This window comes from Phycodurus eques, chromosome 17 (genome assembly GCF_024500275.1).
Source record: "Phycodurus eques isolate BA_2022a chromosome 17, UOR_Pequ_1.1, whole genome shotgun sequence".
NCBI classification, from domain to species: Eukaryota; Metazoa; Chordata; class Actinopteri; order Syngnathiformes; family Syngnathidae; genus Phycodurus; species Phycodurus eques.
In genome coordinates, this window is record NC_084541.1 from 10817092 (window position 1) to 10951324 (window position 134233).

Consider the following 134233-nt stretch of genomic DNA (forward strand, 5'->3'; position numbering starts at 1 on the left):
TAAGACACATATTCTTGGTAGGATTTTGAGTTTTTGCATTGTACAGCAGGAACATGATGAGTTTTACTTGAATAGGGTGAAGCTAAACACGTCTCTGTCTGTCAACAAAGAATTCTGGGGCAAAAAAATGGTAGACATGGTGAATAGAGGCATCTATCGATGATCATATTATTCTTTTTTTGTCTTATTCATTGATAAATTACAATTGGTCTAGCGGCTTTTGTGTCCTGCTATTGACTGTATGTAGCTACTGCCAAACTGACTACAGAGGATGCTCAGTTTAGGATGAAGTTCTGTTCCTCCGAGTCGGTGAATTAACACAAAATTTGTACGAAAGTCAGAAGTGGTCGTACTCCATCACTAACCTATGCTAACGCAGTAGGAAAGCCATAACTGCAGTATTTATTCGTTTGAAAACCACTTTTTGGCCTTAAATATAAAACAATCAAAAAAAAAAAGTATGACGATAACTGAGTGTAATCTATTAATGTCTCATGTTGGGATCGTCGTGAACTGACGATCCCCTGTGCCATGGTTTTACAGCAAGCCTTTTCAAGATTTACTGGTCGCAACTGTAACATGGCAAACTGAATCGGATTCTACCCACCTTAACTTTAGTTTCATTACGAAGACCAGAACTTGACCTTGAACTTGACTTCTGAGGGTCCACTCTATACCAAATAAGTGGATGAATCACAGTGGAATCCACTGTGGTTCTCTATGACCATGAATTGTTAGAGTTTAAGAATGTTCATAAATTGTGTGGTTAGTTTAGACAGCTCAGAGAGAAATACGTTTCATCATAAAACCATTATGAGGCATTGGAATGATTAAAGTGCGTTCCAGTAGACTGAGGCGATGGTTGCCTTATTGCATGTTATGTCTCTGCATCTCATCCCGTCCTCGTCCACGAGTGAGCAGATGAATATGTGCCACGCTGAATTCTTTACAGATGATTTCTCTCATTAATTTGCAGTCTGCAGATGTTGTTAATTCATCACAGTCCTAACCTCCTGCTGTCGCAGCTGCTGTAGGTGGGGACGCTCGTGTGTGTGTGAGTGTAAACACTCGGCCTATGCGGGGATGTGTTGCTTGCGGATGTTTGTGGTAACGATGTGATTGTGCGCATCTTGTGCCGGCGCAGTGTTGTGCAGGAACAAAAGGAGCAGGTGGCGCTTGAAGTGCACAGTCGGTTTGTACTCGTCAGCGCTGTCAGATGTGACCAGAATGAGTCTCCCATACAGACTCTGAAAACTGGACACACAATACAAATTAAGACAGTTTGAAATAAAATTCATGGTTGGGCAGCTCACCTTTGAAGCCAGACTGATGTAGAGTCTTGTCGGGTATCATTAATAATGCCATTAACTGGGGAAATGTGAAGGGGTTGGTCATTCCCAACTGACGATTTCAACAAAGAGGTGACACATTGCTACTTTTTTTTTATGAAGACAATTTGTCTAGTTTTGATGAAACCGCTCATAAGGCAGCTCTGGTGTCTTTAAAAAGCTTAGAGTTTTATTTCTGTTTTTGCCTCATCTTAATCTCGCTGCTCGATGCTGCTTCCATTTTATTAACTGATGTTGATTGGTCGACCTCAATACTACTTCGATCATATCAAAGTGCATATGCAACAATATGCCAAACTTATCTTGTACAGATAGTAAAAAAGATATACAATAAACCAAAAGGCTAATATGAAAAGACATGATACTGTATAGTGCATTGGGTTATGTTAAATGTATTAAGAGGATTACTGTACGTATTGTGTAATGAATAGGCCACACATGGAGTAGAAGGGAAGTTATGAAAAAACTACCACATCTACAAGCAAAAACTCACTGTATCCAACTGACCTCTAAGCTGGAAGGTTTAGAGGTCAGTTCAGAGGATTTATTCATATAGATAATTGATTGGCCATATAGATCCAGCTAAGGTGTTAAATAGGTATTACTCAATATATAATTTACCCTAATTGATTGAACTACAGGCCTCAGCGGTGACTCACAGACAGTGCTTTTTAGACAGGTAATTGCCTCGAGTGAAGCCTTGTTCACAAGCCTCCTCTGAAAGTAACTGTACTCTCCAAGCTTGTTTGCTTGAGCGATGGGCACTGGTGGGTTAGATGGCTTCATTATCGCAATCAGCGTGGACATGCTCGTAATCAAACGACGCAGCATGAGTTCGGGAAAGTATGTCAGGACATCTGTAAATATGCAGCCATTAGAAAGAATGATTGACAATGGATCAGCTTGTGGTTTCGTCTCACATTGCTAGATGGTTTATTTTATTTTACTTTATTAAAAAAAACAAGCATGAGCTGGCTCTCTCTTTTTTTTCTTTTTAGTTTTCAGACTTTAGGTCCAATGAGATTCCCGCAAGAGTTCCACAACATTTGCAAAGGCTACTTCTCTCCCTTGGCATCATGCATGACCCAATTGAGACTTAGTTTTTGTTCGATAGAATTCAGATTTTGTACAAACTTTCAGGCTTTTGAGGTTCCACTGATTTAAAACCCAAAACATCATGCTAGGGATTGACAGCAACATAGATTGAAATCCAACATTGTGGTGAGTGGTTGTACTATGATCGGAATTCCCAACAATAACAGGGCATCACTGTTGTTATACTATTACTATTTTCTGAATGTGACATTTTAATGTTTCATCAGTTGGAGCTCAGTTAAAAATATTTTTGTGAAACTGGGGTACAATTGGACGGCACGGTGAACAATTGGTTAGCACATCTGCCTCACAGTTCTGAGGACAGGGGTTCAAATCCCGCCCCTGCCTGTGTGGAGTTTGCATGTTCTCCCCTTACCTGCGTGGGTTTTCTCCGGGCACTCCGGTTTCCTCCCACATCCCAAAAACATGCATCAATTGAAGAATCTAAATTGCCCGTAGGTGTGAATGTGAGTGCGAATGGTTGTTTGTTTCTATGTGCCCTGTGATTGGCTGGCGACCAGTTCAGGATGTACCCCGCCTTTCGCCTGAAGATAGCTGGGATAGGCTCCAGCGCCCCCGCAACCCTAGTGAGGATATGCGGAACGGAAGATGAATGAATAAATGAATGGGGTATAATTGACTCTGAGCATTCCCCATAGTAGCATTTGGGCTTTTTTGAAATATGTTTTTTTGTGTCTAGCTACTGCGGAACAAAATGTGATTTTTAGTAATTACCATATTTTTACAGCACTAGAAATTGACAATGAGATGTAAAACTTGAAATAAATAAATATTTATTCCAGCAGAACGCGAGTGAACTTTGATGAGCTTGACTTGGAAGTTGAATTTTTTTGTTTGTTTGTTTTTAACTGTGTGCATAGAACCTGAGCCAGGATTTGACGTCAGCCAACTTGTCATGGTGGAATCTATTGCATTAAAGAGCATGCAGTGTGCATGTCAAACTTTTAAGTTGAGTCAATGGGTAAAGATTTGTGCGGCCCAGACCGCTAATGCGTCACTAATCACATAACACAGAAATGAAACAACTTTACTCATCATTAACGAGATATTATTTATGCTGTTCATTTAAAAATAGATATGCATATATTTCTGTACAATTTTCTCTCACATACATTGATAGTGACACAATATGTTTAAAATGTCTTAATAAAAAATAAATGGTAAAAATCTGCTCAACATTTTCATTGTATTATTAATACATTTTGTCTTCAAGGAAAACAATATGGTGACAACCATGTGTGGTGGGGCGGGTGTCCAATTTCCCTCTATAGACTAGCCACCACTGGCTCTTAGCGTATTGACCTGTCAGAAATAGCAATCATTAATGTCACCACCTAGCAGGCATTCTGTGTTATTTCTCTATCATAGTTTTTCACACCAATTTCACAGACCGTTGTTGTGCTGCCGTCGCTTGACGCGTACAAAATGGAAAAGTGACAAGAACTGCAGGAGATGTCTTTTCTCTCATTTGCACACACTCGCAGACCGGTGTGTATGTGTGTTACCTGGTCAGCAAGGCTGTGCCATTTGAGCTCAGTCAGACCAGTGAGGCCATATGTCCTGTTCGTGGGAGGCTGAGCAGTGGAGACTTGAACCTGTGGTCAACCACTACAGCCCAACTGCCACGCCATATGGACCTGTATAAAAGGGACACTTTGAAAAGAATCACCTGTCATGTCAAGATCAATTTATACCTTGTCTTTACTTCATTATCAAACACAATGCATTGTGACTGGGTAGCGATCACTAAGTAGCTGAGAAAAAATGTTCCAGTCGTAGTAGGCGTGGTGCTAGCCCTAACCCTAAACTATTTGCCAGTCAATTGCAGTTGATATTTTTATGATAATATCTATGTGATGAAAAGTAATTCTATTGAAGGTTACTTTGTGGGTCAATATAAAAAAAAAAAAAAAAAAAATCCACAAATAGGCTAATTCGTGAACGTCAAACCGCACACACGCAGGGGTTAACTGTACTGTATTGCCTCAAATAGTGGCCTTTACTGTAATAGACAATGTGCCTCAGTTAGTTGCCGGGTGCATAATGCACATGAAATTGTCTGTTTCCAGTTTGTAAAAAACTTTTGTAAATGTAATTGCTTCAGATAGATGCTTTTGATCACACAGTGTTATCTGCTGAGACAATTTAAACCGCACTGAAGGATTTATAGTCTCAAAGGAAATAAAGTGTGGAGATTTACTGCATGTTGTAAAGTAGACACTGCTTGCTTTGTGTATCACAGATATTCACATACTGTATCGGCTATTTATACTCTTGTGGATATGTGTGTTAGTTAGCAAACAGTCACTTTTTAGCGGTAGAAGAACGATATGAATCATTGATTTGTTAAAATTTGATGATAGATAGATAGATAGATAGATAGATAGATAGATAGATAGATAGATAGATAGATAGATAGATAGACAGATAGATAGATAGATAGATAGATAGATACTTTGTTTACATGAGGGAAATTAAATTCCCACAGCAGCATTGTTCACTCATAAACACTTGTATTATTAATGTAGTATAACAAACAAAGTACAACTAAAAACAAAGAACAACACTGAGGGATTCAAATAATTTTAAATATAAACTAGAATAAAAAAGAATAAAAACAGATTTAGATGTTGCATGTTTGAGTATGATAAGGTAAATGTGTTTAAATATAGTCACATTTGAACAATTGTGTATTGAGAGGTATAAATACAGATATAGTGTACTGTAGAAGGTGTTTCCTAATATATGTTGATGCAGTTTAGTGGTACGTGCAGCAGCCTTTCATGCAAATGGTGAAGGTTCAATTCCCTGGCCTGAGTAAGAAACACAAGTGAGGTGTGTTAGGATGTGCATTCCGCGTAAAAACTATGCCAAACAACTCATGCTAGTAACTTACTATGGCGACACCTGATGGGACAAGCCGAAAGTCGCAATGACAACATACAGTATATGGTGATGTATCATAGGTGGTCTTTTTGTACAATAATCATGATGTTGAAAGTTAATACCTTATTGAAAGTTACTCTTTGTTTTGATTCTCAACCCAACTGGGTGGCACTCAAAATCAGGGCATCTCATTCTAATATAGAACCAACACATCATTTGAAAATTGCTTCCAGTTGAGCGCAAAGAAAATATATTGACTCAACATTTGAGCCTCGCCGAGCGATACCATCCTGTTTCTTTTGTCATTTGTTTTGTGCTTTCAACTGTCAGGAATGAAAATATGGAATTTAATTGTTGTTAGCAGTCACAACCAGGCCATTTGAACTATGGTGGCCAGAAAATTAAGTGTCCCATTTGGATCATTCCCAAGGGGTACCACGCTATGCTGCTGTAATAGACTGCATAATCACAATACCTGCCCGGGCTGTAATAGCATTGCTCCATTGTGGAAATAGATAGCCTCCTTTCCGCATATCATCCTCATACGTGTTTTCATGTGTGTGGACGTGTGTGTGTGTGTCAAGCCGAATTGGAAGAATGGCTTTTCCCAGATTGGGGGACCATTCAGATTGCACGCCTTTTGGTCAAGGTAATAAATCTAGTTTTATTACTTGTATTATACATTATACAGAGCGTGAATACCCAGGATGCAAAGCACAGAAATGTTCATTCTGGTCCACACATTGAGCGTAGGATAGAAATTTAAAAAAGAAAGCTCATGTACCGTATTTTCACGACCATACGGCGCACTTAAAAGTCTTAAATTTTCTCCCAAATGGACGGGGCGCCTTATAATGCAGCACGCCTTATGTGTGCACCGAGTTCCAAAATCTATAAATGTTGTTGTGTGATGAGAGCTCCGCTTGACTGACTGGGAGTATTTCATGCCAACACGCTGCATATATAGAGGAAGGCGGATGTGGCTGAGGACAGCATGCGGACGTTAAAGTGGGAAGGGTGTGCATGAAGGAGGACGCTAAAGGCACGCCCCCAGTAGGTATATAGTAACGGTATGTGCATTGTGCAAAACAACATCGGTTTGGCTAAGGACCCCCGAAAATTGCACCTAAGAAGAGACACACTTACGAAGCACAGTTTAAACTGCAAGCTATCAGTTACGCGGGGGAACATGGGAATCGAGCAGCCGCGAGAGAATTCGAGGTCAACGAATCAATGGTTCGCAAGTGGAGGAAGCAGGAAAACAAGCTTTGCCAAGTCAAGAAGACGAAGCTGAGTTTTCGCGGAAACAAGGTGAGGTAGCCCGAGTTGGAAGACCAACTCGAGCAATTGATTAATGAGCAAAGAACAGCCGTGAGAAGCGTCTCTAAAGTCACCATTCGACTGAGTGCAATAACTCGGAGCTTGCCATCATTGGCTTGACGAAGGAACTGCAACCGTTGGACATCGGTGTAAACAGGCCGTTCAAAGTGAAGTTGTGAGCAGCTTGGGAGCGATGGATGACAGATGGTGCACACAGCTTTACTAAGACTAGGAAGAAACGCCGGGCGAGTTACGCCACAATTGGTGAATGGATTGTGGATGCTTGGGCTAACGTGTCTGCTTGTACTGTTGTTCGAGCTTTCGTAAAAGCCGACATCATTTCTGAGGAGCCGCACGGCAATGAGACTGACTCCAACAATGACGAGAGGGAACCTGGCGTGTTTGATGGAGAACTTGCCCAGCTGTTCATTTCGGATATGGAAGATGAGGACTTTGATGGATTTGTGGATGAGGATTGATCAAAAAGTAACGTGAATACATTGTTAAATACTTCATTAAAGTACAACCGAACTCAGTTTTGCTCCCGCTGCCTTTTTAAAAACGTTTTAGCGTGCATGCATGCTACTGTATGTTTTAAGATAGCGTCTGTTTTACCATGCCTGCACCCAATAAGACGGTGCGCCTTATGTATGTGTTAAATACAGAAATAGACCCCGTAACTGGGCCTGCGCCTTTTAATACGGTGCGCCTTATGGTCGTGAAAATACGGTATATAAATCCAAGTCAAAGAGAAAATGCGATAGCACTCTTCCATACTCATTACTGTTTGCCATCTAGCAGGCAAGGGGATTTTGATTCTGATGTGCATCAGGTTTCCGTTCCTTTATCTTTTCCTGTTGTCTTTTCCTTCTTATCAGTGTGACAAAACACAAGCGCGCCACCTCCGTCGATCCATGACAGCATCCCTTTCTGTCGTTCTCAGTGGAGGAGAGTTACAAGCTGCCATCATTCACGTATGAGAGGACTTGCCAAGAGGACAGCCACATCTGAGGCAATCTTTTTTTTTTCCTGAAGCACCTGTCTAGTCGTTGACCGATACTCAGATTTTTCTCCCTTTCACTTCGGAAGGCTGTTTCTTCATCTATGTGCATGCCTCTCTACAAGCATTAAGATATGACACTCCTGTGAGTCTCCAGTTATCCAGTGTGTAGGCTGAGCTGCTTCATGTGGGAAAATTACAGCAACCTCAAAAGTCTGATGCAATCTGTTCTGTAAAACCTATTGACGCTCAACTTGTTCCAACATGGTTATACATTTTACAAGAAATGATAACAGTGAATTCATTTGTTCCAAGCTTAAACTGTAACCACCCTAAAACCGTTAATATTAATAATGAGAATCTGATGATTATAATAACAAAATCAAATGTGAAATAATCTTTCCTTATTATTGAAATTCTTTTGTGACCATAACAACCAAGCCATGACAGTCTTGTTCACCCCAGTCACAAGTGTGACATGGTTAAGCAAGTGACTTTTTCTTTCCCCCGCCATTGATTCTGTCATTGATAATGTGAGGATTTAGTCAGTCACCATGGTTAAGTGGTTGTCATGTTTGTGTTTACAATATATCGGAGGCCATGTTGCACTCCCAATAATACGTGCTTCTCCCATTACAGCTGAGTGAGAGCTTTCCGGAAGAAAAAAAAAAAGGTTATTTGGAGGTCACATTTTAGTGATCTGAAAGGCCAGCGTGACCTGCCCCTGAGATGTCTCATCTCCTATCCCTGGAAAAAGTCATGAAGAGGAGGCTGAATTTAGCCGCAAAGCTGTTGAGGTGAGAATGTATTCTTTGATGGACAACCCGTGTTACAGTATGTACACGTGAGTCCCCTTGCTGACACTCTGACAGACAATAAAGTGTGAAAATTTACCACCGAGACCACCGCTGGGCCACAGACGACTACTTTTTTACTTCAGAGTGGAAATACTCTATCCACATTAACTCAAGCTAATTCCTCGGTTCATTCATCTTGACAGAAAAATTACAAATCGACTCCCTGTAAAGTCATCCGAGCGTCTAGACAACAAACATAATGGCACACTTACTCAATAATACTGCTTGAGACGTACAGCTTGTCTAGTGTATCCAATGATCAGCCATCGATAAATATGTCCAAAATATTCTTTTAGGACCACGGACCATAATCACCATTTGTTCGCATCATTGACAACCTGTCACGAGTCCAATATCCTCTGTGCCATTTAAAATTGTGACGATAAGCCTCAAGTGAGATTGGGAACACAAAACTGACAGTCCATTAATACAACTGAACATTAAGAAAAAAATAGGATGATAAAATGTCGTGAAAATAAATAGCAACCTTTTTGTTGCTTTGCAATCTATTATTGAGATGTGCAATATAATCACCATCCTTCCATCCATTAAAGTAAACTCCGATTGAAATGACAAATGCATTTAATTTTACAACTACTGACCTCTCCTACTGAAATACAGTGGTATATATTTATAAATTATTCCTATAAATTAAAAAAAAATTTGTTTAGACCATAATTTGATACACTGCTTAGCCATGTTTAGCGTGCGCAAAGAATTCTGGGAATGATGACGTAGAATGGCTGTTGTAAAATTGTTACGTTGCTGCTCTCTGCAAGCTAAACTAGCCACTTGCGAACAACAAAAAATAGTTAAAAATGCCATACTGTGCCGCTTTGGGGTGCAATTACCAATCAGGACGGAATTCAAAAAAGGAGGTAAGCATTCATAGGGTTCCCAAAAAGATCAAGGTGAGGAAACGCTGGGAGGATGTGGCCGGAAGTGCTACCGAAAGATCAGCGGTTGTTGGAAGCTTTTGCACGCCCCCAGCTCATGGGAGAGCTCACCGGTGTGTCTGGGTATAAACGACGGCTTAAATCAATGCAATCTTCCTCTCGCTCCTCATTTTCCTGATCACACTCTAGCTTGAACTGAATGGCTGGCAGCCCCTGGCAGATACTGAGGCTACTGCTAAAAACTACTCCGAGCGTCGGGCACATCCCCATTTGACGTCACTACCCCAATGCACTGCGACAAAAATAACCCAAAAAAACAATGGCGGCCTATGTTGAAATTACGTTTTGTAAAAATATATAAATCTGCAAGTGATTAAAGAAAGTTGTATCTTGTTGTTATGTTACTTACTCAAGCCGAAAGAGATCATATATACCAAACATGTAATTGAAAACGGAGTTCACTTCAAGGTCACAGGTGAGCTGGAGCCTATCCCAGCTGACTGAACGAGGCTGGACTGCTTGTCAGTCTTTTTCTGCTTCAGTTTGTAATTGAGTAACATTACATGACAAATTCCTTGTGTGTTTTTTGGACATACTTGGCAAATAAAGATGATTCTGATTCTGATTCTGATTACAACTACCAACACGACCGGAGTGGCCCGTCAAGCTTTTTGTTCTCAGAGGTGTGTACCTTGTAATTCAACGTGAATGTTGGCCTTCATAGGGATGAGAGATGAATATCCATTTGAAGAACAGTACAGTAACATTGCATTGTGTTACAAAATGGACAAAAGAGGATAACAAATGGTATCATGTCATATTTTATTCATTTTATTTCAGATTTGGTGTGGGCTGTACTGGGGGAAGATTAGCATGTAAAATGTAATGACATTTCAATGCAGGTCACTGTTGGGAGAGCATGGAAGTTTTTTTTTCTAAAAATACACATTTGCAGTTTGCAGTATCTCGTGCCTCACTGCAAATCTGAGTGTTTTCTTTTTGCTTGGACTAACAGTCCATTAGTGTTAAAATGCATTTCCATTACTGAACACCCGCTGCCCATTTCTTCCTTCCTCCACAGTTTCGAAAATGAAACATTTAGGTCGATGGACCATTGGCAAAATCTTCACGATGCCCCGTCTGTATTAATATTAAGACTATAAAGTCTCTTTATAGGCTTTTTACTTCTCACACACGCACGACCGCACGCATACACACACGGATCTTATTCCCTCAGACATTTTATTCACACTGTCAATAAAAGCAATCATTGGAGCTGTCATGTAGAATGACAAAAGGGTAGAACCTCCACCAATACTAATCTTCAGCATCACAACTTCTACTCCTACATGTATTAAGTTGAAGAAAAAAACATTCCTTTAAAACAATACCAAAATTTCAATTGGGGTAAAACTAAAAATGTAATTGTGGCCATAAATATTGTCACCTTATATCAACTATAACTATTACGTCTAATTTTAGTTGTCATACTGCACCATTATCGAGGACAGTGGTTTTCAAATTGCGGTACCCATGTTATTAGGAATCTTTCTCGTGTTCTAGGCAGGACACGTCCTGCTCCATCAAATATTACTGCCTGCTTACACGCGCCGTTGCAATATGATTGGCTGCTGTAACCTGTAGAAGATGCCCTACTGTCTCCAGACAGGAAAAGAACTAGGTGATTTAAGTGTGGTGACGTTAATCTGAATCTCACTAAACCTAACCCATCCTAAACTGCCTCAACCCCAACCATAGCCTTAAACATAACCATACAAAACTTCTTAGTTTTGCATGTCCTGCATAGAAAAAGAATGGGTTTCCTAATAACGAGTTACGCGAAGTGGAACGCAGGCTCTCTGTAGTGTCTGTGAAAGAATCACTGCCTAAGTACAGTTCAGCTGTATTTAACTTTAAGTTTCTATACATTTGTATATATTCTGTAAGAAATGGTCTAAAAAGTTTGAGAACTACTGATCTAGACCACCATCGAGAGTGTACCCCACAGAGAAATGGACATCCTCCGATTGTGTGTAATACAACAAAACCACAAGGCTCCAAAAATAATTATAATAATAATAAATAAAATCACATTGTCATTGACTGTATGATGAAAAATGTCAATATAATCACAATGAAAGATAGAGATACCATTTGAGGCCCATGTTAAACCAATAAGTATTTCTTCTAACGAACACAATTTTAACATGATCCAAATAAATTTGTTCTACGCACAGACAAAAATCCCTGCGGCAGACGAACCAATATGAATCTGATGTACGTCATTGCAGCGACTGTTTAAAAATATCGATTACTATTCAATGGGGCATGCTGGGAAGTGACATTTCACATGCTCAACTGTAAGCATTTTTTTTTTCATGCTGTACAGACAGTCCAAGAATATATTCCAGTGCATTCATTGTGTTATAAATGAACAACAATCTTGCAGAAAGTCCTTCTACAAGCTATTGTAGCTATAATGATGGGAGCAAGTCCATATTCGATTTCATTTTCATGCCTGTCTATTTTCATGTCTATCTAATGCAAGAGAACGACCATATTTTGTGCATGTAATGGAAACAGGCTGCTTCATCCAATTCGATAATAATGTACTTTATCTCGAGGCAGGATGAAGCAACATGTGGTTCCTTATTGTACAAGTTGATTCTCATTCTGTTGTAATTCCATCAGCTGGAATCCAACCATTTACTGCCACCGATGAATATATTTATCAAGTACGTTTTTCAACGGGTAGGCATGGGAGAGGGTCTCGCCCAGCTTGCCTGTGAAATTCCGGTTTGTAAATCATTGTAATGACTAACAGATCCCCGCAGATGGTGGCATTGCATCGCTTTGGAATTGAGATCAGCACAGCTTTTGAGTTGAAGATAAAGATTAGGGGGTGAATCTTTGTTTGTCATATTGATTATAAGGGAGAGAAATGCCAACATGTTGGAAGTGGGACAAGTTTAGGCACCTCACCCTCGAACAGAGTATATATTTGAATTATATAAACAGTGTACTATAGTTCGTAGAAAGTGTATGTCGCGATCATAATGCATTTTATGGAGTCAATGAGGAATGGCCCATGAAAAAGCCACTGAGATTCAACTCAAGCCATGCAGTCAGCGTCACTCACGGCACGTTTCATCCATCCATCCATCCATTTTCTGAGCTCAGTTTCTCCACTTTCTGGTCAGAAACTGGTTTGGTGAAACCAACCGATGTTATACTGCTGATTACTAAAGAACGGAAAAAGCTAGACTTTTTTTTCTGGTGCAAGAAGAGTACTCCTTTTCGTAGGTACGATGCTTATATTGTCACAGAACACAATATTCTGGGTATCTGTCAAAATGCTAATAAAACGGTTGGGCATATGGGGAACTCTGCTTTGAAGAAAAAAAAAACGTCTGCCAGTGAATGAGTTAACTGTAAACAACTGTATGTTTGTGATTATGAGGCGGTTCAATGTTTAGTATGTATGTGGGACAACAGCTGCCTCCTTAGTAAGAAGACCTTATATTCTGCATTCTGTGCGTCTGCTCTAACCAGAATCGCCTGCCTCCCTTCCTGATATTTCCCAGTGTTCATTACAGCAATATAGAAGATACTGCCACAACAGTTGATCGTCATCAAAAAACATTGAAATACTGTACTTCTTCATCTTTTCAGGCATTGGTAAACATAGCCTATTAGGGGTATTAATCATGCTGTAATTTTTAGCATTTTATCTGCGGGATAACAGTGAGTTTTAATTAGGTTTGAGTCCTGAAGGAACATTTTTCATAGGTTTCCCGCTCTATGACCTTACAGGGAACACGGCCCCAAATGGATGCTAATTACAGTTTAATTTGGAGTACTTTTCCACCCCGCTGAGCCATGAACAAGATAACCTTCTGTCATTTGTTTTATGTTTTTTTTTTTTGTGAGAGCACTTTTCACCACAGAAAATAAAACTAAAAACTTAGCCTGCAGCCGTAATTCTATGTGAACTGATGAAAGGACGGAATGACTTTTCGGTTAAAACTTAGGATGAAGTGAAGAATGAAAAGGACATGCTTTATATTATTTTACCCAGTAGATACATTGGATTCATACTTATCCGTCCGCTGAGATGTTTATTTTTGTAGAACGCAGTTCACAGTCAGATCTCAACATCGGCCAAAAATGTGATCGCTTTCTTCAATTTAGATGCAGCTATAATTTTGTTTTACTCATATATGGTACTGTATGTCATTTAAAAGACAGCTAACAGTTTAATTTAGGCTGAATATATTATTGATACCGAAACAATCACATGAAATACAATAGCGCATGACAATATATTCTTATGCTATTGCGCAAATTATAGTTCCGTACGAGCCATTTGAAAAATTGTACTTTGGGACCATCGTAATCCGAGGACCCTTGTATAGTATCACAATTGGAAGATGCGCAGTGGGGTACTTTGTTGTGTACCCCAAAGTCAAACAAAACATAAGAGTTGAAACCATCAACATGTTGCGCCAGACTTTTGCTTCAGTGAGCATTCAAAGGATAAAGTATTTGTCTTTTTCTTTGGCTTTTTGTGTTTTTTTTTTTTAATTGTGATACCACCACAAACGGGTACCAGTGAGAACAAAGAGGAAACGTGAGCTTTCAGCACTTAACCACAGACTTCCTTTTTTAAAAATGTATTTATTTTATTATTTTTTTGTCGACTATTTTCAGTGTAATTCGCTCTGCATTCACGAGGTGATATTGTGATTCTTCCACTCTGAGTGATCACGTGGCTCAGCATGTTTATTTAATCTACACAGATAAAGATACAAAAGGGCACACGCAGGCCCGTGGCATTTATAAAGCAGACACATGCGTGACATGTGGTGTCTCTCTGGGAAGAGGATGACTTTGGCCGTGTCGCCGGCGTGCACCGGTGGTCGTGATCGTGGGCCCAATGTGCATTGCGGGCTTGTCATGACATGTGACACATCCGGCGCAGTTTTGCCACAGGCTCGGCGTACATAGAATAAACAGACGTGTTGTGAAGGCATGCCTTTGGTTAGGAAGTCTCTTCTGAAGCCAGCGTGTTTGCTGTGACTCAAAGGATGACATATGACGATAGTGCCATTGTTTTATTCATGTTTATGTCATCAAATCAGCCTTGTAAAAATGTTTGTCCAACAACAATGATGTATGTTTTGACATCGCCTCAGCGTGATCATTCTGCAATTCCGGGTACATTTTGCAATTTTGTGTGTATGTGTGTGTGTTTTATGGCAATAGCAAACCTTCCAAGCACATCACATTAGCATGAATGCTGCCAGGTTGATGGCGTGTGTCTTTATTAGTGTGCATGAGCATACATGGGTTGTTTTGGCTGCATTGAATGCGTCCACTCTCTCTTTAGGATACAAGCCTCATGGAGGAGCTCTTATTCCATGCCGTGTTTCGGTATTCTTTTCAAAAGGATTATTATATACCTGTGGATATAAGTGAATTAGCTCTCTGCATTTGGTTTGCGCCAAGTCTTTTCAGATTTTCTCACCCCAAAACAAACAATATAAGAGGAAATGGTCATTTCCAGTATCAAACTGTTGCAACATTAAACCTTTCCAGTATCAAACTGTTGCAACATTAAACCTTTACCTGTACAGGCAATGTTTTGAGTAACATTTTACCATAATTAACCGTCATCTGCTTATCCTGTTTGGAGACACGGGTGAACTGGAGCCTATCTCTGCTGACTTTGGGCGAGAGGTGGGTACACCCTGGACTGGTTGCAAGTCATTCACATTTACATTGACAGGTCTCACAGAGGTTCGACATTCAAAATTCTGTGTGACTTTAAGGCAGTTTTTTCCTCTGAAAACTTTGGTCAAAACACCAAATTATATGTCTTTCATAACGTTTGACTTTAGTCATGTGAAGTCAGACATGAAACAAGATCTTTTGAAAGAAGTAAACAACAATTGACTTCCACGTCTTATATTTTCAACCCCAAAAACTTAAAATACTCAAGTTCCAAATTTTCAAAGTAACGCTTATTTAGCCTTATTTTAATGTCTAACACAAAGTGAGAGTGACGGTCAGGAGGCAGAGGGGACAATCCATCTCCATTTGTCAGATCATGGTGTGGCGTGACAGGTGATAATTCATTTTGATAGTAACCATTGAGCTCTTGTGACACATCTGTACATATAATTGAGAACAGTAAAGAGAAAATTAAACCATAAACCATTTTAAAATGTCATTAATAATAGAGAGGTTGTCTTTGGAATGTGATTATACCTGTACAATTCAATCATGTCTTTTACCAAAAGTTATGTACTATGAATTAATGTATTACTTTGCTGGAAATGTTCATGCAGCTGTGCATATATATATATATTTACACATACATATGAAAAAGATGAATGTAGCATTCTGCACCAAGACGAGCAGCCAGCTATATGATAGTGTCTCCATCTAAAGCTGCATTGCAGATAGAAAATTCATATTCTGGGGCTGAAGCTTGATCTCCCTCTTTCTCTCTGCACCATGACCTGAAGTGAAAGACATCTTGGGATTCAGACAGTGAAAGCCTAACAATACATGTTTCTTCTGCCTGTAATTTTCTTTAAAATGTCCCACATTAGGTTTTACATGTTTTTCTCAAATATATAAGTGGGTGAGAATACAAACAAACACACAGTAAATGGGTGGTTGATCAGTAGAACTCAATGACAAGGCAAAAATTAACATGTGACGATGAGGCAGATGTTTAAGTTTTGCTGATTCTTAGCATGCTAAGTGCGATATGTTCCGGGAGGGGGCTTTTGGCATGAAAGTGAGAACAGAGTTAAAAAAAAAATATATATATATATATATATATATATATATATATATATATATATATATGCAGAGATGGAGCAGCAGAGGCAGTAGGTGGGCACAGGGAGCTGTGTGAAGCCCAGCTCACTCCAGATAAGACTCACACAGGAAATTGCAATATGGAAACTCAAGTGGAATACTAAGAGACTCTCTCTCTGGGTGTCTTTTGCTCTTTGCATGTATTCAGTGGAACACACTATGCCACTGAAACCCTGAATTCATTGTGCACCGCAAATGCAACAATCGGTGGAAAGCTCCAGGTTACAAATGAGAATGTGCACAGAATACTGCGGCTGCAGTAAATTAGGAAATGACAAAGTTGTGAAAATCTGTCGTTCTCTCTAAATATATACTTTTTATTTTTTCACAAATTAATTCACGCAGAAATGACTTAATGTCTGTATCTTTCATTGAGAACATATTGTGCTCAATCATTTAACTAATAAACAATTAAATATCATCTTAGTAGTTGTTGGAAGATAGACAACTACAGCATCTCGGTCAAGTCGGGGTACATCTATCTATCGATCCACTTTTTAGCACTTATCCTGTTCAGTGTCAGTGAGCTGGAGACATCCCATCTGACTTTGGATGCGGGGCTCGGTACACTTTGGACAGGTCGCCAGGCAATCAGAATACTTAAGGACAAATAACCATTTCAGCTCACATTCACATTTTTTTTTTTTTTTTTTTTTTTTACTCAAATGCCCCAGCGTGCGTGTTTTGGGAAGAAACCAGAAGAAAAGTCACTCATGGAGAGAATGTGCAAACTTCCCCAGGTGCCACTTTGCCACCATAAAGATATCCATGACAATGAAAAGTTTTCTACAACCCCTGGAATCATCTAGGTCTAATACCCTGCCTAAAGAAAACAGAATGACATCCTGGCTAAGACCACAAAAAGGAATCACAATCAATTCACAAAACTAGGAAAATATATTTAATACATTAACTTGCTTTGCAGATATTCCATGTGCCTGCAAGTCTTCTGGTGAGAAATTACAGAAAGGTGCAGAGTTTAATCAAAGCATTGCAAAGCTAGAGTAACAAAGATGAGGCTAATCGTGGAGTTGCTGATGTTGCCCGTTTAGTTGCAGTATTTATCGAGGACCAGCATGCTACACGGCTGGTGACAGCACTGTTCTACAATGCCGTCACGCTTCATCATCATGTCCATTTGTTTCTTGAAGGCGTACCCCACAATCTCGTTGACATCGCCTGTTGCTGCTGCCTCATCAGTCTTTGGTGGTATGATACCTGGAGAATGGGACAAATTGGATTTGTTCTAAAAGTTAGGCCTCAGAACATACTTCAAAATGCTACGTAGTATCAAATAATCAAGACCCAAAAGTTATTTTTTTGCATCAATGTCTTACGTAGCACAGAGTCAATATCCCTCCTGGAGCTAGTGAAAAACCCTCTGTCTCCACAGACCATATTGAGGGCCTCAACCAGATGAGGGCCACACAGATGTTGTGAAGAAAGGGCTCTGGTACACGGCCATGACATGACCAATAAAACCAGAACCGAGGCGGAATGAAGCCACAGTGGTGCCATGATGGAAAAGATCTATCCACAAAAACATTATGACAATTAGAGTTGTTATCATTATGCTCTTCTCTTATGGTTTCTGGCTAACCCAACCCAAAATGAAACTATCATTAACAAATTACCTTTTCTATTTATTTGTAAGCCTGCACACCAAAATCTACATGTGAAAAACAAAATCTTACCTGAAGGGTTTGAGAAGAAGACGGACAAGGGCCTATGTGCTGGAGTAGCAGGTGTTGGACTGCTGAAATCAAGACAGCATCAAGCTGGAGGTCTTCTGTCCATTAATACCCCCAGTATTGCCTAAAAACATACGTAGTATGTGCGCAGATGACGTCGGTGTCAAATTTTCCCATGAGCAAGCATTAAGTGACTGCTTAAGTCCAAATGACAGGTTGGACTTGAAGCCCTCTTTGCAGCATCAATTAGTAAAACAAACCATGTTTAATGAGCCAGCATGATGCGATCACCTCCTGTTCAAACACCTTACCACCCCTCTCCGCTCCTTCTGCTCAGCACAAAATCACAAATGACTAAACCAAAGAGTCCCAAAGTCAGTATAGCTGTGAGGCCATGCTATGGAAGATTGAACATTAATGGTTGGTAATGTTAGATTATACAATAATTATATATTAACCTCTCATACAAAATAATCCATGCCAACATGTTTTGTTTCGTGATTTGATTTGAGGCGGCAGAAGCTCATCTGGAAGGACTTGGGCTTTGGAACTGGAGTCACTTGATCTCAGAATAAGCTCTGACCTTTCTCCGTGGAGATTTCATTGGGGGATTCCCTCCAGGTACCTGGCTTTAGCTCATTGTCCAAAATGTTTGGCAAACTGAATTTCTTATAAGTGTCAATTTGAATGGTTGTTTCTTTATGGTTCAGTCCTGTGATTGAGTTGTGATCAATCCATTGCCGCCTTACACCCAAGTCATCTAGCATAGACATAGAACAAAAATAAGAGCAATAGAAAATGGATGGCCAACCAACCTTATGTTGTCTATCCATCCATTGTCTTTCACTTATGAAGGTCGAAGTTGGACGAGCAGCAGTCGAAGCACGCAAAGACACTTTATTTTATGCCTTGCATCCAAGGACCTGTGAGCAGCAACCATGCAATGCACAAGGACACCATCCGGATCTTCTGTCAGTAAGATGCTCAAGAGATTTAGCTAGAAATCAACCTAAGATACTTTGTGTATTTTTTGATTCCCTGATTTACCTACTCTAAATTGACTGGAGGTGTTACCAGGCCAACCCTTACAAATAGTCCCTCAATCTTGTCCTCTGTCTGTCTCTCACTCAGCTGGGCATTCCCAGATCCCCTCAGCAGACAGGCATCCATTTTAGATGCCAGAGATACGTCAACTGTCTTATCTCGACAGAAAGGAGCATCGATCAGCTCTACTCTCAGTCCTTCCCAGTTGCGAGGGCTGCTTACCCTATCTTAAAAGTTGAGTCCAGTTCAAGCCTGTGGAGCCGGAGGTCAACTAATTTCCACTGCTTGTACCCTACAACCTTTACCTTTCGGACACTACACGCAGTTTATGACGGTGTGAGCGGAAATGATCTTAAAAATATCACCTCTGATTTTAACCCATCACATTTATGAAAATGTCCATACTGACAATGGCTACAATAGCCCATACTACTTTTGGGCCTTGGAAGCCCAACCTCTCTCACAAGACGGCACCATATTCTTGCTAACGTTGGAAATTGGTGGAGTTGGTGCCCACGAGTCCTGTTTTTTTTGTGATCATTTGTAGCCCCTACCCCTACACGATGGCAGAATTAATGTTATTTTTGGAATCTATTCTGTTCAGTCTATCATAAGTTGGAAAGTGATTATATTTCCACACACATTTTGCATTCCATTAGGCTTCTTTCAATTTCACTATTGTGATAAATAGCACTACCAGCTATTTCGAATGCAAACGATAACATGCAGATTTGTTGCTGCTCTGGCTTCAATTTTACAAATCAAAGATAGCATACAAATAGCCTATATACTGTGCAATTTAAAACTATAAGTCATCTTATTCCACAATAGATTGTATAGTAGTTCAGTGAATAATGTACAGGGCTGCCAATAGGTAAGGTTTGAATTCAAATGTATTGTTGCAAAAATGATTTGATTCGGTTACACATTGTCAGACTGTGCATGAGTATGTGGAGCATACAAGTTGAATAATTATGTGACTTTGTATAAAAATGCAAGCTGCAAGCAATCCTCAGCCAGTAATTGAAGCTTCTTTGTGTGTATTGTGATTCTAAAATTATAATTTGGTTTTGAATGTTTACGCTAGTAGGACTTCTGAATGTAAATGTATACAAATAAGCCTACATGAGCCCAATAATTTAGATACACAATACTATCCCTACCATCCAGCTGGACTTCATTATGGCCATTAGATTATATTTTGTTCTTTTGTATGTTTGTCTGTGTTGAAACAAGTTGACAATGAGCTAACAGTTGAAATATTTTCAATAAATTTGGGCATGGTTGTGTACTTCATTGCATCTATGTGTCAGAAACACCAGCACCATATAAAATCCCCTAGTTTACTGATTATAATATACCAATTAGTGGACACTAACTATGGAGGTTTACTATTATAGAAGTGGATTAGCTATATTACATTCTAGTTGGGAGTATAGTTTTTGTTTTTTGTTTTCTCTTTTTTTGTTGCTTTGGTTCAAATGCCTTCAAATAAACACCTCTGCTTGTCATAAATATAATTCACATTTTGAAAGTGTTTATATTATCCTGTGTTGGTGCGAAACAAAGAAGCTGGTTTGCTGCCAAACATTGCTAGCCTGAGTTGAACTCTTTGGGAAAACTGCAAGCCATTACTGTGCCTTCCCGGGTGAGTATGTGAGTAATGGCTTAACGTGATAATTATGAAGCAGCAACAGACTACAACCTCAACCTAAAAATAATGCATATGTATTTAGTAGGACACCCTAATCTCTTTATTTTTAGTCCAACCATCCTTTTATACTGTAAATGATTTCTTGAATTATTGTCTTGATTCCCTTTCACTGCCATTGCATTTAAATGTTAGCTACCATGCTTCACCGGACCATCTGGTTCTCTTGGCAGTGAAATGGTTTTGCACAGCTACCACCTCATGGGTTGCTTAACCAGAAATAACTCACAGTTGGTTGCAATAAACAACTACAGCCTTTGGGGAGGACAGGAGACAGCAAACAATTAATTTACTTGAGAAGGTGTGACGGATTCATTCCTTGACTCGTTTTATGATGCTGTTTAGTCGTGGTGGTGTGCCTGGATGCCATGGGAACCAACCTGGTGACTGCCCAAGATAACACATGGCTTGCCTTGGCCCGATGACAAGAACTGTTGTGACTTCTTGGTCGAGACCGCCGTAGCAAAGAGTCGCCGCCTCAGCGAAGAGGTACGACGAGTCTGATATGTCTTCCAGGAAACATGTCACATGCGGTCTCCTTGAGAAACTGACAGTACCAAATTATTTTCCTCAGGGCCTTGGTACCAAAGAGGTTCAGTATTTTTCCAAGGTCTCTGGTTAATGTTAAAGTTTCACATCCATAATACAAGACTAAGAGCACTAGGACTCTCAAAACTGGTTATCAGACTCCAGCTTAGTAGGTCTCGCTTCAGTTGTTAGTTGACCTCACAGTCAATCCATACAGCTTGAGAGGTAGAAAGCATCCCTGACAGACCCCTGAGTTCAGTTCCTCCATTTTGTAACACTTATCCTGTTCAGGGTCGTGGGCAAGATGGAGCAAATCCCATCTGATTATGGGTGAAAAGCAAACTACACTCTGGATTGGCCAGTCAACCAAAATGCAAACCTCTGAATTCATGAAGGAAAAGGTCAGAGACACCTGCTTGTAAAGACCCAGTGTGCAGATCAACTATGAGGTCCTGTCCTCTCTGCAGGATCCCAGAAATGGCTGATCGGCAAATGAAATCAAGCGTCTAGCAAAAATATAGACTTAAATTTCGACTAAGATTCATTATAAAACTTCAAAACTGAAATTAAAAAATGTCTATGTATCGCAGGCATTACAATGTAGATAATCAAAATAGCTTGTATTGGTCACACATGGGCAGACTAAGGGCTGATATAGTAGTTTATGCTCCTCAGTTCTGTAGTTGTCCTATTTTAAATATAAAAACCATCCATCCATCCATTTTCTACCGCTTATCTGGGTCGGGTCGCGGAGACAGTAGCTTAAGCAGGGACACCCAGACTTCCCTCTCCCCAGCCACTTCATCCAGCTCTTCCGGGGGGATCCTGAGGCTTTCCCAGGCCAGCCGAAGGACGTAGTCGCTCCAGCGTGTCCTGGGTCGTCCCCGGGGTCTCCTCCCAGTGGAACGTGCCCGGAACACCTCACCAGGGAGGCGTCCAGGAGGCATCTGAATCAGATACCCCAGGCACCTCATCTGGCTCCTCTCGATGTGGAGGAGCAGCGACTCTACTCTGAGATCCTCCCGGATGAACGAGCTTCTCACCCTATCTCTAAGGGAGAGCCCGGATACCCTGCGGAGGATACTCATTTCGGCTGCTTGTATCCGGGATCTTGTTCTTTCGGTCACGACCCACAGCTCGTGACCATAGGTGAGGGTAGGAACGTAGATCGACCGGTAAATTGAGAGCTTCGCCTTTCGGCTTAGCTCATTCTTTACCACAACGGACCGATAGGAAGTCCGCATCACTGCAGACGCTGCACCGATCCGCCTGTCAATCTCCCATCCCATTCTTCCCTCACTCGTGAACAAGACACGGTCAAACGTCCACAAAACACATGTAGACTGGTTGGGCGAACTCCCTCGAGGACCCTGCCGAGGGTGGAGAGCAGGTCCACTGTTCCACAGCCAGGACGAAAACCACACTGCTCCTCCTGAATCTGAGATTCGACTTCCCGACGGACCCTCCTCTCCAGCACCCCTGAATAGACCTTACCAGGGAGGCTGAGGAGTGTGATCCCCCTGTAGTTGGAACACACCCTCCCCTCCCCTTCTTAAAAAGGGGGAGCACCACCCCAGTCTGCCAATCCATAGGCACTGTCCCCGATGTCCACGAGATGTTGCAGAGGCATGTCAACCAGGACAGCCCCACAACATCCAGAGCCTTTAGGAACTCCGGGCGAATCTCATCCACCCCGGGGGCCCTGCCACCGAGGAGCTTTTTAATTACCTCGGTGACCTCAAACCCAGAGATAGGACAGCCCGCCTCAGAGAACCCACACTCTGCTTCTTCATGGGAAGGCGTGTCGGTGGAATTGAGGAGGTCTTTGAAGTATTCTCCCCAACGACTCACAATGTCCAGAGTCGAAGTCAGCAGCGCCCATCCCCACTATACACAGTGTTGGTGGTGCACTGCTTTCCTTTCCTGAGATGCCAGATGGTGGACCAGAATTTCCTCGAAGCCGTCCGGAAGTCTCTCTCCATGGCCTCACCGAACTCCTCCCATACCCGAGTTTTTGCTTCAGCGACCACCAGAGCTGCATTCTGCTTGGCCAGCCGGTACCCATCAGCTGCCTCAGGAGTCCCCCAGGCCAAAAAGGCCCGATAGGACTCCTTCTTCAGCTTGACGGCATCCCTCACCGTTGGTGTGCACCAATGGGTTCGGGGATTTCTGCCACGACAGGCACCGGCCACCTAACGGCCACAGCTGTTAGGTGGCTCACTGTCATTGCCCACGCGAGCATTGAAATCCCCCAGCAGAACGATGGAGTGCCCAGCGGGAGCGCTCTCCAGCACCCCCTCCAAGGACTCCAAAAAGTGTGGGTACTCTGAACTGCTGTTTGGTGCATAGGCAGTCAGGACCCGTCCCCCCACCCGAGGGCAGAGGGAGGCTACCCTCTCGTCCACCAGGGTGAACCCCAAAGTACAGGCGTCAAGCCGGGGGGCAATAAGTATACCCACACCTGCTCTACGCCTCTCACCGTGGGCAACTCCAGAGTGGAAGAGAGTCCAACCCCTCTCGAGAGGAGTGGTACCAGAGCCCAAGCTGTGTGTGGAGGCGAGTCCGACTATATCTAGTCAGAACTTTTCGACCTCAAACACCAGCTCGGGCTCCTTCCCTGCCAGAGAGGTGACATTCCACGTCCCTAGAGCCAGCTTCTGTAGCCGGGGATCGGATCGCCAAGGTCCCCGCCTTCGGCCACCGCCCAGCTCACATTGCACCCGACCCATATGGCCCCTCCCACAGGTGGTGAGTCAATGGGAAGGGGGACCCACGTTACCCTTTCAGGCTGTGCCCGGCCGGGCCCCATGGGTGCAGGCCCGGCCACCAGGCGCTCGCCTCCGAGCCCCACCACCAGGCCTGGCTCCAGTGGGGGGCCCCGCCAAGGGAAAACGAAGTCCATTGTTTGTCATCATCATTAGGGGTCTTTGAGCCGTGTTTTGTCTGGTCCCTCACCTAGGATCTGTTTGTCATGGGTGACCCTGCCAGGAGCATAAAGCCCCAGACAACTTTGCTCCTAGGATCACTGGGACACACAAACCCCTCCACCACGACAAGGTGACGGCTCAAGGAGGGGCATATAAAGCATATCAGAGAAAAATAAAATTACCATGATCTGCTGGAGCACTACTGACCCTGTCCACTATGTCTTTGCAGTTCAGGTCACTATTTTACCAATGATATTCATACAAGTGTGTCACACTTCAATCAATACACAAAGAATATGGTTGACCAAGCTAAACACACACAAAAAGCAATTGGCTTTGTGTTCCCTCATTTGTTCGGAGGTTCTGCAGCAGTCAGCTCCATTTAGAAGCCTGGCCATCTGATTGCTGCACCACCTGCGTAGTTTTGGGAGGCCTGCTTACCACCGTCAGGTTCCATTTGCCACCTGGGTTATGAGCACGGCTGACCTCAGTCAGATACAGCGTGCATGCGGTGAGAGCTTGTTGACTGGTAGACCAGAGCGCCACAAGTGGATGAACTCACACGCAGCTTGATGAGCACACACGACTCGCAAACAGAAGCCAGCTTGCAAATATTTGAGGTCACAAAACAAGGACACATTGCCAATTGCTGAATTGCTCAAAAGCTTTTATGTGTCAGTCACACTAAAGCTATTGAATGTTTAATAGGCCTAGTCTTCCGTAGTGTGTGCTGACGCAGCACTAACTTAAACATAAATTAAAAAAAATAAAAATAAAAGTGTAACAGCTTCCAAACAGTTGTGTTTTGTTTTTACATAATTAATGAATTTCAGATAAGGGAACTCTAAAAAATGTGAGTTGAAACCCTAAGGGATACCACACAGGTTTTATGGAACACATCCTCCATTAGCCTTGAATCTGGCTGTTGCTAATGAGGAAACATCAGATCAGAGAGTGTTTGTGAGTTAAAAGCTCCCTCTATGGCTCTGTGGACATCATTAGAGTGACTGAGGGAGGTGTGTGCGTGTATGTGTGTCCTTGCATTAATCACTAATTAAAGTCAGGAACAAGCTTGGACAACTCTGACATTTAGAATTCATGTTGCAGCAGTTAAGACAACTTGTACGATATTGGGTGAGTTGGGCTTGTACGCCCGTATAAAAATAATATGCTTACTTTGACTAGTTTAGTGAAGTAATTAAAACAAAATCCACACATTACAATACCTTCACATGCATGCCAAAGAAACAGATGGCACTCTAAACCTACTTGTATCCAATTAGAAACCAGAGGAAGGTCTGGAAAACATAACAAGAATGGTAATTTGAGAAAAGAGGGAATCTTGCTTGTGGAGTTCCTTCTGAATATCACACTTGAATACAGATTTAATCAATCAACTGATAAACAAACTTAAACAAAACAAAACAACGTTTGGGAATAAGAGTGTTGAAACCATAAAATCCAAGCAATGGTACATTTTTCAGAGCTCAGGAAGACTGTTAACTAAAAACTGAAAACTGTCAGCCAGTTTTCCCAAAACTATTTGTTTCCAATAAAGAAATCATGAGAGGTAAAAGTTTGTGTGGATACACAAAGAATAAATGTTGTCACACATAATAAATCAGGCGGCACAGGGGAAGACTGGTTAGAGCGTCAGCCTCACACTTCTGAGGACCCGGGTTCAATACCCGGCCCCGCCTGTGTGGAGTTTGCATGTTCTCCCCGTGCCTGCATGGGTTTTCTGCGGGCACTCCGGTTTCCTCCCACATCCCCAAAACATGCATGAATTGGAGACTCTAAATTGCCCGTAGGTGTGAATGTGAGTGCGAATGGTTGTTTGTTTGTATGTGCCCTGCGATTGGCTGGCAACCAGTTCAGGGTGTACCCCGCCTCCTGCCCGATGATAGCTGGGATAGGTTCCAGCACGCCCGCGACCCTACTGAGGAGAAGCGGCTCAGAAAATGGATGGATGGATAATAAATCAGAGGTGGCACATTGGACGACTGGTTAGCACATCTGCCTCACAGTTCTGAGGACTTGGGTTCAAATCCCGGCCTTGCCTGTGTGGAGTTTGCATGTTCTCCTCGTGCCTGCCTCCCACATCCCAAAAACATGCATGGTAGGTTGATTGAAGACTCTAAATTGCCCTTTGGTGTGTACATGAGTGCGAATGGTTGTTTATTTATTTGTGCCCTGCGATTGACTGGTGACCAGTTCAGGGTATACCCCGCCTCTCGCACAGAGACAGCGGGGATAGGCTCCGGCAGGCCCGCGACCCTAGTGAGGATAAGCGGTACAGAAAATGGATGGATAGTAAATCAGTGAATTCAGTCACACATTGGCCACTTTCATTTGTTTTATCAGTGTTTACTTCTGCAGGTAGCAAATGTATTTGTCAGATGAAATGGATAAAAAATCAACAATCTCCAAGATTGTCTCGATGCATCTTCTTTATTTAGTGCTTGCTGCTGCCTTGGGGGGGAGGGAAGGGGGTTAATCTGTCCACCCCCTAATCCCTCAATTTTGCTCTATTGTCCACCTCTCCAGGTAGGATCGTTTTTCAGTTATTGCAAAATGTTGTGCGCTTCACTTTGCCGATGCATTCAGTTGTGGTTTTAAACCTGTTTCCAGCCTGTGTAGCATCCTCAGCAGTGAGAGTCAGCAATTCAATATACTGACTGTACACTGGCTGTGTCCAAGGTTAACTCTTTTATAACTGGAGAAGGCAAGCAGGGGTTTCAAATTTATTGAGAAAGATCCACACCATAGATTTGGGACTTTTGGGAAATATGTGAGAGAACAACTGATCTTTGAGATATTAATATTTCCGTGGTGTTGATATGATTATCTACTTCCAATTTTGAATGTTGTGATTGTATGTATTCTCGAAAAACTTTCCAAGTTCAGGCAAAGAGGAATGAGATGAGTCATGTCCTAGTCCAGGTTGGTATGGATTTACTTACTCTAAAAATATTTGAAAACAAAATTACTATGCACATTATTTCCCCAAATTATACTTACCATGGCCATATTTTAATTAAAAAACATTTCTCCCCTTAAATAGGATACACACATAATGACTTATTACATTTAAAACTGATTTTAAAAAGGTGACAGACTCCACATTTGACAAGGCAATAATCCAGAAGATTGTGCTCACCCATCTCATCGTATGTCTGAGTAGAATGTTGTTTGTTGTTTTTGCAGTGCGGTTGGTGAATGACCGTCCTGCATAACAACCATTTGTTCAGTCGCCTGGTGGCAGAACAACTTGTTAGGCCCACTCTTACCTTGGAATGAGAAATTCTAGGTGTCTGATGATGTTCGGACATTGTTCACAGTCGGTCGTTCACCAGCCACTTGGGGAGGCAACAACAATAACAACAACAACACCCTACTGTGACCACCAAAGTGGACACACCCACGACAAGCATAAATAGGCAAACTCCACACCTAAAACTTTTGAACTAAAGAATATTTTTGGATTAAAGGGGAAGCATCTTCAACAATCAAGAAAAATCCAGTTGCCTCGATTAAACGTATGGAGATTACCATGATCTGGATGACTGAGAATCTACACAGATTTATAGTGTGGTGTAATCGAGAAGATGAACATAGCACTGACGATCACGAGTCTCCTCCCCAAACCATATGTCTGTCGTATTACTGTACCGAGAACAAGGTTATTATAGTAAACAAAATCAAACGAAATAACAAAAAGTAAAATTAAAAAACATTTACGTCAACGAAATAAGATAAAAATTAGATTGTTTAAAAAAAGTAATAATAATGAAAAAAACTAACTATAATTACAGCAAAAATGTCCTTGGTTTTCGTCTTTTTCAATTAATTTCATACATGAGCTTTCACTGTTAATTTCAAATGTATTTATTTCGGATACAGAACAGAAATGGAAGGAAGATTGAACAATCATTTGGGAATTGTAGTTGTCGCCTGGACGTGACATCATCGGGCAGCGCCGTCATATTGACAGCTCGCCATACTGACAGCCAGACCAAGCGCAAGTTTTGCCGCGAAGCTAACTGTGACTTCCAAGCTGTTGGTACGTGTTGCTAACGGAAACGGATAGACCGCTACCAACTAACTAGTGCCTTCAAAGAACCTGCACGCCGCTTTTTCGTCTTTTTGGAAAAACTCAGAGAAATTGACAACTGTCGAGAGTCTCAAAATGTCGCTGTTTCCTGACATGAAAGGCAGATGTGAAAGGAGAAAAGGAGTTTGTCTCGGTGACACAGCAGGTGATTGAACTACTGCAACAACAGGACATTTTCATCGCACTATTTGACTACATGGAAAACTTGAACAGCTTAGTCACAAGAATCATGGACTCAACAATAACAGCAACAAAAATAGACTGGATGCCATTTTACTGGAGATACAGTTTCACTTTCTATCTATCTGTTTGTCTAACAGTCACAAATTCGAAAGTCGACTTGAGAGGTTTGCTATTTAGCAACAAGGGATGAAACACATTCCTAATAAGCACTTTTTTAAAGTTAAACATATGAACACATACAAAAAACCATAAATACTACAGCATGTGTCTCATGAATGTTTTTACTGCACGTTGTGATTCATCTAATCTAGTGATTTCCAACCTTTATGGAGCCAAGGCACATTTTACAATTGAAAGATCTCACGGCATACCAACAAACAAAAGAAAAATAGAAGAGCATTTATTTGTTCTGTCTGTCACTATGCGTCACTGGCATAAATAGATGAATAAAAATTATTTCTTGTAAATAAAACATTTTTTGAGCAATTACGTAAAATTTTATCATTTCCCACGGCACACCTGAAGAGCGCTCACAGCACACTAATGTGCCCCGGCACACTGGTTGATCTAATCTAACGTTAGAAGCCGTATTATGCACTGCACTTATTACACTTCAAATTCTGTGGACTCTTATACAGTACCTGTATTTGATTTGTGGATGGATTTTCATCTGTTACTAATTTAGTACGTTTTTTAATCACGCAATACAATCTCACAACTAAAAAAAATAAATAAAATAAAACTAATTCTGTAACTAATACAAACTAAACTAAATTAATCATATTTGAAAAAATAAAAACTAATAAAATCTAACAAACCTGCTCTAAAACTAATACAAAATAACTGAATTTGAAAAAGAAAAGTCAAAAGGAAATCAAAACCAACTATAATGTAAAATCCAAAACTATTATAACCCTGACCAAGATTGACCTGTGGGAGGCAGCATGGTGCCGCAGGGTGTGCAGACTGCTAGAAAATACACAGAAGGAGAAAGAGTCGTAGGAGTAGAAATATAAAAAAGCTGGGCTAACTGTTAGCTTATCTGGTAACGGAATGGCAAACTCTTCTTTTCATTTCATTGTGGTGAATGACTTGGGGGACACGTTATACAAATGTTCAACAAAATCATTTGCTCCTGCTTTTGTCTCTGGTAACAGCGCAAGCGTCAGGTGACTTCCTAATTGGCTATCGTTCCTTATCACGTCACAATCATGGAATCCGTGGTTTGGCCGACCTTAGTGTTGACCGCAGACATAAGGCGTTGCGATTGTGAATATTTAACAATTACATTTTTTGATTGTCGGTACTGACCGTTTTCTGAGCGGATGGGGATGAAAAATTACTCTCAACACACCGCGGGATAATCAGCAAGGATATCTTTTGGAGCCATTCAGGCCTTTCCTGAGTTTGATTGAAAGGGTGGGTGATCAAAGTCATACCATTTATCGGTAAGTGTGTACCCCACTTTAGACGGTCCTCGAAAACATCAATAAACAAACGCGCTCAAGACTGACAGGTTGAGATTGACACTGTGCATTCTTTTTATCTGCTTGTCTGCTGCCTCGTGTGCTAGTCTAAACACACCACTGGTTCATATCTGTTTATGCCGAACTGGCTGACCTTTTGGAATTGTCTTGTTCCAGGCTTCTGCACAGAGTACACAGTGCTTGACCATTAGGGCTCGATGATGCGAGACGTTTGATATTTGATAAACTCTTGACCTTGTATACATACATGTACTGTAGCCGTGCAATTGCATTTACTCTGCGCACACAAGAAAAGACAGTGTGAAAACAACGATTTAGATACTACTGCTCCATCAAAAACGATGGCCTGCACTGTGTGTTTGAGGAAATGCTGCACAGACATAATAATTTAGGAGATAATACATTGTCTGTGTGCACAATTCTCTGCAGAAAAAATATGGGGGGAAAAATGAAATGGGCAATTTAATATCACGCTCTCTAACTCTGAACAGCAGTTTGCCTTATCTATGTCGTCATGCAGGTAGCTGCGAGTGTGTCGACTGCACGTGTTCCAGAGGTGGTCTATGATAAGGAAGAGAATATATAAAATACAGAAATGAGGTGGTCCACTGCATAAGACACAAGTCAATGAAAGAGAGTTATTTCATTTGCCAACCAGAAGAGGATGAAATACAGACCCAAAGGCTTACATGTCAAAAGATGTGCAGATGAATTAACAAAAGAAAGCACTTTTATGTGTTTTACTGCCTTCACTGTTGGCTTTGTATAACGTAACATAATATGTATCTCTGAGTTCTTTTTTGGATAATCCATCGATCCATTATCTATGGTGCTTTTGGTGCATTATCTATGGTCCTTTTCAGGGTCGTAGGTGAGCTGAAGCTGATCCCAATGGCAAATTGACAACCATTCACACCAATGTGCAGTGATCTTTGCGACATTTTTATAAGAAGTGACTCACTTTCTAAGAATTCTTAAAACATTTTTAACTGTGTTTGTCACTCATCAAAGAGAGGGTGGAATACACACACACTTTTTTGTTTTCAGTTTGAACAGTGGTTAACTTCTTTTCATATTCGTATGATTTATATGAAAATGAATATTTGTATGTTTTTATATCAGGCGACTCATCTTCCAAGCAGTTTTCTTCACATCAGTCTCTTGTCATCACATGTGAGTACAATTTGATTTATTGTTTGTTTTCCTAATAATTTTTTTTTTACACTTGTATGATGAATGAAAAATGTTAAGTGAATTGCTGTACATTTTTATAAGAGGCAAGTCACCTTAAAGCAGAATCCTCTTTCTCCAAATTCATAATTTCATCCCTCACTCTTTTTATGTTTTACTGCTAAAAACGGGAAATGCTTTTACACCTGCAAGAGAGTAAAGATGTAAAACTGTTACTTAATACCTTGTCATCCACGGAATGTGCATCTCCATCGCTGAGCACGAGAAGATACGCAACTCTATGATTTGATGCAATGCAAAGAATATAGCAAGTGCTATTGTGGACTACTGTATAAATATGTCTCCGTTATTTTCCACTTCCCTCTCAAGTAGAGTTATTCAACATTTTATGGTGGATGATGGCCCTTTTCTAGAACTGTTTCTGTCCATTTCCATTTATCAAATAAATTGTATTCTTAATCTGAAAAACATAGGCGGTTCAACTGCATTGCCATTATTTTATTTTTGGAGAAATGGTGCCTTATAAAAAGTAACAATCTCGAACACATCAACAGAGCTGAATAATCAGCACCTCAGGGCTGTGGGCTTAAAAGTTTGCATGTTACACTTCTATTTATTGGTCTGTGAGAAATGTGATTAACTGTGATAATGTGAATTAATGTGATGCCTGCCTCGGGCTCTGCCTCAAAGGGTAATTGTCAAATTCTAGCTTCGTGGATGGTTTTTAATGAACAAAATCCAATGGAGATAATATAAATAAAATGTGGTGTTCATACGCAAAACAAGAATGACCGAGCAAAAACTCAAAACTGCCCTCAGTGTTTTTGCCTAATTATAGATCCATATTACACCATTAAAGTACAAATCCTAGTCAAAAATCAGGGCAAATTTGAGTCTAATTCCTCCCTACAAGCATGCAACAACACAGAGGCTTTGGTAATATCATGCTTATTTCATATTTGTGGAGTTTAAAAGTGACATTACACTTGATGTTACAGTAAAGCATAGTGGGAAATCACTAAAAGAACAGTGTCCCTAATCCTTTTTTTCTTAATAGGTCAGCGACTGAAGTCCCCATGCGTCGTATTAAATAGATATATTCAAGGTATGCCAGTAGGTGACACTGTTCTCTATAAACATCTGTGACTTTGCTGTGTGACTTTCAGTGTTTCTCCTCTAAAATATTCCACAGTGGGGCAGTCTGGACCTCATCATTAAAAAAAAAAAAAAAAAAAAACATTCAATAAAAGGAAAATAGTGTTTTTTCCCAAGACAGTAATTGTCTCTTAACATGATTGAGTTCTGATGAGAATATTTAACTCAAGGACAATGCTATTTAATTGACTCCAAAATGGCTAGCTTTAATTTGGTCCTGATTTACTCAGGTGGTGCACTGTTGGTGCCATCTTATTAGGACCCATGTATCAAGGGTAATGAGACCCCAATGCCACCGCTGACTGCAGGCAGACACTGTTCTGACTTTAAATGTCCTTCAGCAGGTAGACCGACGACCCTGTTGCAGCAGCTAGAGAAATCAGGTGAGTGAAATGCTCTCAGTTGATATAGAAATGCACGTGTGTTGTGCTTATACGTATTACACCTCATATGGAAAATGCACCTGCACCCTTTTTTTTTTTTTTTTTTTTAATCTCAAGGCAAGATCATGACAAATGTGTACATAAATTACAAACCTTTATGTTTTGAATGAAGGAAAATAAAACTGTACATATTGTTAAATATAAATATAAAAACATAATGAAAGATAATGTAAAAAAAATAAATAAAAATGGTTTAATTAATTCATTCCCACATACATATTTATGTGTGTGGCCTCGTAAGTGAAGTCAGGTCATCGGGTTGGCTGTTTACTACGTGGTTACTTCATAATGTTTTTATTTTGCTTGTGTGTTTGACTGTTTTTCCATTCAATACACAGTTGGAAGAGTATCAGTGACTGTGGCTCTCCCTTTTTTCTGTCTTCACTGGAGCGGCAATGTATCTGGAGCTTGCTCGTAAGACAAATTTTGGCGTGTTTTATATATGCAAAAAGAAAAATTTGCCCGTGGTCTATGTATTTTTTTTTTCGCCCCACTGCAACCCCCAAAAATAAAAAAAAATAAAAAATCCAAAATTCAAAAATTTTGTTTTCGTATAGCTACAAACATTTTTTGCATTTTATCCTCATTTATAAGGGCTCGACTTATCCCCTAACACTGCATATGTTGGTACTGAGTGTATGGTATAAAGTGTACAGAATTTGAGGAAAATCAGCCTTTGCTCAACGGTCAGCATTCACAACTAGCATTAGCACGCTACCGATCACCATTATAGGTAATTTAAAAAAAAAAAGGGCTAACTACCACTCAGCTCATCTATTTGAACATTACACATCTAATAGTGTCTTAAAAATCACTGACAGACGCTCCTGTTGTTTTTGGCAATGCTTTTACACTGGCCCGACAGTGTGTCCGTCTGCAACAAATGTCCATGCGGTAAATTCGATAGTGGCCAAATGGTTCCGGGCGGCACAAATTGATTCCAGGCGACACCAATATGCTTTTATTAATACTTTCTATTGCCTCAAGGCAGAAATCATTGCGTTGATGAATTTTTGTGGTCGACTTAGCCAAGTTAGCTGATTTTCTTTCACAGCCCTAGTATTTATGCCTACAAAGCAAAACATTTTAAATATATTCAAAAATTTTAAGCAACAGATTTAAAGGGAATTCATGTAGAATTTTCTGACGAGGATCACTACAGCTGATTGATATGACATAATTTAATTTTCATTCTGCAGTTGCAATACAAATCTACTCGTTCCATGTAACTAAAATGTTTGAAAAGTTTAATTCCACAGCACGCCTGTCGCCAGGGTTGGTATCCCATTGTTAGAAAATAATATTACTTTTTCGACAGTAATAGAACTTCCAGGTTTGTCTCCTGTTAAACCAGCTTTCAGAATATGAGGTTACACTGTTGTACACCTACACAACAGAACAACAAGAAAAGAAAATATTTTGTAATTATATTCAATTCATCTTGATTCCAAATTTCACTTTACATATGCAAAGTTTAAAATGTATGTTACATCGAATTGAAATAGAAATTAAAATAAAGGTTACACAATCATGTATGAGAGCCTGTGTGTGTGTGTATGTGTGTGCACACATGTATTCCAATGGGTGACGTGTGTGTACAAGAGTGTTTCAGTAAAGCTCTGACAATTTTGTCAGAAAACGTGAGACTTGCCAGTTATTGTGGAGGTTAAACACCACGTTTATTCTGTTAAACCTCTACACTGTGCACCATAAGTGCCAAGAAAGATTGTATATTTGTACACAGAGCCTTGTAAAATTTTGACAAAATTATAAAAATGTGACTATTTCCTCAGTCTTAAACATACGCTACTATATAGGGAGACATACAGATACCAAACTTGCCACCAATGTTTCTCTCCCCATTTTCCTTCGTCCATCATCTGAAGGTCAGCCATAATGGGGCCACCGGCAGTCCACTGGAATTGCAATTTAACACAAAGGCAATTATACATTGATAGTACAGCCCACACGACCTTTCCTTTGCTACAATCATTCTATTCCCCTCACCAATGCCTGCTCATCATCGTTCTCCCACTCTGAACCATTCCATCTGCGGCCAGCTGTTCTCTCGTTTATTCATGCGATCTTTGTTTCGCTCACGTTAATTGACCTTTTTTGCTCATTACACCTTTACAGTTGTACTCAATCCGTGAACAGCTGAAGGACAGACATTCATTATGTGTAGAATATCTGTTTCTGCATGTACAAATTAAAAAAAACAAAAAAAAACTACAAAGAATAATTTGGAGTATTAAACATGATTTGAACTAGTCAATGTCAGCGGTCTGATTTACTAAAGGTTTGCACGGGGGAAAAAAAACGGGTGCAAACTTGGTTGCTCCTACAAACAGACCGGGTGCACCCTGGATTGCATCTGCCAAATGAGCAATATTGCCACAGGATTTATTTAGCATGTTCTGGGAGGACTATATGCGGATAAATGAATTTATGTTTTTAAACCCCGGGATGAATTGTGAAGGCTGATTTTGCGTCTTTAAATAGTGTGTCTGAAAGGCAGGTGCAAACTAGAATGTGCAGGCAAAATGAGAAGCGAGGAAGAGAACTTTCCACTCTTGAAAAGCCAGAAACAAAAATGACTTGGAGCCCGTCACACCAAGGAGTCAGGCCATATTACCTACAGTATGACAAAACTCCTTTGAACTCTGCATTTCCTTGCGTTTTTGGTAAATTCAGCGCACAGTGACATTTGGTGCTGGCCCCTCCCAGAGCAATTTTTGTTGTGCCGGATGGCCACATACATGTAATTGCCACACACTCGGAATCAGTTAAATCAAATAAAACATGGCTTTTATACAGTTGCTGCAGTCCCCAGAATGATCTTTTATTATCTTTAATCAGTAATATGTTTGTTTGTCTTCCACTAACACTTCCAATTCCATCATTTCAAACTTTATTTTGTGCTTGTGACACGTTCCCAAATGTTCCATGATGAAAACCATCAGCGCTACCAGCGCAGAACCGTCCTTTAAATATGGCGGTCTCCCCAACTTCTACACCTGGTGCCAATATCATGCGCATCATGCTAGAGTGTGTGTGCATGTGATGTAGCACCTGTTAATTGGGATCTGAGTAAGCACTGGTGGTGTAGTACATGCTGCTGCTCACATCCAGATGACACGTGTTTGATTTCCAGGCAGTAGCCCCAATACTCAGCCACAGCTGGTGGCAGACCAGGAGAAAACATGGGTGGGTTGTGTCAGGAAAGGCATCCAGCATAAAAACTGTGCCAAACAAAAATATGCTAGCTGACTCGCTGTATAAAACCCTGATGGGGCAAGCCGAAAGTTGCAACAATTGGGACCTTAATAAAAGATTGCAGTCTTAATAGACACGCCCACCAACATGCTCAATCTGTTAGAGTGAACACGCAATTTAGCGCCAACTATTTGGGATCAGGCCTAAGGTGTCAAAAACCAGACGCTTTTCCGTCCTCAAGTCCGTACCGGCTGAGTCACTGCCACCCCGAAAAGGGGAAACTGATACTGTGGAAGCAGAAAAGACCTGGAAAGAGACAGCAAAGTAACAAAATCCAGGATCTGCCGATGCTCAATTTACAGTTAGAGAATCACACCCTATTTTGACTTCATCCTGAACTCACAATTGCGACAACAAAATTTGCACTTTCTCAGAGAACCCTTCACTGAATTGAAGCAAAATAGCTTTGGTGATGTCGTGGTGCTGGATGACTAATTACTGCTAAAGAACCCTTCACGCTCTCCAGTGTTGAACTTGATCCTTGAGGCTGAAAATGGGTCAAGATGACGTTTTTCTTCTTTTTAAGGTCCCATCTGAAACATAATACTGTGAAGAGTAAACCTCTGATAACTCACTTAACAAAATGCACATTGTTACTTGAATCTGGCTTTGCAGGCCCTGACTTGTCCATAAAATGGCCTAAAACTCATTTTTAGCATGTTGTTTATATTTGGACACCTCAACATCATCAAAGATTAGATTTTATGTTTACGGTCACGGTGCCCACCTGTCATGAAATTGTTTAATCCTGTTTTTGGGCACCAATTTGTCACCGAAATAACCCTTAAGACACTTTCTTATCAGGGGCAATTTGGCTACAGGTATGTTGTCTTTTGTATTGCTTTGGATATTGCTCGTTGTGCCTATTTCTTTGGACAAAAATGTCGCCCCCCCCAAAAAAAAAAACAAATCTGGAATGTTAGAATGACTGTAGGTAAAGACACCTTTAGAGATGTATTCTTTAAAAACAAATATAACATGCCGTGTTTGTTTTTCATTTGAAAGTATGCTAAATATAAATAGCCATCTTTGTCAACATGGGCCCGTTGCAAGTGAGAGATTGCTTTTACGTAGTTTGTCTTAGTCGAGTTGCCATACAAACGTCTGCTGCAGATTTTGTTCTGTCTGCGACCTGGGTAACCACACAAGGCCCCAAAGTCAGTTTCCACATTTGTGTGGATTTTCAGGAGATGACACAAAAAATAATACACAAAATCCAACACTGTAGGTCTTCTCAAATGACTTAAAATCAAACTTCTCAATGTTACGGTAATTGAAACTGGGAAATCAAAGGTTACTGTATATTTCTTATCAGAAAGTAAGAAAAGTAAGAAAGTTGGAAAAACAGTTTAGCGCTAACGACTCTAAATCAGTCTGGCATGCATTCCAATCGCTGACAAATTACAAACGACGATCCCTCCAAGCTGAGAACAAAGCACACTAGCCAACGACTTGATCACCTTCTACTGCAGATTTGAAAAGGACACTTTCACACCCCACACCCACCCAACTGCACCACCGACCACAATCTCTCCACCGACTTCAACGGCCTCAACAAGGACGGTGACGAGTCTGCATATCGACAGGAAGTGGAGCGGCTGGAGCTGTGGTGCGGCCGATACAACCTGCAGCTGAACACGCTCAAGACTGTCGAGATGATCGTGGACTTCAGGAGCCATCCTTTGCCACAGCTGCCCCTCACGTTTTCCAGCTGCCTTGTGTCAACCGTCGAGACCTTCAAGTTCCTGGGAATTACAGTCTCTCAGGACCTGAAGTGGGCGACCAACGTCAACTCCGTCCTCAAAAAGGCCCAGCAGAGGATGTACTTCCTGCGGCTTCTGAGAAAGCATGGCCTGCTTCAGGAGCTGCTGTGGCAGTTCTACACAGCGGTCATCGAATCAGTCCTGTGTTCTTCCATCACAGTCTGGTTTGGTGCTGCTACAAAAAAGGACAAACTCCGACTGCAACGGACAATCCAAACTGCTGAAAGGATTGTCGGTACCCCCCTACCCACCCTTGAGGACTTGCACGCTGCCAGAACTAAGACAAGAGCATGCAAAATCCTCTCGGACCCTCCACATCCCGGTCACCAGCTCTTCCAGCTCCTTCCCTCAGGTAGGCGCTACCGATCAATGCAAACTAGAACTAGCAGATATTCCAACAGCTTCTTCCCTCTTGCAATCAACTTCTTAAACACCTAACCTACAATTCCATTACAACATGCTGGCAATTTTTTGACTTGAGTTTGTTGTCACATTTCTGTGGGGCCAATTATATATTACTCATGCTCTCACTGTAGTAGTCTCGCCACGCTGCACTTTTGCATATCTGTTGTTGACCAATACTGGCCACTCATGCCAGAGTAGCATCTGCTCCATTTGCACACTGATTGAGGAGTATCTGCAACATTTGCACAATCAACATTGTCCCAGATTATCACACTACTCGTCACTTTAAACTGCATACACTCCTTGAAGTCTCTGTGCCCTTTGCACAATGGTCATTGCACCGGACTATTGCAATATTAGTCATTCGAACTGCTCTAAGTGCTAGAGGACTCTGCATCGTTTTGCACAATTGTCAAAAAAAATAAAATAAATGTACCGGCATTACCAGATAACTAGCAACCCTTTATTGCTCAGTGACTGTTTTTGTGAATGTCTTTATGTCTCAAAAGTGTTCTCTGTCAATTGACTGTCTGTTGTCGTACTAGAGCGGGTCCAACTACCGAAGACAAATTCCTTGTGTGTTTTTTGGACATACTTGGCAAGTAAAGATGATTATGATTATCTTATAATTGAAGAAAAGACTCTGAGGCATCATTTACAGTAATACAACTGGCCAATGTGCTTGATCATGCACTGGGATGCTGAATGTTAAAAAATAGAGAATCCTACTGCATCATAGCAGTTTGTTAGCGTTTGTAACTCTCTCTAGTAAAGCCTTTACCCTTTGGGGTAGAACAATTTCATTAGGGAAAAATGTAGTCGCTCATTAATTCAGCAAAGCTCCATGTTTTAAGGGATTGATGAATTTCTTTACCACATGTCCCTTAATTAAAGTCTCCAAGACATGTTTTGTTTTAACTTGTGTTGTCACTACAGCTACCTTCCATCCCTCAACATACAGAAATAGTTACATGATATAATTAGCTCCCAGATTTTACAGTTTACGTGCATACTGTATATGCAAGTACCTTTTATTTACCTTACTAATTATTGTCACAGTTTATGGCCTCCCACAATGACACAATTACTTACAATACAAGGATACACTATTACTACATGCAGGTACAGTAAATAGCTATATATATACCTAATGAAAAAGATGATGTTGATGATTCATATTAACAGTATTTTTTCCTCCCCACTGTGCTCAGAAAGGGGGCTGTAAATGTTAAAGCCATTTTATATTTACAATCGCAAATTCTTATATGTGTGGTCAACACAGTTGGGCTGAGCTGCAGACTCTGTGTTTGGGATGTGAAATTAAAAGATTAGGAATTAGGAAGCGACCTTAAGACACAAATACAGGAGCAGCTGTTTTTTTAATAACGTGTATTTATTCTTGTAAAATTATGAATTTCTTTCAAGAGTAGAGAGTTAGCGAGAGAGTAGCTCATAGTACTGTAGTAGATTTTGTTCCTGAGATCTTTTCATAAACACAAATATGCCCAATACCTTTGTCCACAAACTGTATTTGACTGTTGCAAAGTATTTTTATTTTTTTTTGTTTGTTTGGCTTTTTTAAAAAATGTTCTTTTTTTTTTTGCAGAGGAGAAAGTACTGCGGGGCAACTCTAATTAAACTGAGTTTAAATGTAGGGACACACCAGCAGTGACATAAAATCCTTCAAGCAGAAGAGAGAGTGCTGAAGTTTGAACCAAGAAAAAAGTAGGAAGATGTAGAGTTGGATTGGACTAATTGTAAATCTTGTGGCCTTGTGCAAATCACAGTAGCAAGTCTGGGCACGGGGGTGTTTGATTTAGCATCCAATAAATGTGGCACTCTTGAACTTGACTTGAAGCACGGAAAGTAGAAGGTGACCTTTTGTTTCAATCAAACTTTGTGACAATTCAAAATAAGACCCTGTCTGACCTGCTCATATGTCGTCCTAATTCAATATTACTGGTCAGAAAAAAGACGTTTCACCTCATTGGAAGAAATTCGGAAAATGTCAGCAAATTAATTGATTTACTTGATTATTATGCATGCGATACGTCATCATAACGTCCTTGAAGCATGAACCCCTGAATGTGACCCTGCATAGTAAGTGGAGCAGAAAATGAATTGAAATGTCAGTATATTATTTTTTAAATTTCTTTTAAAGAATGATGCTCACTATAAAGTATAGATGAGTCTAGATATATTCTTTGAAACAGTATTTCCTCAAATGGTGGCCAGTGTTCCAATTAGTCATTGTATGAGCAGGTGTAAGTTTAGACCGACTTTCTGACACCAAATTGTCACTCTGTCAGGCGCGTCTCCAAGGGCACACCCGCGCTGCGCCAATACGTCCAACTTGGCAAACACGCACAGCGAGCACGAAACTGAAGATACAGCAGTTTTTGTGCTCTGACACAGTTACGCAGTCCACGAAAATAAAGCCCTATATCTGTAAAAAATAAAACATCAACCATTCACTCTCTTTCCATAAACACAAAACATGTAGAATTATGAATGACAAAACTATATTTTGTTCAAACTAAAACATCTGCTGTAACGTGCTTCCAAGAAGTGTTTTGCTGTTGGCACGGATAAGACAGTTCTGCCACTGCATGGATAAACAACAAGGGATGGATATGTCAGATCCCATTAAAACCCATAGATCCCTTAAGTAACTCTCCACCTTAGCCCTCAGAGAAGTGCACCTATGGCCCCCTTTGCATTTTAAATGCCGCTGGAAAGGCATCACGCTCTAGGAATATTCCGCCTCTAGTCCGCAACTGTTGGCTCTGATTAAATTTTCTGACAATGCAAGCAGGGGATTTACTGTGAAGCCCCGTGTCTCGTTGAAAGCTTTCCTCCCTCATTCCAGACTCCCATGGCATCCCAACGAACAAACACAACATCATTTTCCAATTCGCGCTCAAGAATGATTCGAGGCGGGAGGTTTTTGTCTTGCTTCTACATGAAAGACTTCGCCGCAACGCTTCAACATTTCTGCATTGTTTTCCCATCTGGTGTGTGATCTGAGCTACAGCCACGCTTGTCAGAGAATAATGGGAAACCATCGTGATGTTTCACACCCTCATAAATAGGACGTTTACACCATGAGTTAAAAGAAGATGTAGAAGCACCAAAAGGTTTCAAATTATATGTACCTGACAGATGGTTTGTCTTTTGAACCTACTGTGTTTGATTAGTTACACCTGCAGTGTTCATTTTTACTCACGTTACTGCACGTAAGATAAACAGAGTGGGATGTGAAAAAATGCAATTTTGTGTACTGCAGTTACTATCAAGAACTTGGATCCTGCATTCTTTGTCAGTTAAATTACCAGAAAATTGCTTATGTCTTTGCATCTTTATTGTTATTTCCCCCTTGTTCATGGTTGTAACATAGCCACAACATTACAACGGGTAATTAGACAAAATATGACAACAAAATAAGCTTTTACAAAAGCAACTACAGTGGGACTCATTATAGCACAGATGATAGGTTTTAACCATTAATGTCAGTTTTTTGATTGTTCGTCCATTTGTAAGTTTCAGCAGGCCCCTTCCCGAGCAGACAACAAGATTGTACCATTTTTTATTCTGGGGTGGGGGCAATAGTTCCATTTGTGTTTGTCCATCCATTTACGTTTAGGGGCAGGGGTAACAGTTCTATCCAAGCAAAAAACATTGTGGTTGCCATATTTATGGTTGTTTGTCCATCCGTTAGCAGACTACATCCTGGTTCATGGCGGATTACTTCAGATCATCCATCCATCCATTTTCTGAGCTGCTTATCCTCACTAGGGTCGCGGGCATGCTGGAGCCTATCCCAGCTGTCATCGGGCAGGAGGCGGGGTACACCCTGAACTGGTTGCCAGCCAATCGCAGGGCACATACAAACAGACAACCATTCGCACTCACATGCACACCTACGGGCAATTTAGAGTCTCCAATTTATGCATGTTTTTTGGGATATGGGAGGAAACCGGAGTGCCCAGAGAAAACCCACGCAGGCACGGGGAGGACATGCAAACTCCACACAGGCGGGGACAGAGATTGAACCCGGTTCCTCAGAACTGTGAGACTGACGCTCTAGCCAGTCGGTCACCGTGCCGCTACTTCAGATCAGTGGTGGCCAATCAGAGCCAGCAAGCTCTTCTCTGCTGGCCCAATCACTTTCACACTGACCTACATTTACAGTACAACCAAATTCTAATATTTGTGCTATGAAATTGTATTATATTCCCAACAGTCTATTCCCTTTATTTCATAGTATTTCTCTGGGATGCACTGCTTCCAATACTTTTATGTGGATGTTAGAATTTTTGTCCAATCAGATTTTAGCCTCTATGTGCTGCCATGATAATCTAATCTGCCCAGGGACGTCTGAATTAGTTGTGAAGGCCGGTGTATTTAAACTATATTATTATTATTATTATTATTATTTTTAATCAATTAGATTTTAAATGAGTCCTCACAGTTCCAATGCGCTGGCCCTTGATGGTGTGAACATTTTACATCCTCTGATTGGTTGACCAGAGCAAAATGTGTCAGCCAATTTTGACGATCAAAACATGTTAGTCACGATCTGCACACATTGATACGTTAAATTATTCAGCATTGCTGGTGAGTAGGATGCATTTTAATTTAAATGTTTTTGTCACATTATTAGACTAACATTAATTCTGAACTGCACCAGATGATAGTGCATTAGCATGATTATATATTCTGAATTTGCCCCTTGATAGTGGTGGTATTAAGAGGTGGATTATGTATAATTATAATGCAATGTAAATGTATTATTCAAAATTACGTGTAAATCAGTTGTGCGCTTTTTCCTAATCTTGTTAACAAACAAACCAACAACCTTAATACAAAAGAGAACTCCCTTGGTGGATGTAATGCTCCGTTTTGATTGACACCATCATATTACTGTATCTATAGTAAGTATTTATTTCATGTTTAATATTGTTTGAAGTTCTGAAGAACTGCACTACATCGTTTTGTTAGTTGTAATTGCTTTATGAAAGCGGCAAGGTGTTTTTAATGCAAAAGCACGTTTTCGTATGATGCTTTTGATCTTGTATTTGATTTCAATATGTAGAGCAGATCTACCCACAAATATGTTTTTTTTTTCCCCAGTCAGACTGGTGAATATCTGTTATCATGCATACCTACTGAGGGCCTTGCAGTTTTGCTATTCTTGCTGTTACTCAGTCACCAAACAGGTTGGGCTAATGAAAAGGCTGTTTGAAGGCGATGGATCTTAGTTGAAGAAAGAGTATATATTTTACGTAGTTTGGCCCCAACTTCATGTATTAATATCTATTCGCACTAGTTACTGGGTGGTGTGGTATTTGATCACATTTAATCTATGATAAATTCATGTCTTCATTTTAAAATCTCACTGCCGTCTGGATCTTCTCCCGGAAGTTTTGTGTTTCATGTTTGAAAAACTTTCCTAACTCTGAGATTGATGCACGCATTTGAATCTCTTTTAACGACTTGACAGGAAACCCTGGCCACAAGTTCATCAAGGTGAAGTACGGGGAAGAACAGTAAATATTTAAAGCTAGATTAAACTCCAAAAGAACACATTCATTTACTTGCTGCCGAGTTACTGAGAGCTGCACACGGTAATTTTAAAAAAGGCTTTTATCCTGATCTCCATGAAAGCAACATATTGTTGAGTTGCACGATGATACACATTGCAGCATACGTCACATGCTGCCTCCACAGAGCCTCTTCGTTCTGCAGTGTTGAAATATACAACATTTACATTTCTATTTGCCACATAAAATTCTTCATTCAATTTAACAGTTCCTAAAATAGCCTAAAGCGAGGCTTAACATTTTTAGAAAGCTGCATGGGTCTCCTTACCATATCAATTCTATTGGCCTTTCAAAGTCACACAGGCCTTTATCAGATCAAACTGTAGATTCTCCATTTTCCAACATGCAGATCCATACACCGTTTCAATGTCTTGATCACCAGCCAGCAGCTACTGTCCTCTTTTATCGACATGGGTAGGAGGTCGATAGTGAAAATGCAGTATTGATTAAAATTCATATGAACCGGTGTCCTAGTGCAGTCAAATAAATATGGTTGGAGTTCCTGACGCTTCCAATACTTCTGCAAAAAGTATAGAGGAAGAGAAATAACAAATCTGGTTGACCAATGAATGACCCACATCAGCCATATGATATTAGCCTGTAATCCCGGTTTAACAGATACTCGATAATATTCATGTGCAATACCTGGTAGTACCTGCTTTCAGAGGTGGAAAAAGTATTCACACTCTGTACCTAAGTACACAGATGTACAGATACTTGTCCAAAAATACTCTGGTAAAAGTTCTGATTCAACTGTAAAAAAAAAAAGAAAAAAAGTACAGACTGAAATGAATTAACTGAAATAGAATGACTCTAAAAATTATTTTTTACTGTTAATTAAATGCAATACTTGTTTTGATAACGGCAAAAAAAAAAAAAAAATCTCACACAAAATAATGTCCTTCTTTAATTAATTTACACAGTGCTCATACTGAGAAGAAAAAAAAAAATCAGATTACATGTCACAAGAACTACCCAATTTAACTTTTATGACATCAAAACAACGTGATCCCATAGCTTTACTAATGTTGTGAAGTAAGTAATACAAATGTTAAATTAGCTAATGATAACGACTAAAAAAAAAAAATACACCTTACTTGTATGTGTTTTATCAGAACCTGGTGGTTTTTAGACATTCACCACGTATTCATTTTTGTAGCGAAACGTCAAACAATTTTCTTAAGGCCAATAATGTGGACTATCTTGCTTCTCCAAATCTGTTGCCATTGTTAATGATACTTCCTGGTTCACGCTCCTCCATGTCGGGTTGGTGGCATTGCAGCCCCTTTGTAAGGACATTGTTTTTAACGGTCTAATTGGAATGCTTTCCCCTACATAATAGCAATTTTTGAAATTAGAAGAATAAAATAATAGAGGCAAATGTTTGTTTGCACACAAACAGAAACAGTAATCAGGAGATTGCTCTTTCGTTCTTGCCAAGTAATTATTACCATGCTCTCCAGATGATCTTCAGTTCATTACAGTGTTCTGCACGTCTGGCTGAGGCTGGTACCGCCATATAAATAGCCAGTAAGCAATAATGGAGAGCCATCATAACACAATGATGGCTGGGGGCGTGATGGCAGTGAGTACAGAGGTGATGGCCGTCATGGACCCCCTGCCTCTGATGAGCTGGTAGTGGCGGGTATGTTGGCTATTCAACATGAGCAATGCAACATTGGCCACTTAAATGAGCATCATGTAGGCTAATGGCCTTAAGGGTTAACTCAATGACTCATTCTTCTCAGCCACATGGTCTAAAGACGTACGGGGATATGACGCCCGTTTACATTTATTTGTTGGGAAGCCTTTTCTTTCATAGTTTAAATAGAACTTGATAAGCAAGACAAGATCCACTGGAAAGGCATTTAACAAAATCTCCTTGATTGGCAATGTGGAAAATTAACAGCCATTTGATTGATTGTCATTGTTCTTGTTATCCAGACACAGAGTGTTCAGCAGAATAATGCTGCCTGGATGTAGGTGAACTTCACTGGTGTTGCATCATCTTCTTTAAACAGCAAACGAGACTAAATCGAGACTGTGTTTGATGCAACTCTGGCAGGTAACACGTGAGCTGTCCTGTCTGTAATGTTACGAACATAATTCCAAAAGCCATGAATGGATTTTCTTTAGAAAACGTGCCGGTTGAAGTATGACATCATCATTTTCGATCATGATATAGATCCAGATCCACAGGTGTAAACAGATTGTGATGAAGTGTAGTATTTGGACTATATATATATATATATATATATATATATAAACAAAACAAAACAAATATCTGAAAGTATTGTCTTTTTATTGCCTGGTGGCAGGACAGCAATTTCACATACACTGGCACAATATATTTTTAGACAAATGTGACTAATTTACTCAGCTTTGACAGATGGACAGTCCAGCCTGCTGTTGTTTTATTTATTTATTTTTTTAACTTGCTGTTATTATCCATACATGGAGATTTACATGTCATCATACAACATTTGTGCACAGCAAGAGCCCGCTGTGGGACCCACCTGGCACAGTCATGCCACAATGTGGGCATAGCAGTGCCTCTCTTCCTTCACACATGCTACTCACATGCTGCTAAGTGATGATCTCATTCTTCACTTTCTGTGATTGTAGCAGCTCTTAAGATCTCAACATCGGCCAAGAATTATATCTGCTGCTTTAGAGTGTTATGTTTTAAAAAGGTTGATGAAACTATTAGGTAGAGCAGCCCTCATCCTCTTGTGTATTTGAAATACCTTTGGTTACAATGGGCATCTGCGCTCTTGCATTCTCTGAGAGATTTGGGGGATTTTGGACAAATAAAAAAACATTTAGCCATTAATTAACAGGTATTGGTGGAAGAAAATTAACGTTATAATGGTTGTGAATTTGGAAAACAAATGAGTGGTGCTAGTGTTCGAAAGATGAAAATTAAAGCCCTCACACCCCCTTTTTATGGCAAATTATTGAAATTATGTGAAAATTTTGATTCTATGCACTGCCTACATTATAGGTAAAAAAAAAAAAAAAAAAAGCTTTACAATTTATATCTCCTATCCGTATAGTAGACCTGATTTCCGACTGGGGCTTTACACGTAGCCTATCATAGTATGTTTTGATACTATCTCTAAACAATCTGCTGAAGTTGTACAATAGACCACACAATCTAATTTCAAGTTGTGAAAAGTTGCCATACAGGTTTACAACCTAGATGTATTCCTTTAGTTTGTATTGTTATGCCTCCATGGTTTTTGGTTTTACTTTTGTATAATTTATCTCTTTTATAGACAGGAGAAACTGACTGTTCATATGATAATAAACACTGTCCATCTTGAACTTGATGAATTTCACACTAGAAGTTTGTCCATGTACAAGTCGTGGAATACATCTAAAATGGCTGCTTTGCACCAAAATTGCCGACTGCCTCTTCCGTTTTAGGTGTGGGTCTTTCACACTTTTTGTACATTCTATGATGATAAAAATGCCCACGCAACCTTGTCTTTATTGGTGAAACTGATGTTGGGGGATAAGTGCCTATTGGGGTGCCGAGTCCACAACACCAAAACTTTTTCACCAGGATACACATGCTTGTAATAACTGGCACATTTGTGGGCACGTTGAGGCAAGCTCCATGGACAAGATGAGTTTGTCACATTGTTGTAGCCTACAGCTGCTCCCTTAATCATGGCAACACACATGTGGTCTGGCGCAGGAGACTAAAAAAATGGTAGGATTGGAAGGGAAATGTGATGAAACAGAAAAGAGAGCCGAGTGAGAACCAAACAAGAAAAGTCAGAAGGATTTGCCAGTGAAAGAGAAGGCGCAGATAAAAAGATAATGAGGGGAACACACACACACAAAGACATGTTCATAAAAAAAGGGTTAGGGTTTTGGCTCTTTGTTGTAAGGGTAGAGAAAAAAAGGGTGAAGAAACTAGATTTTTTTTTCTCAGCAGGCAGAAAACTGCATGCATATTGTAGCATAAGCGGTTCAAAGTGACAACCAAAAACACAACAAAGTGAGAAAGAAGGCCATGAGAACAAAGATGCAAGAAACCATTGACATCCACACAACAGGTCCATTAGTACTTTGTGTAGATCACTGTGTTCCTGAATACATCACCCCTGTGGTCTTAAGATGTTTACACCTCACTTACAGCTACCTCCTACACTCTCTGGCTGTGTTAAACTACACATTTGCATGAAACAGCAAGCACCATTCCAAAACAGAATGTGTGACATGTACTTATTTGCCCAAATAACAGCTCATCCTCATCTGTGACATCAAAGACAATTTTTATTATTATATTTTTTTGGGTTGTTGCTATGACGATTTCAAGCACAAAAACAAGCAAACGCTATCGTTCAGGTCTTGCCCAACCATGTAAAACCAAACAACACGTCGAAAATAAAAGTTTTATTTTATAAATGGACAAGTGCCATAGGTCGACGCATATTACTGCAGCTAGGGTCATCTCCATTGAAGCCAATCACAACCCCATATGTATTTACAGTACATCATCACTACTTGTCACGTACGTCCTCAAACATGTCTGACAGCTGATGTGGCTTTGATTGTGCTTGAAAGTCAGTGTAAAATATGACCTTTTGGGATCAGGTCTGCAGATTCTATGAGGAAGTCCTTGCCGATGATGGTCACAACCAAGCGGGACGACAGGAGGAGCAACGAAGAAAATAACTGCTTCGGTGTATTCAATGTGACTTTCTCCCGTTGAAGGGTTAGCATTATGGATAAATGTAAGTTTAGGTTAAGCGTTAGGTCTAGAGACTGAAGTTCTACTACAGTCAACTGTTCTTTTTTTATTCACAGAGCATCATACTTACCGTTTCAGGGTAAGTTTATAGTTATGTGCACATTGTGGAATTGTCTTTTTTAAGAGAAATGTTCCTACAATTGTAATTTTTTTGTGATAAAATTACATTAAAGACCTACTTGAAAGACCAAGTTAGGTTTATCCAAATTAGCCTCTTATTTGCTTTATTATATCTTAGAAAACCCAAAATAAAAATGGTGCGGTTTTACTTGGAAACCAGAAATAATAATAATAGAAAAAAACTCACTTTACTAAATTCACAAAAAATAGATATCTGCTTTTGTGTTTGAGTAAGTCATTCTAGGGTACTTTTTCACCTTTAGTCTGTTTAAATCTCTTTATTTTCAGTTTTAAGTGTTAATTCTGTTATTGGACAAATTACGTACTGTAGCAAAATTATTGGGGGATGTACCGTACTGGTGGAATGACAAGCTTTACAATAAATTCAGGTATATATTGTACAATTTCAGAAATGTTCATTTTAAATTCTATCTCGTAGTGTCTTGAGTTAATCAGCCAAGTCAAAGCTACCAATAACAGAATGAGATTTGGTGACGGCATAGCCAATGATATGTGTGAAAGTGGACTGCATGGCGACCATTACAGGGTATACATGACCCTGTGGCTCTAGCTACCCACAACCCTGAAGAGAATAAGCGCCCTGAGTCTCTGCAGTTGTTCTATGACGCATAGTGAACCTGTAGCATTTTGTGCTCACACTGCACATGCTAAGTGAACCAATCCAAACACTTCAACAGAATCAAGGGGTGCGACAAAGAAGTTGTATTTGACAAGGTGAGACAACAAACTGTACAACTTCTCAATAACTCTATAACTTGTTAAAGCCAGAAAAATTGTGGATTCATTTTGTTTTGCCATAGTTCTTACACCGGCATCTTCTTGGTCGACCAATTTCTAAGCATTTACAGTTAAAAAAACGGGTCTGCAACAGTTTATTTCATTTGAAAATCATATTACTAGGAAGATGATACGTGTTATTGTGAAGCTTAGAAAGAGAAAATGAACCATGAAAAAAAGATGACCCAGACTGTATTGTGTTATTGGAATAGCATGAAGAAGTATCCTTTAAGAACATTAACCAAGTGCCTGGGGCTCAATGCTGTGGCTGTGATGATTAAAAATAGTGATACTTTTCAGTCTGAAGGCAAGTTTGAAGGGGGAAATGGAGTTTCTCTCGTGAGCCACTAAAACTAATGATCTTCTCTAGATTGTTTTATGTGAGCTAAAATATATTGTGAATGAACGTACGTTGGAAATTATTGCCCCTCCTCTGTGAATTTTGAAAGGTCCGTTAGACCACGAGGGGGTTTTACTTGGAGCCTTGTATTATGATTATAATCGGTCTAGAAGCCCAAAAACAAATAAAAATGTTTCATATGAACACCTCAAATGGAATAAACAGGCTGAATCCAAATGGAATTTGGTTCAAAAGGATATGCAAATCACTGTGTTCTCTATTTATTTACATTTTACACAACGTCCCAACATTGGAATTGGGTTTTATTAGTAGTGACTTAGCAAAAGCTTTTGTTTGAAAAGATATTATATGAAAAGGAGTGAAATAGATTCCCCATTGTATAACCCCAATTCCAATGAAGTTGGGATGTTGTGTTAAACATAAATAAAAACAGAATACAATGATTTACAAATCATGTTCAACCTATATTTAATTGAATACACTACAAAGAAAATATATTTAATGTTCAAACTGGTAAACTTTATTGTATTTAGCAAATAATCATTAACTTAAAATTGTATGCCTGCAACACGTTCCAAAAAAATTGGGACAGGGTCATGTTTACCACTGTTACATCACCTTTTCTTTTTACAACACTGTTCAATAAACGTTTGGGAATTGAGGACACTAATTGTTGAAGCTTTGTAAGTGGAAGTCTTTCCCATTTTTGCTTGATGTGCAGCTGTTCAACAGTCCGGGGTTTCCGTTGTCGTATTTTACGCTTCGTAATGCGCCACACATTTTCAAATGGAGAAAGGTCTGGACTGCAGGCAGGCCAGTCTAGTACCCGTACTCTTTTACTACGAAGCCACGCTGTTGTAACACATGCAGAATGTGGTTTGCCATTGTCTTGCTGAAATAAGCAGGGGCGTCCATGAAAAAGACGTTGCTTGGATGGCAGCATATGTTTCTCCAAAACCTGTATGTACCTTTCAGCATTAATGGTGCCTTCACAGATGTGTAACTTACCCATGCCATTGGCATTAACACAGACCCATACCATCACAGATGCTGGCTTTTGAACTTTGCGTTCATAAGAATCCAGATGGCCACAATTTCCAAAAACAATTTGAAATGTGGACCCGTCAGACCACAGAACACTTTTCCACTTTGCATCGGTCCATCTTAGATGAGCTTGGGTTGGTGGCTGCGTTTCTGGGTGTTGTTGATAAATGGCTTTTGCCTTGCATAGTAGAGTTTCAAGTTGCACTTACGGATGTAGCGCCGAACTGTATTTGCTGACATTGGTTTTCTGAAGTGTTCCTGAGCCCGCGTGGTGATATCCTTTACACATTGATGTTGGGGTTTGATGCAGTGCTGCCTGAGGGCTCGAAGGTCACGGGCATTCAATGTTGGTTTTCGGCCTTGCCACTTACATGCAGTAATTTCTCCAGATTCTCTGAATGTTTTGATGATATTATGGACCATAGATGATGAAATCCCTAAATTCCTTGCAATTGTAGGTTGAGGAACATTGTCCGTAAACTGTTCGACTATTTGCTCATGCACTTGTTCACAAACAGGTGAACCTCGCAGGGCCCGTCTTTGCTTGTGAACGACTGAGCAATTCAGGGAAGCTCCTTTTATACCCAATCATGGCACCCACTTGTTCCCAATTAGCCTGTTCACCTGTGAGATGTTCCAAACAGGTGTTTGATGAGCATTCCTCAACTTTCTCAGTCTTTTTTGCCACCTGTCCCAGCTTTTTTGGAACGTGTTGCAGCCATAAAATTCTAAGTTAATGATTATTTGCTAAAAACAATAAAGTTTATCAGTTTGAACATTAAATATCTTGTCTTTGTAGTGTATTCAATTAAATATAGGTTGAACATGATTTGCAAATGATTTGCATTTGTTTAACACAACGTCCCAACTTCATTGGAATTGGGGTTGTATGAAGAACAGTACCTTTATCAATATTTGAGCCACATGATGGAAAGAAAGTTATACATTTGTTAATGTATAACCATGAACTCATAGTATCCAAAACATTGTGTCATCCTGGTCCATTGCTTGTCAATATTCAAAATAAAAGAACAAAAAACAATCGGAGGTGTGGAACTGTATACAATATTTATTGATGAAGGTACAGTATGTTTTCTATGGGTTTCTATTGTAAAGACAGACATTGGCTTTTACAGGGCATATCTTTGAGAGTGTTACAGCTCAGAGTTCCTGGGAATGTTCTTGTGAGGGGCACATACAAAGATTTGTCGAGGTGGACGGTGTTGAGAAGGTAAGAAGGATTGACGCCGCTCGGATTAAAAGTCCAGGGCAGCACGAGTCTAAGGCTTCTTCTGTGAGTGTGTGCAAAAGTACACTGTCACCAAGATGAGTCATTTAAGCTTTTAGCATGTCAGTATGTCCATTCTCCCCCAGAGACGATTCCAAAACATTTTCACAAACCTCAAGAGCCATTTGCAATCTATTCACAACCACAAATAATCTCTGAACTTTATACAAGGGTATCTGAAAGTCTTTCAAGAGCATACATGTTGTTCAGCTTTCAGAGCCCTAGAAGACAATATACAGTATATTCATTTTGTATAGTAGAAATATGTGAAATTTGGATTTACAAGGTTTTGCCAAAGAGCAGTCTTTGCGCTATTTTTTTTATTTTTATTTTTTTTTTTTTTACACAAGTATAAAAATATATGAAACAAAAATGGTGTGAAGTAAAAATACTTTAAAGTGTAGAACTTAGGAATGAGACCTTACATGCCAGTGTACTCTTTTAAAAAAAAAAAAAAAAAAAAAAAAGACAGAAATCTGACTGTTGCCAATACACATCCATGGCACACTGTCACTGTAAATACACCTTGTTATCCTTCATACACTAAAAATTACAAAGAAGTTTTAGGGCCACATTGAAAATAAAATTAAAAAAAAAAAAAAAAAAAAATTATGAGGGAAAACAAGTAACAAAATTCGGAAAAAGTTGTAATTTTCCAAAGAAAAGCAATTTTCTTTTTAAAGAAGAACGTTGTAATCTTACAAGAATATTCATAATTTTTTGTGGAGTGAAAAATTCCCTCTCAAGCCTAAATTCAATAGAAGCCAGCAGCTGCTATCTTTCACTACAGAGCCATAAAGCCAATTATGTAACATAATTACAATTTTTTAGTTCATAGTAGGAACAGACAAAGGTCTGCAACCATCACATTAAACTGTTCGTACTGAACATGGTCTCAGTGTGTCAAAACATTTCATTGTTTGTTTGTTATTTTTATAAGATTACTAGTTTTTAAATCACCCCCCCCCCAAAAAAGATTTCCTCGAAAATGCAGTTCAAAATGTTGTGAATATATCCAAGGAGCATTTTCTTTCCAGTGTGGCTCTAATATTTGTAAATAATTGTTAGTCATGTTTAAGATATATTTATAGTTTGTCAATAGCACATGAGATGGATTTCTAATGTCAGACATTTTATCCATGAAAAGCTACTGTGTATAGCAAAACACTTTTAAACAAAGGTACGATAAAAAAACAATAATCTCCAACAGAGACATCTGAAACAAGTTGTCTTTTTGTGGCATTTTATGTCAAATAGTAATATTGTTAGTAGTGTACATTGTGCTGACCTGAGATGATTGGAATTTTGGGCTACTCCATCTCATCACCCATTTGCAAATAAATGAAAAGGGTGTAAATGAGGCTGCATTTCGGTGATCCTTGATACAACTAATTGTACTATGTTTACTGCCACATTACTGCAAAGAAACATCTTCTACATTCATGATTACATGTTAGATTTTGGCAACAAAACAAACAAACAAAGCAACAGAAACAAAATGCAAACGTGACAATTCAAAATATACTGTATACATTGTTTAGCATTTGACTAGGCATTCTATTTATGTCACAGTATAAATGTTAGTGAAAATCTTATGTTCAATTCTGTAGAAAGCTTACTGTATGTGTGTTTATTTACAGCGGTTATATGATTCAACTGATTCGTAACGTTACATGTATGTTTGATATTTACATACTGGAATTGATGGCTCTCAAAATTAGCTTTAAATTGTACCTCCCCTACATAAAACATTTATGATTATGATATTTACTTCTTAACACAACTCACTATATGATCTACAAAATCAACACATTTACCAGAAAGGCCTGTTTTAAATGTTTTTTTGTTTTATTTTGTAATTTTAAATTATCGACAAAAGCAGTTAAATTATCACTTGCCAAATGTCAGTGACTTGAATAGCACAGGTTAAGGATGTATATCCCCAATGATTGATACGTAAACACCAGCTTCAAGGGTCATTTGAAAATATCCATTGATTTCTATCAGCAGAGTTATTAACCTCGGTCCCAGAATGTTCTCTCCAGAAAAATAAAACGATAACTACAAGTAATATTCAGATGGAAATTAGTCATTTAACAAATTAGTCATTTATAGGCATGCAGTGCACTGTGGCTGTTTTTGTAGACACCTGAAATACTAAATGCTTACCTTTAAATCCCATTAAGCCATACCATATACCAAGTCAAAAGTTTTTAGTACATCCAAAATATGATTTTGGGAAGATATTCAAAAACCTTGCTTCTTTTGTACAATTAAAAAACAAATCTAGTAATGGTATGCAAATAGTGTTATACTGGATGTAATGTAAATCAGTAAATTTTCTAACCTTTATAAGCACCATTACAACAATGATGCAGCCTTTATGGCTTTTAAGATCGTGTGTGCAAAATATTTTATAAAATCCCTTTTCTAAGTAACTTAAAAAAAACAAATAATTAAAAGTACAAATAACTATTGTATTTTAATTACAGTATATAATTAAATTGTTTTCTTACTGTTTATGATCAGATTGGGGAACTAATCACAGACTTATGAGCACAATGAGTAAAAATCGTCGGCGTTTAAAAAAACAACTACTAATTTGATATTATTTGTGCTTTGATGCACGTGTGTGCAAAACTACTCTTTTCACATAGTAGTAGTCATAGTATGAGGTTATGTGACATTATAGAAACATTAATTTGACACAATTTGCACAGCACTACTAGTTAATGGAAATTAAAGGTCTTCTCTTGATTATTTTTTGGGAAATAAAGAGATTCCAGCAAATTTGATCAGAATTATATAAACGGTAAGTGTGTTTTTTTCAGTATAGATCAATAGAAAATATTTTTTTAAATAATGCCAAGTAAAATAATAATTTTGCACGTCTGATGACCTGATACCTGTTTCATCAGTTTTAAACCACACAACAGTTAAACAACTAAATTTAATTTAACATTTCCTTTTGAATATAACTTTTGGCAATAACTGACTGCACTGCAAATAATTCAAAAAATATATATGTACAGCATACGAAAAACATAAATCACAAAATGTGTGATTAAAGAAAAATATTTTTTTTAGAACAGGCACCTTTTATGTTTTATGTTTCTCTAAGTTTTTTTTTTTTTTGTGTGTGTATGGTAAGTCAGCAAAAGTGGTATTAAAAGATATGATGAATGCAGTCCTGGGTGTTGTTTGTCGATCAATGTTGAGAGACACAAAAATAACACGAATAAAATACAAAGAATAAATTAGCAACTTTTTTTTTTTTTTTTTTAGTTTGGTGTCCTAGTTGACGTAATAAAGCCAGTAAACAATGTTGAAAAAGGAGAAGACAGTTGGGAAGATCATCCGCGACCACTTGTCTATGGAGTTTACATCAGTCAAGTCTGGAATGTTAATCTTGAGCTGCGAGGTGCGCCTCCTTAGTCGACTCTTCTTCTGAGTCATGTGGCGCTCCAACGTGTTTCGGCCAAAGTTGTGGCGGGCCAGCCCTGCTTTGCGATACTGCAGGGTGGAGCTGTCGTATGTTAGCATGGTGTTCCGCGGGTCATTGAGACCCAAAGCCAGCTCTGAAATTCCCATGTCGTTCTTGATATCTAAAGTACTCAGCAAGATGTTTTCATGTGGGTCCATCTGCTAAAGAGAACATCAACTTTGGTCATGGTCTCTCTATGAATATACTGTAACAGTCATTAAAGTGGTTGACAAAGTGTACTGGTATGATTATATCAAACTTGATGACCAATGGACAGAGGTGGGGAGTAATGCGTTACATTTACTCAAATAGCATTTTTGACAAATTGTACCTTTCAAAGTAGTTTCAATGCATCATATTTTTTTTATTTTACTTGAGTATTTATGTTAAGAAGAAACAGTACTTTTACTCCGTGGCAGTGATCTACATGCCGCTTGCTACTTTTGTACGCGCACGATCTATTTTTCGGCTTGGCCTTCGACTTCCACATAGGGCGCCGTTGCGCCAATCCATCGTGTTCACTAGTGTCATTTAAATCCAGTTCGCCAATCAAACGGCACATGGCAGCCACGTGACCGCACACTAAGCCTTCGCGGTCCAATCAAAGTGACTCATATTTGGGGAAATAAAAAATAAAAATCCGCCACGTGACTTGTGTTTACATGAAAGACTCCGAAATACCCACCCACCCACACACACACTATCAATAATGCTGCGTTAAGTGCACACTTGTGCAACCAGATTTATTTGGTTACTATTATTATTTTATTTAAACTTTATTCAACCAGGTAAAAGACCAGTTGAGACAGAACATCTCTTTTACAATGGTGACCTGAACAAGATTTGATCACTTTATTTTCACCTCCCCTCTCAAAAAGATAAAAATAATAATAATACATTTAGTTGTGTAAATCCTGTCTTATTAATGGTGGAAAAAGTTTTAAAATTATTTCTTTTGGTCTAAATTCTTTTAAATCACAAAAACCTGGCATCTCAACAGCATCTGTGTAGACTTTTTATATCCACTGCAGGCTAGTTCCTCTTTTTGTAATCTCCCGTTGAGCCTATTGTGCTGTTTAACAAGTGGAAACAAAATAATATAAGACCATTTCTTGGAGGTGAATTTTCTTTCATTTGTTATTTTACAAAGATTTTATTAATTTTTTATTTTATATATATATATCATTTGACTACTGCTACTTTAGCAGTATTGGCCTTCGACTTCCACTACTCTACCCACCTCTGCCAACGGACTGCAGACTAGCAAAAAGAAGCAGAGCGAAGGGACCTGAGGTAGCTGAGAGAATTCAGAAAGCGACGCGGAATTAGCAACATTTCTGCTCGACAGGTAAGTAGACCACTTCTTGTTGATTTTAATTGAATGTACATTCCAAAAAATAACTTCAAACCGATAACCATCCATCCATTCATTTTCTACCGCTTATTCGAGGTCGGGTCGCGGGTGCAGTAGCTTTAGCCGGGATGCCCAGACTTCCCTATCCCCAGCCACTTCATCCAACTCTTACGGGTGATCCCTAGGCGTTCTCAGGCCAGCAGAGAGACGTAGTGAGCTGAGATTCAAACCCAAGACTTTTTGACTGTGAGGCACACATGCTCACCATTATTATATTATCCACCCATCCATCCATCCATTTTCTACCGCTTATCCGAGGTCGGGTCGCGGGGGCAGTAGCTTCATCCAGCCACTTCAACCAGCTCTTCCGGGGGGATCTCAAGGCGTTCCCAGGCCAGGCGAAAGACATAGTACCTCAGCGTGTCCTGGGTCGTCCCCGGGGTCTCCTCCCGGTGGGACATGCCCGGAACACCTCACCAGGGAGGCATCCGGGAGGAATCTGAATCAGATGCCCCAGCCACCTCATCTGGCTCCTCTCGATGTGGAGGAGCAGTGGCTCTACTCTGAGCCCCTCTCAGATGACCGAGCTTCTCACCCTATCTCTAAGGGAGAGCCCGGATACCCTGCGGAGGAAACTAATTTTGGCCGCTTGTATCCGGGATCTCGTTCTTTCGGTCATGACACACAGCTTGTGACCATAGATGAGGGTAGGAACGTAGATCGATAAGTAAATTGAGAGCTTCGCTTTTCGGCTTAGCTCCTTCTTTACCACAACGGACCAATACAAAGTCTGCATCACTGCATACGCCTGTCAATCTCCAGTTCCATTCTTCCCTCCATTGTGAACAAGACCCCATAATACTTGAAATCCACCACTTGGGGCAGGATCTCACATTTACTTGGAGAGGGCACGCCACCCTTTTCCGACTGAGGACGATGGGTTCAGATTTGGAGGTGCTGATTCTCATCACAGCCGCTTCACACTCGGCTGCGAACCGCTCCAGTGAGAATTGGAGATCACGGCTTGATGAAGCCAACAGAAACACATCATCTGCAAAAAGCAGAGATGCAATTCTGAGGCCACCAAACGGACCCCTTTTCGCCTCAGCTGCGTCTAGAAATTCTGTCCATAAAAGTTCTGAACAGAATTGGTAACAAAGGGCAGCCTTGGCAGAGTCCAACTCTCACCGCAAACGAGTCCGACTTACTGCTGGCAATCCGGCCCAAACGCATTAGACCTTACCAGGGAGGGCTGAGGAGTGTGATCCTCCTGTAGTTGGAACACACCCTCCGGTCCCCTTTCTTAAAAAGGCGGACAGCCACCCCAGTCTGCCAATCCAGAGGCACTGTCCGCGATGTCCACATGATGTTGCAGAGACGTGTCAACCAGGACAGCCCCACAACATGACGTGATGCTGAATTCAAATCTTGCTACTTGCTTTACTACTGCAAACTACACCTAAAATTGCCAGTAATGTCTTTCAAATTCCTATTTCCACCTTCGCTAGAAATGTGTAATGTTGGTAGTTTTTAAACTGATATTTACAGCCTCATGTGCCTCATAAAATGTGAATAACCTTGGCTTATAAAATATCAGTTTGAGTCAGTGCAGCAAATATACTACATCAGTTTGCGTTACCTTATTCTTTTGGTCGCTGAGTCCAATGGTAGCATCGTCCATAAAGATTGGTTCCCACATTGAGTCATGACCATCCAGATCCCTTTGTTTCATCCTCGCATACAAGGTGTCATCTCGGCCAACGACATTGCCCACCAGCCACTGCAAGAGCACACAATCACCATGGTTACTTAGCCAGTCAAACAGTAAGAGTTTTGGTTGTGTCGGTGGGTATAAGTTGCCAAAAACATACACTTTATACAATAATTGCTCCTTCAGAGTTGATACAAATCATTTCTCAGAAGATTATTTTCCTTGGCTTGATTTGACAGGATTAAATATGATGTCTCCATCATATGCATATGTTATAGCAACAATTTTAAGTTCAGTTCAATACTGCAGAGTACAGAAAAATGCGAATGCTAAGATAGCGCCAGAAAAGTAAGTCTGAAAAATCTGAGGTAAAATGGTTTACACAGTTGAAAATGGTTTCACAGTTGAAGCTCTAAGAGTTGCTGTGAGTAAACTCGGGGACAAAACGATTAATCCTGACTTTCACCGAGATGCTGAATTCTGACATCAGCAGTGCAGACCACAGACAGAAAATCTTGGTTTTAGGTTTGGACTGGACTACTGACATTCAAATTAGTGCTTGACAAAGCAGAAACTGGCTTGCAGAAGCTAGCTTATCATTACGCTCTAGCATGATGTTTTTGTTTTTTTTTTTGTTTTTTTTTGTTTTTTTATACATTCAGCGTTTTTCAGGATTACTGTTCATCTATACCATAAGAGAGGAGTTCACAAACTTCACACAGAGACTATATATAATTGTTTTTATTCAGAAACCAGTTCGATTTCAAATCTCTAAGAAGCTTGTTGGGCTAACTTTTACTGTGAATTTTTTTTCCTCTCCAGATAGTTTGTCAAAGAGTTTCATGAATAAACTGTATTCTGCACAAATAAATTATGAATACCAACTCTTCTCTTTGAAAGTAAATATTTTTCACTTGACTGCATTCCACTGTGGTGAGCTGAGCTTGTCTTACCTTGTTTGGATCCATTCTCATCTTTTCATTGTTGGCTGTAGCCGTCTTCTCAGCGGCCCTCTTCTGACGCTGAGGGCCCCGTCCAAAGAAGATGTAGTTGACAAGCGCGTACTCCAGTAGGGCCAGAAAGACAAAGACGAAGCAACCCATGAGGTACATGTCAATAGCTTTGACATAGGGGATTTTGGGAAGGGTTTCTCTCAGATGGGTGTTGATGGTAGTCATGGTCAGCACCGTGGTAATACCTGGTGTAAAATAAACAAATAAATAAAGAGCAGAATTATATCAAAAAGCCATTGGAAGTTTTAAGAAAGTGCGAATGATTTATTGCAATTGAAGATTTATTCCTGCAATATCTAATTCTTATGCACGAGACACCACCTCTTTGCTTTATTGATCCCATCAGAAACTGTGAAACTTGAGGGCCTTACCCTTCTAACCTAAAACCTTGCATCTGGAGGTGTGCTAATTTTAAATTTTTAATTCATTATGTCAACTTTGGTCTTGTTCATTAGGAGAGAATGCCCGCTGAAAAAAGGTTTTAGATGGTTCCAAAGGTTTCGGGGAATTTAAATTCTCTTCCAGTCTTGGTTGTATTGACTTTGAAAGAAGTCTACCAGAAAGCTACAAGAATTTTGTATTGAATGAGATGGCTCATTCAAATTCAGTACAGTATATCATTTTAAATATTTGATAAATTAAACGTGTTGTCAGCTTCTGTAACATTCTCGAATCCTCGGAGTACATCTGTGAACACTAGTTATTTTTTTATACATCTGTCACAAAGCTGACCATTGCCCAAAATACAAATGGGATCAACTAGGAGGAAAAAATAAAAAATAAAACACGCAAGACTGTTTTAAAGCCTAAAAACAAGGTCAGAATTTTTTTTTTGAGAATCTCATATAGATTGAGGGGTGACTAAACATTGAGTCACCCAGCTGACACGTTTCCATTATGAGGCATTGCATTTTTTCATTAAATTCTGTGGATGACCCCGACCTCTGTACACCCCCCCCCCCCCCCCGAAATTACTAAATTCAGCTCAGTCTTCAATCAGCGAATTTGCCTTGTCAACTAAATCGAAGGATCCGTAGAAGGATGGGTGAAGCTAGATGGACGGTGTGGGGCCATAAGAAGACAGGGAGCTTGCAACAAACAGTAAGCGTATGCATCTTTGATGCTGATGGTAGTCATGGTCAGCACCGTGGTAATACCTGGTGTAAAATAAACAAATAAATAAAGAGCAGAATTATATCAAAAAGCCATTGGAAGTTTTAAGAAAGTGCGAATGATTTATTGCAATTGAAGATTTATTCCTGCAATATCTAATTCTTATGCACGAGACACCACCTCTTTGCTTTATTGATCCCATCAGAAACTGTGAAACTTGAGGGCCTTACCCTTCTAACCTAAAACCTTGCATCTGGAGGTGTGCTAATTTTAAATTTTTAATTCATTATGTCAACTTTGGTCTTGTTCATTAGGAGAGAATGCCCGCTGAAAAAAGGTTTTAGATGGTTCCAAAGGTTTCGGGGAATTTAAATTCTCTTCCAGTCTTGGTTGTATTGACTTTGAAAGAAGTCTACCAGAAAGCTACAAGAATTTTGTATTGAATGAGATGGCTCATTCAAATTCAGTACAGTATATCATTTTAAATATTTGATAAATTAAACGTGTTGTCAGCTTCTGTAACATTCTCGAATCCTCGGAGTACATCTGTGAACACTAGTTATTTTTTTATACATCTGTCACAAAGCTGACCATTGCCCAAAATACAAATGGGATCAACTAGGAGGAAAAAATAAAAAATAAAACACGCAAGACTGTTTTAAAGCCTAAAAACAAGGTCAGAATTTTTTTTTTGAGAATCTCATATAGATTGAGGGGTGACTAAACATTGAGTCACCCAGCTGACACGTTTCCATTATGAGGCATTGCATTTTTTCATTAAATTCTGTGGATGACCCCGACCTCTGTACACCCCCCCCCCCCCCCCGAAATTACTAAATTCAGCTCAGTCTTCAATCAGCGAATTTGCCTTGTCAACTAAATCGAAGGATCCGTAGAAGGATGGGTGAAGCTAGATGGACGGTGTGGGGCCATAAGAAGACAGGGAGCTTGCAACAAACAGTAAGCGTATGCATCAAAGATGCATACGCTGTGTTGTTATTTCCATAATCAAAGTTGACAGGAGGAAATTGTTTCATCAAAATAGTGAAAAATTGTAATCAATCAAATCTTCCTATAAAGCGTTTCCTATGAAACGTGTGCCTTTGTTCATCATTATCGAACTGAGCGTCTGTTGTTTCTGCAATGAGTACTTTTGAAATATGGCTGCTTTGAGTGTGGAATGGAGGGTTGATTATTGGATGTCTACCGAACCTTCTGAGGAAAACTAAGCCTCTAAGCTCTCAAGAACCCGCAGTACGAACTGTTATCATGCATGAGCATACGGGACCTCAGCAAAACTCTTAAAAAATCATATCTCTTGAGTCTACAGAGCAAAAAGTATTTTTCTTTTTTTTCCTTTAAGCATCTTTGTGTTTTATTTTTTGATGATTTCACCACAAAAGGGTAACTGACTCACCTAGAGCCACTCTGGCAGCAGACGCGTCATAGTTGATCCAAAAGGAGACCCAGGAGAGAATGGTGATAAGGATTGAAGGCATGTATGTTTGCAGGATGAAGTATCCAATGTTTCTCTTAAGCTTAAAACTTAAGGAAAGGCGTGGGTAAGCTCCTAGAGAGTTGACAAAAAGGGAAAGTAAATTAACCAACGTTCAGTGCTTAATCATCCAATCTATCCTAATTTCTTGTGTATAATGCGCAGCCATGTATAATACGCACCCCTAAAGTTGACCTCAAAATTCTGGAAAACCCTTCTACCTATGTCTAATGCGTTTTTACAATGCATGATTTTGCTTCTGCCCATATGAAAAATATTCAAAACATGAAGTATTATCTGTATTTTGTTAGTTTGTTCCCCCAATAATTATTCTGAAGTTAAGCACTCGGTTTGAACACTTAATCCTTTTTTTAATTTACCTACTCTAATTTTGAAATTCACAGCCCTACTTTTATTTAGTAAATTAGAAAACACACATTAGTGCTCATATGTTTGATTACCAAGGCAAATTTTGTAAGATGGGTACTATTCTTTCCCCTCACGTTGTCCAGCTGCCTTGTGTCAACCGTCGAGACCTTCAAGTTCCTGGGAATTACAGTCTCTCAGGACCTGAAGTGGGCGACCAACGTCAACTCCGTCCTCAAAAAGGCCCAGCAGAGGTTGTACTTCCTGCGGCTTCTGAGAAAGCACGGCCTTGCCACCGGAGCTGCTGAGACAGTTCTACACAGCGGTAATCGAATCAGTCCTGTGTTCTTCCATCACAGTCTGGTTTGGTGCTGCTACAAAAAAGGACAAACTCCGACTGCAACGGACAATCAAAACTGCTGAAAGGATTATCGGTACCCCCCTACCCACCATTGAGGACTTGCAGGCTGCCAGAACTAAGACAAGGGCGTGCAAAATCCTCTCGGACCCTCCGCACCCCGGTCACCAGCTCTTCCAGCTCCTTCCCTCAGGTAGGGGCGACCGATCAATGCAAACTAGAACTAGAAGACATTCCAACAGCTTCTTCCCTCTTGCGATCAACTTCTTAAACACCTGACCTACAATTCCATTACAACATGCTGGCAATTTTTTGACTTGAGTTCGTTGTCACATTTCTGTGGGGCCAATTATGTATTACTCGTTCACTCACTGTAGTTGTCTTGCCATGCTGCACTATTTGCATATACTGGCCACTCATGCCAGAGTAGCATCTGCTCCATTTGCACACTGATTGAGGAGTATCTGTAACATTTGCACAACCAACATTGTCCCAGATTATCGCACTACTCGTCACTTTAAACCGCATACACTCCTTGAAGTCTCAGCGCCCTTTGCACATTGGTCATTGCACCGGACTATTGCAATATTAGTCATTCGAACTGCTCTAAGTGCTAGAGGACTCTGCATCTTTTTGCACAATTGTCAAAAAAAATAAATAAATAAAATGTACCGGCATTACCAGATAACTAGCAACCCTTTACTGCTCAGTGACTGTTTTATTGTCAATGTCTTTCTGTCTCCAAAGTGTTCTGTAAATTGACTGTCTGTTGTCGTACTAGAGCGGCTCCAACTACCGGAGACAAATTCCTTGTGTGTTTTTTGGACATACTTGGCAAATAAAGATGATTCTGATTCTGAAGGACCAGGCGAAACACATTTAATTTTATTTTAATGGGATTCAAATTAAACGTTCAAGCATTTCAGAAAAGCATTATCATTCAACAAAACATAACCAAAAAGAAATTAATGATGGTTGTTGTTCATTCATCAGTTATATTTAAAAAAAGCAATAAAATAAAAAATAAAACAACAATATTTCACAAATTCTGCCAGGGTATGTAAACTTATGAGCACAACTGTACATATATGCAGTCAAACGTACCCCTGTCATATTGGAACTGAAGTGTAGGCTACACCTTTTTATAACCACTAGGTGACGTTGGCATTTTGGAATGAAAGTGTTCAGCTTTTTCATAACCATTAGATGGAGACATACATTTATAAAATGTGAAAGTTTTTTTCCATTTGCCCCTATACCTATGTATAATGCGCACTATTGAACTTTTTTTTTTTTGGGGGGGGGGGGGGGAAATGCGCATTTTACACGAGAAATTACGGTATATTAAAATTGGCACTATTTTTAGGGATGCAGGGATGTGCAGTGTTGAATGTAAAGGAATTTGGATGAGTGAATTTAACATTAGAATGACGGTCAGTGACGGTCAAGTGGTAATGCTTCAAGAGAATGCAAAAAGCACTAAATTAAAGTACAGTAATTTCTCGTGTATAATGCGTATTTCCCCCCCCCCCCCCCCCCCAGAAATTGTCAAAAGTCAATATTGTGCATTACACATAGGTATAGGGGAAAATGGAAAAAAAACAACTTTAACATTTTATAAATGTATGCTGCCATCTAGTTTATGAAAAAGCTGTACACTTTAATTAAAAAATTCCACCGCCACCTAGAGGTTATGACAAAGGTGTACACTTTCATTCTAATATGCCATCACCACCCAGAGGTTATGACAAAGGTGTACACTTTCATTCTAATATGCCACCGCCACCTAATGGTTTTGAAAAAGGTGTAGTCTACACTTTCATTCCAATATGACAAGGGTACATATGATTGCATATATGTACAGTTGTCCTCATAAGTTTACATGCCCTAACAGAATTTGTGAAATGTTTTTTTTTCAACTATGATTGATGACTGAACAACAACCATAATTAATTTCTTTATTATGTTTTGTTCAATGATAATGCTTTTCTGCAATGCTTGACCATTTAATTTGAATCCCAATAAAATAAAATGCGTTTCGCCTGGCGCTTCATGTTTTCTTTAAAGAATTTTACCCATCTTACAAATTCTGCCTGGGTAATCAAACATATGAGCACAACTGTGTTTTTTTTTCATTTGCTAAGTAAAAGTAGGGCTTTGAATTTCAAAATAAGAGCAAGTAAATGAAAACGTATTGCGTGTTCAAATAAAGTGCTTAACTTCAGAATAATTCTTTGGGGGAAAAAAAGCTACAAAATATAGATAATACTTTGTTTTAATCATATGGGTAGAAGAAAAATCATGCATTGTAAAAATGCATTATACATAGGTAGAATGGTTTTCCAGAATTTTGAGGTCAACTTTGGGGACACGTATTATACGTGGATACGCATTATCCACGAGAAATTACGGTAGTCCCCCTCAAGTGGTACAATTTGGATTTTACATTTCTATAAAAATAGACCTTGGAGGGCGAGCAAACCTTTCTGGCTTGAACCTCATCATCACATTGATGTAACCAATGTAAATAAGATATCATGTCTTTAGTGTTTGAGTCTCCAGAGTAATAATTTTACACAATTATGATTAACATTTTACAATTGTACGACAGATAATGTTAAAATATTATTAAAAAATGGTCATAACAGTGAATTTACATGACCATTTGACCCTGAAACAAATAATTATTTCCCTTTTTTGTATTTATTATTTCCCCTTTTTTATGTTGGGGAAAATAAATATGAGCTAAGAAGAGGTAAACCAGCATCCAAAATGTATTGCCGTCAACCTTAGAGGTTAAATTGCTTTTTAATTTAGGTTTGTTGAAACTGTAACCAGAAACCAGTTCTTGTTGTCCAGCAAGAACGTATGTACAGTAGCTCTACAATTGTTGGGGCTTTTAAAATTGTGATCCAAAACACACTAAAAACAAAATTTTGAGATCCACTATTTTTATTGGATATTTTTCGGTGATGGTGATGTCATTTGATGTTGTTCAATTTCAACTTGCAAAATGTCACACAAAAGGTCTTACAAGAGCGTCACATCGAATTGCAATTTACTTGAAAGTCATGCAGACAGAAAAGGGTTGAAGGGACAGGATCGACACATGAAAACACTTAAGAGTCCATTGGGCCATGGCATACATCTGCTATTTAATTTAGTTAATTTAAGCACGAACCACTGTGAGTCTCACCAAGGTTTAAGTTCATAGGATAAAGAAACCACAGAAGGTTGAAAGTAACACAACAAGGGCCACCGGTATGCGTTATTCATTAGATACAATGACACTGGCTCTCCTTGGCCATAAACTTGACATTTGAATTGGATAAACGCCAAGCACATGCTGATGTTTGCATCTTTGAACAAACTCAGGGTCACTCCTTCCATTCTGCCGCTGATATCATGCTAAAAGGGAATCCCCCACACCTTCTGTAGCTACAGAGTTAATTTAAGTCACAATAGCAGGGCAGCTCTTTGGCAGCAATCCTTAAATTATATTAATGGTACTGACACAACAAACAGACTTTTCAAAAATTGTCCATTCATACGCAAGTAATGGAGTTATGGTGGTTTGTAACCCTTTTAGGTAGGAAAAGCCCCTTCTTTCATTACTCTGGCTACTCCGGAAAGAACATACAGCAGAACCACTGTTCTGCTTACACTTACGTTGCCTGCTTTCATGACCATCTCATGAATATGGAAGCACAGAAAGCATTAATATTTCAGTGTATCAGACAACATTCTTTTTGTTTATCACGTTTAAATAAGTCATGCTGTCTTACATCTCAGAGGGTAACTCCTGATATAAACTCCATTTGAATGTTTTCATCTTTACACGCTCCAGTACAAGTAATTAGCATAGACTGTATTTTCGTATCCGTCCAAGTCCAACTACTACATTAAATCCCTATTTCAGAGCTGTTGTTACTTGATGAAACTAAAATTCCTTGATCAACTTTTGGGCAAATTAATGATGAATTAATCGATTTGCATTGGATGGGAGAATCCCTCTTGGAATGTTCTTTTGTAGACTGCTACTAAAACTTCTCACAGTAGATGTTATATTCTTCACTTCATCTTCTTTCGACCACTAGCGAGTTGAGATTGAATTAATAGCGCCTCTGCTGCTTTCAACCAAGTAGTGCACCACATTATGTCTCACTTAATTCAAGACAAAAATCAAATAACTATACCACAGCCTGTTACAGTGTTTATCGTTTTTACTGTATTCATGCGAATCATGCTCCTCACCTGTCGAGAAGACGACGTTCTTGGAGATGAGCTTGTGATCGACAATGGAGAACTGTGGCAACTCAATCTTGTCCACACCTGTCACAGCATTGTTGCCTCCTCGCCAGTAGAACTCAATGTCGTCTGTTGTGTAACCATCTGTGATGGAATACAAAGTAGGTTAGGTAATACCTGACTGGTAGTACCTGACTGCTACAATAGCTGGAGCGTAATATGTTCCATTATACTCCATTCGAGGCTGTTGGAAAATTGGAAATATCCCACTTTCACAGTTTAAAGGTTCCAATTTCACAGCATTCTAAACAAAAAGTGGAAGTAAGGAAGTATTTATTGAGTTCAGTGCCAATGTTATCACGATTTAGCAGCCATACGTGCCTGTAAAGTAGTTAATATGGTAACAACATCCATCCATCCATTTTCTGTACCGCTTATCCTCACTAGGGTCAAGGCGTACTGGAGCCAATCCCAGCTATCTTCGGGGGAGAGGTGGGGTACACCCTGAACTGGTCGCCAGCCAATTGCAGGGCACATGTAATCAAACAACCATTCACACTCACATTTACACCTATGGGCAATTGAGAGTTTCCAATTAACCTCTCATGCATTTTTTTGGGTTGTGGGAGGAAACTGGAGTACCCGGAGAAAACCCACGCAGGCATGGGGAGAACATGCTAACTCCACACAGGCGGGGCCGGGATTTGAACCCCGATCCTCAGAACTGTGAGGCAGATGTGGTAGAAACATCCATCCATCCATTTTCTGAGCCGCTTCTCCTCACTAGGGTCGCGGGCGTGCTGGAGCCTATGCCAGCTGTCATCGGGCAGGAGGCGGGGTACACCCTGAACTGGTTGCCAGCCAATCACAGGGCACATACAAACAAACAACCATTCGCACTCACATTCACACCTACGGGCAATTTAGAGTCTCCAATTAATGCATGTTTTTGGGATGTGGGAGTAAACCGGAGTGCCCGGAGAAAACCCACGCAGGCACAGGGAGAACATGCAAACTCCACACAGGCGGGACCGGGGATTGAACCCTGGTCCTCAGAACTGTGAGGCTGACGCTCTAATTGTAGAAACATATTTATACAATTTTGTTGCCATGAGTGACTGCCAAGTTTGAGAAAATAACCTGCTGTTAGCATTCTGAGCTCTCAGCTTGCTTAGCATATTTTGCATAAGAGCGAGCCAATGTTATTATCACTAAGATAATCTTTAATGAAGGTGACACCATTAGAATATATACATCAACCCAAATGATTATGTTGTGGCGCAATAAAAATGTTTTTTTCCGACTCAAACATTTCCCACAGTTTAACAGTTTATGTACAGTTTTGTAGGACATAGCATTATGCTCTCAACTCCAGTATATTTATTAAAGAAGAAGAATCACCTTTTTTATTGCCATGCCCGCCTGTGTGGAGTTTGCATGTGTGGAGTTTGCATGTTCTCCCTGTGCTTGCGTGGGTTTTCTCCAGGCACTCCGGTTTCCTCCCAAAAACATGCATGGTAGGTTAATTGACAACTCTAGATTGCCCGTAGTTGTGAATGTGAGTGCAAATGGTTGTTTGTTTGTATGTGCCCTGTGATTGGCTGACAACCAGTTCAGGGTGTACCCCGCCTCCTGCCCGATGATAGCTGGGATAGGCTCCAGTACGCCCGCGACCCTAGTGAGGAGAAGTGGCTCAGAAAATGGATGGCTGGATGGATTTTGTGGTTTCACGCTCATTTTATCAAAATTGATTCAATTCAAGATGTTTTTAGGATAGTGAATCACCACAGCCGGAAAGTATTTTTTGTGAACTTAAATAATCCATTAGCACTGTTAGCTTTACATGTGTTCGCTGATTTTGAACATCCACCTTTGAGCCTTCCTTGAACAAAGCTTGTGCTAATGCCTTGATGCTACATTTTAACTGAATTATGGAAAAGCCCAACTATAAATAATGAAATAATGTTAAACATACAACATTATTTATGTATAGTAGCCGAGGAAACCCCTTTACTGTATATATACGGTATATTGGACTAAACCTATGAGTCATCCTATTATGTTGTGTCCCAAGTGCAACTAAATTATTAACATTCGGAGAAAGAATTATTAAATAACCAAGCAAGGCATCCATTTTCATCTCTAGAAGCGAGTAAAATCCTTGAAAGGGACAAGAGTCTATTAATATTTATCTGAACCAAAGTTATTCCCTCTTTTGCTTTCGTTTTGGTCAAATCAGTGGAGACATGGGCAGCAAAATGGGCAATGGATACGAGCAATAAATCATTGAGTAACATGTTACTCTAGTTCCATCTGAGGACAAATGCTACTTTAAAGAGGAAAGATAAAACACTTTAGACCATAAAGTTGGCTCTTACATGATAGATTGCATGCTGAGGGTTCTTTATTATTGAAACCCTGCAGAGGTTACATGCAATTCAATTAAAACCTATTTACATACACTCACCCAGCAATGCAATTTATACAACGGCTATTCAATTAGTCCTCCTCCTACGAAGATTATAAGGAAGGTTCTCCAGATTGAGAATCAGCAAGACTTGCAAAGCACTTCTTTGTAGAAAAAAAAAAGAATATTATATTGGAGTGCATCATAAAACTGTTTAAAATGGATGCTGAGTATGGCAACATGCAACTACTGTACATGACAGATTATATGGCTGCGTGTTTGGGGATTTGCATGTCAGTTAAATGATATTGTTATTTCATGCTGACTTGTTTTATGGTATTTTCCGTGTGTGTTGCTATGCTGAATGATGAAAAATGTTGCGATTCAGCAGCTAGGAAATATGCATGACTGTTCACATGTACATGTGATTGTAATTGTGACATGCAGGCCTAACAGAAAAAAAATTACGACCAAGCTCGCATATCGTCCTTTTCTACACCATTCTTTCGATCTGAGACAGCCTTTTCTCCTAATTACCTCCACCAAGAAAGAAACCAAGCCTAATGTGCAACAGTGGTGGCTGATCAAGGCCTTCTTTGCTAGCCTCAACATTATCAGATGCACTGACCTACATTTAACAACCTAAATTCTAATATTTATTCCATAACATTTTATTTTCCATTCCCAACAGTCTATTCTATTTTTTAGGGTTTCTTTTGGCTGCACTGCTTCTAGTAGGTGTCTGTGAATGCAGAGCTGCCAACCTATAAAAATTCACTTCCAGAACAATTTGTCCAAATTTTTCAGAATTTCCATCCATCCATCCATTTTCTGTACCACTTATCCTCACTAGCGTCGTGGGCGTGCTGGAGCCTATCCCAGCTGTCTTTTCAAAATTTTGTCAAGAACATTCCCGTGCGACAATCATCGTTAATAAATGATGGCTTCAATATTTGTCATTTTAATGTTTTTATTTCATCAACCTTGTTATGGCGGACGCAGTTGCGGCCTGACTCAAATTACCAGTATATGAGGTTTTGTTCTTCCATCATCAAAAATATCTGCGTCTATGGATTAATTCACCTTTGCCAATTCTGTTTTCAACCGTGATACCAAAAAAAATAAAAAAAAATAAACAAGTCTATTAAAGCAGCTTAATCAGACCTCAAATGTCAAAATTAAAACTCAGCACTCTATTTTGCAAACAAACAAATAACATTGCTGAGAGACTGAACGTATGTACAATAGTTTTGGTTTCTATTTTGTGCAATGTACTTGTACGCATAAATGCAACAACATAAACTCATTATGATTCAGTTAATGGTTTAGACTGCAACATGTCAGAAAATAGGGAACATTTCAGGTAACTGTTTTCCAAAGGAAAGGAAAAATGTAAATTTGTTATTTTGATGAAATGCAAAGTTAATAATTCTTCTTTATTAGAAAATAGATATAATAATGAATATTTAATTCTGAGGATTTGGACAGTTTTATGTCAAATAAGGTCTGTAAACAGCTCATCCATTATCAAAAATTGTTATTGATTAATTTGATAATCGATTAGTTAGTTAGTCAATTAATCATTTAATTGTTGCACCTCTAGACTTGACTGCTCGCATTTTACGATTGAGTTGTTGTTGTCAGTTGCTAAAGATGGAATCTGTTTCAAACAGAAAACTCAAAGAAAGAATTCAACCGATCACTGTACATTATTACCGCGCTATTCGCAGGGTATAAGGACCAAGCCCTGCTGTGAGTAGTGAATATTGACTAAAAAGGTTTAGAATTACCCATAGATGTCACAAGGTGATAGAAAAGCACTTCTTTCGTCTAAATGAGGCTTCTCAATTCACTTCAACCTAGTTCCTTGCCACCAAGATGCCACAAGATGGCGCCAAAGTATTATTTCTATTGCTTTGGCCTGAGGACAAAAACATTTGTTTTTTTTGTGAATAACGGACGATAGGTCCCCGAAAAACAAATATGTGAAAAAATTAATCTGCAAATGCGGAGTCGCGAATATGCGAGGGTTCACTGTACATCCGGGCCGGAAACGCTCATCGTACCTTCTTGTATACTACATAACTGAAAACGCCTGACGAGACTTGAAACGAAAGCAGCCCAAATTGAAAAGTGAGCTGGACGACTTTGCAGTGCTTGCACGGCTTTAGTTCGTTGGCAGGATTATGCAAAAACTAAATTATTGATTTCCATTAACCTTTGTTGAAAGGTGGAACAGCTGCATAGCAAGAAGTTTTTGCTACTAAGAAACTAAGTTTTTGCAGCTGCTTGAAGCAAGAGCAAATTAGTTATTCCCGTTTGCTTTTACATTTTCCTTTGTTGAGGATCTGTATAAAGTTGGTGGTTCATTTTTCTATTTCTTGTGTTTTTTTACAATTTCATTATAATGCTGTTTGTCCCCACCCTAAATTTGGTACAACTTCGTATTGACTACATCAAGAGTAAAGCACCTCACCTCTGTTCCAGTTATTTTCTGTTTGTAGTAATGAAACTTTTGGTGTGAATAGTGTTTCTTTCATGACCCCCTTGAGACTTGGCAGGGATCCTTTATACATTTTATTAAAAATGAACACACTTTCACTTTTATACAATACATATATATCAATGTGAATAAGGAAGATTCTTAGCCAGACCAAAATCTTTCCCCCTTGGCTGATGCCTGCATTCTGCCGAGTGAGTTTTTAGTTAAGTTACAAATACATGGTCATTTGTCTCTCCATCTACCTTGCTACCTCACCACAGTTCCCTCCATCCTGCCTGCTCTCCTTAATTAAATCTTGACTGACCTATTTAGTTGGAATGAATTATTAAACCTGACTCTTCGTTGGTGGCTTTGAACACTCGCACTCGGAGACATCTCTTGTTCCCTTGATGAAAGTCGCGCTTGGTGCTTGCTCCATTCAGTCGTACCCCCACAATGCATTTCCATTTCATGTGCAGTACAGTTTCTGTTCATCTGCATCTCAAAGGTTATTAAAAAGGAAGGATAGTTGTATCAGTGTGTTCCAGCACGAAATAAGGATCCTCCATTTTCCAATGCCCATAAATTGTAATTTAGGCAGATCATTAAATTGGATTAAAAGGTTAGGGCCTACCAAAAGAACCACAATTCCACAGTAACTACTTGGTTATCCTCTTTCTTGTTGAATGAATATGATATGTATCCCAATTAAAATTCACTTCTGAAAATGTACTGTAATTGAATGCTGAGAAATGCCGATGAATAGGCGGCATGCTTAAAAAAAAATGGAGACTACAATGTTGCTGTTTGTGGGGTAACCCTGCCACAAATAGCGAATATCAATGAGCAATTGACGTCCCCTTCAAAAAGGTTTAACTGCCTATGAATTCCACAAGACGGCGGCAAAGCCCTACTTCTCTTTTAGACAGGGCTATGACCTGTATAAATGAAGCTCCTCCTAATGGGATACGACATACTTCTCACTACACTAGTTTGAAGGTAGCATTAGTAGCACTACAGTATGTTATAGTACATAGGGCCGAATACAGAGATTCAAAAGGCTTTATAAAGTGCGCTTACTGCACTGTGTACCATGACAGATGACGATGTTATATTGCAATATGGAAATTTGTGCCCAGAAGTAGTTAAGAGTGAGATAAATAAAAAACTCACCTGTTCGAAACAATCCATGTTTTATGATTTTCACCTTTGAGAAATGACATATTTGAGTGCCATTTCTGTTTAGCATTTAGCAGCAATTCAGTGAAGTGCATGATATCAACAGAGTGAGTAAGTCATACAAATGAACAACAATAGGATGAATATGAAAGGGACCCCATAATGCCTAATTGGCAGAGACATTAACTTGTCCCATCAGGGAAAAAAAAATAAGTATTTCATGGTAGCACAAAAGGTCTGGTAGTCTGGAAGTGCTGGCGGGCCAAAATTAAATGAATTTTTTTGTGATTCCATCTGTGGAGATAACAATACAAGAGAAGAGCTATTTAACTGGGACTGTAGCATATCTCCCTTTCTGCATCTGACTCCAGGCTTTTTATCAGTCCAATAAAATTATGTCATCATTGATTTCTTTTAATGGTCAAAGAAGGTTGTCGACATGAAATAATGTAAAATACCGGCATCTGATGTATAAAACACTTTTAGCATAGGAAAGTAAGTATGATTTTTCTTCATTACTTTCAGTTTTCATACAGACCAGACAAACATCCATGTTAATATTGAGACTTGTGATTAAATATTCATTAATAACTTTTGATGACTAAAACATAATATGAAAGTGATTCAGGTCACAGGTGTGCCTCACACATTTGTTTATGTAATTGTAACAAACACAAGTGTAAAAATACGTAGGGGTTTTCACAGATATTTTGGTTAGATTCCAAATTGTGTGCTGACAACCATTTGACTTTAGCCCACTATCTAACATGTAATACTGTAAATGCCAAGTTTAGTTTTATTTTGTCCCTCAATACTGTACACTCTCTTGGCACAATGTGTTATTACTATTCATCTAAAGTTTGAAACATTCTTGTGCAAGTTCAAAGTCGTTTCAATAGACGGGAATTTGATGTGTAAATTGGGTTTCAAATGGTCCTTCATGCCTGGCTGCAGCTTTGGACTCTCTGAGACATTCATTTACCAGAAGTGAATGCACCCGTCTCAAGTGAAATCTGAGATGTTTAATAAACAGACAGTTTGCATTTCAGCTCAATGCATATGAAAACATGCATGAGCACACACAGCACCTGAACAACTAAGTGCCTTCTTTCTGGGCTGCCTCTGTGAGCTGAAGTGGCTCAACTTGAAGATTCTACGATTCTGTGATTCCGCACACATTAAAGTGACTTTAATGTAAAATCTGGGGTCCAATTAAAATGTCTCTTGTATTTCTGCAGCGTACGGAAAGGCTGTAGTTGGTTGCATGCCAGAGCAGCGACGGAAAATCTAAAGATAAGAAAATAAATGAATAAGATAGCAATAGAGCGATAGTGAGAAGTGGCCCCCTCCATATGATGTGGGTCTTTGGTGGAGAAATCACTGTTACTTGGTAGAAAAACCTAAATGAAATGATACTTTAATTTTGTCGGTAGAGCAGTCTTTCCCTGTTCAGAGAAATGACACGGATGTGTGTATTTCATGACTGTTTCAATGACCTCAAGTTTGTCTCCATTTGTGAATCGTCTTTGCCTGTCAGTGCACTTTACATCTTAAATTCCCCACTGCACCGAAGAGCCGTTTGTAGTCACATATGGGCTCGAGCTAATCAAAAAGACAAAGTGTAGTTTCTGGCGTTAAACGGATGAGTGACCGTACTGTGTTCGTGATTTATTGAAAAGGTTCACTGCTGCTGTACTCACAGAGTCAGTGTGACATCTTTTAACAGGAAACAGTTTCGTGTTGTAGTTAGGGCACCTGAATAACACCGTACAGTGGCGTCATATCACAGTGACCAAGAACTTAAGGGGTTAAAACACATTCTAATAATTAATGCAATGGTAGTTCCTTGCTCTGATTTAGAATCTGCTACGGGAAATACTACTACTACTAAGAGTCATGGATTACACATGCATCATTGACAAAAGAAGCAAGTACTGTAACAGAACAAACAATGTCGTGTGTTGGTTTAGCACCATTCAAAAGTTTTGGGTTACCTAGAAATGTAAATTTTTTTAATGAAAAACACTGACAATAATATTAAATTAAGCAGAAATGCAGTCTAGATATATAAGGTAAAAACAAATCAACTTACATCGCATCTCGCGCATACGGGGGAACCTTCAAATTAAAAAACATAATAATTAAAAAAGGGAGCTGTATGGAATTATTACCTGAAACAGAGTACCACGTGTAGTACCTTTTTGTTTCGCTCTCCTAATAGTAATTCATGTATTTATTATTCTTGTCTGACAGTGGAAAATTTTACTTACTAAAAATGATTAACGTTAAATTCATGTTTAATGATCATTTCACCCTGGAAGACAATGTTTGCATTTCCTATCATTTCCTATCAACCATAGACCTGACAAATATTGTGTTTGACCTAGTTCACAGTATTTCTGTTTTGGTTTCGCGTTAAACAAAAAGTGGTCTAACATTTGGAGGGGGAAAATGACTACTCACAACTCTCAATCTCCAATGTGCAGTTTTGCTCATCCAGTGGATACCTTCTGAGGTCCATCATACAAGCAGCAGTAGTGGTGATCCTGAAAAGACATACAAAAGAAAAAATATACCATTGAAGTTTGTTGTTTTCGAGGGAACTCTCTGATTACCTAAGGCTGGATATCCAATTGGTTCAAGTAACAATTTTCAATTGCACCATTCTAGTGTGTGTCATGGCAGCCTATTAAGAGAAAATAAACACACTGAATCGGATATCCACAGATCAGAAGCAGCCTCTTCCAACTGTGGATAAAAATCTGATCACATTGAATATCTGCCAATCGAAGCGCAACATAGACTGGATACACCCTGTCAATGCAAGTTTCACCGCACTGGAATAAAAATAACACAAATAAACTACAGCGGAAGCATAGAGCATTAAAAATAGCTTAAAAGAGGTACGTGAGGTGTGCCGATCATTAAATGAGGAAAAAAATAATAAATTGCAGACGGCTAACGGCGCAATGCCAGGGTTTACCCTTATTCAAATAAATGGAGGGAAAACTTCACCCATGCACGCCAACTAAGTCAATATGCAATGTTCCGTGGATGGTAACACAGTCATATCAGATATGTGTTACTTTAAATGTACACGTTGAAAAAATTATGTAGGCAAATGCAGGCATTACTAAATTGGAAATGGATCTGCAGTATAAATTCAACCTTAGACAGTAACTTGACCAACACAAATTATGACCCTTTGAAACTTGTTAAACCTTCGGTCATACTTACAATCACAATTCCAATGAAGTTGGGACGTTGTGTTAAACATAAATAAAAACAGAATACAATGATTTGCAAATTGTGTTCAACCTATATTTTATTGAATACACTACAAAGACAAGATATTTAATGTTCAAACTGATCAATTTGATTGTTTTTAGCAAATAATCATTAACTTAGAGTTTTATGGCTGCAACACGTTCCAAAAAAGCTGGGACAGGGTCATGTTTACCACTGTGTTACATCACCTTTTCTTTTAACAATATTCAACAAACGTTTTGGGAACTGAGGACACTAATTGTTGAAGATTTGTAGGTGGAATTATTTCCCATTATTGCTTGATGTACAGCTTCAGCTGTTCAACAGTACAGGGTGTCCATTGTCGTAGTTTACGCTTCATTATGCGCCACACATTTTCAGTGGGAGACAGGTCTGGACTGCAGGCAGGCCAGTCTAGTACCCGCACTCTTTTACTACAAAGCCACACTGTTTTAACACGTGCAGAATGTGGTTTGGCATTGTCTTGCTGAAATAAGCAGGGGCGTCCATGAAAAAGACGTTGCTTGGATGGCAGCATATGTTTCTCCAAAACCTGTATGTACCTTTCAGCATTAATGGTGCCTTCACAGATGTGTAAGTTACCCATGCCATTGGCACTAACACAGCCCCATACCATCACAGATGCTGGCTTTTCAACTTTGTGTCCATAACAGTCCGGATGGTTCTTTTCCTCTTTGGCCCGGAGGACAGAACGTCCACAATTTCCAAAAACAATTCAAAATGTGGACTTGTCGGACCACAGAACACTTTTCCACTTTGCATCAGTCCATCTTAGATGAGCTCGGGCCCAGAGAAGCCGGCGGTGTTTCTGGGTGTTGTTGATAAATGGCTTTTGCTTTGCATAGTAGAGTTTCAAGTTGCACTTATGGATGTAGCCTTGAACAGTATTTACTGACATTGTTTTTCTGAAGTGTTCCTGAGCCCATGTGGTGATATCCTTTACACATTGATGTCGGTTTTTGATGCAGTGCCCCCTGAGGGATCGAAGGTCATGGGCATTCAATGTTGGTTTTCGGCCTTGCCACTTACATGCAGTGATTTCTCCAGATTCTCTGAACCTTTTGATTATATTATGGACCGTAGATGATGAAGTCCCTAAATTTCTTGCAATTGTACGTTGAGGAACATTGTCCTTAAACAGTTCGACTATTTTCTCACGCACTTGTTCACAAAGAGGTGTACCCCCCACAACTTGGAATTGGGGTTGTAAATGTAATTTAAAAAGGACATCAATTTCAAATCCCTTTGGTGGTCTCTTGAGTCCTGTGTGATTAGAGTTAGACTGACTCACGGCCCACTGTAATTGACCATCAGCACTGCAGTGCAATGATCCAAAATGCCCTTGGGCCTCTGTATTAACTTTGCATTATGATAAAAAGGCATGAGGATTTTGGATGAAGTTGGTCTTTTGAATATCAAAAGTGAGTAGACTGTCAGTCAGTTTTATGACAACGCCGAAATAATAATGTCTCATGTCAATCTCAATGTAGGGATCTTGAAGAACCGATGGTACATCTATAATTTACCCTCTTAGTTGTGTTGACTAGTGAAGCCAGGAAGTATTGACATGTAAAGAAATACAAATATGTCTCTGTAAAACTGATCTGTATGTCACAAGTCTATAAGTGTACCTAATTTAGGTTTGTGTCCCACCGTTATAGATGGTTAGATTTTACGTTAGTACCGTATATTCACGACCATAGAGTGCGCCGTATTAAAAGGCGCAGTCTCAGTTATGGGGTCTATTTCTGTGTTAAACACATACATAAGGCGCACCGTATTATTGGGCGCAGGCATGGTATAACATACGCTAGCTTAAAACATACGCTAACATGCATGCACGCTAAAACAATGTTTTTAAAAAGGCAGCAGGAGCAAAACTGAGTTCGGTTGTACTTTATTGAAGTATTCAACAATGTACTCACTTTAATTTTTTATAAATCTTCATCCACAAATCCATCAAAGTCCTCATCTTCTGTATCCGAAATGAACAGCTGGGCAAGTTCTCCATCAAACACGTCATTCCCTCTCGTCATTGTCGAAGTCAGTCTCGTTGCCGTGCGGCTCCTCAGAAATTATGTCGGCTTTTACGAAAGCTCGAACAACAGTGCAAGCAAACACGTTATCCCAAGCATCCACAATCCATTCACAAACAAGCCCGGTGCTGCCTCCTAGTCTTAGTAAAGCTGTGTTCGCCATCTGTCATCCATGGCTCCCACGCCGCTCACTTCACTTTGAACACCCTGTTTACACGTATGTCCAGCGGTTCGTCAAGCCTCCCGGAATGATGGCAAGCTCCGAGTTATTGGACTCTGTCAAATGGTGACTTGAGACGCTTCTCCCGGCTGTTCTTTGCTCATTAATCCATTGCTCGAGTTGGTCTTCCAACTCGGGCCACCTCGCCTTGTTTCCGTGTTTTTTTTCTTCGTTTTTTTTCACGCGGAAACTCAGCTTCGTCTTCTTGACTTGGCGAAGCTCGTTTTCCTGCTTCCTCCACTTGCGAACCATGGATTCTCACGCGGCTGCTCGATTTCTATGATCCTGCGCGTAACTGATAGCTTGCAGTTTAAACTGTGCTTCGTAAGTGTGTCTCTCCGTAGGTCCCATTTTCAAGGGTCCTTAGCCAAACCGATATTGTTTTTCACAATTCACACTCCAGAAATGCTCCCAGTCAGTCAAGCGTTTATAAAAAAAAAAAAAAAAAAAAAAAAAACACCCCGGTGTGGGGGTGTGGCTTGAGCATTCTCCTTCACGCACCCTCCCCTGTCCTCAGCCACGTCCGCTTTTCCTCTGTGTAAGCAGCGTGTCGGCAGGAAATGCTCCAAAAAAAAAAAAAAGGCAAGCAGAGCGCACATCACACAGCAACACTTATAGATGTTGGAACTCAGTGCACACATATGGCCGCCGCATTATAAGGCGCCCTGTCTATTTTGGAGAAAACTTTTAAGTGCGCCTAATGGTCGTGAAAATACGGTGCTTAAAATGACGTATGTCCTGGAACTAACTTAAAATGGCACCTTGTATTAAACTACAGCCCACAGGGAGCTAAGGATCAGGAAGGCTTTATGTAAGATAAAAAGATCAATAAATCTAAAGAGATGATTACCTTTATTTCAAGTGGAATGACCTCAGATAGCATAGATTGACATTAAAGCTTGAGGGAAAGAGGATCATGGGACATAAAGATGAACCCTGAAGCTCAACTGTCTTGACTTTTCTTAAGACGGGATCCAATTCTTCACATGGTTGTTGTATGAGCTCATGAAAAATACCAGTATTACTCCACCCGTATCATAAATTGTGTATAACTGCTGCCATAGTAGCCTCCACAGTGAAATAAGGAGCCATGGATAGATACAGTAGGATGATGATAACAGCCAACCATGAGTCAGTCGATAAGCTTCTGTTGTCCATCAGGCTTCGTAAGAGGAACATAAGGATGAGTCAGTGAGTAATAGCTTTGCATTCTTCCCCTGGCTTTGCTCTTGTGTGCGAACTTGACTCCCACAGAGACACACCTGACAACATATATAAATGTGTGCCAGTGGAGAAGCTAATCAATCGCGAGTCCAAGTGCAGAGATAATCAGCCAATGAGCCTCTTGGCCTAACTGGTCTCCTTCTTCCATAATTTGAACAAAAACCTCCCCGATGTCAATAGTTTTACTTATCATCTTTGCTTTGGATAGACACCTTTCTGAATGACTTTTACTGATCCATCATAAATCATCTGTGTCCAGGTCCAAGGCATTACGACCAATTGTCACCAGGTATAGGTATCAATCATCAGGTAGCTAGACTACAGTAAATCTCATGGAAACTGCAGTACTTTCTCTTACTGTTTGATGTGTGCTTGTTTTTTTATTTTTCAAATTTTTTTTTTTATTTTTTTTTTTACACATTTTCTTCCATTAGCAATGGTTTGAACTGCACATAAGCCTCCAGCATGACCGTGACCCTTGTGAGGATAAAGTGGTTGAGAAAATAGATGGATGGATAAAACTTTTTTGCTTGATTCTCGACAGGAGGTCCTCAATTTACATTTTGGTTGCGAAATACGACATTTGGAGGTTATAAAGGGAACACGCCATGACAATACGCTATCACACGGCACAACAAGGCAGCGGGGTTACCGCCGTACTGACTGTACTGTACTGTACCGTACGTACTTATGACTTTACTAGCATAGGTTAACGAGAGACTACGGAGCTTTCCGAGTTCAAAGTACATTTTTATTCAATCAAGTTTGGGTTATGTCGTTGCTGTATGAATGGATTTCCCCTTATATCAACATTTACAACTGCTACAATGTTAACAGAAGTAATCCATCTCAATAGCATTGCCTGATTCTGTATTGAGTCATATTGTATGTGTGCATGGCTGTTTGATGTCTAGCACTAAAAATAGTTGCATTATAAGAATTGTGAGGCAATTGTAATTTTGCAATTGAATCCCGGCTGTGTATTAAACATTAAAGCACGAATGAATCATCATCACTGCCTGAGAAATGTTTTTGTTTTTATCTACAGTGAGCTCCTATTGCAGTTTCAGATTCATACTAAAATTACTGAAGTTTTTACTGTATTTTCTATTTTGGTTCAAGAAGTTTCACCTTGGGGAATCCTAATTACAAATGTATTTCATCAGGGGTTGGTCTAGTCCAGTTAATTTCTCCTGACTCGTAATTTCGGACAATTCCATACAAGCAACTTGATGATCTTGAACAGACATTGTTAGCAAGGACTTGGCTAACATCAGTGATTTCTTTTGGATGAAGAAGTTCCACTGGCACACGCCAAAATCTTGTAGAAAGGGGGAGCTAAACTTCATATTTTCTTAAAACTTCACATCTGTAAGTGCAACTGCCAGATGTGTGTTCCAAATGACAGACACATGGATGCTATTTTGTCGTGCACACCCAGCCCTGAAAAATAAATGATGTTTGGCTATGACAAGGTTGGGTGGATTTTATTTTTTGTCTCACCTTTGTCAGCATTTCTTCCACCAGTGTGGATTTGCTGCTGGTGATGAGTCCGCCAAGTGTTTAACCAAGGAGTAAATTGCTGCTTACTTTCTGGCAAATCTCTGATCTTGTGTGAGTCGATGGAGTCAGCGGTGTAGAACTGAGTGCAAAGAGCCTCTGGCTGAGTCTTTGGGAAGACAGCCCAGGTAAGGTAAAGGTTATTTTTACACTGTATATATATATAATATTTACACTGTGCGGTTGTGCAGTAATAACGTCACTTGATGGATGCACATTTGTATGATTGGCCATAACACAGGTGAACAACTACAAACATTTGTCCGTTCCTGTACAGAAACAAAGTGAAAACAACGTGCAATGACAAAGCGTAGCTTAAGTAAGATTGCATTGCCTGGACTGATATTTCCCTAACACGTTCAAAAGGCAGGTAATGTTGCTGCACCTCAAAATTCTTATGAGCTTGCAAATTTCATAGTACAGTAGCCCCCTGCTAGGGAATAGGAACTGAGCCCTGTCACGAATAGTGAGTAATTGAGGTCCCCCTAAAAAAAGGTTTACAACTGCCTACATACATAGGATGAACTGTAAACATACCACAAACTATAATCCAAAACATGTTTCAATCATGTTACAACATTACCCTTTATAATAAATGGCGTACTGATGATTTGAAAAAATGGCATTACGAAGACAAGAACACCTCACCAGCGAGACGTCTCGTTCAGGGGGGCATCCTATCCAGATCCCCGAGCTCACTCAACTCAACTCAATTTTATTTATAGAGCACTTTGATACCAATTACTACTTTCCTATTAACCAGGGCCTTGGTTCCATCTTGTGGCATCTTAGGGCGTTAAACAAAGACAACAAAAATACACAAATAGGTGAGTTTTTCAGTCAATAGCAGAGGATTGGTTCCACAGGGAAACACATAAATGGGTGAAATTATGAATAGTGAACCGCAAATAGGCGTGGATTCACTGTAAAGCCGATCTGTCTGCTTGGAGTGATATTCGCAGATATGCGATTAAATTCCACATTGTATCCAAATACGATCACAACTATTTTACAATCCGATGATATCTCATTCTTTGTTTTGTGTATTTAGTTCTTGCCTACATTATCAAGACACATATCCAAACTGGACAACACGGGAGAGAACAATTGGGTCACTGTTAGTGGAATTGATGCATAATATTGCAGGCTGTGGTTGCTTGCTGACCGCCCGAGGACGTCACCACCGACCACACCAACTGAGCTCCATATGTTGAAACAACATGGTGGCCCTCACTTGTAAGGTCAAGTCACGGTCAAGTAGCCTCACTCCCTTAAGGCCGTCTTTAACATTCAGGCTAAGTACTGTAAATGTTGACTGTTGGTCACACATGTAACACACGCAAATCAAGATTTAACAGTTTTAAAAATGCTCTTCCTTACACCACACATATTTTGTCTTGTGAGTGGGCTTCTGACAAATCTTTCTCTTAACCTTTAATTGTTTGGAAAAGGGAAATATGTTGTTTTTGTAACTGTTTGCCCATTAAAAATTGTCAACACTATACATTTAAAAAAATAAATATTACATATTTTTTCTTCAAAATGTGTTATTCTCATCATTAGATGTGATTATAGTACTACATACGAGTGTAATGATATTTGTATTCGCCCTGGACCGTTACAGTACGGACGTCACGGTGCAACGCTAGCAGTCATACGACGAATAAGCCAGAGTTCGTTGTAGTATCTGCACTCCAAACTAGGTGGCGGTAATGTGCCTTAAACTGTTTGCCAACTACCATTAAACAAAACAGAAAAAGAAATGTTGGGATTGTAAATGAGAAACTGTTCTCAATTGCCTTACCTGGTTAAGTAAAGGTTAAATAAATAAATAAATAAAATAAAATTATGCTTACCTTCAGGTGGTGCATTAAGACTCTACAGCTTCTACCAATTTATCTCATAGTTCTAAATGTTCTACTACTACGACTGTCTGCTGAAAATAAATGACTTGTAAATGAAAATGGATGGATGTAGTAAAGTACAAGCAAGTACGTTATCACAAATATACTAACATATGGTATAGCATACAAACAGTATATAGAATGTGAACAGTGTGGTTTAAGTAATTAAGTGGCTAAATAGTACTAGCTAGTTTAAGTTGAATGCAAGAATCAATCTATGGATGATACACAATCCTACGGATAGTCAAGATGCATTATTCAGCAAGTTCCAAAACACTTTCGTACTGTCATTTATTCATCATAAGCTACACTGTCCCTGTAAGCCCCACGGATGCAATTTGAGTGTAAATGAATGTCTTTTCATCTCGACTGGATTGCTCATAAATTGTTCAGAACAGAAAGATGAAGCACACACCTAATTAGACGGAACAACTCGATCTTTCCGGTGAAACTCGCGGTTGCTATTACCTTCTCATTCTAGCGAGTACTGGCAGCGTCACAGGCTTTTGACGTACCACTAGCAATTTAGAGCATATTTCTCCAATGTTCCAAAATAGGGGAAATAAATAATGTAAGTTGGGGATTGCAAAATTCAAAGTTACTGTGGAAAAGAACTCCCTAGAAACAGACCAGCCTGTGCCTTACAGTGTAAGTAAAAGACTTAAGCGAGGATTGTGGATTTAAAGATCAGTGCAGGGTTAGTGCAAGTCATTTATATTAGCAATTTGAGCCCATTAAAAAGCTCAGGTGCTTTTCTCCTTCAAACCACCTTAATGAATCGCATATGAATTTGCAGTTCTGTGGCATACAAAGAAAGAAAATAACGTATGTGTATATATATTCATTATGTGTTTGCTCTCTGGGTCTGGATTCACTCTTATCTGCTTCAATGGACTTGACATATCTAATTACATTTACATTGAGGGGTTTCATAATGGAAAAATCACACCACAAATTGCATCTGCTCATTTATGTGTGGGACTCCATCATCAACACCAATGTAGCCTGAACAATTAATACTGATGTACATAATAGTTGGGATCAATTGCTATCATAGGCAAAAAAAGAGAACGTTCTTTTAGTAAAGCCTTTAGCTTTGGAATGTACATCCAAATCTATTTTATCATTTAATATTTTTTAAATCATTTGCATTATTTTTTTATGATTATATCAACCTATTATAATAAATTAATAGAACTTAATAACATAAATAATTTGTCTCTGCCTTCCAAATAATTGCGAAAATTGTCATGGTAACTTCAAGCTGATTGTCCTTTGATTTCTTCAGAACTAACAATTTTGGAATGGAATAATAATGGCAATTAAATCCGTTCAAGTACTGAAGGCGGTGCTTTAAGTAACATTTTAACATTGTTAGCAGTCATTCAAAAGTCAAATATATGGTAAGTTAGGTGCTGTTGATAAAAAACAAAACCTATTTAAATGCTTTCTAAGCTTTAGTAGCTAACTTATTAAAAATACACCTCATTTTTTTAACACTGTCGCACAAGCATAAAAAGTTACCTTCCAAGGTAATGTACGATATTGATCCACTACTTTACTGTCCCTGTTAGTAATTATTAAAAAATATATATTTTTTTCTCCATTAAAGACCCTTTGTGGTAACTATTATGTTACATTTCTATACTTTTGATTAAATCCGAGAGATTCTAACAACATTAAATGTGATTACACACTAACATCCGAATAGATGCTGTTGTTCTTTGCGCACGTCAGCATCTGGTTGCTTGGCAATGGGATGCCAAGATAATACACATAATAGACGCCTACTCAACAAAGCCTTTCTGCCTCCCTGAAGTGCTTTATGTTATTGTCTTACAAGTACGTATTGCCGCTCATTTACAGTATGGTAGAAAAAATGTCATGCAACAATCTTTAATGTCTATATAAAGAACATATTTACATGAGTTGTTTTTAAATTAAACTATAACAGACTAGAGTAATTATAATTTGATGAAATGTGGTAATGATAATGCATTTTTACGACCACTGTCCAATTACCATTAACTGGATAATTTGGTGTATTTAAAAATGATTAAATGTGCGTTTGGGGTCTATAATGCAGTGTGCAAAATCTGTATTCGTTGCCTGGTTGTTATAAGAGCAACTCGCTGATCTCCTGACCCAATTCTGGCCATCCTACTTACATGATGTTGAGTGCCAAGCGTGATGGATTTCTTCCCCGAATTTCATCCTAATCCCCCCCCCCCCCCCCCCCTTTCATCCAAAGTAATTTTTTTGTGCTGATTTTTGTCGCAACTTCCGCTCTTCGGGGCCAAGCAAATCCCAGCAATTTTGGATATTTCATTTGCATATTGGGTTTCAGATGTGCCAGGGGCCGATACAGTAGGTCATGAGCTTCAACTCAAATGACACGACAAGACACAGGGATGAGTTGTATTTCAGTGTAGTCTGGCCCTCACAATCAACTGGTGTTGCTAACGGAAAGGAGATTTTTAGTTCAGTTCGTTGGTTTCTAATCAATTTATTATGTTTTGAAAATCAACTCTGTTTTACTTAACCAATTTATTCTTGTATATTTTTGTAATTGTTCCACCCCCCGTTTTTGCTACTAGATTGTCACAGTTACCCATTGTCACAATCTGGTACGTTGCGTTTGTTTTCATTGTTTGCCTTTAGTATTTTTGACCCACACCTGGACTTGTTGCGCACTCAGCTACACGACTATCTGACTTGCACAAACGTTTATGTTGTTAGAGAATTGCTTTGTATGGATCAGTGGTGATTCTGCATTAGAGGCAGGGGTGACATATATTTCCAATATATATGTTATCTTGAAAACAGAGCAAGGATTCATTTTTTACAGTGCTGTCTTATAGTGCATTCAAACAGCCTATGGCATATGGCTGAATTTGTTGTATTGACAAAATAATCAGAACAATGCCATTGATCTACATTGGTACACTTGCCAACTGGTCCAAAATGTATATAAATTGTTACTGAGCAAAAATATAAATGTAGCACTTTTCCCACCATGTTTCAAAAGCTAAACTCAAGCATCAGAGAGTTGTTCTATGTACATCAATCTAAATATTTATTAGTGACCACTTCTCTTTTGCCAAAATAATCCATCCACATCATGTCTAGAATATTAACATGCTGATTAGACAGCACGATTATTACACGAACAAAAACTCAAAACGCACCTGTTTCACTCAATTTTTTATGTCTAGAGTCCTTTGTTCTGTGTTCTTATCTGTCTACTTTATGTAAAGCTATAATTCTTATTATTATTTTTATGTATGTCTTAGGCTGCCCACAATAAAAGGCCATTCTAAAATGTGCAGCTTTACTGCTTTCCAGTGCATTTCATGTAATGGTTTTGGTCGATTAAACGTTGTGCAAAATCCTCTCATCAGTCTTTCTTTAACACATGGAATATCTTTGAGTTGGAAATAATGATTTAGTAAATATATTTAGATAGGTGCTAAAAAAAAAACAGATGAACTACAAATTTCCCAAAGTGCAATACCACACTGGGCAACTATGAAGACGAAAAGAATCTGTATCGACTCCTCAAAATTTTCTCCTCTTCTCAACATTAATTCCAGTCTGCCTCAGGAGTGCCAATGATTTGCCATAATAGCCATTAAGATGTTACGGTTTTCAATAAGCTTTTATAGAGTATGGACATCTGAGGCCTATTTCGCAAAAGGAACTGATGAGACATCAGTGTGGTTTGTAAAGTGCACCGTCAACGGTAAGCTTGCAAGTAAGTCAATTAGCTCAATTGTTTTATAGTGGTTGGAGCGCAGATGAAGTTTGGAATGACATTTTTATATATTAGAAGTCAACAACCGGTACTCTAAAAAACAAACTGAATCTAGATATAGCAGCATCAACAGACTCATTAAAAGTCGGAAGCAGTTATGAGAACTTTAAACACCATAATACAGTAATTGAAATTTAAGAGTCAGTCCTTAATTGTTCTCTAATTAAACAACCAGCTTTCATCAATTTGAATATACCGCAGAGTTCATTTTCTAAGTCTGATGGTGTGCCACATAGCGTGCTACTCTCTGAAACTACTCTTGTGTTCCTCCAATAATAGAATTGCTCAAATAAAATAAAGATATTCTAAAAATAAGCCATAATACAAAGCACAGATATCACTTAATAGATTTTACAATAGTTCTTATTATGTTGGACTTTTATTCATAAAGATCAATATCACTTGTAATAATCTTATAGCCAACGCGTCCAATCAGATTGTTCCTATTGTATCCCTGTGGTGCACAAGGGGGAATGATAGCAGGCTATCTGGAAATTGCTGGAATTGTACAAAAATGTGTAGCTAAGATGAAGAATGACGGTTCAGTGAGGAGTAAAGGGTTTATTCCAATTCGTGATTTATTTTATTTTATTTTTTTTGACTGCTTTAAAACCATTTGAATTGTATTAATTTGTCTTTTGTTTTATCCATTCATCATCTATTCATCCATTTCTCAAACACGTATATATAGCGTGAGTCTGTGTGATTCTTCATTTAAATCCAGGTTTTATGTGACTCGTCTGGTCATCAAGCTTTGAGTACTTTCAGTAATTTTGGTTTCAATATAAATCAAGTAAATACTTTACAAAAAAGTAAATGATTTGAAGAAACATTTAGTTTTTGATGCTTCCTGGATCAAGAGCCATAGTCAGGTCACTTCATCAGTGTTATATTATTAGCTTTGGGGCAACATCGCATCTCACATCAATAACTTTGCCTATCTGTGTCTAATGAGATCATTACCCGGCAAGAGAAAACTGTTGAGTCATTGACATCAAAAATAAAACTGGATAAAATAGTGGCTGAGTGAAACCTCACCTGAGCCCATAGAGCACAGTACCATCCGGGTGCAGTCGGATCATTCTGTTTTTCACAGTGACACCGTGGACGAAAGACTTCTTGTCGTTGAGGAAGTAGGTGTCAGGCACCCACAGCTGGTCGGCCACGCGGTTATCTAAGGTCAGGTTGAGGGGAATCTCTGAATAGGACAAGCGCTTATCTCGCCAGGCCTGCTGGAAGTACATCGTCAGTGTGTAGTCCTGTAAGCGAGGGAACAAAAGAGGATGCGCAGTGACAAAAAGAAGTTTAACGTGGTAAAAGAGATAAATGAAGTATGGATGTGGGAGAAAAGAGAGAGGAGAGAGGGTTACACTTAAAAGCAAGCATTTTACACAGCTGTTCTGTGATATAGTACTTCTACATGGCCACCTTTCATTTAAGAACCACACTGGCCTTCAATATTAGATGAAGCCAACTTAAAATGCGAGCGTAACAGCACAAGTATAAAGAAAAAGAACTGTCAGAACAAATCTGAAGGACATGCCTTCTCTTTCTAGCATTGGGAGAAGTGAGAAGACACTGAAATGTGCCTTACCATACTTTATTATACAGAAAACCCTTTTGAACATATTTTCCGCCATGTGCTGTCATCATAGTGTACATTTACTGTTTTAAACATCGGTTGCTCGACTACTAACTTCTGTGTAATTTTGCCAGTTACTCTGAGATGTCTATCCTTAGTTGATTCTGTTTTCATTATTTCTTGTTTTGAACATATTTTCCACCATGTGCTGCCATCACAGTGTATATTTACTGTACTGCGTTGTCTATATTAAACATTGGTTGTTAGGCTACTAACTGCTGTGTAATCTTGGCAGTTACTCTGACACGTCAATCCCTAGTTGATTCTGTTTGCATTATTTCTTATGTGGAAAATAGAATACATATCGAAACAAATCAAAGATTAAACATCCTCCGAACGGGTTGTTTACAATGTTCTAGGGTCCAATGTTCTGGTTGTCACTTTCCTTGTTAATTTTTATTAGATTTATAGAATCCTGGCAAATCAGACGCAGCTGAGACGACACATCAGCCTACATAGGTTTGCTATATCAAGACAGACATGCCAAATACATGTAAGTGGTACATGTTGGCAGGAACGGCCCCCCCAATCAGAACCCGAGCGGTGTTCTGTTATTGGACTTCTGTGCTCATCACGGATTGTCCATAACGAACACCATGTTCAAGCATAAGGGTGTCCACACGTGCACTTGGCACCAGGACACCCTAGGTCGCAGTTCGATGATCGACTTTGTGGTCGTGTCATCGGACTTGCGACCGCATGTGTTGGACACTCAGGGGAAGAGAGGGGCTAAGATGTCAACTGATCACCACCTGGTGGTGAGTTGGCTCCGATGGTGGGGGAAGATGCCGGTCCGACGTGGCAAGCCCAAACATATTGTGTGATATTATATATCTGCTGGGAACGTCTGGCAGAATCCTCTGTCAGAAGGAGTTTCAACTCCCACCTCCGACAGAACTTTGCTCAAGTTCCGGGGGAGGCGGGGGTCATCGATTCCGAGTGGACCATGTTCCACACCTCCATTGCTGAGGGGGCCGACCGGAGCTCTGGCCTGTCGTGGCGGCAATCCCCGAACCCGTTGGTGGACACCAACGGTGAGGGATGCCGTCAAGCTGAAGAAGGAGTCCTATCGGGCCTTTTTGGCCTGGGGGACTCCTGAGGCAGCTGATGGTTACCGGCTGGCCAAGCGGAATGCAGCTCTGGTGGTCGCTGAAGCAAAAACTATGGGAGGAGTTCGGTGAGGCCATGGAGGAAGACTTCCGTACAGCTTTGAAGAAATTTTGGTCCACCATCCGGCGTCTCAGGAGAGGAAAGCAGTGCACCACCAACACTGTGTACAGTGGGGATGGGGTGCTGCTGACCTCGACTCGGGACGTTGTGAGTCGGTGGGGAGAATACTTCGAAGATCTCCTCAATTCCACCGACACGCCTTCTCATGAGGAAGCAGAGTGTGGGTTCTCTGAGGCGGGCTCTCCTAACTCTGGGTTTGAGGTCATCGAGATAGTTAAGCAGCTCCTCGGTGACAGGGCCCAGGGGGTGGATGAGATTTGCCCGGAGTTCCTTAAGGCTCTGGATGTTGTGGGGGTGTCCTGGTTGACACGCCTCTGCAACATCGCGTGGACATCAGGGACAGTGCCTCTGAATTGGCAGACTGGGGGTCCGGAGGGTGTGTTCCAACTACAGGGGTATCACACTCCTCAGCCTCCCTGGTGAGGTCTATTCAGGGGTGCTGGAGAGGAGGGTCCGTCGGGAAGTCGAATCTCAGATTCAGGAGGAGCAGTGTAGTTTTCGTCCTGGGCGTGGAACAGTGGACCGCAGGGTCCTCGAGGGTGCATGGGAGTTCACCCAACCAGTCTACATCTGTTTTGTGGACTTGGAGAAGGCGTTCAAGCGTGTCCCTCGGGGAGTCCTGTGGAGGGTGCTTCGGGAGTATGGTGTACCGGACCCCCTGATACGGGCTGTTCGGTCCCTGTACGACCGGAGTTAGAGTTTGGTCCGCATATCCGGCAGTAAGTTGGCCTCGTTCCCGGTGAGGGTTGGACTCCGCCAAGGCTGCCCTTTATCACCGATTCTGTTCATAACTTTTATGGACAGAATTTGTGTGAAGAGTGTGAAGCGGCTGGGATGAGAATCAGCACCTCCAAATCTGAGACCATGGTCCTCAGTCGGAAAAGTGTGGCGTCCCCTCTCCAGGTCTGGGATGAGATCCTGCCCCAAGTGGAGGAGTTCAAGTATCTTGGGGTCCTGTTCACGAGTGAGGGAAGAATGGAACGGGAGATCGACAGTCGGATCGGTGCAGTGTCTGCAGTTATGCAGCCTTTGTATCGGTCCGTTGTGGTAAAGAAGGAGCTAAGCCGAAAGGCGAAGCTCTCGATTTACCGGTCGATCTACGTTCCTACCCTCACATATGGTCACAAGCTGTGGGTCGTGACCAAAAGAACAAGATCCCGGATACAAGCGGCCGAAATGAGTTTCCTCCGCAGGGTGTCCGGGCTCTCCCTTAGAGATAGGGTGAGAAGCTCGGTCATCCGGGAGGATCTCAGAGTAGAGCCGTTGCTCCTTCACATCGAGAGGAGCCAGATGAGGTGGCTGGGGCATCTGATTCGGATGCCTCCCGGACGCCTCCCTGGTGAGGTGTTCCGGGCACGTCCCACCGGGAGGAGACCCCGGGGACGACCCAGGACACGCTGGAGAGACTACGTCCTTCGGATGGCCTGGGAACGCCTCGAGATCCCCCCGGAAGAGCTGGATGAAGTGGCTGGGGAGAGAGAAGTCTGGGTGTCCCTGCTAAAGCTACTGCCCCCGTGACCCGACCCGGATAAGTGGTAGAAAATGGATGGATGGATGGATGGTACATGTAGTGGCCTGTCTTTTTGTAGTAGCTTGTAATTTAATAAGACGTATCTCCCACATGCCACGGAAAAGCTAATAGATCACAATAAAACGGTCACAGATTGTCAAAATAAATCCTATTTTGTAAGAGCTTCAAGGAATGAAAAGGTCATTTGGCCTCAGTGGTACACACTGATTTGTGACTAAAGCATGATCAATTGTTTTTCCACTGCTGCGGAAAGTAAAAGAACAAGATGGCAAAGTTTAGTTGCATGGGCACCGCTGTATAAATATTGCAATATTGTAGATTGTTGGTGGAGAGCAGATGGCATAATGTTCCCCAAACAGCGAAGTTAGCATGTTAAGACACACACACACACCCCCATTAGCTTCTAATGGAGCTGCTTCAAACCAGTACGTCTGCTACGGAACTTCTATACATGATACAGTCTGAGCAGTGGCGAGCCGAACATTTGGTACCTGGGCCTTCACCGACCCAACTTCATCCACCTCTTAATACTGCCGTGTTCATGTTGCAATTACAGTATACAAGCCCTAGCTTGACTTATGAGTTTAAATCCTTCTGTGACCATGCTTGCACCTCAAAAGGCAGCTCAAATAATCTTTCTCTATTAAAATGAATGGAAATGCCATTAACCTGTTCCGGTGCCTTAAAATAATATCAAAAATAGCACTCTACATTATTGTACTTTACAGAAATATACAGTAATAACATAATTCAAAAGAATGTCAATGTTAATAATTAAATAGTTTGTGCATCATGATAATTCAATGGGCATTGTGCTGCTTATTCCTGCATGCACACCTTGGCCACCAGGAGCAGTATAATACAGACACACCATGTAGATTTGATGATGATACACAGATGACCGTCTCAACCAAACTGAATTAACATACATTTTTAAAAAAAATTTTTTTTTTTTTGGCAAAGGTTAAAGAATATATGCTGGTCAGTTTTGTTGTATGCTCTATCAATCTTTTTTTTCATTTTTTATTTTTTTTAGCCTTGTATGCTCTCTCTGCATGTGTTGCTACTGCTTGTGTTCAAGTATCATCAGAATCATCTTTATTTGCCAAGTATGTCCAAAAAACACAAGGAATTATTCTCCGGTAGTTGGAGCTGCTCTGGTACGACAACAGACAGTCAATTTACAGAACACTTTGGAGACAGAAAGACATTGACAAAAAAAAACTGTCACTGAGCAGTAAATGGTTGCTAGTTATCTGTTAAATATAAGTTGTTTGAAGATTTATAATTACCGGGACATGGATGCTAGTTTCCTTAGCCTTCCTGTGTTTATGTTTTGCATTGTGTGTAAGCATTAAGCTAGCTAAACTTTTCTTCGACAAAGTAAATGTGATTTGGTTAAATGCACAGTTAATTCTCCTTGTTTCATGTTTAGTTTCAAGTGAACTTCAACTGGGAGTGACAAAAAAAGCTTGAAGCAACCACCTGGCCTCTTTGAAGAATTGTTGACTATATCTGCAAAACTGCTGCTTGTTGTGAAGTTCGCTTCCACCATACATAGAGCTCATAACTAAAATTTTTGCTCACAACTCAAGACACGAGTGATGGGTCTTATCCCGGAAAAATCATAATTTGGGTCAATTGCTGAGGCACCACTGTACAGTACTATACAAAAACGGAATATAACAGCTTGCAAGTGTGCCGTGTACATCACAGCTCAACATCTGAATCAATACTTATTTAATAGCGTGACAAAATTGTGAAAAAAAAATGAAAATAACGTACATCATACTCACCAGAGATGCTGATTATTAAATGTGTGCAAATTGCTACGGACATGTTTACCTAGTCACAATTAGCTAGAGACACATACACACAAAGCGGAAACCTGTTAATAATTCATAAACAGGAATTCCTTTTTCATCGCCTGTGAAATTCTGCAAGATAAATCTAGGACACCATCAGCCCCCACAATCATTCAGTAAAAAAATAATCTTTTTATATAAACTATAACTCTCACATAAACTTCCTTTCTCAAGGAACTTTCTTTTGCCATGACTGACATACCCATTTCCTGGCAAAGAAACTTGAGCATGCATTTTTGAACATGTCTGGTAGATACAAACGCGATTATTTCAGAGCACCTTCGGGACTCGCATGTCGCCTGGAGGAGTTTGGGTAGCAGGATCATCTTTTATCCACTTCCAATTTGACACATTTTGTCATACTTGTTGTGAGGCGGCACGGTGGACGACTGGTTAGAGCGTCAGCCTCACAGTTCTGAGGACCCGGGTTCAATCACTGGCCCCGCCTGTGTGGAGTTTGCATGTTCTCCCCGTCCGTGCCTGCGTGGGTTTTCTCCGGGCGCTCCTGTTTCCTCCCACATCCCAACAACATGCATTAATTGGAGACTCTAAATTGCCCGTAGGCATGACTGTGACTGTGAATGGTTGTTTGTTTCTATGTGCCCTGCGATTGGCTGGCAACCAGTTCAGGGTGTACCCCGCCTCCTGCCCGATGACAGCTGGGATAGGCTCCAGCATGCCCGCGACCCTAGTGAGGAGAAGCGGCTCAGAAAATGGATGGATGGATGTTGTGAACCTTATGTAAAACCTTCCACTTGAAATTTTACATAATGTTGCATGGTAGCATTTTTGGCATTTGGCAGTGTAATTAGAACAATTAACGGTTAAAAACTTGATGTGTGATGTGTCACTGTACTAAAATATCTGGTATGACTTGGAGAAACTATTTTTCTTTTTTTTTTGTTCCCACTCACACCAACTTCTCGCTGCACGTGCTGCTTTCGCAACACTTCCATTTCCAGTTGACGGTTATGTAACAGCTCACACTGGCATGCTGTGGATTGCAGCACGTGTGGGTGAAGAGATGCTTTTTACCACGAAGCGTTTTAAACAAGCTTCTCTGAACCCTCCAATACAGACCATCTCGAGTGTTTTCTGACGCATGCTTATAATTAGTCTTTAAAAGGCTTCAACACTGATGACACAAGCATTACAGATAGTCCAAGCCACTTAAATTCTTGTTTTGGTGGGATATTAATAATTATAGAGACTCTATTTCAAAGCAAGCTGATGAGAATAGAATTTAGTCCGAGATGGTACAAAAACAGGTGGCACGGTGGATGACTGGTTAGAGCGTCCGCCTCACAGTTCTGAGGACCAGGGTTCAGTCCCCGGCCCCGCCTGTGTGCAGTTTGCATGTTTTCTCCGGGCACTCCGGTTTCCTCCCACATCCCAAAAGCATGCATGGTAGGTTAATTGAAAGCTCTAAATTGCCCGCAGGTGTGAATGTGAGTGCAAATGGTTGTTTGTTTGTCTGTGCCCTGCGATTGGCTGGCAACCAGTTCAGGGTGTACCCCGCCTCCTGCCCAATGATAGCTGGGATAAGCTCCAGCACGCCTGCGACCCTAGTGAGGAGAAGCGGCTCAGAAAATGGATGGATGGATGGTACAAAAACATGAACGTTGTATTTTATTTTATTTTTATTTTTTTTTAACCTTCCTATTTACCTCGGTAGGATTTTAATCATCCCACCAATTCAATTCAAGTATATTTTGCCATAATAAATGAGACTAGTGGGTGGAAGTTTAAGGTTGCGGGAACACACTCCCTTGGGGTGCACCAGAGGATTCATGGGGAGGTGCAGCAACCTGAGAAAAAGAAATTAAAGGAAAAAACACATTTTAATACTTCAAACATACTGTATATAAAGAAACTATGAGTGTAAAAGTCCCCTTTAATCCTTTTTAAGTGGACATGACAGCATTGCCAGGGTTGGTTAGGGTTCATAGCATTCATTAATTTTGGTTGAGTAAACAAACGTCCCTCTTATACAATACCTCTGAAATAAGAAACCTCCTATGAGCCTGGAGCAGTGATTCTCAGTGTGGTACGTGTACCACTAGTGCTACGCAGGCTCGCGCTAGCAAAAGAATCTCTGAATTAAATGTTCAAACTGTGCATAATGTTACAATGGATTTTTTTTTTTCCAAGTACTGTCAATTTTTTTTAAGTATAGCTAAGTTGTATTTAACTTAAGTACAATGAATTGTATTGTGTATTATTCTTTTAGAACTGTTGTGTTTTCAGACATTTATGTAGGTGGAATTATATTTAAGTTTTATGTGAAATACATTTGCATGGTATATGTTTTTAAGTACAGTTTTTTTTCCTATATTTAAGCGCAGTGTTAATGTTAATATAATTTTGAATTAAATGCCTCGATATATAACAGTACAGATTTTTTTGTGTAATCGTGCTAATAAATTTACTGATCCACATTTTAGTTTTTTGTCTAATTACTAACTATAATGATTCCTTTTTGTACAAAATCCTACAAAATGTTGCGGTAATAGACTCCACAGAGACCATTCTGCCTTGCAGTCTTAGAACTCATGGTTTTATCTGAAGACGTTCTGCAGAATGCATAATTCCGCCCATCACTTCCAGTCCACTTTTAAATCTGGATTCATCTCAAATAGACAACTGACAATCACTTTGGAGTAGAGTGGGTGCTGCGTAAGTGTGGCAGGATTTTAAACATTTCTATTGTCATCCCCCACAGCCTTTTATTGCAGCCTTATCTACTTGAGGAAGTTGTGGCTTGCTTTGTATGATGGGCTCTGTGGAGGTGACACTGTGCCTTCGCCAAACTTTCCTAAAAGATGACTATTGTCTGCCTCGTCGCGTTGTGGGAGGAGGAGGAGGATCTAAATTAGCAGAGCGACTGCAGTGACAGTGTGTGTGCATGGAAGTGCAAGTGAGGCTGTCATAATAACAGTCGTAATGAACATCACCACATAAACTGTGCTAGCAGAGAGTGGGAGAGAGATGCAAAGCCAAAAGTAAGCAGGACTGATGCGGGAAGAATGACGGTAATTTATGAACATGCTGCAGCTCTGAGCTGTCAGGTTAAGGCAATACAAAGTAATCATGATATTCTCTATGCTATAAATTATGACTAAATGTAAAAATCTGATGTAAAAAATCAGTAACCCTACAGCAAGTTCCACAGCATAGCTCTAACAGACTATACACATTTTTTGTGGCTGACGTTGTAAACCACAATTTGTCAATTAGTCAAGCTCAATGTGAGGTGGCCATCAGCCTTGACAAGCTTGGTAGACAGACAAAACATTTTAGATAGGTTCTAAATAATGACATGAATTTGATTGAAAGACTTGCTCAGGATCACCTCACATTTATGCAGTGACTTGCTGCTAGGCAGAATTTTTGGGACACTGCCAGGGGCGCCGTAAGGGGGAAATTAATGACAAAATTAAAGGCCCATGACTGACAGGGGCCCTAGAAAATTATATTTTGACATGGACATTTTGACATCTCTAGGCCCCAAATGGATGGTGGTCCCAGAGACACATTTTTGCCACCAGCCCCAATAAAAAAAAAAAAAAAGAAAACAAAAAAAGAAAAATGTTTCCTACCCCAGTACCAATCACCGTACTGTTCCTTGGAGACATAGGGCTGAAGGATTCACCTCGACCAGCAAAACGGCAAAGAAAATCGTCAGGAACACAGTCAGACTTTGGACACATACACATGGTCATTATTGACCAGTATGGTGGGGCGTCACTTTATGATACTACCAAGATTTGACGTTTTGAGGTTCCGAACAACGGCGCGGCGTAAGAATGTCACGCGGTACAAGAAGACACACTGAGTTACTGCCTTACTTACTGTTTTTAATTTGATAGAAATATTTATTGTAATTCTGACTTCACTACCACATTGGAGACGGATTTCGGTGTCTTCCAAGTTGTCGCCAGTGTAGGAACGGAAATCTGAGGACCCATGTATACGTATTATAGTTCATACGCATTTTTCTTTTCAATTGAAACACTACTCTGTAATAAATAGAAAATACCTATCGTCTGTCTATCCATATATCAGGCCAGATTCCAGGAGCCAGTATTTATCGTATAAGGACTGTATAAGGAGCCAAAAATGATAAAGTTATACAGCAATTGATCCACTAAGTAGCCCGCATTCTTGGTTTATCATACAACGGTTTGTGACTCATCCTCAGTTTTGTGTGTTTGTTTCTAAACAATAACTAACGTTATTTAAATTGGTATGAACTTGAGGACAATAAAATCCATATCGATATCCATATTGAAGTAGAAATCATGGAAATTAATGGATCTCATCTGCCCGCACTGACCTCCGCTCACCTTTGGTCCTCCAAGTTGCACTGTCCACTAACCCTTCACATCAGATCCCCACCCCCATGCCACATGGCTGCTCTTGGATTAGGAACAATACCAAGAATTAATATTAATGTTATTCACGGGATATGAGATGTGTTTTTTTCCAGTCCTCACTCTAAGCCTTACATTGTTGCTTTTGGCTTCATTTGTACTGAATTCCTCTGTCCAGGGAGAAACACAATAAGTCCTTACAAAGTACCAGTGCACGACAAAATACAAGGTTTGACAATTTTCTGACATGCCACCAATGCAGTTATTCTTGAATCCCTCCAGAGCATCCATTCATTAACTCATCGCGTTGCACTCATTTTGTGCTTTTCACACACAAGTGGCTGCATTTCCGGCAAACACCTTTGGCAATAAACATTTAACTTATTCATATATTAAGTAAATCAGTGAGAAACACCATTCAAGCTTTATAACATCAAAAGAGCTTGTTTCAGAAATGATAGGTAAAACACCTGTGAATTGTGCCAGCATTTTAAAACATCCCAATCTCCCTCGACTCTGTAATGCCTGGATCAGACTGCAAGACAAATTTGTCAGACTTCTGCCATAAAATCTTGCCGTATCTCGGTCAGACAGCGGTAACACTACACGACATATATTCCGATACCAACGTATCCCGTCTTTTACGATCACTGGGCTTTATCTTGTCAAATAATACACTGTCGGGGAAGCGGGACTAGAAAACGTGTCAGCTTTCACCGCAACTGGATACAACCGTTACCATGCAACAACAAGTTGTTGTCAAACAATGGATCTGTTGGGGAAAAAAAACAGGAAAAAAAACATGTGGTGTCACGTTTTGTGCTGTCCATTCAAGAAAGGCTTGAGGTAGGTTCACATACTTTTAATACGATACGGCTAACAAGTAGGCAACAAAACATTATGTAGCCTAGCAAGCTAGTGCTAGCAATAACGCTTGTACGTAAACATGCTGATGTTCTGTCGAATCATGATCTAAAGCTTCGGTAAACACAGGTTTGTGCGCGTGAATAAATGCTGACAACGGCAAGGAAGTATGTTGACAACGGCAAGCAAGGGAAGCGATGTGCCGGTCACAATACGCAATTCGCAATACTGCTTGACCTTACAGCCAAACAGGACAAAAAAGAAGAAAAAAAAACAATACACAATCCTATTGGTCGACATCAAGGTGTGCTGTTGGAGAGTTGTCGTTCATATGTCACACTGCATGGAAGCTATCCCAAGCAAATGCTAGACTTTTCATTTTGGCATCGTCAGGGTTGTCGAAGGGCCAAATCGTTGGTCGTGGATTATGTCACACTACAAGAAATGTTGTCGTTCCCGCCAAAATATGTCTGGCTGATCTAGGAAATCGCCCACGATAGCTAATCGGGCCAATAGCAGGGATAAAATCATGTAGTCTGATCAAGGCAAAAGGCTAATTTCTTCCATGAACAGGTCTTTTTTTAACCTCCCATACCATTTTGTGGCTCAGCCATCACTTTGGCTACATTGCCATTTGATTCCTCGAAGGAAAACATTGGCTAAGATGGAGTTCTGATCTAGAATTGGGAGCTTCAGTGGCTTTAATTGATCCAGGTAGCCACCGGTCAACAGTGGAGTTGACCTGTGCCCTTTTTGGCTGATTGAAATCTGCTTGTGCGAAAAACTACTTTTTGCGAGAGGACAGACAATTGATCAAATAGACAGGAAAGACAAATGGGATGAAGTCAGAGCTGATATTGGCACGCCGGTAAAAAGAGGAGAATTTGGTTTGTGGTGAGGAGCAGCAGCTCTGCTAGAGAAAACGGCGACCACTTAGGTTACATATTTCTTTCTTCCGTCTACCCTTGAAGCCTGTTTTCCATTTGAGAGGTGCGGAATGGAGCGGTGGGCTTGTTAAGGAGGGATAAAGGGTTTCAAGGGGGTAAATGAAAGGCACCCAAAAGCTCAGCGGAGCGGCGATGCAAATTGCTTTTATTCTTCACAGCTTGCCACTTTCCACTATCTGATTTCAGCACCAGCGGTGACCTCCCTCAGATGGTTTCTCTTTCTGCCTTTATCCCCCGACCCTTTCCCCCCCTTCTCCTTGCTTTCCCTATTTTCCCGTGTCCCATTTGCAGGAAAGTATATCCACGTTAATCTCATAAGAGCTCATGCTGTATATATTTGTACACTTTGGGGAAAGTAAAATACGAGCGCATGTGAGAACACTTCGGAGGTGAGTGTGGATGGTTTTGTCATTTTGTCATTCAAAGTCTTTGGTCACTAAGAGATTTGTTGTTTAAGCATTGCTGTAAGGACCATAGATAACTAGAATGTCTCTCAGTAGAGGGAAGACCTTGGCAGAACTGGTAACAAAAAAAATAATTTATATGTGCATGCATTTGTGTTTGTTTGTCAATGCATTCATTATTTAGCATGCTATTTCCTGGTTCCTGTAGGATGACGAATGGGTTGTGCCATTAGGGGGAAAATGAATCCATCATTTCCTGTAACTGCACCTTTTTCCAGGTCTTCACCAAAATAAAGTGAACCGCCCCTTTACTTGGAAATTGGTTTTGTATTTTTGTAATCCTGCTAAACATATCTGTCCCCTACTATTTACTCTTTTAAGGGTCTATCTCACTGGTGGAGACGTTGCCGACTGCCACAACTGATTAATCGTGGCGATTCAGGAGACCAAAATATTGCTTGCGCTATCAACATGCTTGTTGAGACCAGGTCGCCCAGAAGTCGCCGAGACGTCATCACAAAGTAGTAGAGATGTCTCCGCAGTTGAGACTTGAAAATGTTGGAGTGCACTTTTCTATGTTGAGGTTTTTTTGGCTTTTGACTGACTTTTTGGGGTCTGTTTGGATGGGGATTCTGTAAAGAGAACTTTTAAAAAACTCAACTACGTCATTGTTATCTGACCATACGCTAAATTGACCTTGAAGAGTCCCTTTAATCAGTCATGTTATATGACCTTTAAAAGTCGATGCAACCTCCCTTTTCACGTATTTTCTATAATTCCTTTAATTTACCCAAACCTGCTGGAGAAAAATGTGATCTCACCGCACCTCAGCCCATGCTGCACTATCATCCATCTACTTCAGTGTCTTCAAAAAGCCCTCCAACAACAACAAGCGGCTTTCAATTTCCTGTGCCACACTGTCCTCTTGCCGCCAGCGACAGGCTATGAGGAGCCTAGCAGAGGGCACAGCTTCTCCAAAGAGGCCTAATAATAAACATGGCAGCCCCCACCGAGCTGAGTGACATACAGTACATTCCCCAGTCTCCCAGCAGCTGAATACGGACTCCTTAATATTCAAGCGTTGTACCTGGAACAGCTTGTGCACTGCATGGAGTCAATCCGCAACACACATACACAGAGTCTTCCGCAGGGGTTTCATTTGCCCTGTTTCTTCTAGCATGAATAATTAAGTTTTACACTGTTGTATCAGCAAAAGGCGGCACGGTGAACGACTGGTTCGAGCGTCTGCCTCACAGTTCTGAGAACCGGGGTTCAATCCCCGGCCCCGCCTGTGTGGAGTTTGCATGTTCTCCCCGTGCCTGCGTGGGTTTTCTCCGGGCACTCCGGTTTCCTCCCACATCCCCAAAAACATGCATGGTAGGTTGATTGAAGACTCTAACTTGCCCGTAGGTGTGAATGTGAGTGCAAATGGTTGTTTGTTTGTATGTGCCCTGCGATTGGCTGGCAACCAGTTCAGGGTGTACCCCGCCTCCTGCCCGATGATAGCTGGGATAGGCTCCAGCATGCCCGCGACCCTAGTGAGGAAAAGTGGCTCAGAAAATGGATGGATGGATGGATGGGTATCAGCAAAACTAATAAAGTTCAGTTGGACTTACAGAGACAGTTAAAATGACGAGAAAGACGTTTAGGATACATAGGCTAATCGGACAGCTATCAATGTCTGATGTGTATTATTTAATCTGTCCAAAGTCATATACACTTAGGTACTTAGAAAACCTCTGGCAAGAGCAATGATGTCAATCAATTTAATCCCTCCATTTCTGTTTCCTGATCACATCACATAAGCCTCAATCATAACTGCCCCATATGTCAATGAAAAGGTTTTGATCATAATATTCATATATAACCCTAATAGAATTACAAACTAGGGGCTAATAATAATCCATCAATTTTCAGTAGCGCTCCTCCTTATTAGGGTTGTGGATGAGCTGGACCCAATCACAGCTGACTTTGGGCGAGAGGAGGGCTTTTCCCAGACAATTGCAAGCCACAAACAACCACACACACACACACACACATTCACACCTGTGCACCATTTAGTCTTCAATGAACCGAATGCGTTTTTTTAATGTGGGAGGAAGCCAGAGAACCTGGCTAAAATGCACACATGGAAACTCCACACAGGAAGGATTCTAACCCCCAACCTCAGAACTGTGAGGCAGACACACTGACCACTACCTCACTGTGATGTTGATTGCAGTAAATTTTTTCAAGGTGTCTTTCATAACAAATAGGGACACTTTACAAAGTTCACAATACATAAAAAAGATAATATAATAACAGTAAATGGATTGTATACTTTTTACATACATATCCATTTTTCTGTTGAATAACTACTAAGTATTAGAATATAGAAAGAAAGCATTTGATGGGGCATTGCCTCCAATGCCAGCTTGCCAATGTTTTGGGGCTGTCAGTTTTCAAATTCAGAAGAGTACTACTGCAAGAAAACCACACCGCATTGAATGCAACTCCTGAACCGACACAATGGAGGAGAATGAAGGTCTCTTGTATAAACACATTTTATCCAAAAGTTTAGTTGTGCAACTTTGTTGCTATATAGGTTTCCTGTAAGTATATGACCTTAAGCTTTCAGACACAATGTAATGTCCTCTCTGGTATCATTATCTTGACTTTTTCATCATTTATTTTGGCCTGGACATTGCTTTGAAGAAGCTCGCTGCCAATGGTGAATTGAATTTAGAGGCACCATTGTTTTCCAGAAGCAGGGATGCTTAGTTTAGGCAGTTGGCAGCTGTGCAGCTTAACAGACGACATACAATTTATTAGAGTCAATTGGGGCATCTGCAAGCTCTCTTTGTGTCCCTGGAGAGGAATGTTGGAGTTAAAGGCCATTCGGAGAGAGACGAGAAGGGCAAGCGAGGACAAGGCCCACACAGTTTATTAGTGAAGGATTATCAAATGCTTGAAAATCCCGATGGAAGATGTAAAAAAAAGTTGACAAAGGTTTCCCTCTCCATTGTTATCGGTGACCAAATAGTATTCTACGTTATGAGTGAAACTCCATGTAGTGTGTTTTTCTGGACATACTCTACTCTTATGTGAACATAGGCGTCACTAAAACTTTGAATAGTAGTGACGCACACACATCCTCACACACCGCATGCATTATGGAAGGCTGGAAATTGACTGCTTTTCAACTAGAGTGTGAAATGCAAAACACCACGTACGTACACACAATGTCCACAAGAATCTATTGAATGGATACATTGCTGGATCGATGGTGAGTGAGGAGGCTGTAATCAACCCTTACCTGAATGTCAACTCAACAATGATTTAAATTTAAATCCAGCCCATCAATGCCATTCCAAGAAAAACACAACAAAATGAACGTTGAAACAAAACATTGCATTATTAAAAACATTTTAAATATAAAAAAAACTTTAAATTAAACTAAGGATAAAAGCTCGGTATACTATCCATTGCAATATTTTCTATAAATACAGATTATAATGTATTAGAAAAAATATCATACCATTGTCGATTTTCTAACTTACTACATATGTATGGCGTTTTCAGTGCATATCTTGTTTCTTGTAAAGTATATACATTGATGCTTGCTGTCTGCTCTTGCCTTTTCATGTAATGCTGCTTTAACAAGCTCTAATATTATGTCTTGTTGTAGTGTATCTAATAGTGTCTTAATTTATGTCACAGTATTGTATCTTATTGCATAAACTCTTATCATACAGTCTTTAACTCATTCACTGCCGTGGCTGTTGATATTTGTCAACTGGAATCCAACAATTTACTGACACCGACACATACCGTAATTTCTCGTGCATAATGCACCTTTTTCACCCCCAAAATTGTCAAAAGTCAAGAGTGCGCATTATACATAAGTGCAGGGGCAAATGGAAAAAAACGTTTACATTTTATAAAGGTATGCCTCCAGCAAGTGGTTATGAAAAAGCTGTACACGTACATTTCAAAATACCACCGCCAAAATTAAATGTGTTTCCCCTGGTCCTTCATGTTTTCTTTAAAGAATTGTACCCATCTTAGAAATTCTGCCTGGGTAATCAAACATAAGAGTACAACTGTGTGTGTTCTCATTTACTAAATAGAAGTAAGGCTGTGAATTTCAAAATAAGAGAAAGTAAAGAAAAAAAGTGTTACGTGTTCAAATAAAGTGCTTAACTTCAGAATAATTATTTGAAAACAAATAATAAAATACAGATAATACTTCATGTTTTGATCATATGGGTATGAGCAAAATCATGCATTATAAAAATGCATTATACATAGGTAGAAGGGTTTTCCAGAATTTTGAGGTCAATTTTGGGGGTGCGTATTATACATGGGTACACACGAGAAATTACAGAAGTTGTCAAGTGCGTTTTACAATGGGTAGTCATGGAAGAGGGTCTTGCTCAGCTTGTCGTGAAGATTTTTGGAAACCACTGTAATGACTAACAGATCCTTTGGATGGTGACGTTGAATCACTTTGGATTTGAGATTAGCACATCTTTTTTGTTGAAGATACAGATTAGGGGGTGATTCTCATCTTGTCACATCGATTATGATGAAGAGAAATGCCAACGTGTTGAAAGTCAGACAGGTTTAGGCACCTGATGTACATGTACGTGTGATATAAAGTGTGTGTCGCGATGGTTTGAAAAACTAATGCAGTTCATGGAGTGGATGGTGAACACAATGTAAAAATACCCTCACGCGAGCCATGTGGTGAGTCAGTGTCGCTCACAGCATTTTTTTTTCTGGTGAAAGAAGAGTCTACTCTTTCTTTTGGTAGATTTGGTGCATATATAGTCACAGAACGCAATATTCTGCGGGTCTTGAAAGATCAGTCAAAATGCTTTAATATGACAGGCAATTTCGTGAACTCTGCTTTGAAAACAAAAAAATGTAAACACAATTCCGTACTGTTTTTTAATACTTACAAGGAGGTTCTCAATTTCCTCAGACCTTATCAAAAAATTATTAGAACATTGGGAAGCTTCCCACTTCACTTTCACAACTCCAACTGTGCTGACATTGGGCGAAAAGTTGCATTTGTTTTGCCTCCCTTTTGAAGACTCCAAACAAATGTTGTGATGGAGAAAGTCCTTGTTCCTTTCAAGGCCTTTCTATCACTTGATTTTAGTGTGCTTCACAATGATTGTGGAAAAAACACTTGCCTTCTCGGCTGTATACCCAAGACACATTGTGTGTGTTTATTCTGACAACAAGCTCTGATAAAGCAGCCCCGGAGTTCAGTGCTCTATTGGAGGCCGACAATGTGACTGCAAGAAGCTGTTAAGTGGTTAGCGTGAGGTAGATAATACTGACCCAACAGTTTAGAGGTTGTGATGACTAGCCAGAAAACATGAGAATACATATTTGGAGTTCACTAGAAACACATTTATCACCCAACCTCCCAGCAACGCCTTGTTGTCTACATTGTGAACACCTTTACATTTGAAGTATCCATCCATTTTCTGAGCCGTTTCTCCTCACTCGGGTCACGGGCGTGCTGGAGCCTATCCCAGCTATCATTGGGCAGGAGGCGGGGTACTCCCTGAACTGGTTGCATTTGCAGTATATACTATTTATTTTACTTTGTCTTTTGCCTCTAAATGTAAAGTTTGCTGTACACTCACCAAGCATAAGTAAGTAAAACTTTCTTGATCAGACCGGAACACATTCATTTGTGCCTCTTGGAACAATGAAAAAAATTGTCTACTTGTTGCGAGGCCGAGTTAATAGTACCAAATTTGTATTGCATTGTATTTTTTTTTTATTGATAAAGAGATGCAAGTCAATATAATGCTGCTAATATTCCAAAGTGCATGTTGAATAAATATAAGTCTTCAGCTACTCTTTCAGGAACTATGGTATCTCTGGGTCAAACTGTAATCACAAACTTCATTCTCCTCCACTAAAGAACAGTGAGTGCGAGCAGACTAACGAATACGGCAGTGGGCCAGTGGACTCAGATGGTCAGACAATTAACCCACTTTGATTTGTAACTGTCTAATCCCCTTCGCAGGCCAAAGCGCAAAACTTGTGTCATCATTCAATGCAGAGTGGAACACGTGGACACAGCTGAGAGTGGAGATAGAAAAGAGGACAACACTAACTTGGCATCAATATTGTTTAGGTGTTCCTAATGGAGAAAGAAAACTTAAAATTCAAATGATCATGGTCAATTTCCAATGTACGTGTAACATATTTGCTAGTGTTGCATTCAAGTATCTGTGCTTTTCTGCATTCAGAACAATGGATTAGTACAGTATGTCTCTTTAGGGAGACATGTAGGTACACCTACCAGCATGAATAATGCATCTCAATCTTGGATTTTTTGTTTTTACACTTTAACCAAACATCCCCTGTGACTTCTATCAAAGATTGGTCGATTTGTTTAGAATGTATTCAGAATATGAACATTAAAGTATACTGTATGCAATTCTTATATATTTCATTGTAGTGATTTTGTCAAAGAATGTCATGTGGGAAATAGGCAGGGATGTTTAGAAGTGTTATGTAAATGCAACCTAGAGGATATTTACCACCCTTAGTATTACTATAAGCAGCAAACCCAGGCTTTAATTGATGTACAGTAGATGCAGAAAATTGGAATAAGTTTATTTCATTCATCAAAACCAGTTTGGAAAACTTGAAGCCGCCAAATAAAATGTACTTATTTGGATCTGTATACAATTAATCAAGTAAGAGTACTGTTACTTTAGAATGATATGACTCAAGTAAAAGTAAAAAGTAGTCTTCCAAATAATTACCTGAGTAAGAGCAAGAAAGTACTCAGTGAAGAAACTACTCAAGTACTAAGTAACTAGTCAGTAACTTCAGATTTTTTTTTAAATAAGAGCATTAACGTCAAATAAAATAAAAAATATAAATGTGCAAATTCAGATATTACTGAGCAATATCGCTTAATCTAAAACGTAATAAATAAAATGTGTTTGTAAAATAAAAAAAAATAAGGCAAATTCAGCGCCAAGAAATGGTCCTAAAATGTATTATTTGTACTTATTAAACAGCGCAGGTTCACCAGGCAGATTACAAAAACAGGAACAAGGCTGCAGTGGAGAGAAAAAGTAGGACATATTTTTTTATTTTTGTAATGTAAAAGAATTTTGTAATGTGCATTCCACGCCAGTAGTAGGCGATGTCAACTGTTTGTCTTCCTGAATAAAATCATCTTTTGAATATTGGAAATTAGATTTATTTTATTTTATTTATTACTTTATATTAGACACATTAAAGGTTTAGTAAATGTACATTTTAGTGGAGTTATAAGTGAGCACCTACTGCCTTTTGGCACCAGTATGTTTATTTTTTTTAAATTGTGATTAAAAACATCTACCTTGACACCTGTTTTCAAAAGATGCGGGTCCCAAAAACACTAAACTGTTTGACAACATTTTGTATTTTTTATTGTTCTTCTCGACACTTTTGTTTCAATTTTTAGTATTTTATGTAGTTTTCTGGATAAAATGAAGCCTCTATTTTAATCATTTGAGTGACAGTAAACCATAGGGTGTTACTCGCGATACAATACTATTACAATATTTTGACAATGACACAGATAATACAATACGAGGATCGTTCGATAATCGCACATTAAGCACGCAAACCCATTAAAGAAATGAAATCTCATTTCATAATATATCCTGAGTAAAAGATTAATCTCTGATGTTTTGAATGTTTAAAAAAAAAATCCCTGCCAAATTCTGCACACTGACACCAGACAACAATGACCACTTGCAAAATATAATGAGATCAAATACTGTATAAGAGAGCAACTGTACTGCCTTAACAAAGACAATGCAGTGGACCATGCAGGGGATCGAGACTTGGCGCAACCGCGAATAGCAAAAATCTGGGAATACTCGACACCCTTTTATAATTGCCACGAAAAAAAAAAGAAAAAGACGATTCTGCCGTGGATCGAGTCAAAACAAAAATTCAAATAAGCGAATAATATTGAATAGGTTTCCCCCATAGAGGTGAATTTGCAAATGTCAAATAGCGAATATGTGGGCTTCCACTGTGCTGTAATGCTATTTTTTGAGTGACATGCTCAGTTATTAATTTAACAATATGTTCTTTGTAGTTGTAGTTTTCAGTGGCACGGAACTGTAATGCACCATAGTGTGTATTGTACAGTGGCCACCTGCTATTTGCAGGTGGTAGGGATAAACCCGACCCTGAATAGCAAAAATCTGTAAATAATTGATGCGCCCTTATAATTGTCATAAAAAAAACAACAACAACAAAAAAAACTGAATAAAACACAAAAAAGGTGAGTAAGAGGGGGTTTCTGCGAATAATGGGGGATGGATTCCAAAAATCAAATCTGCAAATGCGGAAACACGAATATGCAATATGTGGTACACTATTGTCATGTGAACCAAGAGCCAAAGGAACATCAGTTTTAGACGTTTTAAGTTGACTACAGTCCCCCTCAGTTCAAATAAATGGTTTTCCATGAATAACATTTCAGTAAATGAACCTTGAAAGCTTGAATATACTTGTTTGCGACATAATATCGGAACATTTCCCACAAGAATTGAAAGTAGAAGAAAATACAAGTTGCTTCCTAGCTTTTCCGCTAAAATGTCTTCTGGGAGTACTATCTGACAAGAGGTTGATGTGTCTCTGAGAAGTTTTGTTCATTCATCCACAAGAACATGTTTGAGTTCAAAGCTCAATGATGTTGGACCTGAGATAGACCTGGCTTAAAATCTTAACTGCGTGAATGGAGCATTGTCACTCGGTTGGTGTGGCAAAAGATAACATGATTAAATACAGTATGAGATGGTGAGAGCTGCGGAACTCATGTATCTATCCCCACCCATGCACGATTGTTTGTGGATGTGGATGAAAAATTAATCCTATTCAGGATAAAAATCATATGGTTGTTGTATTTTTGTTGTTGTTGTTGTTTAACATTCCGCTCAACTGTCAAAAAGATGAAGTCAGTGTAGTCGAATTAATATCATTTTTAAAGCTCTCAGGTGCGGATGAGATATTACACAGCGAGTAAGTGGCTCCACAATCTTCCCTCCCTTTTATTATCATATGGAAAGCAATAATCTCTTCTCGCCTTTCAGCCAACATCCATAATAATATATCTGTGTGATATATTGTAGAGGCGTCGCAGACGGCCCATCCGGGATCTCCTTTGCTGAGCTTTTCTCAAAATAACTTCACAAGCAGAGACTAAAATAGCAATGAAAGAAATGCATTTGCATGATTCTCATATGTCAAAAATATGAATATTCGAGCTTCACATTGGGCGGCCAGGCCACCTGCCTCGGGTCAAATGTGTAACATGACATTGGTATTCGGAGTGTGTTTCTCTTTGTATGTGCACCACTGAGTCACGCACAGTGAACTCTAAGCAGCAAGCGCTTGATGACCTTCCCTCAACACTATTTGGCTTTCTGCATGGCAACTCATTCATGTCACCATCTCTCTCTCTCTCTCTCTATCTCACTTCCACATCGACCGAGGTGATAAATGTGACTCCCAGGTCTTACACACGCCTATTCATTTTCACCCTTCAAGCCTCTGACACCCTGCATCAGCCACACACCTCCTCATTGCATTTGTGTAGCACGTAATGTCATTTTCTACACACAGCGTGTGATTCTTGGCTACAGTAATTAGTCAATTGCACTCTTTCAACTGACTTGCCTTTTAAGTCTCAATGTAAAGGCAAGAAAGGTGGGCTTTGAGTCATTGAAATGTGCTGTAGAATATGAAAGAATTGCTTTTTATGAATAGTTTCATGAAACTTTCCATGAGAAGTTTAGCTTGGGCATTCAGGAGCCATACTTAGTTGTACACTCTCTATGTGAAATTAATAAAAAGTTATTTGATTGAGTGATCAGGATATTTATGTACTTTAGAATTCAATGACAAGGACTTTTTAAAAAAATGTTCTATTTGAAGTTCCTCTGGTGGATTTAAGACACGTTCTATATGAATTAATGGTAATACTTTTTTTGTAATTATCATTTACATTTCAAATTTCCATTCCATTCACTGACCAGAAACATCACTGAAATGTGGAGTACAGTACATTATAATTTTTGATTACATGTCTAGATATTTTCTCAAACCTTTCAATGGGTAGTTAAGTTGGAGTGTTAACACCAGTATTTATAGCTAGACACATTCTTTGTGAATTCATCAGAATATCTTTTGAATTTTCTTCCCCCCCCCCCCCCCCCCCAAGTTACTTTCCTAAGTTTTTTTCTGACCAAAAATATTTAATACAGTGTCAGGTAAAATTTCATTTCTGTACATTTTCTGGAAACTTCCAATGGGAAACTTTGAAAATATTGTGACATATACAGTATATCGACAGTATAACCTACTGATATATCCTAAAAACACTAATTGGTGGTACATCTTCGCTTATTTAAGAATTTGGGGGGATTTTTCAATGCATTTATAATGGGCGTCAGTTGTCCACTGGTTTTTGCTATTCGTTGGGGTCACTCCCTATCCTCCATGAATAGCGGGGGCGCACTGTATTGCTTTTTGCATGTTTTGTTTGGTGCGCTGCGACTGACTGGCGACCATTTCAGGGTGTAGTCCGCCGTTCGCCCGAAGTCAGCTGGGATTGGCTCCAATGCCCCGCGACGCTGAACAGGACAAACGGTATTGAGAATGGATGGATGGATGTTTTTTGTTTTTGTTTTTTTGACGAAAAAAACAGTGGAGTCCAATAAGTAGTCCTTTGGGATACATTAGTGTGGAGTGCACCGAAAGGGACAGAAATTGATTCCTACTGTACTTCTAACTTAATCACAACACTTCCCAATTAAAGGAAGTTTTGTGGGCCAAACGTGGCCAGTGTCATTTGAACCTAATCCCTGATGTAACAACACACCCTAATAACTTGCTAATTAATACATTCCATAAGCTTTAGACCTGAGGGGTTCATAGCAACTAAAGCCCAACACAAACTGTAGACTGTAATTGATTACACTAACAACGACAAGGGCAAACAATTTTTTTTGTATTCTCCTCCTCCTTTAAATGCTCTACTCCATTTAGTGTGTAATATGGATGTGAATGTCAAATGCAAACATTAAAATTGGTTTCATTTGACATTTTTGGGCTTAGCTTGCTTGTGGTCAGTCATAATAAAACCTAAATTGTGCAAGAACTTGTCTTAAATTGCTTGTATGAATATGATAATTAGGCTGCAGACATAAACGAGCCTCTTATATAATGCTTGTGTTTGATTTACAGGTAATCCCCAGGTCATGTTTTGCAGCACAATTTAACCTATATGTGTCACGTGTGTGTGTGCCGCGTGTGTGTCCATTCGCAAATAGACGTGGCCTCATCTGCTTTATGCATCACATCTCCACTCAAGCAGGCAGTCTACATGTGCACAAACACAACAACATGAACAAAAAGCCTTGAGGGGGGTTTTTGCTGCTGCCAAAAATATTCCACATGACATCAAAACATGAGTCATATCACAGCCAGCGCTGAAACCACGTCAAAAGAGGGGTGAATTTTCCTATTTATAATAAAACATGGAATAAATCAATGCGGAGAAATAAACCAAAATTGATCAAATAGCAGATGATGATGATGATGGAAACTACAGCAAAAGCTTCATGTGTGACCTTCCAGAGAGAAAAGTGTGTTGTTCCAGAAAACCATCAGTAGGAGGTGCACTTGTATGCAGCAAAAGCTCCCACTTCAACTCCTGTCAGTGTTTACAGTAAAAAAAAATATTCAATCAAATGCAATCAAATAAAATAAAGCACTTGTAAACCAAGCGTGACACATGATCTGAAATTTTTTTTTTAACACTCACTGGGGTCAAAATGCATTTTCACGACAATATTATCCCTTGCAGTCAGGTTAGGAGAATGGCAAGTTATTACTTTTTTTCCCCCACGCATGTTTGTCGCTTTATAAATACCTATTATGACAACAGGGACAAGGCATAATTTAAACTGCAAACTTTTAACCTTTTGAGTCGTTAAACACGACATGTCAATACCAAAAACAAGTGTGGGGGTTTCCCTTCTGTGAATTTGAGAGGGTATCCCCCCCACGCATACCGACTCCACCCCACCGCCCTCCTGCGAGCATACCGTAGGGATAATTAGCCCAACATATACTATAACTTACCATATTGACTTCTGACACCATGTCTATGCTGGCGATGTCTATATTCATGCCCACTCCCACTGGTGCTCCTGAGGAGGATTAAAAAAGAAAAGAAAAACATCACTGGGAACAGTGGTGCAGCCTGTCATAAGGGGATAATGATCAAAGTGCGCAAAAAAAAAAAACTGCACATTTGAAAAGTTGAAATGGGAGGGGGGTGGGGGGGTGTTTTTGTTGCAATGCACGCACAAGTAGTGTGTGTGTGATTTTGAACGTGCACATGCATCCCACTATGGCACATCACTTGGCTGTCATTTGCACAGCATCGCATTGCATTGGCGCAGAAAGTGACAACTAAAGATTTACCTCCGAAATCTGGCCTCAGTCGTATATCATAACCGTTCAGCAGCCTATCCACCGTTTCTTTAACCAAAGGCATATTGCTGGGATCATTCACACCGACGCTGTGGAGGAGCACACACACACACACGAGACACACGCGCACAAATTAACAAATTAAGGTGACGAAACATTCCACGGAGCGCAAAGTCTCCTCCACGATGTCTCCGTTGCTGGTCCGGGAGAGAAAAAAAATGAGGAGTTGAAGCATCCTTACCTTTGTGCGCACACCACGGCCACTACGAGGGGGAACACCCCGACACAAAACCACCATTTTCTTCTTTTTAACACCGCCATGCTCGCGTCTTTTGATGGCGTTTTTTTTTTTTTTTTTTTTTTTTTTTTTTTTCCCCTCAGCGTCCTTATAGAGAAGACAAGACGAGCTACAACTTATTCTTGCCAGTGCGGTAATTCCAATGCCGGGCGCATGCGCAGTCCGCACTACAACGTGAAGACTGATGATGATGACGATGAAGAAGATGATGATGATGATGATGCGTGTGACAGAGGTGAAGTACACAGAAAGAGAGACGCGGGTGGAGTTTAAAGGGTGGGAGTCAACTGTCACTCGTGGGGGATCTCCCAATGTGATTTACTGAGAGAAGGTTGCAGGTTGGGCTCCCATGGAAATGAGCAAGGTGCGTCTTCATGTTAACTGTTTCATGTTTCACCCACTACACTTTTAATCTCCTGTCATCAATTAAATAGGCAAACCCATTTCAATGTATGAAAATAAGCTGTGCACATGCAAACTAATCAAATGCTGGGTTTTTAGTGCACATACACTGGACACTTCATGAAGTCCAGCGTCACAAAGTAATGTAAAAAACGTGGACTTTACAACGGTTACATTAATGCAATTGTGTAGAAGTGCACTGTATCATACTGTTTCTAATATTCCGACCCTCAAATGTAAGCAACCAATATATTTGTAACTCTTCCCACTATAAATGATGTTAAAATTAGTTTAATATATCCAATTCTGGTGTTATGTGTATGCAAATAGCTGTAAACGTGCAAAGTATCAAGACAATACCATGTAACTATATTTGGTGACTTGAACCAAAATGGATATTTACATTTAAGAATAATTTGAATTGTGCAAGTTAAATAAAAAAAAAAGTTTACTTTACTGGTGTCAATACTGTATTAAAATTAGTGTGATTAAAAAATATTTTATTGAATTTGGCAGCAGGGTGAGGTAGTGGTTAGCAGGAGGGTATCCATCAGTTTACTTTTTAAAAAGTACAAATACTTTGATTTCAGCTTCTTAAATTTGAATACTGTACTTTCAGATTTATTTGAAGCAGAGAAATTATCCTTGTGTTCTGAGTAAAACAAGACATTCATGAATATCTGCCCTGACTGCAAACTGAAAACAGTTTCTCCTACTTTCTGACACGCATTAAATCAAACACTGCCGATGCAGTTATGTTCTAAACTTAAAGGGTGCTGGGGCACAATTTGAAATCTGAAAATCCTCTGAAGACCACAAAAATGTCTACACAAGAGACTAGGATTAATAATTCTCATATGTATTCTGTAGTTTTATAACCACAATAAGTGTATTTGAACATGCAAATTAATAATCATTCCAAAACATTGGTCCTAAATGTAATGTAAACACCTCTTTCCCCATAAACATAAGGGCTCTGTTTCACACTATTGTTTTCCCACAGGCGAAAAAGGGAGAAATAGCAGCTTCACGGCTTTATTTTCATGGACGGCACATCTGTGGCGCGGTGCAAAAGCTGGCATATCTTGATATTTGTGCACGCACAAAGCACGCTGCACTAGTTTGCACATTTGGCAGAGCGCTCTGCGACAAGCTGGGCATTCCGCCGCAACGAGGGTGTGTCCTTTGACATGCGCCCGGCTGAGTGACAATTTGGTGGCAGAAAGTCAGTTTAAAGTTATGCCTGCTCAGAACACGTCTAACTCTTGGCTCAACTGGTCTAAAGCGATTTTGGTGAATTTGATTCGGCAAAGGCAGACAGATGAGCACCGCGGACATGTGTGGTGAATGTCAGACTTTTGTGTTGTGTAAATGTTGTTAAGGTCTGCTTGCAGCATTATACCCATCACAGTGAACACACACACAGTTGTTAACGGAACACACTGGAGCAGGGGGCAGCTGAAGCGCCCAGGGAGCAGTGTCTTGCTCAAGGACAGACGGATGGTCCGGTCGAGGTCTTGAACCAAGGTCCCCCATGGCGGAAGGTTATCCCTAAACATTTGGGTTACCTATTTGCCATAAACTGGCTACTGTAACAACGTGTAGCAATTCTACTCAACTTACAAAGTTTGTTCTGAAAAACCCGTATAGGCCTCTTGCGGGCTGGTTTGCTCATAGGTTTTTCAGCATGTCTTGCTATCTCATCTGCTGTCTGTGTGATTGGTCGTCTGCGCGGCGATTGTTTGTGACGTGTCCAAGGGCAGCTAGGAAAAACATGTTCAAAGGAATTGTAGGAATGTAAAAGTGTGTGTTTGGGAGGGGCAGGTCACGGGGTTTAGAGGGAAAGATTCCGAAAGTGTGTGTGTGGGGGGGGGGGGGGGGGGGGGGGGGGGGGTTCACAAACCCCCCCCCAAAAAAAAAAGAAATTGCATGTTAGGTTAATCAAAACATCTAAATTGTTGATGTTGGTCACGTGTGACCATGAACAGTTGTGTGACTGGCTGGCGACCTCTCCAGGGTGTACGTCAGCTGGGGTAGGCTGCAGCTCATCCACAACCCTAATGAGGACAAGCGCTAAAGAATATGAATCGAGAATTTGCTGAATTTAATTAAAATATGTTTAGCAATGTTAGTGAGTATTTGTAGGGGATACATTTTTTTATTTTCCAGTTATTTCAACCAGTGTTATTGGCATCTATTTGTGTAAACTCAAAGGCCACAGTAAATAAAATCCAATAAACTAACTGTACAAACATATACATTTTCAAATAATTTACTATCAAATAGTTATTCATTTTATAATGTCAATTTTGTAAAATGACTTTCTAATTCACGAGAGGCAAAATACTTGACACACCTCTCAGTATGATGCAGTGCAGTTCCACACCAATTCAAACTACAATTACAATAATAAAGAGTGTTAAATGAATACCTCTTTGACATTGTCCACATTCTGAAGAAAACTAAATTGGATCTTGCAGGGGTCCCTAATTGTGTGACTGGTGTGTCTTCACATCCCAGCACCGGTGCATCGATCTCTATACATCCAGACCTGAATGCGTAGTGCATCAAGCATGTCTTAACGCTGCGAGAGGCACGCTGCCAGTGCGGTGAGTGCCTCGGGCTTTGGAGGCTGGATCCATGTCGACCAGCAGCAGTGTGGGGTGAAGCTACACTTTGCTACACACTCACTGCTAAGCAGGACGCACGCACCACAGTGGAAAATAAAACTCTAGTCACGGAGAACATGGTGGATCAGTGGAAGATGCCTGAGCATCGATCACCTCTTTTTAAAGCGAGAGATTCTTTCAGAGGAGAAGCAAGTGAATTGATGATCCACTGGAAAGAAAATTGAGAAAAAAGACATTCTCCATTTGACCTGATGGTGTCACTGTATTTAAAATTCAATAAACGTTGAGTGAAGTTCAATGATATGCAATATGTTATTTGCAGTGCTCTTGCACAAATTGGTGCAATGACAAATTCCAGGGAGATTCGTCTGGAAACTGAAATTATGCTTTAAATTGACAAATTATCCACTCAAACTGAACTTTTCCTCGTTTACATTTGTCATTTTTAAAATGTATAATAATCATGTTGTGACGTCATTGCACATGTGTGCGCAATAAGAGAGTGATTTATCTTAGATCAATCACCTAATCACGGGACACAACATAAATATGCCGTCACAATCCAATAAATTCAAATTTTCTGGCTTTACAATGATAATACAGTACTGTATCCATTTGGTATTGACAATGTCAAAGCGCTATAAATTTAATCATTTGTTTATTATTGCACTACAATATATTGAAAGCTGTTTCTATTCGTTGGCTGGCAACCAGTTGAGGGTGTACCCCGCCTCAGTTCAGGGTGTACCCCGGAGAACATGCAAACTCCACACAGGCGGGGCTGGGGATTGAACCCCGGTCCTCAGAACTGTGAGGCTGACGCTCTAACCAGTCGGTCACCGTGCCGCTACATTTAAACATGAAAATCATATTTAAATGAACTCCGGTTTCCTCCCACATCCCAAAAACATGCATGAATTGGAGACTCTAAATTGCCCATAGGTGTGAATGTGAGTGCGAATGGTTGTTTGCTTGTATGTGCCCTGCGATTGGCTGGCAACCAGTTCAGGGTGTACCCCGCCTCCTGCCCGATGATAGCTGGGATAGGCTCCGCTCCAGCACGCCCGCGACCCTAGTGAGGAGAAGCGGCTCAGAAAATGGATGGATGGATGGATGTTTCTATTCGTACGTTGACTTTAATTACTATGTGATGGACCGGGCCACTTACAGTGAACTGTGAATGTATTTTACAGTATTTTATGATTTCCACCTAATACAGCATTTTGGTAGTTTAATGGAACATTATCTTATGTTGTATGTAGATTTAGTAACAATCCATTCATCCATTTTCTATAGCGCTTGGCCTCAGTGAGCTGGATTCTATTCCAACTCACTTTGGGCGACATCCTAGACATGCATGTGTTTGGAATGTTGGCAGAAGCCCAAGTATCCGGAGAAACCCCATGTAAGCACAAGCAGAATGGGCAAACTCCACACGGGAAGGAACCCCGGACCTCGAACTACAAGGCAAATGCGCCAGCCACTAGGTCACCGTTAAACCCTATTAAGTATCAAAGTTCCATCCATCCATTTTCTTCCGCTTATCTGGGGTCGGGTCGCGGGGGTAGTAGCTTTAGCAGGGAAGCCTAGACTTCCCTCTCCCCGGCCACTTCGTCCAGCTCTTCCGGGGGGATCCCGAGGCGGGGTCTCCTCCCGGTGGGACGTGCCGGAAAGTTCCTAGAAGAAACATCTACACCCAATGACATGTTGCAAACAATGGTGTCACCATTATTTTATTCTGCCTGCAGCTATAATAATATAATGTCTGTGGGAATGCTTGTAAATTCATCCAAAAGAATATTTGGGAGGTTTTGGAGAGACAGGGCCTGCTGTTCTGTTCTGCTTTATTTCTTGTTTATCCCAAAAATGTTTGATGGGATTTCGATCAAGTTCTTCTACACCAAACTGATCCAAGCATGTCTTTTTGAATCTTGCTATTTTTGGCAGTGGAACAGAGAAGGGCCTGTCCACACAAAATTTACAGCATAGAATTATCCAAAATGTCTCGGTCGATGAATGGAAGATGAATGTTTAATTATTGTTACAATTCCTTCATACTCAATGCCACAGGTGGATGTGACCGTGCCTTTGCTTTTGATATAAGCAAACACATTCTGACTCACTCTGCTGTTCTCAGGACAGGATGGAGGGAATAGTTCAACATCCCCAAAAGTGACTGCCTGTCATTCTTTTTTTTTTTCTGTCTGCATCCGTGTTTCTGCTTGTTTGCACTAAAAGGAATATAGTGACTCTTCTTTTTAGAACTACACACTCCCGCCAGGACAAATAGTGCATACATCCTGCGCTCTAGACTATAAAAGCATTTTGACAAAGAATGTGAAGAGGGCTCTTTGTGAGACTTAGCACATATTTCTGAGCACATATAATGGATATAAAAAAAGTCTATCACCCATGTTCAAATGCCAGGTTTTTGTGATTTAAAAAATGAGGCATCAAGCATGGTGGTGGTAGTAATGTGTGCTGACTCCCATTCAACATGAGTTTGAGTGTGATGAGTCAATTCTGAACACAGCTAAATCCCAAAGCATGATGGTGTGCACACTTGTGCAAACACATTATCTCAGTTGTTTGTTTTTACTTCTCCTCTCTAAAACAATTTTCTGTCAATTGAGTTGTCCTGGTTATACTGTAGGTCAAATTAACGGTGGAAAACGTTTTGAATTGATATCTCTTGGTCTCATATTTTTATATCACATAGAACTGGAATTTATACAGGGAGGGGGTGTTTATATATCCACAGTAGAAGACAGCGCATTGTCTGCCATCACATTGTTTTCTGCATGATTTTCTTATGTACAAATAGCCCTCATGAAAATAAACCCACATTGTCACAGATTGCCACACAATGGCTGTCTTGCAGTGCAACGCCTTCCTTGTGAAACGTTTGTTATCTATGCAAATGTCTGCACATTTTGTTGTGGAGATGGGAAAGAAAGAAAGGCAAAGTTAATTACATAATTACAACATTTAATTTACATAATTACAAAAGGCTAGGCTACATAATTACAAAAGGCTAGTCATTGAACACATACTTCTTCAATACAAAAAGACTCTACGTTTTAGGCAATCCAATTACACCATAACCTGCAACATTTTATAATTTGTAACTGTCAACAAGTACAAAGAGAAGCTGTGCTTTATAAATAAACAAAAGGAAAATACAAAACTCTCCCTTTGAAAACTCTTGACAAACTTAGCTACATGTATGTCACAGAAGAGCTTGGCATGCCCTAAATTTCAGAACAGTAATTATCAAATGATTAATCTGCTCAAAATAAAAATTCCAAACCAGGGGTTTGAGACGACAAGACAAAGAACATACAGAGGAAGTTACACGAAAGTGAACGAGGCGCATCTGTGACGTGAATTAACATAACATGCCGTCGTCTTCATTTTTTTTTTTTTACAGAGTGTTCGATTGATTTTGTCAAAGGTGGTTAACTTCTTTTTAAACTTTTCAAGATGGTTATGATGGCAACAGTTTGACCTGTATTTGTATCTACATTAAGATAGATCTTCATTATTTAATTGAATTGTTTTAGAATAACAAGCATGTTTTTAAGACATGTCTTAGTCATTTTTCTTATAAATTAAGGCAAAAGGGGAGAAAAAAAGTTGATTAAAATGAAAGCTGTAAGCAGTGATGAACCTGGCTTCTTATCTCATTTTTCATGGCAAATCCTCAAAATAATCATCAAACTGTGATGCCATGCTCCATGGCAATCTACAAAAAAAAGCTTCTCAATTTAGCATCGCCCATTTGTCTAGTATAACGGCTTCCGACTGGGGCTCATTTGGGAGAATTCCCTGGTAGGAGTTCATCAAAGTACGAATCTGGAATTTGTCCAAAATGGCTGCCTCACACCAAAATGTACAAATTCTGGTTAAACTTTGTGCATGGGTTTTTGAGACATTTTCCAGGTCTAATACATGACATACATTGTTACATTATTATTTTTTATTTTTTCATTATTATTATTAACTCTAACAGTAGCTCACATTCAGGACATACACAGAACACCATGTGTGTAGTGTATACTCCATCCATCCATTCATTTTCTTCACCGCTTATCCTCACTAGGGTCGCGGGCTGCTGGAGTCTATCCCAGCAATCTTCGGGCAAGAGGCGGGGTACACCCTGAACCGGTCGCCAGCCAATCGCAGGGCACATATAAACAAACAATCATTCACGCTCACATTCATACCTACGGGTAATTTAGAGTTTCCAATTAACCTACCATGCATGTTGTTGTGATGTGGGAGGAAACCGGAGTGCCCGGAGAAAACCCACGGGGGCACGGGGAGGACATGCAAACTCCACACAGGCAGGGCCGGGATTTGAACCCCGGTCCCCAGAACTGTGAGGCAGATGTGCTAACCAGTCGTCCACCGTGCCGGCGCTTTTTTATTCCAGCATTTGTGTATTTTGGGGGCAAGTGTAATTTCTGGAGACAGTTTTTTAGTTATTATGTGTTTGTTTTTTGTTTTCTAAGTGATGTCCCAGTGATTTTCTCCACCCACGTCACGCACATTTGTTTCCTTACTTAAATCTTGCTGCTAAAGCTGTTGTCCAGACCTGCCAAATAGACTGAGTGAATGAGTGAAACCGTTGCAGTATTTACCCATTGCAGCCAGTCCCCGCAGGGAAGGCGTGATGAGATTTACTATGGTGGGGCTTCACTGTGGCGTTTACACCTGGTCTGCTCCCACCCGCCACCGACCCACTGTCTGTTTGTCATCCAAGTGGGGCTGCAGGCCAAAGCACATGCCAAGCCCAAACACCACACTAGCCTCAAACACCTTCCCGCTGCCATAACTATGACTTTCAAATGACCCTTGGCCCAACATATGAATCGATTTAACATGGAAAGCTGCATTTTGGTTTAATTTATTTATTATGACAATTAATTAAATCCATCATCCATCTATCTGTCCATCCAGCCATCCAAGTTTGGTTCAGGGAAGTTTCTGTTTTTTTAAAGCATCTTTAATTTACTTCGTAAATAAAACTGAGCCTACATAATCATACTTCGAATCTAAAAATGCACAAAATCTGAGTGCATGTGTTACCACAGCAAATAAGGCCATCTGTCTGTAAAAGGTGGTGCATACTTAAAATTTGTACAGGTCAAGTTTTCTGTTTTAAATACACTGCTGTCTGTATAGCAACTGAAAATGCAAAGCAACTTCCAGTTGTTTATGAGGCTGAGTGTATTATAAAAGTTCATCGGTACATTAATTCATAAATAAATATATGAATGAATGGAGAAAGAATGAAAGAAAGAAACTAACAAAGAACGAAATGAAAGAATAAAGGAATAAAGGATGAAATGCGTGGATTGTCCTGTATTCATGTACAATTATCACTCAAAAAGAAACTTTCACAATTACATAGATGTGAGGGATATTTTTAATGGGAGGAGGCATTTGTTTTGCAAAATGGCGAGAACCTATTAGGTACACGACGCGGAAACAAATACCTTTTGTAGCTCGTGGACGCCAGAGTCTGAAATTGGTATTGTCATTCAAGATGCCATCTACACACAACATAGACACACCTTTAATATTGGGCAGAGGACTTGTTTACAATGTGGTAAGTCTCCACACTTTGATTCATCAAAGAGATTTATGTGCTTCTGTAGGTGCTGCTGTTTGGGTTAGCAATAGAGTTCAAATCATCAATGTTATTACAGGATGATTTGTTCATATGTCTTAGAGCACATTGTGCATTTGGGGAAATGCGATAAATAGAGTAAATGACGATGGAATAATATTTACTCATCTATTTTTTCCCTGCATACTAAATCCAAAGAAATAAATCATTTTTTCAGAATGAAACAATTGGTTCTATTTCACTGCTTCGCGCTGTGACCTTACATCAACTTTCACTACCATATGCAAATGTCAACCCACTGTTGGTAAACCAGGCTTACATCCATTACTACTTCCGCCCGAAGATCAATATACGCACGGGAGGCCTTTTTCCTGCATTCACTGAAGTGATCGGGATACTTTCATCCGCAATTACGCTCATGAATTTTTCATCGTAGGTCCATAATACAGTGCGCTATGTTCACCGGCTGCTCCCCTCACATTATTGTTCACCTGAGAAGAAAAATTAGCACATACGCTACATTTAGCTTCAAAAGAGCCCTTGATGTGTGCTGCTTTTTTTCTATTCCCCTTGGTTGTTCAGAGTCTACACCTGTCCCAGGAATAATGTCAGGTTTGAACCGCTGAAGCGAGGATAAACGGGATAAAGCGAGCCTGTCAGACAATGTTTGGGCCTTATCTACTTATCTCCTCCAGAGGGGGCGCCACCTGCTACCGCATCAAGGTTGTCATGCCCTTCAGACAGCAGATTGTGCGTACTCACTCACCTCTACCACCAAAGTGGTTTTCTCAACCAGAAGTGCTGACAGGAGTGTCATCTTAGGACGCAGTTGGAAAGGGGAGGTAGGGCGATGATTTGAGGGCATCTGCCAAAAAGCTCCTCTTCAGGGGAGCTGGCCAGCTTCAGATGATTTAGATGAGGTTCTTTGTACAGTATCCCTCTACATCACTTCCTGCAGACAACAAAAGTTAAAGGAGACATATTATGTGTTTTTTTTCTTTTTTTTCTACAATTCAAAACAGTTGTTAGGTTTCTTACTGAAATAGCATAAAGAATAGATCTTTTGCACGGCAATGCATCAAGAATTTCCTGTGGAAAGATCAGATGGCATAACAACTTCTGCTGTCAATAGTTTTCAAGCTGCTAGGATGCTAGCTGACTGAATAACTACCTTTGTTGTTAAATATGTGATACCTTCGAGTTGTGTGATAGGTACTGTATATTCAGTAGGTCGGTGCTTGTACTTTTCGGTCGAAATGGCATCAAAAGTTTTTACTTTTTAAAGACGAGAAGATAGCTCCTCCAGACAACACGGCGATGTGCCAGTATGTTTAGCCTCAACTCGGTTTTCAGTTTTAACACATTTCCCATTTGCCACTCTACGTTCACATGCCGACCAGAAGTTGACATGCCATTTTACACCTAACACGAGTCCAATATAATAAGCTGTAAACACCCTCTTTCTCATCAGTCAATTTAAGTTGCTTGGCCCCCGTCCCATGCAAATGAGCCGGACAGTATCCCGATACCACGACGACCAAGAGCAAAGCCTGAACTTTGCCACAACCGGGGCTTGCCGGGCCACTTCTCGCCGGCAAGTGTACGTGTAACGGCGGGTTCGATCTCGCCAGTGAGTGTGCATGTAACAGTGGATTGGCTCACGTTCCGGCCAGCTGCTTACTTCTACATGTGGAAGCAGAGCCCACAGTGTGGCAAAAAAAAAAAAAAAAAAAAAATGCTGACAATAAAGACAATAAAGCATTTTCCGTACGTGGACGCGGGAACCTAATCATTGGTGGTAGTCTGTGGATTTTGGCACCTGGGCCTTCTGTAAGGACTTACCTGACTGAACTGTGGGGACTTTCTATAACCTCACAATTATAGAAATCTTCTCTACGATACAAAAACACCCTACCACTACCCAATTATCATTTCAGGTTTCTCCCACATCCCCAAAACATGTAATGTAGGTTCAGTAAAGACTCTGTTCTAGACACACACAAGAGTAATTTCCATACTTTATTGAAGTGGAAAACTATTGAGCCCCGTAGAGCTGAGCCAAGTTGGTACTAAAACAGCAAAACTTATATATAAACACATGAAAGAAAATAAAAATAAATTCACAAGATGGAGTGGACTTCCAGTTAACGCTTGCATGCATGTAAGGCGAATAAATCCGACAACCAGGTGTCACCTTGACTGGTTTCCATTTTTTAATTGCTTCAACTCAGTTTGATGGCACAGCAGCACAGAGTTTAACTAGCACCACCAGGGCGCCAGTGACTTTAATTTGACAGTGACCCTCTACTTTCCACGAGCAGTAACCATGGAGACTGTGGCATACACCTCCACGTCTCAAACATACTCGTCATGCAACCATGCACTTGCAAGACTGCTTAACTGCATTTCCAGATGCACTCTTAGGATTTAGTTAAACCAAAAATCGAACTTTGAACAAATAATAATATTGTATTTGAATGAGGCTTTTGTCATCATGTGCTGATTTCCTTAAGTTTTAGTACAATAATTGCTCATAAATAAATGAAAAACAACTCATGCACTCCCTGAGAATTTAGTGACTTTGCAATCAAGAATAATAAAAAAAAAAAAAATGTTAATTTCCTAGGTTTATAGTACAATAATCAATATCAACACACAGAGTGGATATAAAGTCTGCACACCACTGTTCAAATGCCAGGTGTCTGTGATGAAAAGAAATGTGACCAAGATAAATAATTTCAAAACTTTTCCACTATTAATATGACCTACTATATAACCTGTACAGTGCCATTGATTTTTTTTAATCTTCTCCTGAGGGTAAGTAAAAATAAAAAAGTGAACTAAAGTGGTTGCACTAGTGTGCACACCCCCATAAATGGGACGTGGTTGTGTTCAGAATTAACCAATCACATTCAAACTCATTACGTGGGAGTCAGCACACAACTGCCACCGTTTAAAGTGCCTTTGATTTACCACAAATAAAGTTCAGCCTTTCAAGTAGGCTATTCCTGGCATTATTTATTTATTTATTTTGCCTTTTAGCAGACATCTAAAGGTTTTGTGCTGACACTGACGGCTGTTTATAACCATACAAAATTCCCCACCTGGAGCATTTACTGTATGAGAGGGTGTGCATAGTTCTGCAACCACATTATCTCAGTTGTTTATTTATAATTACCTGCCCGAAAAATCTTTTTTTGTCTTTTTGTTTTTCAATTGAGTTGTTCAGGTTAAAGATCACGTGAATGGTTGAAAATGTTTTGAAATCACGGGTATTTAGCTTGGTCTCTCTTTTTTTTTTTTTTTTTTATAGACCTAAAATCTGGTATTCGAACAGGTGTGTAGACTTTTGATTTCCACTGTAAAATATATTTTTTTAAAAGTTGATTTCCTCAAATCTTACTATTCAATAGTTGCTCTAGAAAGGAATCAAATAAAAACAAGCAATAATATAGAATATAATAAAATCATTATCCACTTTTTTTCTGGCTAGTTTTCTGCATCTTGAACGATTATAGCCAGAACAAGAGATGATGATGATGAACAAGAGATGATATACAGTAAATATATATTCATCATCATGATGATGAACAAGAGATGATATACAGTAAATTTGTGAATCAAACACTTTTTTAAGAATATACTACTTCTTCATGAACCACAAATAATATATTTGTAATAATAATATTATTATTATTATTATTATTATTATTATCATCAAAGTAATTTCCAATAAAATAAGAATAAAAAGCTGGTTGGTTCCTTGACGTGAAATATTGTACAGTATTTAAAACCATGGCAAATTTAACTAAGCTAAAGAAAACAATAGAAAAATAAACCTCATGCTAGTTAGTAAGATTAAACTTGAATGTGAATAATGGTTTGGCCTGGCAGATTCTGGAGATGCGAAAACACTTTTTTTTTGCCATATTGCACAAAAGTATGGACAAAGGTTTTGGGACACACCTTATTCAAGATAATTATCACAATTTAATACATGAATGTACAGTCACTGATGGTGTAGTGGTACACTCGCCTGACTTTGGTGCGGGCAGCGTGGGTTCAGTTCCCACTCAGTGACAGTGTGAATGTGAGTGCGAATGGTCGTCCATGTCTATATGTGCCCTGCGACTGACTGGAGACCAGTTCAGGGTGTAGTCCGCCTTTTGCCCGAAGTCAGCTGGGATAGGCTCCAGCGTCCCGCGACCCTAACCAGGATAAGCGGTATTGAAAATGGATGGATGGACATGAATGTACCCTGTAGTGCACAAAGTCTGGTCCACAAAGATGTACTTGAATGAGCTTGGTGTTGAAGAAGTCAAATTGCAGCGTGAGAGTTACAGTATAAACTTTTTTCTGCCATTTTTTGTTTAGTGGTGTGCCGTGAGATTTTTTAAATGTAAAATACCGTAAGTGCCTTGGCTCAATTAAGGTTGGCAAATACATGGTGGCGGCACGGTGGAAGACTGGTTAGAGCGTCAGCCTCACAGTTCTGAGGACCCGGGTTCAATCCCCGGCCCCGCCTGTGTGGAGTTTGCATGTTCTCCCCGTGCCTGCGTGGGTTTTCTCAGGGCACTCCGGTTTCCTCCCACATCCCAAAAACATGCATGAATTGGAGACTCTAAATTGCCCGTAGGTGTGAATGTGAGTGCGAACGGTTGTTTGTTTCTATGTGGCCTGCGATTGGCTGGCAACCAGTTCAGGGTGTACCCCGCCTCCTGCCCGATGATAGCTGGGATAGGCTCCAACACGCCCGCGACCCTAGTGAGGAGAAGCGGCTCAGAAAATGGATGGATGGATGAAATACATGGTGTAGCCTACTGATAGTCAAATTAGCACAGGGTTTATAGCCATCTCCCCAGTGTAGGGAGAGTTTTGACTGTACCTCTAGTGAAGAGGCTCGGGGAAAGGGAGGACGGCATTCTATTTTACCCTTTTTCCCACCTCACTTAGAGGATAACCTTTTGAAGAAATCCACATGATGAGGGTGATAATTGGAAGTGGGAGCAAAGAAGTGCGATCACAGGTATGTCTTCTGCAGCAGCTTGCAGTGAACCGCACCAGATGCAGTTGTACAGGTGGAATGGCAGCAACACACACCTATGCACGCATGCACGAAACCACAGTGCTAACACAACCTACAGTATCGAGGCCTCAACTCGGTGTTCTTCTTCATTATTCACAACAGCTCCTGCTCTGTCTTCTTTGCATGGTTTCACTGGGAGATTTCGGCAGAGAGCAGTACGTTGTTTTTTTTTTTTTTTTTCAGCTGAGTCCGTATGAGAAAAGTTTTCTCCAAAAAGTGTCATGGGGGAAAAAAATTGATTGGCAGGCATGGAAATGGTGACACTACTTCTCCAAGCTCTCCTGTTTTTATCTGCAATCGTTTTCCTGCCTGTGCAAATATCCTGTACACTATACATTTTTAATAAGCTACATTGCGCTTATGTATTTGCATCTATACATAACCACTGCACACACTGAACATACAGTACAAGGAGGTGCATATGCATAATCTAAACTAGACATCTAATACAACAGTTGCATCAAAAAATAGGGGTATTCATTTAACCATTTGTTTATTATTGTGCTTCTAGTTTGCAGTAGTTTTGAACTGTGGTGTGTCATATGGAGGGGTATTTGCAGCCAAAGTACTCAAGTGGAACATGAGAAACAGCTCTAAGTAGAAAGTAAGGGAATTTTACAACACTGAAAAGTACAAAACTGCAGTGGAAGACCAAAAGTTTAACATAACCAGTGCTTCTCAAATGTTTTACACCAAGTACCACCTAAAACAATACCTAGTTCTCCAAGTATCACTCCAACGATCGATATCAAAATGCAATAATGTAATAGACATAAGTGTTCATCATAAATGAAACAGTGGTTTCTAAAATGTATATTTAATATAATTATAAGACAATGTAATATTTTGCAGTTTGAACATTAACACCGTGCTTAAATATAGGAAAAGGGAAAAAAAACATTTTTTTTTAATAATAATTAAAATAAATGTATGGCATGTATTGTGCTTGAAAATAAAACAAACAAAGAAAAGTAATGGACTAGATTAAGACAACTTTAAATATGCTGTCTGCGAAGCTTCAACCTTCATTCTAATTTGTTTGATTTGATTTACCGTAATTTCTCGTGTATAATGCGCATTTTTTACCCCTAAAAAATGTCAAAAGTCTATAGTGCGCATTATACATAGGTATAGGAGAAAAGAAAAATAGTTTCACATTTTATGAATGTATGCCGCCATCTAGAGGTTATGAAAAAGCTGTACACTTTCATTCCACTACGCCACCACCCCCTAGAGGTTATGAACAAGTTGTACACCTTCATTCTAGTATGCAACCTAGAGGTTATGAAAAAGGTGTAGACTACACTTTCATTCCAATATGACAGGGGTACATATGACTGCATATATGTACAATTGTGCTCATAAGTTTACATACCCAGGGAGAATTTGTGAAATATTATTATTATTATTATTTAATACGACTGATGACTGAACAACAACCATCGTTCATTTCTTTATGGTTCTGTTTTGTGTAATGATAATGCTTTTCTGAAATGCTTCACAGTTTAATTTGAATCCCATTAAAATAAAATTAAATGTGTTTTGCCTGGTCCTTCATGTTTTCTGAAAATAATTGTACACATCTTACAAATCCTGCCTGGGTAATCAAACATATGAGCACAACCGTGTGTCTTCTCATTTACTAAATAAAAGTAGGGCTGTGAATTTCAAAATAAGAGCAAGTAAATAAAAAGAAAGTATTGTGTGTTCAAATAAGGTGTTTAAGTTCAGAATAATTATTTGAAAAAATGAACAAAATACAGAAACTTTGTTTTGATCATATGGGTAGAAGCAAAATCATGCTTTGTAAAAATGAATTAGACATAGGTTTAGAAGGCTTTTCCAGAATTTTGAAGTCAACTTTGGGGGTGCGCATTATACATGGGTGCGCATTATACACGAGAAATTACGGTAATATTTTAAATGTTGTAAATTTTATTATGTATTTCATTTGCATACCACAAGAGATAATCATTGTTCTTTTCTAAAAATTATTTCAATAGCTAATAAACATAGAAATTAGGGTCTAACAGTGTCAAAATGTGTCCATCTTAAAACCATTATAAAGGCTTTCATGTAAAAGTTGAGGTATTATATGCGTAAAAATAAGTTAACCACAAATAAGAACACTTCACTTTAATGATGTTGTGATATTCTTAACTGTCACACAAGTGTGTTTTTGTATTATATTCTTTTCTATTTCTTCGCTTGTTAAGGCTACTCTTTTTGGAATGTGTGTCATGTAAAAAAGCCAAAGACTTAGGAGAGTACATTTTTGTTGTGGTTGCTTAACTGAGGTCTTGGAAATACAGTATTTGCTGACATCTGGTGAGGCATATTTTTGCAAAATTCTGAATTGTTTTATATGACTGTATAGACTTTGCCGGCACACTTCACACATACAGACCTTTTCCCAAAAATTTGAATATCATGGAAAAGTTTATTTACTTCCATAATTCCATTCAAAAACTGGCGGCATGGAGGACGACTGGTTAGCACATCTGCCTCACAGTTCTGGGGACCGGGGTTCAAATCTCTGTGGAGTTAGGATGTTAGCATGTTCTCACCGTGCCTGGGTGGGTTTTCTCCGGGCACTCCGGTTTCCTCCCACATCCCCAAAACATGCATGGTAGGTTGATTGAGGACTCTAAATTGCCCGTAGGTGTGAATGTGCCCTGCGATTGGCTGGCGACCGGTTCAGGGTGTACCCCGCCTCCCGCCCGAAGATAGCTGGGATAGGCTCTAGCAGCCCGTGACCCTAGTGAGGATAAGCGGTAAAGAAAATGGATGGATGGATGGATGGACGTATAGACTTTATTATATTTGCCTACAGTATGCAGTGTAGTTTTGCCATTGAGCTTTCAGTTGGTTTGGTAATTAAAAAAAAGTTTCATTTTAGACAGCCGTTTTAAAGTTTGAGAATTTTAACCATGCAACAAAAAAAAAAATTTATGTTCATGAATATAAGGTTTTTAATTTGACCAGTGCTTTACTATTTTATATTTTTTATTCATTTATTATTATTATTATTTTGTAAAATGGATACTTCAGACAAATTCATGGATAATAATAAATGTGTTGAAATTTTAGCATTAAATTGAAGGCCATCTTTATACTGGTGTATTTACCATTCAGTAATGTAAAAAAATTCATCCATCCATCTTCTACATTTCTTGTCCTCAGTAGAATAACTTTGGTGTGTGCTGGAGGAAGTTGCCAGCTGCCCAGCGCATTTCATCAGGATACATTTCTTTCTAGTTAAGCACAGGGTCAGCTGAGGTATTGCACCCCACCACCAATCTTCATCTCCAAAATAGAAAATCAACATTTATTTTATCTTGCCATGATATGGTTCTGTCTCCATGGCAACTGTCTCTGACATTTCTCCTGATGTAGAGCCAGTGCGAGCGCGAAAGACGGCTGAACCATTTTAAAAATGCACTTGTTGTGGGGTAGGGATAAAAACGAAAATTGTTCACAAGTATGGAAACCCATTGAATAACAACTTTCTTCCAATCGTAAAGGGGGCCTGCAACCTTTACTCCAGTCCTCATTTAAACCACTTTTGGAAACAATAACACAACATTCTGCCCCTTGTTTGATGACCAAAAACAAATAAAGCGCATTAAAGTTTAGAAAAACGCACACATGCACACACATTCTGAGTTTATCCTACTGTAAGTGGTTACCATGGCAACCGCATGGCGAGGCTTATGAAGTACAGTGGGTCCATCTCACGTGGGAGATGGCATGTATTTATAGAAGCACTGCACCGTGGTCAGGAATGACAAATGATACACTTTCATGTACATACGTGTTGCACAGTGTTCAGTGTGTGACCAAAATGAATTTGTAATGCAAATAGGGGTGAAATGGAAAAAACATAGAGGGAGCAGACATTGTCTTTTTCTTTCACTTTGCTGGCTTCCAATGTCTTTTATTTATGGAAGTGAGCATGCAGAAAAATAAATGAAAAGGACATCAAGTTGCGCTATGAGAACTCTCAAATTCTCTGTGATTTTTTATTTTTTTTTGCAAGCAATCTGTTGGCGTTGCATCAAAATGCCGAGTGTATATCATGGCGTGTTTAATTAAACCTCAGTTTAGTTGAATGATTAAATAATTAAAATCATTTTGATTCCGAAGCATGTCCCCTTATCTCGCCGAAGTAATTTGTACTTCCAAAATGGACATAATTGAATTGCTTCTCATTCCATTGTTCCCGTGAAAGGGGACGCAGAGCTCTCTGCAATCCATCATTATCACTTTTCCCTCTCATCTCTATGCACACCTTAAAGTCAAATAAATAGTCGTAATGATTACATCCTGTGAAGTGTTTTCTGCCAAATATTGACCTTTCATTATTTATATTTGTTCACTTAACACGTGTTTTATAAGACTAAAAGACCAATTACAGGGAATTGATGAATAGCACCATGCAGAATAATGATCATGACAATACGTAATATTATCAGAACACCTTTTTAGTGGATTTAGAAAGGCTGATTATTCATCATAGGAAGTTTAAATGTCCAATATTGTTGGTCCCGATACCCTTTAGGACTCTCTGTTCATTCATATGGATAAATTCATTTCAAGAAGCATTAAGTGTAATTTAAGCATAAAATTCAGTAGAACCTCTCAGTTTGAACTTTAACCATACAAGGACGCTAGTCGACTTCTGATTCGTTAGGGTTTCAAAACGTTTTTTCCTGATAGGAATGAATGAGAATAAAAATGATTTCTACCACGGTCAAATTGCTGCTACCGTAAAACATTTACGAATTGTACAGGCAGTGTTTTAACATTATACCATTCTTAAAGGTCATACAAGTAAAAAAAAAAAAAAAAAGTTAATTGCCTTTTAAAAAAAGTCTTATGTAATGTAAAAGTGATTCATGTCAACGAGGCAAATGGTGCATCTTATCATTTAGAACATGTTTAATTGTCATGCAAGTAAATGTACGTTAGCAGTCAAACATAATGACACTAAAACACCACATCTTAACCTTGACATCGGCATAGAAGAATGGTTCTCTAATGCTGCCTTCACCTTGCGCTTTTTATATACGATTTTTCTTATTTTTTCAACTAAAAAGGTAACACAAATATGAAATACATGCCTGACTATGGAAAATTAAAGTGCTTTGTAAAAGTGTCTGAAAACATATTAGAGATGTGACGAGTGACAGAAACAGTCACTTGCCAATTACAAGCCTCCTCAACTCAATTCATGAGGGATTGTACAATCTGAGGTGAGGTGAGGCCATTTATTTGAACAGAAAATACGCACATTTATCAATTTGACCATGAAATCATGGACATCAATGGATTTTAAAAGGAAATCAACATAAAGCACAGACCAGAGAACTAAAATTGAAAATTTTATTTGATCCTTATTAATTGTTTTTCTCCTTATGATGCAGGTGAGGCTAGGAATAAGTATATAATTGATTGTGAAGTCTTGCTGCTTTGAATGTACGTCCACAAACTTTACATTTTAACATTATTAAAGGTCACCAAGTGTAAAAATATGTTAACAATGGTAATATTAACAAAATTATAAAGTAAATACCCCTGCGATTGGCTGGTGACCAGTTCAGGGTGCACCCCGCCTCTTGCCCGTAGATTGCTGGGATAGGCTCCAGCATGCCCGCAACCCTTGTGAGGATAAGCGGTATAGAAAATGGATGGATGGATGAAGTAAATACCTTGTGTTAACGTGAATGGTGAAGGCGTAACGGGAAGGTAAGTCACAACAAAAGCTATTCCGCACGCATCTCATTGTACAAGGCTAGCCAATGTAAAATGTAAAAATAGCAAAACACTAAGTGGATACTTTGAAGACACACCTGGCCCATAACGCTCACCGACGGCCAAACGGCTGAAATGTGTCCATGCCACATCATGCCGACGCCTGAACGGTGACATATTTTAGCATATTAATGAAATAACTCAGTGCCAGTGGAGTTCTTTTAAAAGCACCGCTCACTATCAGTTGGCAGAATGGCGCAATGGTTAGACGTTGAGTCATTTGTTTTTATCTGGCCGCAAACTGACAAGCATGGTTAATTTAAAGAGATTGTGTGCATATAATGGGTGCAAATTCCTAAAAAGCAAACATGGATATGTCTGTTTGGGTGTTGACAATGTGTGCTACTTAAGGCTAAAACTGACTCAGGTGGATTAGACTATAATGGAAAGTGTATCTATGTACAGGTCATGCAGGTCATGTTTAGTTTCAAGGTTTAGCCTCAGGACTCATTATTTCGACAATTAAAACCAGGACAAACTTCTAAAACAAATATTTTTCATTCATCAAACTCAATGCAGCGATAAGAGCCTTCATAATGAATGCGTTGTGCTCTTGATCTTCAGTGATTCACTTGTGATTGCTCATTATTTAAAGCACATTTTCATTTCGTAGAGGGTTTGGAGCACAAAAAGAGCGAGAGTTGAAATGTGACGTTGCGTAATCAGTCTGCGCATTTGAACGGCGTCAGAAGACCACCCTATATTTCTCCCTCTCTGCCTCCCTGCATGAATTTTTGATTACAAATGACTGTGATAGCAGTTATAATGAAAAAGTAATATCGTGCAAAGATAATCTCGCTGCTTGATCAATAAAGACTTCTTTCTTCTTCTCGTGCATTCAAGTATTGTTAGTCTAATACATACACAAATACAAACTCAAGGTGCCATCCACTGCATGAGAATAAGATTGATGCAATGTCCTGTGTATACAATATTACAGAATTAAAGTACCTACTGTATATTAACCTTTAGCTTGACTTAAGTCAAAATGGAGGCTACGCCGCTCACTATGAGGCTGCCGAATCAAAGGTTATGATAGTAATGGGAAAAAGATCATGAATGAAAATGTTTCCTCTTGGCTCCAGCACCACGAAAAGCCCAATTGTGACAAAATGTGTCTAATCGGACATCACATATTGTATTGTGGAATCAGCTGCATTTTTGTTGTGTTCATTATATTCTTCTATATATCTTTAGTGGTACCAGGCATTAAAATAAGATATTGAAGAAACAAGGGGGGTCATCCCCCCCCCCCCACATGACTGTATAGCATAAAAAAACTTTCCCATGATAAGACTGCCATTTGACACAATGTTAGGTAGCAGTACACTGCATCCCGCCTAAGTCACCAAAATAAAGTTGAGCTCAATTGCAAGTGTACCTACTGAAGTGTCTCATGTACCCAAAAAAGGCAGCCAAACATTTCCCGGCATAATACTTGCATGTCAACTACAATAATAAACATCCTGTTAAATTCATCGACATTGACAAACAAAGTTTCTTATTAGATTAGACCTCA

General features: G+C 39.7%; 2 protein-coding genes across 2 annotated transcripts; both read right to left on the reverse strand.

Annotated features, from left to right (window-relative positions):
- Window positions 1-17363: 17363 nt before the first annotated feature.
- On the reverse strand, window positions 17364-17833 carry LOC133416094 (insulin-like). The gene is made up of 2 exons (XM_061702741.1): window positions 17653-17833; window positions 17364-17533 (listed from the first exon to the last, which is right to left on the reverse strand). The coding sequence occupies exons 1-2, from the start codon at window positions 17831-17833 to the stop codon at window positions 17364-17366; spliced, it is 351 nt and encodes a 116-aa protein (XP_061558725.1).
- Window positions 17834-51980: 34147 nt separating this feature from the next.
- LOC133416248 (gamma-aminobutyric acid receptor subunit beta-2) lies at window positions 51981-113268 on the reverse strand. The gene is made up of 10 exons (XM_061703028.1): window positions 113091-113268; window positions 112841-112938; window positions 112496-112563; window positions 88507-88727; window positions 75886-75968; window positions 67361-67498; window positions 62305-62457; window positions 59715-59959; window positions 58690-58830; window positions 51981-55857 (listed from the first exon to the last, which is right to left on the reverse strand). The coding sequence occupies exons 1-10, from the start codon at window positions 113168-113170 to the stop codon at window positions 55507-55509; spliced, it is 1578 nt and encodes a 525-aa protein (XP_061559012.1). The 5' UTR covers window positions 113171-113268; the 3' UTR covers window positions 51981-55506.
- Window positions 113269-134233: the final 20965 nt, after the last annotated feature.

Excerpts from the sequence above, each read along its gene's own strand:
- LOC133416248 (XM_061703028.1), bottom strand. The coding sequence starts at position 113,170 with ATGGCGGTGTTAAAAAGAAGAAAATGGTGGTTTTGTGTCGGGGTGTTC. Across the intron at positions 88,728-112,495 it reads TGGTGTCAGAAGTCAATATG|GACTACACACTGACGATGTA; the intron begins GTAAGTTATAGT and ends CCTCGCTTACAG. Across the intron at positions 75,969-88,506 it reads ACTGTGCTCTATGGGCTCAG|GATCACCACTACTGCTGCTT; the intron begins GTGAGGTTTCAC and ends ATGTCTTTTCAG.
- LOC133416094 (XM_061702741.1), bottom strand. The coding sequence starts at position 17,833 with ATGGCACCACTGTGGCTTCATTCCGCCTCGGTTCTGGTTTTATTGGTC. Across the intron at positions 17,534-17,652 it reads GGATATTGACTCTGTGCTAC|GTATCATACCACCAAAGACT; the intron begins GTAAGACATTGA and ends CCCATTCTCCAG.